At 47.7% G+C, this 135,048-nt stretch overlaps 3 protein-coding genes across 7 annotated transcripts; 2 read left to right on the top strand and 1 right to left on the bottom strand.

The window, feature by feature from the left end:
- Nucleotides 1-19,924: 19,924 nt before the first annotated feature.
- Nucleotides 19,925-77,088, bottom strand: UBASH3A (ubiquitin associated and SH3 domain containing A). 2 transcript variants are annotated; one of them, XM_082461123.1, is made up of 16 exons: nt 77,015-77,088; nt 74,715-75,938; nt 67,626-73,272; nt 65,593-65,646; nt 62,883-63,069; nt 60,297-60,495; nt 56,415-56,584; nt 55,264-55,472; nt 48,702-48,828; nt 42,925-43,024; nt 40,018-40,140; nt 38,607-38,699; nt 34,308-34,452; nt 33,544-33,650; nt 30,391-30,500; nt 19,925-28,580 (listed from the first exon to the last, which is right to left on the bottom strand). In XM_082461123.1, the coding sequence occupies exons 3-16, from the start codon at nt 67,736-67,738 to the stop codon at nt 28,443-28,445; spliced, it is 1,875 nt and encodes a 624-aa protein (XP_082317249.1). In that variant the 5' UTR covers nt 67,739-73,272; nt 74,715-75,938; nt 77,015-77,088; the 3' UTR covers nt 19,925-28,442. The 2 variants fall into 2 exon arrangements, with proteins under 2 accessions (XP_082317249.1, XP_082317250.1); XM_082461124.1 differs by lacking the exons at nt 30,391-30,500; nt 33,544-33,650; nt 74,715-75,938; nt 77,015-77,088 and having other exon boundaries at nt 67,626-73,349.
- Nucleotides 77,089-77,103: 15 nt separating this feature from the next.
- Nucleotides 77,104-109,617, top strand: TMPRSS3 (transmembrane serine protease 3). 4 transcript variants are annotated; one of them, XR_014263429.1, is made up of 14 exons: nt 77,104-77,286; nt 78,668-78,806; nt 83,695-83,805; nt 84,667-84,783; nt 85,179-85,302; nt 88,051-88,176; nt 89,441-89,484; nt 89,972-90,137; nt 90,888-91,057; nt 92,887-92,982; nt 94,082-94,224; nt 94,819-94,971; nt 97,642-103,034; nt 103,468-109,617. XR_014263429.1 is itself a non-coding variant. In XM_082461125.1 (13 exons), exons 1-13 carry the CDS (start codon nt 77,269-77,271, stop codon nt 97,657-97,659), a joined length of 1,425 nt encoding a protein of 474 aa, XP_082317251.1. In that variant the 5' UTR covers nt 77,104-77,268; the 3' UTR covers nt 97,660-109,617. The 4 variants fall into 4 exon arrangements, 3 of the variants coding, with proteins under 3 accessions (XP_082317251.1, XP_082317253.1, XP_082317252.1); XM_082461125.1 differs by having other exon boundaries at nt 97,642-109,617; XM_082461127.1 differs by lacking the exon at nt 77,104-77,286 and adding an exon at nt 77,359-78,057 and having other exon boundaries at nt 97,642-109,617.
- A 12,099-nt stretch (nt 109,618-121,716) lies between these two features.
- TFF1 (trefoil factor 1) lies at nt 121,717-130,017 on the top strand. The gene is made up of 3 exons (XM_082460705.1): nt 121,717-123,145; nt 126,209-126,361; nt 126,827-130,017. Exons 1-3 carry the CDS (start codon nt 123,013-123,015, stop codon nt 126,841-126,843), a joined length of 303 nt encoding a protein of 100 aa, XP_082316831.1. The 5' UTR covers nt 121,717-123,012; the 3' UTR covers nt 126,844-130,017.
- The last annotated feature ends 5,031 nt before the right edge of the window (nt 130,018-135,048 follow it).

Raw genomic sequence — 135,048 nt, 5'->3', positions numbered from 1 at the left:
TGTTGTTTTCATGACTACTAACACAACACCCATTCTGCAGTCCATGGATTAAGGAGTAATTTCAGCTTTCAAGTCTTATTATTTAAGAAATACATTTCGGAAGGCTGTAGTTGCCATAGATGCTAGTTCCTCTGATGGATCTGGGCAAAGGAAATCGCAAACCTTCCGGAAAGGGTTCACCATCCTAGATGCCATTAATAACATTCGTGATTCATGGGAAGAGGTCAAAGCATCAGCATTAACAGGAGTTTGGAAGAAGTTGATTCCAGCCCTTATGGATGACTTTGAGGAGTTCAAGACCTCAGTGGACGAAGTAACTGCAGATGTGGTGGAAACAGCAAGAGAAGTAGAATTAGAAGTGGAGCCTGAAGATGGGACTGAATTGCTGCAATTTCATGATAGAACTTAATCAGTCGAGGAGTTGCTTCTTGTGGATGAGCAAAGAAAGTGGTTCCTTGAGATGGAATCTTACTCCTGGTGAAGATACTGTGGAGACTGTTGAAACGACGACAAAGGATTTAGAATGTGACATAAACTTGGTTGATAAGGCAGCTGCAGGATTTGAGAGGACTGACTCCAACTTTGAAAGAAGTTCTACTGCGGGCAAAATGCTATCACACAGCACTGCTGCTACAGAGAAATCATTCGTGAAAGGAAGAGTCAACTGACGTGGCAAACGTCATTGGCGTCTTACTTTAAAAACTGCCACAGCTGCTCCAAATTTCAGCAGCCACCACCCCGATCAGCCAGCAGCCATCAACATCCAAGCAAGACCCTCCATCAGCAACAAGATTTTGACTCGTGGAAGGCTCAGATGACGGTTAGCAATAAAATATTTTAAAATTAAGGTACATACACTGATTTTTATTTTAAAAATTTTTTTATTGGAGTAGAGTTGATTTACAACGTTGTGTTCGTTTCTGCTGTACGGCAAAGTGAGTCAGTTATACACATACATGTATCCACTCTTTTTTAGATTCTTTTCCCATATAGCTCGTTACAGAGTATGGAGTAGAGTTCCCTGTGCTCTACATGGTTGACCCTGGTTCCCTGTGCTATAATCAGCATCCTTATTAGTTACCTGTTTTATATGTAGTGGTGTGTATATGTCAGTCCCAACCTCCCAGTTTATCCCTCCCTGCCCCTCTCCCCCACCTTCCCCCCCAGTAACCATAAGTTTGTTTTTCACATCTGTGACTCTATTTCTGTTCTGTAAATAAGTTCATTTGTACCAGTTTTTTTCGATTCCAGATATAAGCATATTATATTTGTCTTTGTCTGGCTTACTTCACTCAGTATGACAATCTCTAGGTCCATCCATGTTGCTGCAAATGGCATTATTCATTCTTTTTTTTATGGCTGAGTAATATTCCATTGTATATATGTACCACATCTACTTTATCCATTCCTCCTTTGATGGACATTTAGGTTGCTTCCATGTCCAGGCTATCGTAAATAGTGCTGCAATGAACACTGGGGTGCATGTATCTTTTCAAATTATAGTTTTCTCCGGATATACGCCCAGGTGTGGGATTGCTAATTTTAGTTTTTTAAGGAAACTCTGTACTGTTCTCCATAATGTTTGTACCAATTTACATTCCCACCAACATAAATTGTTTTTCTAGGGCTATTGCACACTTAATAGACTGCAGTATAGTGTAAATGTAACTTTCATATGCACTGGGAAACCAAAAAATTCACGTGACCAGCTTTACCTAGATGTTCGCTTTGTTGCTGTCATCTGGAACCAAACCTGCAGTGTCTCTGAGGTCTGCCTGCGTTGGTCCCTCCTGGCCCCGCCTTTCTCTCCCAGCACCAGTTCAGGCCCCACTGCTCTGAAATCATGAACTCCGGAGGAGCCGCGGCCTCCCATTTCTCCAGCTCGGCTTCACCCATCCTCCCCTGTTCCCAGAGTCACTCAGAGGGCAAGGGTCTCCAGCTCACCCCAAAATGTCCTTGGGAGCCGGTCTGCCCAACCCCAGGTCATGCACTGCATCTGGTGGTTATGCCCCTGAACATGGGGCCTCTGTAAGAAAAAGCACACAGCACTATGGGTATAAAGTTACATGAAGCAAATATTTATTCAGAATGAGGAATTTCAAAATGATTATAAGCTAAAAGGTGGCAAATCCACATATAGCACAACTAGGAAACTGTCAGACTATTGCTACTAATTCATTGCCTAATACAATTCTCTAGTATTTCTTTTCCTACATTTTTTTCGCCAGCATGTTCTTTGATTGCCTCTTCTTACGACAGTAATTTTGTAAGGTTTTCTATAGGGACATTAGCAAGAAAATTAGTTGTTCCTTGAGTGTGGTTTATGAAATACCAGTGGTTGAGGAGCACAAAACCCTTATCTTCCCCTGCTCACGAAATTGCTCCAGCTTGCATTTCAAACAAGCACTCTGATAAACCGCATTGCACGTGGGTCCCTCAAAAATTGTATACGTTGCGATTAACATACATACACTACTATACATAAAATAGGTAAACAACAAGGACCTACTGTATAGCACAGGGAACCATAGTCAATATTTTGTAATAACCTACAAAGGAAAAGAATCTGAAAAAGAATATATATATATATATATATATATATATCACTGAATCAGTTTGCTGTATACTTGAAACTAGCACAACATTGTAAATTACCAATACTTCAATAAAAAAAATAAATTGTATACATTGTATCATCATATTCCCCACAGGAGACACTCTGTTTTGATCTGGCATCAGTAATAACCTCCCTTACAGCTTTGCACATCTGATGATTGAAATAATTTCCCATAGCCTGGAGCCTGTACTCCTTCTCCACTCCCACGTCTATGGTGCTGGACTCACCAGACAAGTTCAGACTGAGACTTGACCTTTGACCCCACGCCCTGGGGTGTCAGAAGCCTGGGTAAGTTATCAAAATGGCTGGCAGGAGTGTTTCTGGAAGCTTTTCCAGAACAGCTAGCAATGACAGAACTACACGTGGAAGTTACTGCAAACCTGTCACAGATACATATATTCTACCAAACCCAAACTCCTAAGTCTATCCTTAATTCAGCTCACTCAATGCTCCCTTAAATGGATTCTAAAAATGCCCCTGATTGTTCAAGTGACCCCATCATGAGGACGTGTCTGAATGAGCCAGGAGAAAAAGAGACGGAGGATGCAGAAGATTATGGTTAAAATACTTTGCTTCCGCAACTACACAAAAAAAGTCACCACTTGATTGCACAGTCAGGGTCTCGGACGGGCCCAGGTTGGTGAGCTTCATGATAAATCCCCTCTGCCCTTCACACTCTATTTTGTACAGTCCCTCTCAAGTCACTGGGGTATTTTGGTTTTGTTTTTTATAATTTTTTTTGAGCATCACTGGTTTTGAAGAAACTGAGCCACTCCCTGGCAGAATATCTGACCTTCTCCATGTGTTTGGATTCTCTTAGCTTGTTCTTCTGTCCCCGTATTTCTTATGTTCTAGAAGTTACAGCTAAAGGCGTGATGATTCAGCGTTTGTGGTCGTGTGTACTCCCCACTTCATTCATCAGAAGGTGTGGTGAACCTGGTTGACCACTGTCATGGCTGACCCTGGTCTAGCACAGTGGCCGATACCTCTCTGGTCCCCTTGCTGCTCGAAGTTGTGTGCCTGGTGGGACTCTGGCTCTGTGTGCACGTCCAATTCCCCATCAGTCACTTACCTGACAGTTCCAACACTAGTTGATAATCTTTGTCTGAGTTAATTTCATTACTGTCTTGGTTTCCTAGGGCTGCTGTACAAATTACCACAAACTGGGTGGCTTTAAACAACTAAAACTTATTCTCCCACAGTTCTGGAGGCCAGACATTCAAAACTGAGGTCTCGGCAGGGCCGTGCTCCCTCAGAGGCTCCGGGGGAGGATCCTTCCTGCCGCTTCAGCTTCTGGTGGCTCCCATGTCCCTTGACTCGTGGCCATGTCACCGCGTCGATGCCTCCTTTCACATCTGTATCAAACCTCCCTCTGTCTCTCTTACAAGGACACGTGTGATTAGGTTTAGGGCTCTCCTGGATGATCCAGGATAATCTCAAAATCTTTAATCACATCTGCAGAGATCCTTTTTCCGAATGAGGTAACATTCACAGGTTCCAGGGATTAGGACCTGCTATCTTTGGGGCCACCATTCAGCCCACTACAATTACGGTTTAAAAAAATGGTTTTTCTAACTACTGTTCCTTCTGCATTTATCAGGCTGTAAAATATGCGTTTATTTGGTTCCCATGAAATACAGTCCTCCTGGGAAGCCAGGGTGAATACTTAATTCCTTCCTTTGAATTACCAATTTTAAAAGCAAGACATTAGTTCAATAAATGCTTCAAATGGTAACAGATTAGTTTGTTCTGGACCTCTCTTTTTTGAGCAGTCATCATGGACTCATGGATTTTCATTGACTCCATGTGTTTTAATCCACTACAATTCTTATTCTTTATCATGCTGAAACAGACACAACTTTGGCCAGTGGTAGCTCTTCATGCTAGCTTCTGGTCCTTTGGGCACAATTCTGTTAGTCCTTGAAAATTTCATTACATTTTCCTCAGTGTTTTTATAATTTATTTTTATATAATTTCAAATTTACAAAAACATTGCAAGAATAGTAAAAGGAACTCCCGTATACTCCTTAACCAGGCTCAGCAATTACTTAGTTACTCACATCTTTGCCCCATTTGCTTTAGAGACAGAAGAAGAGAGAGAATAGTATGTATAGTATCTATATAGTATATATACTATATACTATAGTGTATATATACTATAGATATACTATATATATCTATACACATACTATTTTATATATATGCATACTATTATATATATTATATATAGCATATATTATATACTATAATAGTATATTAATAATATAATAGTATATTATAGTATATTATATACTATTATTTGTATATATATTATATATGTATATATACTATATACATGTGTATATATATACATGTATATATACATACTGTGTATACAGTATATATACATATATAGTATATATATACACTATTTCTTCAGAACCATTTGAATGTAAGATATGTCTAAGTTTTTCAGTGTAGTTTTTAGAAACAAGGACATTCTCTTACATCACCACAGTATAATTATCCAAATCAGGAAACTTCACCTTGATGTAATTTGATATGATTCCCCCAATCCCCACTCCTTATGTAAATTTCATCAATTTTCCCCTTAATGTCCTTTTTAGCTAATATTAACGACTCTGGGCATTTATTCGTGTGCTTATTGGATATTTGCATAACATTCTTTGTGAAATGTTTGTTCAATATTTTTTCTAGTTTTTAACTGGCTTGTCTTATTTTTTGATTTGTAGAAGTTCTCGATCTCTTCTGGATGTAATTCCTTCATCAGACACATGTTTGCTTTCCGTCTGTGGCTTGCCTCTTTTCTTGACAGTGTCCTTGACGAGAAGAAGTTTGAAATTCTGATGATGTAATTTGGGCAGATTTATCCACAGAATTTGAGGCTCCTCCTTTCTGGCTTTTTCTGCTCCTGGATTTTCTGCTCACTTTCCAGCAGCTGTGGTGGCCCTGAACCCGGTCCCCTGGCTCTTCAGATCAGAGACATGCCGTTTTCTATCGGCATCTAGTCACTCTGTGTGGCTACCACTGACCCAGGCTAAAGTCATAATCATGGAAACTCACCCTTATATCTCTTCTCCAGGTGTCAGCTCTCTGTCAGGTCCTGGCCAGTTTTTGTTCACTCCGCTGGCATCAGATAGCTGTTTTGTAACTTCTCCAGAGTTTATCGCCTGTTATCTGCAGGAGGGCTAGGTCTGGAAGGAGCTTACTGAATTTGGAACCTTCAGTGCGTAATGCTGGGTAGAGGAGAGTTTTGTTCACCAAATGTCTTTACCATAAATGAAATGAGTAAGACATTCATCTTGATCTCAAGATGTGAGTGATTCGTATTTCGGGATTTCTGACACCCAGGGCTGTCCCCGGCCTCGGCCAGCTCCATGGGTTCTGGTGTCCTGGGCCTCAGCCCAGAGCACCTCCTCAGAGCTGCCCCCTCTGCTGGAGCCCATCCCGGGGCTCTGGCCCTTCCCTGCATAATTGCCTTCCTGAGTGAGGCGTCTGGGAGCCCACCTCAGAGAAGGCCCTCCACTCTACCCTTTCTTCTCTCCGCCAACCCAGAGCGGTGGTCTGGATGCTGGCTCACCCCTCTTCTCTAGCCGGGGGTCCAGCCTCCCGGGCTCCCTGCCAGGTGCCTGCACACTGGTTCCTGGTTGTTGATTTGGTTTGGTCCCGGTTTGGGGTGGGCAGGCAGGGGGACAGGGGAAGAGGAGGGCCTCCAGCAAGGCTGTTGTGAATGAGCAGGAAGCAGAGAAGGGAAAGAGGGTGGAAAGGATTGGAGAAAGAGACGCATGGAGGGTGAATGGAGCTGCTGCTGGATGTCTCAAATAATGGAATCTCACCAGCAAAAAGCATCTATTTCTGTACCTAAAAAGAGCATGCAGCACTGGAATTCTGGAAAATTCCAGCAAGGTTGCAGACCCTGGATGCTGCATGATCTTTCAGCCACTCTCCTCGGGCAGCATGTGGACCCAGGGGTGCGGGGCTGGTTCAGAGGGTGCAACGTGTTTGTTCCCTGTCTCCTCTGCCATCATGTGAGTTACAGAGACAAACGCCACCAGGGTACCTCGCCAGCGGAGCCTGAGCCTCCCGTCTCCCCTTTGTACCCGCTGAATCTTGACCCTTCAGCCCCTGCCACGCCCCCTCTGAAGCCACACGTGTTAGGAAAAGCTCCATCTACCTCCTGCATTTCTCCTTTACTCTCCATGACTGCCACACTCACAGCACTTCTGACACAGATGTGTGGGTTTCTCCACACCTGGCACTTCTGTGACCCCAGCTGGGTGTCCTACGACTGAACTCAGTTCTGACATTACCTACCTGGAGGCGGCATCAGATCCCACAGGCTAAGGGCTCAGTCCCACGAGACTGCCCCCCACACACTTCAGATGCCAATGGCAAGGAGTGGGTCCCCAGGTGACCCACAACTTCTGTCCGACTTGGCTACCAATCGGAGGTTCCCATGACTGCCTCCCTTTTGGGTGCAGTAATTTGCAAGAACAACTCATAGAACTCAGGGGAACACTTACTTACATTTACCAGTTTATTAAAGGATGAGATAGGGGATACGGATGAACACCCAGATGAAGAGGTACAAAGGCGAGGTCTGGGAGGTTCCTGAGTGCAGAAGCTCCCGTCCCCATGGAATTGGGGTGCCTCACCCTCCAAATGCACCAACTGGAAGCTCCTCAAACCTCACACTGTTGGGATTTTATGGAGACTTCCTCACAAAGGCATGATCCATTATTAACTCCATTTCCATCCCCTGTCCCATCTCTGGAGAATGTTGAGGAGAAGGGGCTGAAAATTCCAAGGTTCTAATCATGGCTTGGTCTTTCTGGTGAGACCAGCCCACATTCAGGAGCCCAGAGTCACCTCATTAGAACAAAAGACACTCCTATCACCCAGGAAATTCCAAGGGATTTAGGAGCTCTGGGGTCAAAGACCAAATATAAGAACAAATTCTAATTGTCTTACAAACTGTCAACAAATTCAACTTGTCTTATCACCTAGAAAATGACTAGGGTTTCAGGAGCTCTGTGCCAGGAGCAGAGACCAATTTATACATTTTCTATTATTTCATACCACCCTTACCTTTCACCTCTTCACAACGGCCTTCTTTGACCCAGCCTTTTTTAGGCCCCTCCTAATGTCCTATCTCAGTCTCTTTTAGGCCCCTCCTAATGTCCTATCTCAGTCTCTTTTAGGCCCCTCCTAATGTCCTATCTCCTAGCACTCTTTTGTTTTTCTTTATGCCATTTGTCATAATTTTCAATTCATTCATTCAACAAATACTTCCTGAAAGCCAGCTGCTTGCCAGGTAGTGAGTTGGAGGTGGGGCTTAGAGTGGGATGCTTGTTCCTAGGACCCCCTGTTAAACAGTGAAGCAAAAGGGGTCTGGCTTCCTTAACTGTACTTGCCACTGCACTGGCCACTTCCAGAACACATCCTCACACAACACCCAGCCCTGGTCAGTACTGGCATCTTTCTGTCCTTGACCATCATGGCCACACTTCTGGCAATCAGTTTTTCTGATTGTCAAATTTTCCACAATACAATACAAGTCTATTACCAACAGAGGACAAAGTGAAAATTTGAATCTTGCAAAAGATGTAAGATTTCATGGAATTGATTAAATTTATATTGAATGACTGCTCAAATCACATGCAAAGCTACTGGGAGAGGTTCTGGCAAAGTTAGACTGAATAACAATAGGGTATAAGAACATCAACAAAGGAGACATAACAAGGCCTTCAAAACACAGCAGTTTAATTCAAAGGACTATGAAGAGTTCTTGGGGAAATTACAGGCCATGAATATTCCTGCGAAAACGATCAACTTGGTGCACGTACTGTGTAGGTAAACCATGAGATCTATGATGTCCCATGATGTTCTCATAAAACTTTGCTAGAAACATTATGAGAACTCCACTGCCATCATTAACATTGGTTTATTCTTTATTCCAAGAATTTGAGCAGAAATGCAATTTTGCCTAATTTACCTTCTGGTAAAAACCAGATGAAACTAACCCATGTTCATAATTTTTAGTTTAATTTATCAAGCCAGAGTCTAAATCAAACCCTATCTTTTTCACTCCTTACTTGAATTTTGGTTTCCATTTTAGCTGGATTGTCTTTGTGGTCAGGAGAACTTCCTGATGAACTTTTAAATAATTGCCTGTGTAATGACCATTGGCCCCACAGAGATGAAAGGCCCACGTGTGCACTGCCCTCTGAGATCAGGATGCCAGTGAGAAACAGATGGCTCTTTCAAAACAGGGGAGTTCAAGGGCAAACTTAATGAAGAACTATCTTGCGTGGTGCAGGGAAGTGGCTTAGGGCTGGGAACCCCGCAGCGGCCGCGAGCCGGGTTCCTTCGTAGCAGACGTGGGATTTCCACAGCTTAATCTGCCGAGCAGCGCTCAGTAGGCATCTCTTCCCTGTCCAGGCACCCCATGAGCAAGGAGCCAGCAAACGGCTCTTTCCCTGTCCAGGGACGCCTGGGCCTCGCCCCTGGTGGTTGGGCTCTGCTCCCTCTCTGGGGTCCCATCATTCCCACCGAGATGGGGAATTCAGTACCAGTGCTGAGCCCCCAACTTCACCTTCAGCCCTGAGAGGACAGTCCCCCAGAGCTCCTTAAGGACCCACTGATGCAATTTTACTGTCGTCTGGCCCCCCTCCGGGGAGAGGGCTGTGATTAGGGGGTGGCCATGTCAGCTGCAAACAGTAGACCCATTTCTACGGTTCTATTTCCCTGAGCCTTTGACCTCTGTCCCATACAGCAGGCCAGGAATTTCAAGCAGTTTCACCTCATTAATTCTAAACCATGGTTGTTCAGGCTTACATGAGTCAACCTGGTAGATTATTAACCACCCTCTCAGGGCTTGAGCCAAACGTATAAACCGCAGGTGAGAGCACCTATGTCAGAAATTTCAGCCGAATCTAGATTTTTTTCCCATCCATTCGGTCTAGTAGTCCTGGAATCCCCTCCCATGTTGCCCCCAGGCTCTGCTGGTGGCACCGGGTGGACCTGTAATCCTCTCCCTGGGGGCGCCATCTCCTGGGGGAAGGGGGTCTTCTGCCTCATTCCCTAGACTCGGCTGGTCTCAGCTCTCTTCTGGGGCTGGGGCGGTGAGAGGTGGGTGGGTCCTGGGCAGAACGGGCATCAGATCACGAGGCCACTTCCTCAGGAGCAGGTGTTGAAAGACTTTTATAACAGAGATTGGTTTCCTTGCAGGAGGCAGGGGGAGGAGTGGAGGAGAAAGGAAGGGAGGGGTAGAGGGCGGAGAAAGGAGAGGAGGGGAGAAGCAGGGGAGGGGACGCTCCTGTGGGGTCCACACAGGTCAGCCTGGGGACCGGGGGTTAATCAAAGACACCCAGCTCGATCCCTGCGCACCCAGCCCTCAGCACAGAGCCTGGCACCATGTGGGCACGCAACAATGAGCCTTAAAAGACCACTTCCGGAAGGTGAGGTTTGGGCAAGTATTGCCAGTTTTAGGAGCCCCATCGCGCACGCGCCACCCAGGCCTGGCCCCACCCCAAAGCTGCGCTGCGCATGCGCTCTTCGGGCTCCTTGCTGCTGCTTGAGCCACGCCCTGGACGGGCGTCTGTCCTGCTGTCTTCTTCTCCCGCCATCTGGAGGACGATAAGAAAATGACCATTAGTTGAAATGCTATCTATGCCTCTAGCTTCCCTAAATTCAGGGTCTGACTTTGCCGGGAGCTTAAAAAAAAAAGGAATAAGTGGTTTGCTCAGGACCCCACCGAAGCAGCCCCACTTTCCATTGCGTCCCTGGGAGTCCCTTCCGGGAGCAGAAAGCTCTGCACCCCGCACCTCCACATGCGGGAAGTCCCCGAGGGGCCTGCCGCCAAGACCGTGACCACCTGGCGGAGCAGGCCACCTGCAGGCAGAGGTGTTCACCAAACACTGCTTGTGCAATTCCAATGTTGCCTCTGGGGAATTCTGTGGTTTATTTTCCCACAACTGAATTTTGGCAGCAAGAACTTACCGCTCAGAGGCCTTAGTGAGCTCCCGCGCAGAGCCCCAAAACAGTCAGGAACCCCCGTAAAGGATGGGGTCCCAGGAGCTACTGTGGGGAGAGGGTCACTGCTATGCAGAGCCTCAGACTGCGAGGTGGTGGGTGGGTTTCTCAATTTCTGTGTAGTGAAGGACTTGCTATTTCTTCATCAAAATTGTACGAAGGAGAAGATACATACATATTTATACATACAGGAATGAATGCATAAAGTCATGGGGTCATCTTCCTCTCCTATGGGTGTCCTGCCTTTGAGCAATCCTGAAAAGAACAGCTGATGATCACCAACTTCAAAGGGCCATCCTTCCTAATGGACTTGCAGTGCGATTCCTTTACAAAGCTCAGTTGCTTTACAGCAGTGGTTCTCAAACTTGAGCATGTCCTGGAGGATCACCTGGAGGGCCTGTGGAAACAGATTGCTGGGCTCCACCGTAGAGTTTCTGATCCAGTGAGTCTAGGGTGGGACCCCAGTGTGTGCATTTGTCATAAGTTCCCAGGGATTGCAGGTGCTGCTGGTGCAGGAACCGCGCTTTGAGAATCGCTGGCTTGGAGCACTTATACCACGGCTCCGAGTCACCGTGGTCAGGACCGAAGGTGGATGAGTCCCACGTGCCAGGATTCAGGCACTAGCTTCGCAGCCAGCTAGTTTCGTGATTGCTGCGTGTTATGTCATTTCTTCGTTGTAGATCTCAGAGCGTTGCCTTGAGGATTGAATGAGATAATGTAGATAATGTAGTTATGTACAGTGATGGACGGTGCTTACTGCTGCTGTGTGATTAAGTCCACTCAAATTCCTTTTTTACACCAGTGATTCAGAACACATCGGATGAATAAAATAGATTTATTTGAAAACAATATTTAGAATTTGGATTATTAAGAGTATGTAAAACAAATAACACTAAATTACTGGATTGTATTGCCTTTTGCAAGTGCAATATAAATATATTTTTCATAAATCCCACAAAGTTATGAACTTTGACAAGTCACAGGATATGTTAAAGTCATAAACTGTATTATAACTGGGCTGTATTAGGTTTATTACCACAATAAAAACAGCTACTGAAATAAAATTATGAGCCATTTTACTCCGGGGATTCTTTTATTCATTTTTTGTGTGACCACGATTTATGGAACAGGGTCTGGGTTCAAAACATTGCTCGGAGTAGGGCTTGGGCAGGAGTGGGGGCGAGTGGTGGACGCAGCACAGGGTGGGTAGCTCGTGTCCACCCCTACCATGTGACAGCGATGTGTACATGTGTCAGAGTAACTCTAAGGCGCAGGGTGAAGGGGTGTGTGTGCAAGTGGGGCTGGAGAGGAAGGGGTGGGTGGTGGCCAAGGGGCTGTTGAGGGGTGGGCTGAGGATGGAGTAACCCACCTGGAGCTCAGGTGATTACCACCTGGACTCCTGGTGCCACTCCAGAATCTGGTTCCTACATCGTGGGCACCTGGAGACAGTGTCGCTCCCAACTGCTGTCCAAATAGACACCTCAGAAAGAGAGAAAATCATTCGAATACTGTAATCGCCCTAAAGACCCAAGGCACACTGCTCCATCAGGGAGCGCTAACCTCTCTGCACCTTCTCCAGAGGGCAGCTCAGAGCTGTGTGACAAGAGCTGCACCCTGCTTGGCCCAGGGTTAGCCCTTGGGGCTGTTACTACAAGTCCTTACCCTAACATGTATCCCAATTTCATTTTAAAAAATTAAAATATTTGATATCAGCTTCCTTGAGGTATATTTTATAGAAAATAAAGTACACCCATTTTAAGTGAACAGTTCAATGAGCTTTGAGGAATGTATGCAACCATGTGACCCCCATTGCAGTGAACATGCAGAATATTCCTGTTACCCCAAAAAGGTTTCACGACCATTAGCAGTCAGTTTCCCCCTCACCCGGAGCCCCACACAGACACTGTTCTGCTTTCTGTCACCGTAGATTAGATTTATGTTTTCTAAAGTTTTATATAAATGGAATCAGGAGGTATATACCGATTTGGCTTTAGCTCAGCGTAATGTTTTCATTCACATCATTGTGCGTGTCAGTGGTTCTTTCCTCTCTGCTGCTTGGCCAGTAGTATTTCATTGTATATAACACTTTTACAACTTTTTGCTTCTCTGTTCACATGTTGATGGACATTTGGGCTGTTTCCAGTTTGGGGCAATTTTGAATAAAGTATGGATTGAAGTCTTATCTTTTCCCATATGGATATTCAATTTTTTTCAGCACCATTTGTTGAAAAGACTATCTTTTCTCCAATGGATTGCTTTATACCTTTGTGAAAAATCAGTTTTCCAAATGTGTGTGTGTGGGTAATTTCTGGACTAGCTATTTTGTTCCATTATTCTGTTTATCTAATTGGGTGCCAACAAACTATCTCAATTACCACAGCTTTATAATACATCTTGAAATCAGGCAGCGTTAAGTCCCTCAACTTTGTTTTTCTCTTTCAAAGTTGTTTTGGATGTTCTAGGTCCTTCACATTTTCATGAGTCTTAGGATCATCTTGTCAATTTCTACACACACATACAAGAGCCCTGCTGGCAATTTGATTGGGATTGCTTTAAATCTACAGGACAAGTTGGGAAGAATTGACATTTTGCCAATGAATATGGCATATTTATCCATTTAGTTAGGTCTTCTAAAATTTCCCTGAGCACTGTTTTGCAGTTGCAGTATACAGACAGGTCTTGCATGTTTTTTGTCAGATTTGTCTTGTGAATGAAGAATGTTGCCTGCCATACTAGTAAACAAAGATGTTGTGGCCATCAAGCCGTCAGCCACTGCAGCCACCAGAGACTGTGCATCCTGAGGGGATTCAGTTAGGAGAAAAGCAGGATACTGGCCCTAGATAGTTAAAGTGCATATCAAAGGAATGATTTCCATGAGCCCTGACTCTTGCATCTTCCCATACATAGAAAAGTGCTAAATTCGATAACTTGAGATGTCTGGCTTTCTTTAATTAACAGTAATCTTTTGATGTTCTGACTGCCTGGTTTTTGTTGCAAAAATTCCTATATACCCTTGATCCTCCCTGACCTCTTCAGAACAGTCCTTCAGAGCTATCTGAGACCCTGTCCCCTGGGCTTAAGTCCTCAGTAAGTCTGCTGAATAAAACATAACTCTCAACTTTGAGGTTGTGCATTTTTTTTCAGTCAACAGTCTCTAAGTATTCCATTTTTTCTTAATGCTAAGTGATATTATTTTTAATTTTAACTACTTATTATTCATTGCTAGTATATAGAAATATAACTGATTTTTGATTATTGATCTTATATTCTTCAACCTTGCTAAACTCACTTATTAATTCTAAGAGATTTTTTGGTGGATTCCATTGGATTTTCTACACAGATGATTATTTCATCTATGAATAGAGTAAATCTTACTACTTCCTTTCTAATCTGAATGCCTTTTACTATTATTTTTCTTGCCATATTGAACTGGCTAGAATCTCCTGTCCCATGTTGCATATTGTTCCTGATCTTATGGGAAGAGCATTTAGTATTTCATCATCAAGTATTGTGACAGCTCTAGGGTTTTTTGTAGATGTCCTTTATCAAGTTGATAAATTCCCTTCTCAGTTTGCTCAGAGCTCTTGGCATATAAGGATGTTGGATTTTTGTTGAAAATTTGTTTCCTTCTCTATTGAGATGATCATACAGTTTTTCTTTTTAAGTTGCTCACATGGTGAGTTATAGATTTTTATTTTTGAATATTTGCAGTTTCTGGGATAAACCTCACTTGGTCAGGATATATCACCTTTTTATATATTGTTATATTTGATTTGCTAAAATTTTGTTAATACGTTTTGCAACTATGTTTATGAGGGATATTTATTTGTAGTTTTCTGTTTTTGAAATGTCTTTCTCTAGTTTTGTTATCAAGGTAATGTGGCCTCATAGAATATGTTGGTAAGCATTCCCTTCTCTTCAATTTTCTGGAAGGGTTTGTTTAGAATTGGTATTATTTCTTCCTTCATTGTTTGGTAGAATTCACCAATGAAGTCTTCTGGACCTGTACTTTTCTTTGTGGAAAAGTTTTTAACTACAAATTCAATTTTGTTATTAGATATAAGACTGTTCAGATTATTTTTTCTTGATTGAGCTTTGATAGTTTGCGTCTTTAAGAAATTTTCTGTTTAAGTTTTTGAAATTGTTGGCACAAAATTGTTCATAATGTTGTCTTTTAATATCTGCCAACTCAGTAGTGATGTCACCTCTCCTGATACTGGTAATTTGTCTTTTCTTGCTCTTTTTTTCCCTCTGGTTAGTCTGTTGGAGGCTTATACATTTTCTTGAATGTGTTCAAAGAGCCAGCTTTTGGTTTCATTGATTCTATTAGTTTTTCTGTTTTCTATTTCATTGATAAATCCTTGGATCTTTATCATTTCCTTTCTTTTGCTTATGTTGGGTTTAATTTGCTCTTATATTTCTAGTTTTTAGGGTGGAAGCTAAGCTCATAGCTTTTAGACTTTACTTCTCTTCTAATAATGGCATTTAATGTGCTATAAATTTCTTTCCAAATTGTGCCTTAATGGCATCTAACAAGTTCTGATACTTTGTATTCTCATTTTAACTCAGTTCAAAACTTCCCAATTACCCTTTTGATTTCATCTTTAATCCATGCAGTATTTAGAGATGTGTTATTTAGTTTCCAAATATTCTGGATATTTTACTGTTATCAATTTCCATTTAATTCCTTTTTGGTAAGAAAACATACATTTAATGACTTGAGTACTTTTAAATTTACCAAGACTTGTTTTTTAGCCTAGAGTATGGTCTATCTTAGTAAATGGCCCATGCACACTTGAAAAAAATATGAACTCTGCTGTTGCTTGGTGGAGTGTTCTATAAATATTGATTCGGCCAAGTTGGTTGAAAGTGTTGTCAAACTTCTATGTACTTACTTATTTTCTGTCTACTAGTTTTTATCAATTATTGTGAGAGGGATTGAAATCCATGACTAGAATTGTGGATTTTTCCACAGTTGCAGTTCTATCAGTTTTTGCTTCATGTTTTTGAAACTCTGTTATCTGGAGCACAAATGTTTGGGGTTGCTATATTCTTTGGATGAATTGACTCATTAATTATTATGATGAAATAACTTCTTTATCTCTGGCAATAATCTTTGCTCTGAAATGTTTAACATCAACATAGCCATTCCAGCTTTATTCCGAATAGAGTTAGCAGGGTATATCTTTCTCCATTCTTTTACTTCTAATAATTTTAAAAAATAGGCAAAAGAGGTTTCAACTAGGTAGCATACAGTTAGGTCTTGATTATTTATCTTATCTGTTGATCTATGCTGTTTAATAGGTATGTTTAGACTATTGATATTTAATGGTATCATCGATATGACTAGGTTTAAATACCAACTGTTATTTTATTACCCTCTCCCTCCTTTTTGTCTTCTTTTAGATTGTTTTTATGGTTCCCTTTATCTCTGTTCTTGGATTATTAGATATAAATCTTTGTCTTATTTTTTAGTAATTGTTTTAGGGTCTATAGTACACATATTTAGTTCTTCACACTCTGCTTTCAAGTGATAGTATACCAGTTCTTGTGTAGTATAAGAACCCTATTTCTGGGCTTCCCTGGTGGTGCAGTGGCTGAGAGTCCACCTGCCGGTGCAGGGGACACGGGTTCGAGCCCTGGTCCGGGAGGATCCCACATGCCGCGGAGCAACTGGGCCCGTGAGCCACAGCTGCTGAGCCTGCACTCTGGAGCCCGTGAGCCGCAGCTGCTGAGCCCATGTGCCACAGCTGCTGAAGCCTGCGTGCCCGGAGCCCATGCTCCCCAGCGAGAGAGGACACCGCGGTGAGAGGCCCACATGCTGCAACGAAGAGTGGAGCCCACTCGCCACAACTAAAGAAGGCCTGCGTGCAGCAACGGAGACCCAATGCAGCCAAAAGTAAATAGATAAAATAAATAAATTAAAAAAAAAAAAAAAAGAACCCTATTTCTATTTCTCTGTTCCCAGGCTATTGTTGTCTTATGTTTTAATTTACAGATATTACAAACCCCATCCTACATTGTTATTATTTTTGTTTATATATCCCATGGTCTCTTAAAAATAACAATAAGAATAAATATTATATACTTATCCATGCAGTTAACATTGTAGATGCTCTTTATTCCTTTGTGTACATTCGGATTTCCATCTGTCATCATTTTCCTTCTGATGAAGAATTTTCTTAACATTTCTTGTAATGTGAGTTTGCTGGTGATAAATTTCTTTAGCTTTTTATATTTGAAAAAGTTTCTGTTTCACTTTTATTTTTGATGCACATTTTCCCTGGGTATAGAACTTTATGTTGGCAGCTTTTTCCTTCAGTACTTAAAGATGTTTCTCCACATTACTTGTATTGTTTCTGACAAAAAGTCTGCTGCTATTCTTAAATTTGTGTCTCTGTATGTTCTGTATATTTTTACTCTCTCTGCTTTTAAGATTTCTCCTAATTCCTGGTTTTGAACAATCTGATTATATTTTTTCTCATGTAATTTTCATTCTATTTCTTGTGCTTGGAGTTTGTTGAGATTCTTGGCTGTGGGTTTGTAGTTTTCATCAGATTTAAAAATGTCTTGGCTATTGCTTTTCAAAAATATTTTTTCTTCCCCCGTCCATTTCAGGGACTCCAGTTCTTCATGTACTAGCCTGCTCAATATTTTCCTACAGGTCACTGATGTTTTGTTTATTTCATTGTCAGTCATTTTTCTCTCTGTTTCAGTTTGGTTAGTTTTTATTGTTATGTGCTCATATTCACCAATCTTTTCTTCTGCAGTTCTATCCAGTTTGTTTTTAAGTCTCAGTCATTATAGTTTTCATCTCAAGAAATTTGATTTAAGTAAGTGCTCTGCTGAATAACTGAAGTTTACCATCCACATGTCCCTGGAGCTCTCTCTGTGCCACTCTCTTGTCTGGTACTGGTGAATCCCTGCTGCCTTGTCTCTACAAACTCTCACCCCTCCTCATCTACTCAGGCAGCCTACTGGGCTTACCTAGGTTCTCCCTCTCTGTACTCTGACCTGGAAACCCTCTCTTCAGGCAGTAAGATGGACAGTTGTTGCACTGCCCATTGTCCAACATCTGAAAAAAACCTGTTTCATATATTTTTGATGACCTTTCTAATTGTTCATGGTGAGAAGGCAAGTGCCATAGCAATTACTTCCAGGACCCAATTTCACTTTTGATACTGGATCTAAATGTTTCTAAACCTGTACCCATCTCTTCTCACCTGGGCTCCATCACTTACAAGGTACTTGACTTGAGAAGCCACACCTTTTCGCTAATACTGAGATGGTATTACTCACTCCTCTTATAAAGTGTTAAAAGCATAAACTGAAAGAATAGAAAATGATTCAAGAAAATAAAAAGCATTCTGTAGAAGCTACTGTTATTTGGCATCTGGCTCTTTTCAGGAGCCGTTTTTCGAATTGCTTTTCTCTTCTAAATTGCTCTAACTTTCTGATTACAACAAATTACTACTTTACCTTTTTGTATATAATTCTTTTCAATCCAAGTGCATAGAAAAATTGATTTAAATCAATTTTCTCAAGTTCTAGGTCCTGCTTCCCTCTCCGTTCACAATACCCCATGTAAATATCCCTTAAACACTCCACATCTATGCTCACAGGGCCCAAGTGAGGAGGGAATCTAGAAAAAAACCTGAATGGTTTTATTGGTAATCAAAGCTACAATATAAAAAATAACAGGGCTTCCAACACAAATTGAGACCACTGTGTTCTAGGCATTAAGCTAAATATTTTATGTAAAGAACATTGGTTAGCTTCACCTCACAACAATCCTATGAAGGAGGTACTAACATATGTCCATTTTTTAGGTGAGAAAATACAAGTTTAGAGAATTAAATGACTCCAGGTCACAAAGTAGGTGAGTGTCGAGTCTGGGCTTAACTCAGAGTTTTCTGACTTGAAACGTGTGCTCTTTTTAGCTTCTCTGCACCACAGTGACCTAATGACCAGATTGGGCCACTTCACATGCTCTGACGTCACCCACACCAATCACGGCTGCAAACAGTCCACAGAGGTTCCCCAGCTCCAGTGCCCTGCTCCATGCTCTATAGAAGCCAGATGGAACGGGAAAATCAAGAAGCATAGACATGGCAAGATGATTTATGTCCTCCCCAGATGAGGTCCTGTCCGGGCCATGGCTCTGCTTCCCTCCCTTGTCCCCTGGGCCTGCTGGCAGGGTGGCTGGTGGCCTGGATTGTTGCGGGGTGAGAGCCCAGGGTGAACGCTCCAGCCCCGGAGCAGGCCTGGCCCAGCTCATCCACACCCCCAGCCCACAGATTCCAGTGTGTCCTTCTTCCTGAGCCTCTACAGGTGACTGTCAGGTGTTATAACCAAGCCCCCGCCCCCTGCACTGCTCCTGAAAGATGAGTCCATCCACCCAGCAGGGCCCAGGATCAGGTTGGGTTTACATCCTGAGTCGAGAACCAGTCTGCTGTGAACAAGGACTGCTTGGTCCATTTTTCTTTCTTTATAACCCCTGCGGGGGACAGCTTTACTCAGTTCACTGGGGTTCAATTTGGGGCCCGACTCTCTTTTTGAGCTTCATTTCATCTCTAGCTCATATGAAGTGACCAGTGTTTTCTCTCAGCCTCGTGGTTGGCCATCTTCCCGCTGCTTCTCAGACCTCCTCGGTGCGGCTGGGCTGCAGAGCCAGAGGACACGACCGGGATGACGTTTATGTGACAGTGAATGGGCACTGGAGATGAAGGCAGACTTGATCAGGTGAGGCGGTCTCCTTGGGGCTCCCCAGACCCCCTCACGCCCCGACTATGTCCCATCGCTCGCTCACCCATGCATGTCCTGCGCACGGCAGGAGCTTCTGCGGGGCGGGGACTGAGTCTAAGTTTCTGTCTCCAGGGCCTCCAGCTGCCCATGTAGATGATGCCCATGTTCATCTCACATAAACTCTGAGGCTTCTGAGGAAGTCTTAAGGGTGGAAGAAAGCTTTCCCTCTAGTGGTAAAATATGGGTTCACTTATCTTTTTTTTTAATTGAAGTATAGTTGATTTACAATGTTGTGTTAGTTTCAGGTGTACAGCAAAGTGATTCAGTTATACATATATTCTTTTCAGATTCTTTTCCATTATGGGTTATTACAAGATATTGAATATAGTTCCCCATGCTACACAGTGGGTCCTTGTTTATCTATTTTATATATAGTAGTGTGTATCTGCTAATCCTAAACTCCTAATTTATCCCTCCACCCCTTTCCCCTTTGGTAACCATACGCTTGTTTTCTATGTCTGTGAGTCTCTTTCTGTTCTGTAAATAAATTCATTTGTATTGTTTTTTTAGATTCCACATATAAGTGATATCACATGATATTTGTCTTTCTCTGTCTGACTTACTTCACTTAGTATGATCATCTCCAGGTCCATCCATGTTGCTGCAAATGGCATTATTTCGTTCTTTTTTGTGACTGAGTAGTATTCCATTGTGTACATGCACTGCATCTTCTTTGGGTTCACTTATCTTAAGGAATAAACAAAGGAAGCGAACTAGTTAGGAAGATGTTAGAGTAGTCAACTGGGACCTCAGAGGGTCAGGACGTGGGGATGGTGGCACATTTCTATCACAAACGCTGTGTCACCATCTCTGCTGTGTCCCTCTTCATCTTCTCATGGCACGTGACATAATATATTTTCTTCAAGGCAGACAGCACCCCTTCATGTTCACTTCATGCAGACCCGCTGGTGACTGAGTCAAAATGCAGCTTCTGACCCAGCAGGTGAGTGAGGGGTCTGAGACTCTGCATTTCTAACACACTCCCAGGTGATGCCCATCCCTCTGCATGTTTGAGAAGCAAGCTGATAGATGGCTTATTCAGGGTTCATTGCTTTTCCTCAAAGGCTGGTTGTGTTTTCCCAGATAATAAGCTCTGGGACCCCCATTTTTAATAATGTCAACGTGAGCCAGGGTACAGGGTCCACCCTTCCGTCAGCACCCCGAGCAAGGAGAGCAAAATGGTCCAAGAATCACTGAAGGCAGTAAAACGTGTACTTTCCAGAATCAACCACTAAAATCAGATGGGCTGCCTTTCTGGGAAGGGTTTTGGGGGAGAGCCTACCTGCAGCTCACTCAGAGCATTTCTCCTTTGGGATTTATGTGCTGTAGCTTCTTTGGAAAACAGTTTGGCTTATTGCACTAGCAGATTCTCATCTTATTGTGAGTGGAACAGAATGAAAGGTAATGAGGTACTAGTTGAAAGAAACACTTTTGGAGGGAGAAGGAGAAATCTGACATTTCCAGATCATTCATTTTTGGAATGATTTCTTCAAGAACGTCTTTGCTTCACTGAGAAGATCATGTGTGTGTATGTGTGTGTGTGTCTAATTCTTAGCTTTTTTGGGGGCTTCAGCTTTAGAAGCAAATGGTATTCAACAGCTGGAAGTGGCATTTACTTGGAACCAAACAGGGATGAGAAGCTAAGGATTCTGGAAATTTTCTGCGGGAACTTGCAAAGACCTTTCGACACAGCTGAGTTCTTACTACCCTTTGTGATGGAGCATCCTGTAAAATCTGTGAAGTCTGTAAAAGTCAAGTTCAGCTTGGTAGTTTGCCACCTCCACCCCCCAGACTTTACTCAGTGCGTGGAGCGTGCAGGCTTTGTCTTGCCTTGGAGGAAGTGTGTGGTTTTCTCGTGTGTGTGTGTGGGGTGGGGAGCAGCAGGTCAGGAGGGGGTGGAAGCAGGTGGTGCCCAGTTGAACAGGGAGACTGGGTACAGGCAAGCGGTGGGGCTCCCTCCAGGCAGGGTCCAGGCGCCAGAGTCGCTGGTTGGACCCGGAACCCGGAAGAGACACAAACTTGGAGGGATCTTAGGAGCCAAACGTCTGTCCAGAGCCCAGCACACAGCATCTCACTTGATACCCCCTGGCCCGGCTCTTCTGCCAAGTCTTTCCTCCCAGCCCAGGGCCATGGTCTCCTCACTCTCCTGATCTGGCCCCTCTTCTTGCCCTTCCCCCTCTTTATGAAAGAGGCTTGTTTTCTTTAGCAGGAAGTGGGCACCAGCCCAAAGCACATGGCTGCGATGGTGCCCGCAGGCCAGTCGAAGCCCCTCTCACTAAACCTGACCTCTCCCCACAGAGCAGTGGTGGGCTGGAGCTGGCTCACACCAGCTCAGGAGAGTGGCGTTTGAAATGCTCAGGCATTTTGTAAATCAACTGTTAAAACGTTGATGGCTCAGAATCAGCCACGGTGGGAGGAGCATTTGCATCATGGAAATTGGCAAATGCCACAGACACCCCAGCTCAGCCCCCCAGTGCTCACTGCTAAGAGGGTGACATTTCCTCCAGAATAGAGGGTAGGATGCTGTTACCCAATGCCAGGTCACAGTGGCGCACCCAAAACACACAGAAATGGTACCCGAGGTCACATGAGTAAAGGACAGAATTGGAGCTCAAACCCAGGTCTCCCAAACCCAATTTAATTCCTTTGGACAATGCTGGTGGTGACGTTCAATAGTTAATGTCTCCTTCATTATTGGAAACTATTTCTTGCAATTCTATTAATTTTTTGTGTATCCATTGTCTGCTGGCTCTTGGGGTCTGGGGGAGGGAGGAAGTACGGGATAGGGATTGAGGAGAAGATTACTCTGATTTGGGACCATGCACTGTGTCCAAAGACTCTACAGCCATTGGGTGTTCATGGCAGACTTTCATATAGTATCACTTATACGTGGAATCTAAAAAAATGATACAAAGGAGCTTATTTACAAAACAAACAGACTTAGGAAACAAACTGATGGTTACCAAAGGAGAAAGGTGGGGGATGGAATATATTAGGAGGTTGGGATTAACATACACAACTACTATATATAAAATAGATAAAGCAACGAGGATCTACTGTATAGCACAGGGGACTCAATACTCCGTAACAACCTATATGGGAGAAGAATCTGAAAAAGAATAGAAATATGTATAACTGAATCACTTTGCTGTACACCTGAAACTAACACAACATTGTAAATCAACTATACTCCAATATAAAGTAAAAATTTAAAAAAACAAAAACAAAAACAGACTTTCAAGTTCTAGAATTTGGTTGGGGGACTCGGTCAAATGGACTAAAAGACTAGAAACAAGGCTAGGTTGTCACCAGGTCTCGGCCACCAGGACAGAAAGACCCATTTGACAGAGCTCTCCCCTGTTGGTCTTGGCCACCCCTCAGTGCAGCCCCCCAGGCTCACACAGCTGTTCACAGGTACCCCCGGGCTTCCTCTGTCCTGTAATGCACAAAGCCCTGCCCTTCAGAGCAACACAGGCTGCTCAGCTCAAGATAGGGACCTATTGGTTAAGGCATTTGTCTCCATAATAGCACGTGTACCCAGCAGGGGTTCCACCGGCACACCTGTGTGGGTCCTGGGGAGCCCGAGTGACTTCACGTGTCATCACCTGGGGACAGGGCTCTCAGCATCTCCGGGAAGGGATACATCAGTGGTTCTCAACTGGGGTGATTTTGCTCCCCCAGACACATTTGGCGATGTCCAGAGACATTTCTGGTTATCATAATGGGGAGGAGGGGTGCTTCTGGCATCTTACTGGGTCCAGACCAAGGATGCTGCTCGATGCCCACAATGCACAGGACAGCCCCCACAAGAAACAATTATCCCTCCCCAGTGTCAACAGTGCAGAGGTTGGGAAACCCTGGACCATGTAAACGGAGCAGGTTTGCAGGTGAATCATGGTCACAGAGGTGACCGGGTGCCACTCCCTGCCCAGGTCCTGGGCTTGCAGTGAACTTGGCACGTGGTCGCCATTGCACCCTTTGAAATAAGCAATGTCTACACAAACAAGTGACAGTAAACAGCAGAGCGAGGCAGAGCATGGCTAAGGGCATCGGGGTCCCTGGGGTGCAGAGGGAAGAGGCTGGGTGGGCTGGGGGTCGGGTTACACTTGTAGTACTTTTAAATTTTGTACTTTCCCAGCTTGTACTTTTAAACTTTGTTTAAGGTGCTTTTTAAAGCAGATTTGAAAAATATTTTAGTTGAATTTATCTAGTTTTCCTTTTATAGTTCCAAATTTCTGTGTCATAGTTACAAAGGCCTTCCCCCCCGCCCCCCACTCTGAGATACTTTTAAAAAGTTCTCCCATGGTGTCTTCTAGTACTTTTACAATTTCATTTTTTACATTTAAACCTTTGATTTTTTTCTTTTCTTTTCTTTTCTTTTTTTTGCAATGAGTGAGGGGAACGACTCCAACCTTCTCTTCCCTGGATGGTGAACCTATTGTCCCAACATCACTGACTTAATCATCTCCCCCGCCCACCCCACCCCCCACCCCCCCAGTCATTCCATTACCCAGTTTAACATACATAAACGCCTATGTTTCAAGGCTGATTCCTGTCTTTCTATTTATACCTCTGATCGCTCTGCCTAAAATCCAGTGCTTCTGCCACACTGTTTTAACTACAGTAGCTTTATAATGGGTTTAACATCTGTTGGGGTTACTTCCACTCTTTATCCCAACACTCCCTTTTGGATTTTGTTAGTTATTCCTCCTGGAAGTTTGTTTTTCCTCATGAACTTCAGAATACACTCATTTCTCCCTCAAAAGGCATTTTCATGATTTGAATTTGATTGTGGTCACCCTGTGGATGAATTTAGGAGACGGCATCCTTGTGATGTTGAGTCTTGCTTTCTATGGGGGAACATGGCGTGCCTTTCCAACCATTCCAGCCTTCTTCTGTGCCCCTCGGTGGTATGTTAAGTTCTCATGAGTCCTGTAAGTGCATTCCTAGGCGTTTCATGTTGTGCTGTCATGGTCATGCAAACGGGACATTCTCTGTGTCGTATCTCCTAAGGATGTGGCCCTAAACAAAAGCTATTGATGCTTGAACTTACCCATGAGCTCAGCCATGTTTCTGAATTCTCTTCCTGGGGTACGAGGACTTCAGTCCATTTCTTGGGGTTCCAGGCTTATGGTCCCAGCATCTGCAAGTACTGACAACTGGCTTTCGATGCATGGCCAGAGGGTGCAGGGTCTCTGCACGTGGGTGGGAGGAACGCCTCTGTTCCCCACTTCCTCTGCCACGGCTCCTTGGACCGATCTGGGGGTCCGATGGAGTGGGAGGGGCAGTTAGGGCTGTTTGTAGGCCTTTGTGAGCCCCCGAGACCAGGTGACAAAGGGACTTGGAGAGGATGAGACCCCCAGCCTGGCTCTGTGTAGGAGGTTCTGGGAGCGCGGGCCGTGACCCTAGGTGGGTGCCTTCCTCCAGACGGTAGGATGGCAAAGCCACTAGGGGCTCTTGAACTTGGGGGCTGAGAAAGGCAGTGTCCCACAGATAGCTTCCCGAGCACCCGTGCTTCCCAGAGGGCTCCCAGAAATAACTGGGGTGGGAAGAGGGGGTCAGCACAAATGTCCCCGGACCTCATTCTTCCCCAAGGCCAGGGAGGGAGGACCTTTAGGTGACCCAGGTTCTGGCCTTTACTCCTCACAAGACCTGCCCACAGGGAGTTCGATTTTTATGTTAACTGTTTGAAAATAAGTACAGAAAAAGTCGGGAGGGGTCGTGTATGGATCTGGACGCTTTAAACAGGCTCAGTTGATGGTGACATTTATTATGGGCCTTGTGCTGAGCTGCATGCCCTGGCCAGTAACCAGCCCTTCAGAAGTATCCATTTTTGGTGTTTGTATCAGTGTTTTTATGCTCTGTAGTAGTGTCTTGGGGCTGCCTTGACAAAGTGCCACAGGCTGGGCGGCTCAAAAAATAGTTGTTTATTTTAGTCTTATACTCTGGAGGTTCGAAGTCCAAGACTGAGGTGTGGGCAGGGCTGGTCCCTCTGAGGCCTCTCTCCTGGGCAGGTAGATGGCCTTCTTCTCCCTGTGTCCTCACATGATTGTCCCTCTGTATGTCTGTGTTCTAATCTCCTCTTCTTATAAGGACTCCAGTCATCTTGGATTAGGGCCTATCCCAATGACCTCATTTTAGTTTTATCACCTCTTTAAAGACCCATCTCCAATAGAAGTCACATTCTGAAGTGCTGTGGGTTAGGACTTCAACTTATAAAATTTGGGGGGACATGATTCAATCCATAAAATTCACCAACATGATTCATACCTAAAGCATCTCAAATTTGGTGCTAAAATAAGACTTGCTTCAGTGGAAAATTATGATGGCTCTTTCTTCTCAGAGAAACTTAGCAGTGTTTGCAGGGATGGGTGGCCCCAGACCTGTGGCTGAGGGCTTCTCCGTCACAGGCATGAGCTCAGGCTCCTCAATTCCTTCGCAGCCCAAGGAGAGGTCCTCCTCCCCCTTTCAGCCTCCTCTCATCTTCCGAAAGAGCCAAGTACTGGCCAGGAGAAACCCCAGTCATTGTGCCACAAAGTTCTTAAACAACGTTAACCTCCACCGTGTGGGGGGCAGCAGGCAAAACACGGTGGAGGGCTCCTTTCCAGGTTTGTTTTTTCAAGATAACAGGTGAGGAAATCAAAGAGATAATGTGGGCGGGGTCGGAGGTGGGCGCCGGTGGGCACAGGACATCTATTTCCAGATGACGTCAACAGGGCTCAGACTAGGCTTGTAAACACCCGAGGCCCAGCAGGGCCAAAGGAAAGAGGAAAGAGGGGAGTGCTCAGAAACCTTTCTTTCCTTCTTTTTTGGTTCCTTATTAGTTCATAGAGTTGAACACTTACACCAAATAATGAAAAGCTTCCAAAGGCACCTCCATCCCTGCCCCTCCTCAGGACAGCTCTGTGCCCAAGGACGCCCCCCACAGCGAGGGTCATTCTGGAAGTCAAGAATGACAGAAGTGGGCTTTTCTATCTTTGCAGCAGAAGTGGGGGGCTAGTCAGAAGAATTAGAGAATATAAAGAAAACAGTGTTTCTTGCACACTTGACTTCGAGCTCCGAGATTCAAACCCATCTCGTCATCCCGTGTAAACCCCCATCAGCAGCCCAGTGAAGAGGAGGTGGTTGTCTGCCCCCTTCATCACCCAGGGGCGTGAGACCCAGAAGCCTCCCCCCCGAGAGGGTGAACCCGGACATCTTGTGGACCACCCCAAAGCAGTGACCACTATGTAAACCCCATTTGCTTGATTGGTGAAGTTTTTATCATCATCGTGATTAAGAAGATCCGTGTGGCACTGGGATATCCAGGAGCGAACCCAGAGGGATTGCGAGGTGGTGGTGTAGCACATCCAACCACGACTGTCCCCTCCCTCTGAGCACTTGGAGGACTTTTTCTTTTTCTTCAGCAAGGATGGGGTGAGAGGGCACCGCTGGGGACCCCCCATCGACTGCCTGGACCAGCTTCTTCAAAGTCAGAGCACCGTTGGATACACCATCTCTGGATACTTCACTGTGCCTGGTGGGCTTGGGGTTTCTCTGGTTTTTCCTTCCTGTTAGTCAAGGCAGGACCCACTGCTTCCATTTGCAAAGCTCCCCTCCCCCCTCCACTTGATCAAAGGGAGAAAAAGAGAAGCTGAATAAGACCTGCACCAAGGGGGGATGTCACAAATCCTTACACCCTGGGCTCTGTATAAGCAGCTGGAAGTGCTTGGAAGGAGTGGGGGTGGGGTGGGCTGAAGACTGAGCGGCCCCAGAGATGTGCACATCGTAATCCCTGGACCTGTGACTACGTTACATCACATGGCAAAGGGGACTTTGCAGGCGCGATTAAGTTATGGGTCTTGAGATGGGGAGATATTCCCAGATTATTGGGATTATTGGGTGGGTTCAATGTAATCCCAGGGGAATTTACAAAAGGGAGACAGGAAAGTCAGAAGCAGAAGGCAATGTGACTGTAAGTAGAGGAACAGGGAGATCTGAAGAGGCACCACTGCTGCCTTTGAAGACAGAGGAAGGTGCCGTGAGCCAAGGAAGGCAGGTGCCTCTAAAGCCTGGAGAAGAAGGGAAGCAGACTCTCCCCAGGGCCGCGGAAGGAAAGGAACCCGCTGGCCTATTTCACAACTGCTGACCTGCAGGACTGTAACAGAGTAAACATGTGTGTGTTTAAAAAGTTGTGTCTCTAATCAGTACTGTGCAGTTACTTGTTACAGCAGCAACAGGAAACTAATACCTGGTCTGTGGTCACCAAGCCTATTTCCCGGTTTTGATCTGGTAGGTGGTTTTCCTGCACCATTTTTTTAAAATTAATTAATTAATTTATTTATTTTTGGCTGTGTTGGGTCTTTGTTTCTGTACGAGGGCTTTCTCTAGTTGTGGCAAAAGTGGGGGCCACTCTTCATCGCGGTGCGCGGGCCTCTCACTATCGCGGCCTCTCTTGTTGCGGAGCACAGGCTCCAGACGCGCAGGCTCAGTAGTTGTGGCGCACGGGCCCAGTTGCTCCGCGGCATGTGGGATCTTCCCAGACCAGGGCTCGAACCCGCGTCCCCTGCATTAGCAGGCAGATTCTCAACCACTGCGCCACCAGGGAAGCCCTCTGGCACCATTTTATTCAATATTCCACCTCTTTTGGCCTATGTGGACATAGCCAAAGAGTGATTGAAACAGAAAAAGAAAAAAACGATTGGGAACTTGACGAATAAAAACATATAAAGTAAAGTAGAATTTTCTGTGGGGTCAGTGTCATGGTTCCTCATTCCCCTCCAAGCCACATGGCCAATGCACATGGTACAAGGTGGCATCCCCACAGCTAAGCTCACAGGATGACGGTCTGCAGAGGGCAAACACTCTGGTATCTAAAAGTGCCTTTTGTGCTTCTACAAGTCATATTAGGGGAGACTATGATCTTTTCAAATAACAGTATCTTACAGCCACTGCGAAGCGTTTCCCCTCTTCATCATTGTGAATTATGCAGACATAGAGGTGGCTCTTAGTTGCCTGGGATCCAGTTACTCCAGTTAAACGCTGAGTTTGAGCCATGAGTCAGCGTCTTCACGGGAGGGTTCACCAACTCCCACTTTCCTTCCTCTTTGTTTTCTTCGCAGAAGCACATACCCAGAGAAGGGATCTGGAACAGAGTTAAATCACTTATTATTATTTTATACCAGGTCCATGGATTTCAGACTTGTTCCAAAGCCAACAGCCTTGGAGGCTGGCATGACGTACCCACGATGCCTTGAATGCAGCACCAGCATCCAACACAGCAGCCCTTAGTGGGGGCTCCCCGGCCCTCCCACGGGCAGTGGGAAATGTCTGCAGACCTCACTCTTTGTCACAGCTGGGGGTGCTACGGCATCTCAGGAGTAGAGGCCAGAGATGCTGCTAAACATCCCACAATGCACAGGACGGTCCCCACAGCACAGTGCCGTCCTGCCCAAACGTCAACAACGTTGAGGCTGAGAACCCCTTCTGTCTACCCTACTGCTTCAAGAGGGGCTTCCATCCTCGAATTCAGCAGCACAAAAAGATACAGGTATTGTGTTTTTAAACCCAAGATTAAAGGACAAAGCGAAGCTTTAGACCTCAATTCCCTGTAAAATAAATGGTTTGGAGCAGATCTTTGTTTTTAAGGCTTTGTTTGTTTACATGTTCTGCTTTCCTTTTTTTCCCCTCTCTTTTCAATGTCCGGAAATTCCTTGGTTAGAAGAAACGTGCAAAAATTCCAACCTGGGGGGCAGGATCCAATTGGGGGCTGGCGTTGACTCAGGGACACTCTCTCCTTCTGTTTGTAGAGACTGGGGAGAGGGTTCGGGGATGAGTGTGATGGGGGTGGGCTCCTGAATGTCCGTTTTCAGCTGCTCCTGACTTTAAGGCCCATCATTGGTTGGTAAAGCACTTGATGAATTTCTGATATTAACTGGCAAGTCTAGCTAACTTGGGGATGGGGTGGGGGGTGGACACCAAATCCTCAGTGTAAGAAAGTGGCGGGAGTTTGGAAGTTCAAGGCTGACATCTCGAGAGAGGAGGCCAAGGGTCAGGGGAATGGGTGGGAATTTGGCCACAAAGACTAATGGGATTTTGGAACCATGTCAACATGCAATTGACATGCAATCTCAGTCAGCGTCTGGCGTGTGCAGCGCTGCTGTCTGCCTGGATGACGAGGACCCCCAGGGGGGCCCGGGGTGGGAAGGGATGCAAGAATAGGAGCAGCCACGTAGGAGTACGCGGGGACGGGAGACATGGCGATGTCAGCAGGAGCAAGGCCCTGCGTAGATTTAGGGGGCAGGGATGGGGGTGGGGTCTGAGCCCTGAGTTTCCCGCCTCCATTCACCTTGCCATCTGGATAAAAGCCACCTCTGCTTTGCCAGGTGATGCTCCACAGGTTGGTCCAAAGTACCCGTTATCCTTCTCTACACATCCGTCACCTGCTTGCTTTTTCAGTATGTGTTTCTACGGCCCCGGCCCGGCACCAGGCACCCCAGCAGCTTTGACCAGCTCGTGTGTTCCGAGGCTGGATGACTCCAAAGGCAAGAGGGAGGGGCTCCCTTCTGTCCGTCAGCCCCCCAGTCCCCAGAGCAAGTCAGCCCAGCAACCGCCCTTTCTCTTCTTATCCAAATGTCTCACCCCCCACTGGACCAAGTGCTCAACTACAGAGTGACAAGGGATTATCATGTGACCTGATAATAAAAGTTCTCTGTCTTGTTTTTTATATTATGTTGGTAGCAAACGGCCACAGTTGCCATCATGAGAAAGATGACAAACCTCCCCCGTCAACTCCCTGCCCAAGACTGCCCTTTGCGTCAGAGCAGGCGGGCACGTTCTCAGGTGACAGGTGGGTCCCTGCTACTCTTGTCTTCGTTCTGAGAGGGGCGTGTGGTGACGCTGCATCGTTGGGCTGCCTGTTTCTGCGGCAGAAAGAGAAACGAGGGGGCACGTACCTTCCTCACTAGCTGGGTGAAGTCTGTGCAGTCCCGGGGCGGCAGCCCAAGGAGTGGGCGGGTGCAGGAGTCCAGCGCCGAGCCATGGCCCACGACCAGGATGACGCCCACTGTGGGAGGAAGGACACCCCGAGGTCAGAGCAGGCACAGAGAACGCCTCTTATTAGACGGGGAGGGGGGCCCAAAGTTGTCGGGCGGAACAAGCTCGTGGTGCCCCGAGGCCCTGAGGGACCCCGGGTAGGAGGGAGGCGTGGTTGGTAAGAGCTGAACAACACTGGCAGTCGGCCTCTGGTTTGTGTAGAAGTTCTTCTGAGCCCGTCGCATCCTGTGCGGGGCTCAGGTGGCTGCACCTGCCCGCAAGCTCCAGGGATGCGACGGCGCCGTGCGCTGAGCAGCCTCGTCCAGGCCTCGCCTGTGAACTTGAGAAAGATCAGCTGGTCAATCCCAAAGGGGCCGCGGGTGACCCTCGCTTTACAGAAAGACCCCCAGAGTCCAGCGCCAAGTGAGTCTCCTGAAGGTGACAGGTGCGGGCAAGGCTGGGAGTCAGACCCGTGGGTGAGCCAGGGAGGCCCCGCGGCTGGACCCAGCCCACCACCTGAGGACGAAATCAGAACCCAAGCTTCCCTGGAAAGCTGCGAGTCACAGAGCGATCTATTCATTTGCCCCTAATGTGGCTATGGATTCTCCAGTGTGACACCCAGAGCCAAGCCCCCACCTGCTTCTCCTGTATTATTTCTGAGTAATTTCACACTCATTTCTTTGGCCTCCAAGGTCATGGTGAGGTTGCCGGACATGCAGGTTTGACCCCTGGCTTGTGCTCTCCAGCCGGGCTTCCTGGACACGGCGGCCTCCTAGACCCTCTGAGCTTCCAAGTCACATTGTGTCAGTGGAGGTGTATTTCAGATCGCACGGGAGGGTGAGGACCTAACAGGTAAAGCCTGTGAAGGGCCACCAGTGCCAGGGGATTGGCGGGTGTGAGATTTTACCCTCCAGCCCCGCTGGACTTTCCGTTGCTCTGTCCACTGATCCACACGCCCCTCGTCTTCCTGGCCTGCTCACGCCCTCCGCCTCCTCCTGGCCCAGCCTTTGCCTTCCAAACCCTACTCATTCCACTGCTCAGGTGCTGCATCCTCGGTGCCTCAGCCAATTGCCACAGCCATGAGTGGAAGGGTCTGCATCCCTGCAGCAGGCAGCAGCCACCTGTGTCACAGGCAGGGGTCAGTAGACCCCAGAGGTGATGAAGCAATGGTTCTGCATCCGCTTCCAGAAGCCCTCAGGACTGTAGGGAGATGCTTGGAAGGAAGGTCATCCGTGGACACTGAATTTCAGCCTGGGTCAGGTGGACACAGGTGGGCCAGGGCGGGGCCTGGGTGCAGGAAAGGCCCTCATTTCATTCTGTCCTCTGATGGCCTGTGGCAATAATTGTGAGCAACGTGAGACTGATAATGAATCAAAGGCCACTAAGGTGTGGTTTCCAAAAGCACCTTCCCCAGGATGCCCATCAGTCAAAACAGGTCACATAGACCGGTCTCGTGGCCGGGTGTGCGTGGGGTGCTGGACACAGCAAGGCTGAGGTCTCAGAGCACGTGCCCCACGGTGCACTGGGGACTCCGGGGGGAGGGCAGGGGCTCAGCTGTCACCGAGGTCCTGGTCATCAGAGTCTTTGATCCCCTGAGCTCCTTTGGACGAGGGATGGAAAGAACGATGGTGGGGCAAGTGGGCCAGGTGGTCCCTTATCGACTCCTTCTGAGCTCTTTTTCATGTTATTTAATATTCCTAATATACCAGATGTTTGCACCTTTTCCTCCAACAATATTCATACCCTTTGAGGGTAGAACGTGTGTCTTCTTTGCTTAGATTTTTCCCATGATGTTTTATTTGGTACCTGACACATCGCTGATGTTCAATACGCACTTGCTAACTTAAATCTTATAGGATTTGTTTTTCGAGTTTCACTATGGACATTCTGATATATACCCCAAAAGCGGGTCTGATGAATCCCCGTGTTCCCATCAGGGAGCTCCAACGGTTGTTGACACTTTGCCCATCTTGTGTCATCTGTCTGCTACCCCACCCCCTTTTCTGTGAAGTACTTTTATTTTATTTTTACTGAAGTATAGTTTATGTACAATATTATACTGTATAAGTTACAATATTATATAAGGTGTACAATACAGTGATTCACAATTTTTAAAGGTTGTACGCCATTTAGTTGCTATAAAATATTGGCTATGTTCCCTATGTTGTACAATATATCCTTGTAGCTTATTTTATACCTAATAGCTTGTACCTCTTAATCCCCGACCCCTATCTTGCCCCTCCCCGTTTCCTCTCCCCACTGGTACTCCTCGTTTGTTTTCAGTATCTGTGAGTCTGCCTCTTTTTTGTTATATTCACTAGTTTGTTGTATTTTTTAGATTCCACATATAAGTAAAGTGTTTGTCTTTCTCTGTCTGACTAATTTCACTTGGCATAATGCCCTTCAAGTCCATCCATGTTGCTGCAAATGTCAAAATTTCATTCTTTTTTTATGGCTGAGTAATATTCCATTGTATATATGCACCACATCTTCGTAATCCATTCATCGGTTGATGGACACTTAGCGAAGTATTTTAAAGCATATCCCAAACATCACGCCATTTCACAGGATGTACCTCGGTTTGCATCTCCAAAGGAGGACTTTTCATTCTTACACACAACCATGCTATTATCACACCTCACAAAATTAGCATTAATATTTCTTAGATACTTCCATATTCAGATTCCAGATTTAAATTCCATGTTCAAATTTCTTTAATGGTCTCGACCATCAACTTAAACAGATGCTTTGTCCGAATTGTCATTTAAACATGACCCAACATTTGGCTGCTTGATTCTTAGTTTCTTTTGTTTCCTAGGAAGTGGGCGTGGGTGGTCTGTGTCGACCCTTCTGTCCTGGATCCCATCAGCTCTTGGTTCCGGAATCAGGGGCCCCAGGGCCTGGGTCGGGGGGCGTGTGTCTATGCAGAGGCAGCGATGTAGCACTCCCGTGGCAGGGAAATGGGGCAGGGGAGGTTGGGGCATCCCTAGGTTCAAAAATCAATCATTTCCATCCCGGAGGTGAGAACCCAACCCCCAGGGCGGCTGGTACCCGAGGACGATGGGGCCACTTACCGTCCTGCGGGCGGGTGCTGACGATCTGTTCCATGCTCACCGCACACCTGTGCAAGTAATCCTCATAGCGCTCGGCGGGCAGGAGGGAGGGGAGAGGGAAGGCGGGCCTGGAGGAGGGGGAGGGGAGCAGAAGGAGAGAGACGGCTCGCCTCTAGCCAGGGCTCACGGTCAGCAGCGAGCCTCCAGTTCTGTGCCCAAAACCAGCAAAGAGCTGGCGTTGGGCCTCCAGCGAGCCTTCTCCCTGAGCACCCGCACACAGGCTTGTGATGGCGCCGCCAGCCACGGGCAGCGGGAGATGCAGGTTCTCTGGCTGACGAACTCTAGCCAGACTGACTGACCCTCTTCTCAACGGGCCCGACCTGTGGGCTTCACATCCAACCTTGTGCACTCAGTTTAGCCAGAATCGCCCACCCCCATATCTGACCACTCTGGATATCCGAGCAAACTCGGCTTCCCCTCCAACCCCAGGAGGCGTCTGATCCCCTGGCCTGCCTGCAGCAAGGATCCTTTTAGGTTCCGTTTAGCAAGAATCACCCTGTTCTCTTAAGAATCTCCCATCACCCCACCCTGCTCCTGGGAGGAAGAATCCCCACTTGGCCTTATATTCGGAGGGGAATCTGATCTTCCTTCCCTTCTGCAAACCCCCCACTGCAGTGGTCCCTCTTGAATAAAGCCTTCCTTATTACCTTTAACCAGCGTCGTGAGTAATTTTTCTTTAACAAGAACGAGAAAACCCCAGCAGCAGACAACGTGAGGCGGCTCACCTATAATCCATGCTGACGTTGAAATCCGCCTCTCTCAGCTCTTCCAGGGTCATGAGGGTTGGGGTGGTTTTGCCAGTCTCCCATTTGGTCCATTCAAAGATTCCGGGCTCCACTCTTATCTTAATTTTCTTCTCCAGTTTGAGCTCTGGATTCAACAGAATACAAGTGTTTATCATCTTCGGTGTCTATTTTGGCTTTCTGTAAATGAGTCTCTTCCTAGGTCTAAATCAAACCTTTGGAAAAAAATCTGACTTTTTTTTTTTTGCTTGCTGAATATTGTCCTGTGATTAGGCACAGACGCACTATTTCTCACACAAAAGCCACTGGGCAGTTGGAGGGTATGAGAGGAGTGATGAACTTCTGCTCATCAGGAAGGGCCAGAGTCTCTTGGGATCTGGGAGGTGCCACTGGCAGCGACCTCCCTGGTGCTCATCCTGATGACCCGATGCAGCCCCATAGCACGCGGCACCCGGGCTCCTCCTTGGGTCAAGAAGGAGCCTGCACCTATGAGGACTTGGCTGGTCCAATGATCTGAGGAAAAGACGAGGGCAATCATGGAGCTTGTTAGCCACAGGGAAGCGCCATCCTGGTAAACAGTTACCCCAGACTGAGCTGAAGCGGAGGGTGGATGGGAGTCACCTTCTGGAACATTCTATCTCTCACAACTTGCCCTTCCCTAGGATTTTTTTTTTAATGAGAAAAAACCTCCACTTTCTATTGTAAATTAAAAAAACTGGAAATGGAAGTCATGAATTCAGTAAAATCTAACTGGTGAAGTTGTTTTGGACAAAACTTCATATAATCATATTTGCATCTAAGTATACTTCATCTGTTTTGCCAAAAATAGTACATACGTTTGCTACAGAAAAGCACATTCCATAAACTGACATTTTTTTTTATACCTTCAGTAAGAGACCTGTAAACTAAGGCCACCTCTTTTTGAGTGGGGGAAAAACAAGACCTTAATGTTTTTATTCGAAATGGAGAAAATGACATTAAACGGAAATGCTGGCAATCAAATCCATTCCCAAAATGTATTTCAGGCCCATGAAATGGGTTCCTTTGCAAAACACATTTAGAAAAGAGAGTTAAGCCTGGCCGATGGGGCTCCTGGGCTCTCCCGCAGCCTGTGAGGAGCTCGTGTCCACCGGGAATAGGTGACACGAAGAAAGAGTTTGGAGAGGGATGGATTGGGAGTTTGAGATTAGCAGATGCAAACTATTATATATAGGCTGGATAAACAAAAAGGTCCTACTGTAGAGCGCAGGGAACTACATTCAATATCCTGTGATAAACCATAATGGAAAAAAATATGAAAAAGAGTATATATATGCATATAACTGAGTCACTTTGCTGTACAGCAGAAATTAACACAACATCGTAATTCAACTATACTTCAATAAAAAATAAATTGATAAAAGAAAAATAATACTCTACAAAATTAAAAAAAAAAAAAAAGAAGAGTCTGGAGAGTGTCCCAAATGGCGTTGGGCCCTCTTCCTGTTCTGTGGGTCACACTTTGGGAAATGGTCCATCTGGACATTCACTGACATGGTGGTGAGATAAAGCTTAGCATTCTGGAAAACAGGATGGTCATGTTTGAGGACATATGAAGAAGGCTGGGCATCCTGCTTTTCTTGATTAACACAGGATTTATGAATTTATGTTCTTTAAACTGACTTCGTCCTCCTCCTCATCTGCATATAGAGTAAAAGTCAATGAGAGATCATGTTAAAGGCATTGACATGATCATTGTCAGAAAACATTTTGGGGAGCTTTTATTTTAAATGCAAGAGACCCACATAATAGAAGTCAGAGAAATTGGAACAGATATGTTCATAATGAGGAAACATGAATGATAACAAAAAGGGGATAAAGTTACGAAAAATGTTTTTGAAGCTCTCAGTTATATTCGTTTAAGGCCAAAAGAATATTCCTTATCTTTTTTTTTTTCATATGTTGTGACCATGGCTGGGAGGCTGGGTGGGGAAAGGGAGCCTGAGAGCATCACTAGGAAAGGGCCTGGCGACTTGGAGGAAGTCACCGTCAGAGGCATCTACGTGCTGGCCTGGCTGGACACAGGCAATCTGCAGGTGTCACCCCCGCTCACCTGTGGGCTGCCAGCCTCAGATGGAGATTCAAGTGTTTTTTTAGGTTAGTGGAAAAGTTTCAGCCTCTCAGATGGGTTAAAACAAAATAAGCTCAATTAAATGGCGGGTTTAAAGGCGGGTGGGGGGCACAGGAGAATCCGGGGTGAGCCTGTCACCTTTTATCCTGTATTTGTGCGTGTTTCTTGCTTTCTTCACATCTGATCGCTATAGTTGTTGGATTAATTACACATATATTGATCCTAAGCTATCCGGGCATAAAATGACTTCATATTTATTTTGCTTTCTTCTGTCCTATTTGTTAAGAGTTATCAAATGGAAACACTTAGAGCAAACACGGTGGGGTCCTGGGCCCCTCCCGGGTTTGCTTAGCAGCTGACATCGTGCTTTAACCTGCCCTCGGCTCCATGGGTCCAGAGCCCAGAGCTGCAGGGAAGCAAAGCAATGAACATGCAAATCTCAACAGCGGGGGAAACCACGGGCATTTCTCGGTCTCAGAGACCCCAGAAACCGTGCAGGGGAGTCCAGGGTCCCCTGTTACGCTCGGATGAGAAATGACAAACGGAGGACGTCTGCAGGGCTGACGATGCACAGAGGCGGCCTCCGAGTTTTAAATGTGTGGAAAGCGGACGGTGATGAAATGGGTTTCTACCCTCACAACTTAGCGAGTGGATCAAGAAACAGCACGTTAATGAGAAGGTAGGAAAGGACTGGATTGGCCACGAGCCCACACGGGTCCTGTGCAAGGATCAGGTCCATCCCTGGGAGGGATTCCCAGCTGCATGGCAGAATCGGGAAGGCACTTTGTCAGAGCTTCTCTGATCTACGTGGAGGAGATACTGGGGTGGTGCTCGGGCTGGCGGACCCGCCATCATTTCAACAGCTGCTCCCGTGAAGGTCTGCTCGCCGCCCTCTTTCTGACACCGCGCCAGGCACGATGCCGTTATCTGCAAGACGGCTTGTCCAGCAGCAGCCTCTTTGCTCTTTGTCCCCCTCCTCCACTGATGCCCTTCCTCCCTGACCTTGATCTGGTAGGTCATTCCCAGCAGCTGCAACCGTCTCTAAGCTCAGTGCCATCCTCTTCTCTATCTCTAGCCAGCCTTCCTTTCTCTGTAGGCTCCTGTCCCTCGTATCTGATTCCAACCCTCCAGCCACCTCCCGGGATTTCACTCCACGGAGCTGACTCTTTGCTTGGTATCGTTCGCCTCCCCCAGCCCCTAACTCCCTACCTTACACAGCTTAAAATCTCCACTCAATCTCCATGGCCCTCCCCCGTGCACCTTCAGCTCCTCACACCCTTTCTTGCTTCATTATGCTTACTTCTCAAACCCGCCCGGGGTTAGCCCCAGTTCCACCTGCTCCTCCTGGGCCACACCTGGGGGCAGCCCCAGCCCCGTTGATGGGTCTCCGTGTAAAGCCGTGCCCATGACCTCAAGTGGCCTTTGTGCTGCCCAATGGTCACCTTGTACTTCCCCGTCCCTGTCCTGGCCCCTCTCCCCAATAAGCATGTCACACATTCAGTGCTGCCCTTTCTCATGCTCACCTGGTCACCTGACTTCCTGTGTCTCTGAGAAAGCAGAGGCAAGCCCCCTCCTCCACACATGCCCACCTGCTGCACCTGTGTCCACACACTCTGCCCTCAGTCCCATCACTATGGAGGACCGGCCGTGCGTGCATGGTGACCTAGGTCTTGTGTCCCCTTCCCCACACTGGGAGGGGCGGAACCAGGACCTCCAGGGCAGGCTGCCCATCTCTGGCAGGAACTTGCTTCTTCCTGTAGGTGGACGCTCGCTCAGAAGGGTCTGCCACTGGCTTCCCATCACACAGCAGCTTTTGATGGTGCTGAACAGCTCCCAGGAGCCGATTCCCTTGCCCAGGGAGTCCTGCATTTTGGACTTAAGAAGGGACCACAGCAGTTCTCAGCTCTCTGGGAACACCCTCACCCCCAGCTTTTTAAAAAACACATGGCAGAAGCAGGCCAAAGGCGAATTACAATCCTGACCTTCCAGAAATGCTAACTGGCTCAGTGCCTCCTAACAGTTCTCGAGGGCTGGTTCACAACTGTCTTGTGACTTTGTGTGGCCATTCATGGCCACCCATCCCAGTCTCACCTCTGCTCACTATCTTCTCCCCCCGGAGAAGAGTCATGAGGTCAAGGCCACATGAGAAGCTAGCTGCAGTTCTCACTGACCTTCCAGGATGTGTTTGGCTGTCTGCACACAGCGGAGGGCTGGGGAGGTGAAGACGGAGATGATCCTGATGCCACTGCCCAGCAGAGCTTCCCCTGGAAGACAGCAGGTGGAGAAGTGCCCTCTTCATAACTGTAGCTGCCCATGGTGGCAACTCCAACAGGTGGCTTACTACCCGTGGCAGGCAGGGTCTTAAGTGGCCCCAAGAATCCCCACCACCACCCCGTATACACACCCTGTATAATCCCCTGGTGTGTGGGTGGAAGCTGTGAATACGGTGAGCTAGCTCCCCTGTGACCAGGTTATGTTATAAGGCAGAAGGGAGATTATCGCAGGTGGGCCAGACCCATTCAGGTGAGCCCATTAAAAGCAGAGATTTCTCCAGCCAGTCACGGAAAATAAGTCAGATAACATATACACACTACTATGTATAAAATAGACAACCAACAAGGTCCTTCTGCATAGCACAGGGAACTAGACTCAATATTTTGTAATAACCTATAAGGGAAAAGAATCTGATAAAGAACATCTATCTATCTATCTATCTATCTATCTATCTATCTAAAACTGAACCACTTTGCTGTATAACTGAAACTTATTTGATCCTGTAAATCAACTATACTTTAATAAAAAATTTTTTAAAAACCAAAGGTAGAGGGATTTGACATGCAATAAATTCTCTACTGTTGGCTTCCAAGATGGAGGGGGCCATGTTGCAAGGAATGTGGGTGGGCTCTAGGAATCCAGCAGGCCCTGTGCTGGCACCAGGCAAGGAAGTGAGGACTTCAGTCCTACAACCACAAGGAACTGAATTCTCCCACCACCCCAATGAATGTGGAACTGCTTCCAGGAGGCTCCAGGTGGGAAGTCAGCCCAGCCAGCAGCTTGAAATCAGAGTTGAGACCCTGAACAGAGAACCCAGCCATGCTGTGTTTGTGTTTCTGACCCACAGAACTGTGAGCTATCAAGTGGGTGCTGTTTCAAGTTCATGGTCATCTGCAGTAATGGAAACTCAAGCCCCCTGAGGCTCATGGAAGGACAAGCCTGTAAATCACATTTCTTCTTGCAAAATTAGAGGACCTGGTCTTTGGGAAAGAAGGAGATCTCTTCAGTACAAAATCTGCACGGTACCAACACCAGTGAGGTTTCCGTGGATGTTGTGATGGGCTGATTTCTGTTCCCTAAATTCATATGTTGGAGTCCTAACCCCGTGCCTCACAGTGTGACCTTCTTTGAATGTAGGGTCTTTATAGAGGTGATCAAGTTAAGACGAGCAATTTATGAGGACTGGTGCCCTTATATAAAGGGGAGATCTGGCCTCAAAGGGCACGTAGCAAGGGCTCAATACACGTGAGTGATAATCACTGCTACAACTATTGTTACTATTCCTACTAGAATGATCCTCAAACATACCTGCCATTCTGGACTGGAAAATTCCACAGGACGATAAAGGTGGATCGTTTTCAAAGCCTTTGATACCGCGGCTCCGTCTGGGCAGACTGCGAGGGAAGTTCAGGTCTGGCCGGTAGTATTTCCCTAAAGCATAAATAAGCACCAGATGCTCAGTTCCACTGAGTTAGTGCATATTTGTCCCACTAAACTCTTAAGATCAAGACCCACATTTGAAGCATGGTAATTATTTACATTGTGGTCAACTGTGTTTTTTCTTGAGCATGCTCTGTGATGTGGATTCAATTCCAGGAGGAAGTCCTACTCTCACCACCCATTCCCTCAAACACAGAAAACGTATGTTTCAGCCATAGGAACCATGAGACCTTCTTTGTCCTCTCAAAACCCCCCCGAAGAGTCATTCATACAATTTTCCTGATTAAGAACCAAGACTGATTTAGCTTAACTTGATAAGAGTCTCAAATTGGTATTAATTAATTAGATGAAACTCAACCCATCCCCATAGCTTGAAGATGTCCCATTGCCTACGGGACAGAATACAGATGGCGGGAGAGGGTCCTGCGTTGTGTATTATTAGTCAGCTGCTTGAGGCAGGACTGGACATCAGGGGGCTCCACTGGGACTCCCCACCACCACCACCCATTCAGAGGCTCAGAGCACCTTGGTTCACTTTGAGTTTGACCTTGGGCTCCAAGATTGGACGATCTGGTGCAAATCCTGGCACCACCAGTTACTAGTTGTGTGTGTAGAGGCAACTGACTAATCTCCCTTATCAATAAAAATCGGGAAACAACAGAGTTGTCTGAACGAATCAGCAAGATAATGCTTGGAGCCCAGAGCCTGGCTCAGAGGTAGTGGCCAATAGGGGCAGGTTTGATCTCATCCTCAGATTATCCATTTATCCCTGCAGATAAATGGATAATCACGCCACGCCACACCAAGCCCTCTCATCCTCCCAAGCGGCCCCCAAACCTCGTGGCTACAACAGATTCTAGCAGCCAAACTGCCTCTCCTGAGACCTGCCATACGTCACATGGCTGGCCTGTCACTTGCACCTGAACATGCCACCCCAGCCTCCCAGCAGTTCACCAAGGGGAGGCAGGCAGCGGCTATTTGCATGCCTTGTGTTTTTAGGTTCCATGCAAGATATTTCTGGAAGCTACCTCCCTGGAATTTCCACTGGCAGAGACTTTGTTTGAACTGTAAGCTTTACAGACCTTTATTAAATGCCAAAGTGTTAGGTGTGTCCGCAGGGAAAGCTGGTATTTGTTTTTCATTCAAAGGAAGGTCCGTCACTTGTGTCATATTCTCAAGGACATCTGTCATCCCCAAATGTGAAACTACTCCACTGAGGTCTTTTGCCCTCATTGATGTTTTATCTGTGATCACTTTGTGAGGCAGAGGGCAGAGCTCAGAAGAAGCCGAGGACCTGGGGGGTGGTTGGGTTCTGACGGGAGGACAGTCTGAGCGAATAGGGGTGCCCTGGGCCAGCGCCGCTGGGAAGTGAGGGGCCATAGAGGGTGTGGGTCCTTCGTGCAGAAGTGAGCAGAAACCAGGAGGGACGCCGGAATGCAAGGGGAGGCCAGCAGTGTCCCCAAATACCTGTCATTGTAATTGATCAAACACTGCAACTTGCAGAATTCAGACCAAGTAGACTGTCACAATGCACTTTACCAGGGCTTCCTTACCTGGTAAAAAGATCCATCATCAGTTTCCTCTAAGCTGGGAATTTCCAGTGCCTTTAAAATATTTTCCCTTATAGGTGACTTGATCTTTTGTGTAGATGACCAAATATTTTCCCTCTTTTTATGAAGTCCAGTCACTCTTTTTGATGTTGGTTGTTTGGTCTGGTTTTCACACCACCACCACCATCATATGCATACTGACATGTGTGCCATTTCAGTCTGTGGTTTTAGTAATTGTTTTACTGCAAGAAGTGTCTTATAATTCTTTGAATGTCAATGCATCTTCAGAGCCACCTATTTCTTCCTTGAGCCTTTGTGCCTCTACTTGGTCTTGTTTTGTAGAGACAAGCGTAGCATTAGTTCTATGGGTTCTTGGAGATAGGTGTAGTCATGACGTCATTTGCTCAGGAATTTTCTTGTGCATTCAGGTCATCTGCCAATGCGTCCCCTATTCACTTCCCCCTTTCTTGGCCTGTTGGGCTCCTGGAGGGATCCCCAAGGGCTCAGCAAGTCCAGCCACTGTGAATGGATTTTATCACTAGGTTCATTCAATACTTTCATTTATATAATTATCCATGGCTTAGAAATAGTGGCACTCTGGGCTTTCCATTAGGGCATGTGTGTGATACAATTGTGGATCAGTACAGAGACTGTGGGTATTTTGTATCTACAAGCCCTGTTCTCAGTTCTTGGCATCCAGAGGGGTGAAGTTGGGGTAAGCACCCAACACGTTAAAAAATATGCCCTTCAGTTGAGTATAGCACGGCCAAACATTGTAGGGAAGCGACCACCGCAGGGAAGACGACCTCAGAAAGATGCAGCTGTGAGATTGCAAGTTGGGTGTGTAAGGGTCAGTGACTGCGGCCAGAGTGACTTGGTCTCAAGGCAGTGCCGCACCCACTAACCAAGTGCCATGTGTGTGCTGCCAGGACACACAGGGCTGTCCATGTGTCACTCCAGCAGACTTGCTTACTATTGAAAACCATTCCTCCATCTTCCCCAAAGCGTTTGAGGTAAGATACTTACAGATGCATACATGCTCACATGCACACATGTAATGCCTGTGCAGAGAGATGGAGCGTGTGTCCATCCCACATAAACAGTCTATGCATGGTCATTCTGAAGAATGGTGCCCCAGGGGCTCTGGCTAAGAAAACTGAGACGTGATCTCATCTGTTAGCTCTGTCTAATTCCTGCGTCTGGATTCTGCCAGGACTGTACCTACCGTCGGAAGTGGAACATTGCTGCAGCCAGGACTTCCCGAAGATTTGGTCCACTCTCTCCCCATGGCGCACCACCAGGACGCTTTTCCTCATTATGGTGGCCTGGAATGGTGGAAAGAAAGGCACGTGAGAGTTAACACCCACCTTATGAGACTTGTTCCAGCAGCTTCTCCCCCTCATCCAGTGGTGGCCTGGACACCACGTCTCTTCCTTCCTTGCTCAATAGTTACAGCCCGTTTTACCAGGACCATTATGATGAGAAGGGGCTAGGAATTGCAGGTGATCTCTGTAATTTCTTGCAACTTTTAATTTTCTGGGCACTATAGCACACATAGGAAATGAAAAGAAAGTGGAACGAATGACCCACATCATGGCACATCAACTGTCTACTTTCTATCTCTTCCAAGTCCTTATCCCTTGTCTTGGTCCCTTCAGGCTGCTGTAATAAAATACCCTGGGTGGCTTATAAACAACAGAAATTTGTGTCTCACGCTTCCAGGGGCTGGGAGTCTCAGGGTGCCAGAGATCAGGCACCAGCACAGTTAGGTGAGGGCCCTCTTTTGGGCTAACATCTCACTGTGTCCTCACACGGTGGAGGGTAAGGGAGCTCTCTGGGGTCTTTTCCATAAGGTCACTAACCCCTTTCATGAGAGCTCCACCCACATGACCTAAGCCCCACCTCCAAACACCATCACATTGATCAACAAGATTTCAACATAGGAATTTGTTGGGGAACACAAATATTCACCCCTTCATAGTGACTTCTTAGGAAATGATCTGAATCTATCTAAATATAATAATATATACATTTATTACTTTATAATATGATATGTAATTGTAATTCAATTATATAATTATAATCTTTATAATATACTATATTATATCTATCATAATGTACTATATTATAATATACTATTATAATATTATAGATTATATAATATCTATTATATATAATATATATAATAGATGTATGTATATACTATGTAGATATGTACAAATCTTCCTCAACGTAGGATGGGGTTACATCCCAATAAACCCATCATAAATTGAAAATATCTTAAGTAAAAAATGCATTTAATATCATTTGATATCTGCCCAATATCAGAGAGAGGATTGGACCACATGTCACTTGTCTGGGAAAATTCAAAATTCAAGTATTCAAAATTCTACTGAATGCATATTGCTTTTGCACCATCGTAAAGTCAAACAACTGTAAGTCGAACCATTGTAAGTTGGGGACCATCTGTGTGTGTGTATCTATATCTATATCTATATATCTATATCTATAAAATCTATCTATTATCTACTGTCTATCAATCATCTATCTATCTATTATCTATCTATCATCTATCTATCTATCTATCTATCTATCTATCTATCTATCTATCTATCTATCTATCTAATCTATCTATCATTTAACCATCCGTCCATCCATCCTCGTCTCCTCTGTTGCTGGCACTCATTTTCCTCTGAGGGGGCCTCCGGGACCACCCCAGTGTTGGCATGTTAAATGTGGTTCTCTGCTTAAATGTGAATCACCCTGTTCTCCAGGGTGCCAGGGCATGTGTTCAGCTCTGGGCACCCAGGGGAGAAGCCCTACATCTATCCCTTCTTTCTCCTTTCTTGCTGGCCCTTCTTTCCCATAGCTGGTGTTTTTCTGTTTGGCTGAGTGCTAGGGGAAAACAGCACTTTAGTTTACTTTATTTTGGGGAGAGAAAGGCATCGACAGGAGGTTATCAGGGTCCAGCCGTGGAAACAGCAAAGCTCTCTGGAGCTCTCCCCCTTTGCTTTGGGCAGGGGCTCAGACGGCCTTTGGGCCTCACAACTGCAGGGCTGACGTCCACCTTTGCTCTTGGGGAGGTCAGTGCTTCGGTGAATTAACCCAAGGGCTGCATTCCAGGCCGTGGCGTGGGGGGTCTTTGAGGAGGGGACTCCTATGTGCGGGGTGGCTGGGGGTTTCCTCAGGGGAGCTGGGGCTGGCCCTTCTCCTCGCTGTGCTGTGTCGGAGGGAGAGGTTGACCTCGAGAGGAAGCCTGAGCACGTTTTCTGCAAAAAGGATGGAGAGAATGAGGGAGAGCCAAGATGGACAGAGAGGTGAGAGTGACCTGCAGAGGCTGAGGGTGGAGCCGAAGTGGAGTCACCAGGACAGCTGTGTGGGGCACAGGCCTCCCCCGGGAGCCCCAGAGATGACAGAGAACCTCTCGAGGGAGGCACTGTGGCTGGGCCGGGACCCTGAAGGAGCTCGCCTCCCAGCCCCGGGGGCAGGGGCGGTGTTGCCCAGCGCCAGGCCCAGACCGTTCGGGGGATTCGACTCTGGAGCAGGATGGGAAATTCCACATCAACACAGGCCCGCTGCCTCTGGGGACTCGTGCCGTCAGGGTCCGGGGGCACGTGTGCCAGATGCTGGGACACAAGGTGCCATCCACAGGTGCCCCACTTAGGGGGCCTCGGATCTCACTGGGGCCTCTGGACCAACATGGAAAGATGAGTCACAGATGGCAGAGGACGAGGGGCAGAGCTGACAGTGCCTGCCGCAGGAGGTGGACTGGGGGGACTCCAGGGAAGACATGGGCCTTGGTCATGCCTGGAGCCAAGGTCACCAGGGGTGGACGGGCTAAGATCACTGGGGATGGTCTGGCCAAGGTCATCAGGGACAGTCAGAAGGGGGAGGGCATCTGGACAGGAGACAGCTCCAGCCAGAGGTCTGCTTTGCCCTGACCACTCCTTTTCCTGAGGTGGACCCTTTCTCTCCCTCCCCATCTTTGGCCTCACATCCCTCTGAAGGTGGGCTTCTGGGTGAAAATGAGAGAGCTGATATTTTTGTATCTGCTATTTTTTTTCTTTTGGCTGCTCTGCGCAGCTTGTGGGATCTTAGTTCCCCGACCAGAGATCGAACTCTTGCCACCTGCATTGGAAGTGTGGAGTCTTAACCACTGGACCGCCAGGGAAGTCCCTGTATCTTTGCTATTGAGTAGGGTGAGGAAGAGGTGACAAGATGTGGCCCTCCTCAGTGTGAACTGCCATCACCAGACCCAGAATCACACTCTGGTTTCCCCCAAATCCTGGAGAGGAGAATGTAGGTATTTTTCACAGGTAAACACCCTGAGAGACACAGCATTCATTTGAAACGTAGCCAGTGCTATTGACCACACCCTTGGGATTGATTCTGCCAACAGGGGTGGGGCCTCGAGGGTCTGCACCTCTGGCTGCTCCCCCAGCACTTCTTCAAGTTCGTCAAGAAGGACGAAGGGGCCCCAGCGGAATCCCCGCATGTTGGAAAGTGGTTGGGAATTGCTGAGAAGGGCAGACACCAGAAAGTAGGGTCTCGGGCAAACTGCACCTGCCTCACAAGCGCTCTTGGGTCCGGCACCATGGGCAGCCCCAGCCAGACCCTCCCAACCCCTCGTGGGGCCCACCCACTCCCGGGGGATGCAGAATCTCCAGCCGCTTGACGCACAGGGCTCTTCTCATTGGACCTGACTACGTTCTGATTGGCGCATGAAATGTGTTTGTGAGCCGATGGGACGGTCAAGGTCTCCATATGTAGTTTCTCAGGGCCTTGAGGCCGAGTCTTCAAAATGGGCACATGGTCAAGGTGAAGTGAATACTGTGGTGGAGGGAGCCGATATTTGGTTCAGGATGCAAACACCGACCTCCGGCAGCTCCAAGGGGAAGGTCGTCTTGCTGTCTTACATTTTTTTTTTAATTGTGTATTTGGTTGCACTGGGTCTTAGTTGCAGCAGGTGGGCTTCTTAGTTGCGGCACGCGGGCTCCTTAGTTGTGGCATGCATGTGGGATCTAGTTCCCTGACCGAGGATCGAACCCGTGCCCCCTGCATTTGGAGCACGGAGTCCCAGCCACTGTGCCACCAGGGAAGTCCCGTTGCTGTCTTACATTTTGAAGTATGGCTGTGGGATTGCCTGCACTGACACCAGGACCCCTTTTCTATTCCATTCCCCCTGCCGAGGACGGATCTTCCCAGTAGGTCACAGGACACACACGTGTTCCCAACCTGGATCTGCTCACTGATGGTCTCAAAACACCATCACTGCCTTGGGCTGAGGTTTTGGATCGGGGGCATTTTCTTCCCTGGAAGAGCACGGAGGGGTTGAACTTTGAAATCAGGAATATTTGCATCAGGAATATTATGATAAAGTGAAAGGTCCACGGGGAATGGAATGGACCAACCGCTGGGTCCACACAACGGCAGGGCTGCATCAGATCTTTTTTTTTTTTTTTTAATTTTATTTATTTATTTATTTATTTATGGCTGTGTTGGGTCTTCGTTTCTGTGCGAGGGCTTTCTCTAGTTGCGGCAAGCGGGGGCCACTCTTCATCACGGTGCGCGGGCCTCTCACTGTCGCGGCCTCTCTTGTTGCGGAGCACAGGCTCCAGACGTGCAGGCTCAGTAGCTGTGGCTCACGGGCCTAGTTGCTCCGCGGCATGTGGGATCTTCCCAGACCAGGGCTTGAACCCGTGTCCCCTGCATTGGCAGGCAGATTCTCAACCACTGCGCCACCAGGGAAGCCCTCAGATCTTTTGACAGAAGGTGCTGGATGCCTTTCCTGGGACTGCTGAAACAAAGCACCGACTGCGGGGGCTGAAAACAAAGGAAGCTTATTCTCTTCCAGATCTGAAGGCTGGAAGTCCAAAATCAAGGTGTCGCAGGGCCAGGCCCCCTCAGAGGCTGTAGGGGAGGGTCCCTCCTGCCTCTTCCAGCTCCCGGTGGCCCCACCATCCTTGACGTGTGGCCATGTGGCTCCAGTCTCTGCCCCGAGGTCACATGGCTTCTCTCTGTGTGCCTTGTCTCCTCGTCTGTGAGCATCACATCCCCTGTTTCCTGTGATTAGGTTTAGGGCCTGCAGGATAATCCAGGATAATCTCCCCATCAAGACCCTTATCTCAGTCCCACATGCAAAGACCATTTTCCTCACAAGAGGTGGCAGGAATTGGGACCTTACCTCTTTGGAGCCGTTCTTCAGCCCACTACGCGACCATAGCAAAACTACGGCCAGTTTTCCTTTCTCACTACCTGGATGGAGTGACCTCAGGCCAGGGGAGGGTTCTGTTATCGGGGACGGGTGTCAGGTTCTCGTCCATTTCAAGCACCAGCGTTCAGACAGAGGCAGAGCTGGGCTGAGCCTTGCAAGTCAGCTCCTCCCCTCGTTCAATCTGGAAAGGGGGGCTCAGCCTCAGGGAGCCCATGGCCCCAGTCCAGGCCGGCTCCCCTCATTCCCAGAGAGTCTGGGGCGGGGACCCCATTTTCATCGGTCTGAGGCTGGCAGGCCTCTGGCTCCCAGTCCGAAGCTCCTCCACTCGGGCCGTTCACCCCCGAAGGCCCAGCTAAAGAGGTCACCCATTGTCCTCCCAGGCTCCCAGTGTCCCCTGCCCTGGGCTCAGCTCTTGTCTGAACTGGAGGCAAGCTCTGGGGGCCGGTGGGCTCTTGGGGAAGGAGCCAGCCAGCCGATGGCAGAGTTAGGGTGAGAGTGTGGCCTCCCAGGAGGGCTGGGTCCCTGTCCCTTTCCTGCCCCGTGACCTAGTGCCATGATGACACGGGCCAGGCTCACAGTGTGTGCGTGTGTGCAGGGGTCACCCTCTGCCCGGGGTGGACGGAGCTGGGGGACCTGGGAGCAGAGAGATGGGCCCCTTGCTGGCCCACCCGGGTCTGAGCTCAGGGCAGCAGCGTCTGAGTGAAAGCTGCCCCGGAGGAGTCGAGTCTACCCGGAGTCGGCACAGAGTGGGGCTGTGAGCGGCTCCTTTGACATCAGGGCCCCGTCACCTGTAGGGACTGCAGGCTACTGATGTTCCGGGACATGGGCGGAGGCTGAGGGTCCCCGTTCCGTCTGCTGCTGGCTTCACCGTCCTTCCCGGAGCTCAGGTCGGGGGCTACACTGAAGGTGTACGTCCTGTGCGAGAGGAAAGAGGCCAGTGTCATGACGAGCCTGGGAAGCATCCGGTCGTCACGTGATGGAGAGCATGCATGCGACACGACGGGTGGGTTGGGCCATCGTGAGGATGAAACGAAACAATGGTTCAGAGTGACTCAGTGCCCAGCACATAGCAGCTCCTGAGCCAGTGGTGGTGGTTCATGTTCTCCATCACCACCTGCTACAGACTGAACTGTGTGCCCTCAGACGTATAGTCCTGGCCCCCAGCACCTCCGAATGGGACCCTATTTGGAGGTAGGACCTTTAAAGAGCTGATGAAGGTAAAATGAGGTCACTAGGGTGGGTGCTAATTCAATCTGACTGGGTTCTTTTGAGAAGAGGAGATCAGGACACAGGGACGACAATGTGGGGACACTGGGAGGACACGGCCACCTACACACCCAGGAGAGAGGCCTCAGGAGGGACCAGCTTGAGCTTGGACTTCCAGCCTCCAGGGCTGCAAGAGAAGGGACACCTGCTGTTTAAGTCACCATGTCTGTGCTATCTCGTTACGAGGCCCGAGCAAACCAGTGCATCACCCTCTAAGAATCGCCTTCTGAAATAACCAAAGGTGTGAAGATGCTTGTGGTTGGGAACAGGGATAAGGGAGCAGAACAGACACATTAAACGCCATGGCAACACACAGGAAAGGCACAGATGCATTAGTGGGCGGGTGGGTGACCACAGTGCCCGAGCAGGTGCAGGCGGAGAGGAAACTGCTGCTCAGGGGATCAAGAAAGGTGCCCCGGGTGGGCAGCCGTTTGGGAGCTCTGAGGACCACTGAGGGCGAAGGTCATGGCACACCAGAGCTGTGAGAACTCCAGAAGGTGAGGGGGTGCCGGTGCCGAGGTGAGGAACAGGGGAGGGGCCCGAGGAGGAGTGAGAATGCGGAACCAAGAGCCGACGGTCATGGAAATCCTCCAAGAGCAAGAAAGGGCCAGGTTCCCAGGGGAAATTCTTTTTAGAAAGCGAAAGGTCATCTTTGTAAACTCTAGTTAAAAACAATTTACAAGCACTTCTGGTTCCCTTTCCCGGGGGATCTGAACACCTGTCCCGGTGGTCGTAAAAGGAGGACTAGTTATACTGAAGCTGTCCTCACGAGGCCTGTAGTCTGCTTTATAGCATGCGGGCTAGTTTCAAACAAGGCTGGGTGAAAAAGGTACATACAATCAGAGGAGAGAAATGGACAGCAGCTAGAGAGGGAAATGGGAAAAAAAAGAGAGCTTGTGCTTGATTTTGTTTTTAAGATAACAGCATGTTTGCTTGCCGGTGGGAGCCATTGGGGAGGGCCTTGGGATGACAGATGATGCTGGCGTGATGCCCTTGGAGGGCATGGGATGCCCAGGAGGGATGGGATGCAACGCGCCATGAACAGGTGGCCTTGGCTAGGAGTTTGGACCGAACATCACAGTGTGCTGGGGGGAGAAGGGCACGTGGGCCTAGAGGCTGCAGGCGACCAGAGCTGGTGGACACTCTTCCGACGTTCACCTGTCCCGGTGGATAAGAGTGAGGAATGCAGTAGGTGGCCTCTGGGTTAGATGAAAAAATCAGACACAAATCAGCTGGTGGGCAGAGTGTCCAGGGATGCCTGGGCCTCCAGTTTACGGGGGAAGAGAAGGAAGCAGACGGTCCGCTCACGTGAGTGGCTGGTAAGGGAACATCATCTTTATTACTATTTTCTGAAAAGCATGTTCTCATCTTGCTCTTTAGATTGTAGTATTCTTTATGATTTTTAACATACAGAAGGCTTACATTTTAAGCATTTAATAATCAGTATTTAAAAGACACATCTGTTAAGTCTCAGCCTAAGATCTATTCCACTGCTTCTCTGCTTTCAAAGCTCTCCCCAGTCCAGAAATCAGAAATACAGTCATTTAAACTGCCTTCTATTTTAAAATGATTTTCTGTTTAATTCTTGACTCAGAATTAAATTGATATCAGTGTGTGCTGTGAGGTCATACAGAATACCTTTTATTTTACACCCATTTATTTTCCTATTTCTGATGCATTCATCAGATAGGAACCTCCTAATATACCAGGTCTCCTGCTCTGTTAGCTAGTCTGTTCCATGGATCTATTTTTTCTCTTTCCCTCAAGCCAGTACCATATTATAGATTTATAACATGCTTTTAATACCTGGTAGGGTAAATATCTCCTCTCATCACTTTTATTTTTCAAAGTGTTCTCAGCTCTTCTGTTTATTCTCCCAGATAAACTTTTCAATCACTCAGTGAAGTTCCAACAAACGATCCCATTGGGACTTTCCCTGGAATTTCATTAAACCTGGAAATGGCTCTGGGAGGATTCATTTTGCTCCATCACGAACGTGGTGTGTTTCTACTTATTCGGCCCATTTCTAAATGTTTGCCTTTCTCTCCCACAGTGGCCCCAAGTCCCCCAATTCTCGTAAAGCTGATGGCTCCCAGGCCTCCATCCTGAGATCCTAACCGGGTCCTGAGCTGGGAGTGGCGTCATTTCTCCTGCATCTCAGGGGCCCACAGGCTCAGGCCACCTGCCTTTCACCATCACAACCGCACGCCCGGGACCCTCAGTGCCCACGCGGTGTTTCGATGTAGTTAACTCACTTCTGAAACTGTCTGCAAGTCGTACCTTCTCTTCCCATCTAGTTGCCTGTCCTGTCTTGAGCGGTAAATCCTACTGGCGGTGAGACAGGCTGGGACCTGGGACCTTTTGCTGGGACTTGGGACCCTTTGCTGCAGGGCTTGCACCTGGACACACCTCTCCTCCAGCAACAGAATACAAAGAAATTGTACGGGACTAAAAATAACTGCATGCCTGCCCAGTTGGGTCAAATTCTGGACCCAAAAGATACAAAGAGACCAAAAAACCCAACTGCCGCTTTTGAAGAGCCTGGAGCAAAAGCAGGGCACTGCGCGTGCCCCCTGCACACACCAACACCTAGGGGGTGGGCAGACCACCTAAGTCACCCCTCCGGCCTGATGCCTGGACACACCCCTGCCCTCACCCCATGTAAGGAGCCAGCTCAACCCCCCTCGGGGAGCGGGCAGGCAAGGGAACCTGTTGTTGGTTCTCGCTCCCCCCTGTTGCAGCAGTGGTCCCAACAAAGCCCTGCCTGAATTTCTTGTCTGGCCTCTGATCAATATCTATTGATTAAGGAAGCTAAGGACCCTGGTCAGTAACAGCGGGCTCCAGGTCAAATAGATTTACACAGCTCATAGTCTCACAGCGTCAGATGTCAGCACATTCGATGTCTCTAACTGGTCATAAATAGACAAGAACATGATCCCCATATTCAGACCATTGACATTTCCCTCTGCAAATGAGCACGCTCTCAGTATTTGCAGAGTCTCACCTTGACACAGGAAATGCTGGTGGGTTTCCCCTTCCTGAGGGCGAGGTGTGGCCCTCCCGCACCCTACTCCCGGCCCACGGGGCAGATAGTGAAGCCTCGTTATCTATAAATAACATCTGTGAAGTTTACAGTTGGAGAGAAAAATTGAATTTTTTTTTTTTTTTGCTACTCTTTCAAATGAAATACAACCTTGATTACCATGGGGATGTTGGTGATGAGAAGAGAAAGGAAAGAACGTAGCATTTTAATATTTCTGTTTTTCTCTTAAACTTCGGAGACCCACTTACTGCTTAACTTACACCATAGAAATAGATGTATTTAAATTCTCCCTGGCTTTTAAAAGGGGCACTGCTGCCGTCTGTGGGGTTGTGTGGACTGTGTCTGCTAGGGATGCCATAGCGAGGTACCACAGACGGGGCAGCTTAAGTAACAGATACTTGTTCTCATACAGTCTGGGGGCTGAGTCCAAGATCGAGGTATGGGCGGGGTTAGTTCCTCCAGAGGCCTCTCTCCTTGGTGTGTACACGGCCGTCTTCTCCCTGTGTCCTCACATGATCGTCCTTCTGTGTGTGTCTGCCCGGATCTCCTCTTCTTATAAGGACACCAGACAAATTGGATTAGGGCCCACCCTGTGACCTCATTTTACCTTGGTCACCTCTTTAAAGACCCATCTCTAAATACAATCACATTGTGAGGTGCTGGGGCTTCAGACATCAACGTATGAATTTGGGGGACACAATGCAGCCCATGACAATATCTCTATTATGTCTGAGCTACTTGCCAGGAACTTGCTCTGTGGTTTTGGAAAGTTACTGAGCATGTATTGCTCCAGGGTTGGTACTCTCATCTTGGCTCAAAGAGGACAAAGTGTTCTCTAAGCTCTAACATTCATGGCTCTTTGTTCGAGATTATGCTACATACATTCTTGTCTGTGGAGGGTTGAAAACTGCTGTGATTCATGAATACGCTCCATCAATATCACAGTGGTCACCTCTGATCTTTTTCTTCAAAGTAACAGGCAAATATTGTGGGGTCATTTTGTTGCTGAGTAAATCCAGAGACCCTGAACTATTGGCACAAAGGCTGAATTGTCGCATGGGTGATGGGTCACTGATGTAAGGCCAATAATTTTTCCTGCTTGGGTTGCATGTCCCAAGTGTGAATTCTGTGCTGACACTGTCAGAGATATTTATCCACTGTCTATAAACAACAGTTTGTCTGCCCACAGCTAAAGTAGCCTTGGGACAGTATCATCCGACGGCATTTCTGCTCAGCCGATTAGTAACGTGTCCAGACATTCTAGGGTCATTTTCTGAATTTAAAAGTTTGAACGTTTAATAAAGTATACTTTTGGCCATTTTAAAAGACTTAGCCAGGACAGCTGAATCTGACAACAGTGCTGGTTCTCTGTCCTTCTGACCCATAATCACATGTCACAGTTTGTCTTACTTCTTCCCCAGCACAGCTGGGGTGCTTCCAAAACACGGCCAATCAGACATCCCACAGCCCAGTCCAGTACTTAGTTTTCTCTTCTTTTGCTATAATTCTTGTTAATACTTATTAATTCCTAGGGGAAACTTGTTTCTAGAAGGAATAGTCCCAGAAATGTTCAGCTTAAAACCTGGAACCGTTATTTTGGTGACAGGTGACTAACAGATTAACTGTGAGGTGAAAGATGTAATAGCCACAAACTCATTTTCTCCAGAATCTTAGCTGCATAGTTCTAGAAACATCCAGTTTGCCGACTGCCTGGCGACGGTGACGCTCTCTCGTCCTGAGCAAGGATTGGAGGACTTGCTAAAGGACAGGGACCAGATGGGAGCCCATGCCACCTGGACCTCAGATGGTCAGTTGGGGTGGAACCAGCATCTGCTCCCTTGTTACTCCTTAAATGGTTCATTGGACCGGGCGATGGACTGAGCTGGTTCTAAAAGGAACCAAGTGCTTCCTTGATTGCGTGATGTCATCTGGCCCCTCCACCTCCCTGGGCCCAAGTGTTCTCAGCTCTCAGGGATGATGATCTACCTGATTATCTCTGCAGTCCCTCGTAGCACCAATGTCCTGTGACTTTGTTGTGGCCACTGGACACATGGCCATGCCCACACCGGCAAAACTGTGCTTCTCCAGGACGACTGGTCTACCCACACCTGGGATGGCTGTGATCTTTTCGTGGAAGCCATATCCCTTTCCACGTTGGGTGTGGGAGAGCTCGGAGCCTGGGGCCCACAGCGTGCGTGGTGTGCATAGAGCTTGGCCCTGGGTTTGTCTGACTTCTCTCCCTTTATTCTCTCTTTGACCCAATTTCCTTATATTCTTTTCTTTAAACTTAAAATTGATTAATTTAGATTTTGAATAAGTAATGAATTTCTATGGTTCACAAATTTAAAAATTATGCAGTGGTAGAGGGTGAAAAGTCTCCCTCCCTTTCCTATTCCATTCTCCCAACTCCCACCTTCAACCCTGCAGGTAGCCACTGTTAGAAATTTATAGACATCTTCCCTTCCAGGGAACTTTTATGCATGAACGTACATATAAATACATATTGTGCATATATAAGTGCAGATGATAATGTTTTAATGCATCTGTTCCCCACAGTTAGTACTATCCTATACACATTGTTCTGCAACTTCTCTTGGATTTTTTAATATCAGTACATAAAATACTTCCTCGTGATCATTTTTAAAAACCTCAAGTATCCTATTGTATGGATGTATCATAATTTATTTCACTGGCTTATCTTTAATTGAATTATCTCTTCTATGGTGCTTGTATGCTTCTATAATTTGTTATGTTCATAATAAGGAAGTGGTATTTTGTAGTCCTTTTGGGATTATGATCTCAGAAAAGTTTTGTAGAGTAATTGATGTTTTCTGAATGTTTTCAGTGGAAAACCACAAATCAACCAAGATATTTACCATATACCTGCAGGGATAATGTTGCCAGTATGGAGAAGGCAATTTTTACCAACAATGGAACTGTCTAGAAGCATACAAGCACCATGTCCACCGTTTCCAAAAAGACGCTCTCAGACACTAAGTCTGAGAGAGGCGTCTGGGCTGCAGGGGCAGAGCGGCACTCACCTGTGCTTCACCCAGGTGTCACACTCGCTAGCTCGCTCCGTGTAGTTCTCGGGCAGGAAGCCCCGGCAGCCGGTCTGCTGCGAGATCCCAATCACCCAGCCCTCGCTGGCTTCCTCCTGCTGAGTGGGGTCCACGAAGATGTAGTCACCGGGACTGAGTGTGAGCTCATCCATGTTCTGGGGTTTGTACTGGAACCGGACCTTCAGGGTCTAGAATGGAGGAAAGTGTCTTCATGTCTCAAGCAAGGATGGGTTCTGTGTCTCCATGACACATCCAAGCCTCTGTCTGATGACAGTAGAATATGACAAAAGGATGTATACACTTGTTCAGATACATTCAGAAATGAATTTTGGTATCTATCTATCATCTGTCTCTCTAGTTATTATCTATTTATCTATCTATTTATCTATCTATCATCTATCTATTATCTCTCTATCATCTATCTATACATATCAATCATCTATCATCTATCTACCTATCTGTATCTATCAATCACCTATCTATCTAATCTATTATCTATCTAACTCTTATCTACCTATCAATTTATCTACCTACCTATCTATCATCTATCTATCTATCTCTATCATCTATCTACCTATTTTATCAATCTACCTATCTACCTACCTATTTATCTCTGTTTACTTATTTCTTATATGAAAATCTCAAAGCATAACCGGATGTTCACATCCGCCCCCCTTGGAGTGAGGTTATTTACAGCTTCTCCCACACCACAGAACACGGTGGATTCATTCATACTTGTTCCATGGGTCTGAAAGGAGCATAACAAGCTTTCTCTCTAAAGCAATCAATCCCATGGCGAGGGAGTCCTGAACCGAGGCTTCACTCAAATCATTATCTAAACAAATTAGCAAGCAGCACAATGTATTCATAAATCTTTGCAACCGTCCGTTTTTAATACCAGAAATGTTTCCACTTTTCCCCCAAATTTCTGTGTCTGCGACTCATATACAAAAGAATGTTAATTCCAAAATGCAGGCCACAGCATGATTTTAGGGAAGGGAGAGAAGTTCGCCCTTCTGCTGAAAAACCTCCATCCGAGGGCTCCTGGGGTCAGGGCTCCGTCAGGAGGGCAGCCGTTCACCTGTTCCCATGGCGGGGTCCAGTCCAGCCGTCCGCCTGCGTTCGCTCACCTGGTAGTGTACAAAGCGCATGTCCCGGGAGTACAGTGCGGCCGTCCACTGGCAGCCGTGGCCGGGGTGGATGGCTCTGGCCAGCTGCTCCAGCGTCCTCTGGTGGTGGGGATAGAACTTGTGGGCCAGGGTGAGATGCAGCTGCTTGGTGCAGGGCTTCACGGTGCAGTCTGTGAAATCAGGCAAACGGGGCACCTTGACCCAGATGTCCGCACTGCACGCCCGGGTCTCCGCATCCGGGGTGGCCATGAGCCCGGGTTGGAGGTGCAAACGCCTTTACACACGCACCTCCTGCCTCTACCCATTCCCCTCCCCACACCAGCGCTCCCCCGACAAGACAAGGAGTTGGCCCAGACGGGCCACCACACAGAGGTCACCTCTTTAAGGAGGTAGCTGGGTACTTGAAGATTGTACGAAGAAGCAGGAAAGCAGAGGGTATAGAGACACAGGTTTTGTGGTGGGGGGGTGTTTGTGGCCCATCAATTTGCAAGTTAATTGCCCCAACAATTGATTCCAATCTCCTTCATCCCCTGGGGTGTGCCTGTCGCACAGTGGCCTGCACGGGTGGGATCATGCTGCAGTCAATGGCTTTTTGTTCAGTTGCAGTCTCTGGAAGAAAATGCCCTAAGCAATGCGATTCCATCAGACGTCACAGTGCCTCTAATATTCTGCTGACTTTGGTGAAGCAGGAAGCCCTTGGAGTGGCCAAGGCCCTGGTCTTTTTGAGTGACCTCTGCCTTCATGGCCCCAGCCCTCCTGGACCTCATCCCAGGGCCCTCAGGTCAGTGGGCAGCAGCGTCCCCGAAGCAGCCAGGATCCGATTTCAGCCGGGTCACAAAGCAGTTTTGTTCCGGGGAGGCGGCGATTAATGGAACTGCACAGACTCTGGAATCTGATAGACCTGACTTTAGACCCAGCTGCCCCATTTGGCAGCTGACTTTGGGTACCGTCTTGGTCTGACTCAGCTTCAGTTTCGACACCAACAACTTGAGGATTGGACAGACTGTCCTGGGAAACCGGCCTCTCAACTGTAAGGTCCCCGGGAAACTTTCAGTAAATCTTAATTACCTGCTACCTTTCTCACGGGCAACACTTAGCAACACACAGGATCCGCCTTCCCCCTGAAAAACGTCAAGGGTGATGCACCCACTTCCTGGAGCCCAGACTTGGCAACCCCGTCGATGTCTCCCGTCCTCTATCTGAGCCTTTGGTAGCAAAAGAGAAACCGGCGAGGTCTCCAGGCCCTGAGCTGCGGGGGTGAGGAGCTTGAAGCAAGAGAGCATGTGGGTGGCGGGGAAATTCCTTTTCTCGGGTGTTCCAGACGAGGTGGGGGGACGGCCTTGCCGTGGATGAGTCAGCGTGGCCTGGGAAAGGCCCACTGAGGTCGTCATCAGAGAGATCACCAAGTCACCTGATCTGAACGGGCGCTTGTCTTTTTCTCTGGGTGGCCCATGCCCCTGGGGACCGTGAGCTGGCCAGGAACACGCTTGCTGGCTGAGCTGTGACTGGTCCCTCCTGACCCATCAGGGTCGGGCCCAGGGTGCCGGCCGTGGAGGGCAGGGCGGAGCCTGCTGAGGGGTGGGCGATGGACGTGAGGTCAAAGCCGGTTTCCCAGGGTGCGGAGCGGGTCCGCACGAAGCCCAGGAGGCACGGAGCAGGACATGGCTGGACTCCAGTGCCAGCTCCACCACCCACTGGCTTGGGGACTCTGTTGGTTTCCTGGGCTGTTGTCACAAATGGCCACACCCTGGGTGGACTAGAACAACAGAAATTTGTTCTCATGCGTCTGGAGGCTGGAAGTCCAAAACCAAGGTGTTGCAGGGCAGCGCCCCCCACTGAAGGATCCCGGGGAGGGTCCCTCCCTGCCTCCTCCAGCTCCTGTGGCCCCAGCATTCCTTTGCTTGTGGCCGCATCCCTTCAATGCCTGCCTCCGTGGTCACATGGCCTCTCCTCTGTGTCTCTGTGTCTTCTCGTCATACAAGGACACCAGTCACTGGACTTAGGGCCTATCCTACTCCAGTGTGACCTCAACTAATTACATCTACAGAGACCCTATTTCCAAATAAGGTCCTTTTCTGAGGTTTTGGTGGACGTGAATTTTAGGGGACACTTTTCAACCCATGACAGTGACCTTGGGCAGGCACTTTACCCTGCACAGCCCTCGGTCACTCTATTTTGAAAATGAGTGGTCATTAAGAGCCACTTTTTGGGGGCATGGGAGTAAGTGAGGTGCTAGGCCTGCTCGGAGGCAAGCGGCTGATACACTGCATCAGGACAAGAGCCACGTCTGTCATCCTTTTAGAGACAAGGAGATTCAAGAGCCATGCCCTGAACTCACGTTTACATAAAGGAGGCAATCCGCAAGGACATGGGGTAAGGTTATCATTACCTAGCAAATACGATCCCAGACTCGACAAGCGAGCCTCCAAATGGAAATCTGGGACTAAGGAAATTATTCATGTGACTGGCATCTGCATTCATATACATCTGCAGGGGGCAGGGAGGGGTCCCGCTACCAGGGTGCTGTGGCCTCTTCGAGTTTCAGACTCAGCAAAGCACAGCAGTGCGGAGCACCTCTGAGTACCAGGACCACGGGGAAGTTCCCCAAACAGCCCAAACTGTTTAAAGGGCGAGACCCCCAGCCATTTGCAGAGAAAGAAGACGACTCAGGGGTCAGAGGACATGATTCAGGTCACATCACCAACCAGAGATGAGGGAAAATTCACACCTGAGGTCAAGTCTGGAATTCTTCTCACTAAACCCCAGCTGGAGCCTCAGTCTCCAGACCGGGGCTGGTGTCTGAGGAAAGTGAATTTGGCTGATTCTCAAAGTGAGTCTAGATAATTTTCCCCCCAAGAGGCCAAGGAGACAAGACTACGCTCATACCGAAAACATTAAAATGAATCAGCTAGGACTTGTGTTTTACATACAGCACTGGTCTGGTGAGGAGGGATGCCCCTGGTGGGCGTGGGGCTGGGGGAGGTGCCCCCGCCTACAATCCCCTGTCATCATGTGGCCACACACCGTCCCTCCTGGGACAGTTTCCCAGCAGCTGGAACACGGCTGAGTGTTTTGAAAAACCACATTGGTGCAGACAAGGCTATTCCCACTTAGAGAAGAGCCCTGTGCTAGTTCTGAGTCTTTCTATTCGCTCACTCTTTTTTGTATTTAATTAATTTTTATTGGAGTATAATTGATGTACAATGTTGTGTTAGTTTCTGCTGTACAGCAAAGTGAATCAGTTATACGTATACATATACCCACTCTTTTTTAGATTCTATTCCCATACAGATTATTACAGAGTATTGAGTAGATTTCCCTGTGCTATACAGCAGGTTCTTATTAGTTATCTATTTTGTGTATAGTAGTGTGTCTATGTCACTCCCAATCTCCCAATTTACCCCTCGCACCCCTTTCCTCCTTGGTAACCGTAAGTTTGTTTTCTACATCTGTGACTCTACTTCTGTTTTGTAAATAGGTTCATTTGTACCATTTTTTTTATTCCACGTATAAGCGATATCATATGATATTTGTCTTTCTCTGTCTGACTTAGCTCACATTTTTGAAGGACATCCTGGCCCATTACGGATGTTCTAGCTAATTGTTCAGCCTCAGGTTAAGGCTATGTCATAGTTGCTGACTGTAAAGGGCCAGGTGGGTGTGTAAGTGACCTGGTGAGGGTGCAGACAACCCTGCGCCCGGCCAGCCAGGCCAGCGCGACCACCCTGCAGGACGACCGTCGCTGCATCGGGGAAACAGCCTCACTCTTGCTGCCCTGGGGTCTGCCCGTCGCACCCGAGTGTGGCGAGCTCAGCCCCAGGCACAAAGGGACCACTTTCTATTAACCGGGCCCTGCGTGTGCTTCTGCCTGGGGCTGCCTACCTGCTAAGATGGAAGCTTCCGTGGCGAACATCACAGCAAATTCCTGGATGATATCTGCGGGGCTGTCGTTCACGAAGAAGCCCAGGTAGCTGACGGAAGAATGGAGAACCAGAGGCACAGCTGAGGGGAAGGCGCCCAGGGTCCTATCCCCGGCTCTCTTCAGTGCTTCATACAGACACTCCACCTTCTGGTCCTCGCACTGAGGGACAGAGACAGGACAGTCACCTGTTACCTTAACTAATAACAATCAGGCAGCCTCGGGAGCCTCTTTTCTGGTCACGATGCTGTAACATAATTTACCTGGTCCTGGTGTTTGGGGTGATGGATCTGTTCTGTAGCTGGTCCCCAGTTTCTTATAGAATTCAGGTCAAGTTCTTTTTGGAATAGAATAGCCTTTGAGTGCCCAGGTCAAAAATCCCTTGTCCCTCTAAATATGTGCCTCGCTCCGCGTTGAGTTGACCCAGCCCTGCATCCCATCCTGAACCCCCTCCTCCAGTCCTGTGGCCCACAGCTGGGCTCAGGGCTGCATTATTGGCTTCTGGAGGTTTCCCGTAGACACCAAGGTGGCCCCGGGGCACACTGCTCAGAACCTACCCTACTGAGGAGGGTTGTAGCCTACACTTTGGCTGCTGACCTTCAGACCCGGCAGCAGGCCACACGCTCGGCCAGTGATCGAGCCGTCCTTGCCCCCAGCAGGGTCTCCTCTGACGTGGTCTTGGCTCACAAGCTCCCCCTCAACCCTGCTGTCACCCACACACCTGCCCTCTGGCCACACAGCTCTTGGCTCCTTGCTCAGTGAGAAAGACTCCACGCGCCCGTGTGGGACCCCAGTGGAGGCCTGACAGAGCCACCCCCTTCGGGGAGCCGGCCAAATCCTCCTCTCCCCAGCAGCTGGCTCCCTCTGGGCTTCCCACAGCCCTCTTTATTCTCTGAGTTGTGAACCTTATCATCGTTGCTAATGCGCACCCTCAGCTCCCCTGCTAACCAGGAGTGCCCTAAATTCACCCCGTCTGTGGTATCTTTGCAGTCCTCGTAGGGCCTGGAAAGCACGTGGTGCCTGGAGGGCACTCACCTCACGTAATCTGGGAGTATGGAGGCACGTTATACACCGACCTGTAGATGACGGCACTAGTTGGTGGCTGAGCGTTCCCATTTTACAGAATCAAAGGCAAAGAGTGAATCCCTATTACACTCTTCTGCTGGAAGGGGGCACACAGCCACCAGGGCAGGGTGGGACGTGGGGTGGGCGTGAGGGGGCAGCTACCTCGAGAGAAGGGAAATGTGTGTGGGGGTATCTACGTGTGTGGTGTGTCTGTGTGTCATGCTGTGTGTGTCTCTGTGTATCTGTGTGTATATCTGTGTGTGTGACATGGTATCTGTGTGTGGTGTGTCTGTGTGTGATGCTGTGTGTGTCTCTGTGTATGTGTGTATGTGTGCACAAATGGACATGCCTCGACAGGCTGGGAGGAGGAGTTGGAGGCCCCAGTCAGCTCTCTGGCTGTCAGGACCAGGCGTGTCCATTTCTAAGGTCATGTTCGTTGCTGGCTTCACTGCCTCTCCTTTCCCTGATGAGCTCCTAGGACAAGCCAGGAAGGAGCCTGTCACAAATGCCATCAATGTGCAAGTAGGGTGACCAGCTCACCCTGGTTTGCCTGGGACTTTCCTGGTTTCAGCACCTGGGAATCCCTCCCCACTGGCCCTGGCAAATGAGGATGATTGTCAAGGGCTTTGGAAGAAGCTGCTTCTTCTGGGCATCTTCTGGAAGCCTTCCTGCACAGGTCTGCGTCCCCCTTTCCGTGCAGCGCAAGGAGCCTGGGACAGAGGGCTCCTTGGGCCCCGGTGGGACCCTTAGAGTTTGCTGGCAGCAGAGCCGGGGCGGGGCCAGGGTGTGCCCTCCGTACTTTTCTCTGGTCGGGAGCCACAGTGGTGTCTGCCCCTCCTTCCCTCATTCTCATGCCTCCCTCTTGTCTTTTGAGCATCCCAGGTCCTTCTCACCTCCCAGGACCCCATCCTGGCAGCTGGACCTGGTTCTCTGAACATCTTTCAAATCAGAGGGCTGGTCCCCCAGGCAGGGAGAAGTCCTACATCTGTGGCTGGCCAACCTGTTCTTCAATTGATCCATCACACACATGTGAAGCACCCACTCTGTTTGAGGCATGGTGCTGGTCTCTGGGGGGCAATGGTAAGTGAATTATCCTCCTTCCCTTGAGCGGGTCAGTCCAGTGAGGGATGCAGAACTGCACCAGACACATGGCCATGCAACAGGGAAAGAGTGCCACTAGACTTAGAAACAAGAGGATGGTGGGAGCACAAAGGGCAGCAACCTCTTCTGCCTGGGGAGCTGGGGAAGACTCAAAAAGGGAGGGGATAAATGAGTTGGGTTCTGAAGGATGAATAGAAGTTGACCAGACAAAGATGAGGAGGAAAGTAAAGGATATCTCACACAAAGAATCCAGGTAACACCACCATTGTGGACCACCCTGTGAAAGTAAACCCCTCAATTTTGCCCCATCACCACCTAGTTATGGCAGAAAATGACTCAGCTGCTGTGTTAATGAGCATTAAAAACTCCTTGGACTGACTCACCGTGAAGAAGTCACAGAGCGTTATGTGAGGGAAGACCTCATGGGCTCTGTTCTTTGCGCACTGACGCCTGCTCTCTCTCCAGAACTCTTGAAGTTTGTCCAGCAGGGGTCCCGTGGGACAGAGGAAAAGGGCGTACTCCTGGGGGATGGGGTCGTCGAGAGAAGGATCATTGCAATGGCAGTGCAGCCTGCAACAGAGAATGGGACACTTTTACCTGGCGTCGTGGCCAAAAGAGTCTTTCCCCATGGAGGACACAGGACAGTGGTGACAGCAACTCAGAACAGCAGGCCGTGCAGAGCAGAGGTGTCCGTGCCCGGGCGGGACTTGCCGACCACGGGGCTGAGTGTGGCCGCAGAGCAGGTCAGCGTCCAGCCAGGTCTCAGATCCTGGCTAGTCTGATTCCCAGGCCAAAGACCCAGAAAAGGAGAGAAAGGTGACAGAAACACTCAAAACTGGTCTTCTAATGGTCTTTGTGGGCCAGGCATCTCCTTAGGGTTGAAAATTTTGTGGAAAAAAACTCACACTTTAATTTCATCTCCAACTTCAAATTAAGTGTAAAAATCAAAGCCACAAGGAACTAGACAGAACTTAGGTGGCTACTATATTTTCTTTCAATTCAGAAAATTATTTTAAATACTAAAAAAAAAAATACTAGGAAAAATGACATAGAGCCCCCAATTCAAGTTCATTCTCACCAAAAATAAAAAAAAAAATTGAGACAACCACGAGACGCTAATTTTCTCACTTGTCAAATTAACAGAATGTCTTTGAGAGGGTAAAAGTTATGCTTAATTGTGTCAAAGGTGCAGTGAGACTTAAGGATGAATTTCTGCAAACTTTACACATAGCAATTTGCTAAGATGTGTCAATAGCCTTAAAATACCCATTCCATTTGAACTAATAATTCCACTTCCAGAAATTTATCCGAAGCAGAAAGCAAAAAGTATAGATAAGACTGCATATAACATATTTATTGTACGGTTATTTATAATAAGAAAGAAGGAAAAAATGAGAAAAAAGATAATAACTTTATCATGCAGTCATTGGAAATTATGGATTTGAATAATTTTTGATGACTCAGAGAAGCGCTTGTGATATAATATTGAATTTAGGAATCAGGGTACAACCACTGGAGAAAACATAAGATACACACAAATACCTTCTCCTTAATAAAAAAATACCAATAGAGGAAGCTATACCCCTTCCATTGTAGCTCACTTCCCCTTTTCTAGAGGAAACCTCAAGTCTTAATCTGCTCTGTTTTCTTCTAGACATTTAGGTAACAAATCCACAGATAGCACTTGTGTGTGTTTTATATAAATCATAAGCTATTGTTCAAATTATTCTGCAACTTGCATTTTTTACTCAAACCTGTGTTTTTGTAATCTCTCCACATTAATGCACATACATCTGGGGAAGTTTGTCAGAATGAACCTTCTAAGGGCTGTATAACAGTGCATCATCTATGTAGGTAATATCTCATCCACCCATGCCATTGATGGACATTTAAATTGTTTTCTTTTCTTAAAATTTCATAGCACTGTGATCAAGATCTTTGTACATGTCTTTTTAGGTCCTCTGTGTTTCTCCAGGGAATGTACTTGGACATGAACTTCTGGGCGGCAGCTACACATTTTCAGTGTGGATATTCACCGCTATTGCAGCTGAGAAAGTGAGAGACCGCCTTCCCCTCATCCTCACCAAAACTTGAAGCCGCCTTTTGTTGTTAACGGCATCCTAATTTGCAGCCCCCCGCCCCCGATTAGGAGTGAGGTTGGGCCCACTCTCACAGAATCTAGGTCGCCCACCACCTCCCTGTTCTTCGGTGGGTCTGCTGGGCTTTCTGGCTGAGTCACCACTAGCACGACCCTCAGGACAGTGGGTCTTGTTTTTAATTCCAATTCTGCAATTGACTTTGGGGTTAGCCTAGCCCAGAGGGTCCCAGGTGCTTCCCTTTGTCCTGTACGGGGCTGGCATTTTTGCCCTTGGCCTAGAGTTTTTGGAGGCGGAGGGGGTTCCCGCTGAGGACACGCTGAGCCCTCAGAGACCTGGTGCCAGTGTCTGCCATCCTGCTCTGGGGAGGGCACCCCAGCCTGGCGGGACCTGGGATTTTTGTTTGATTTTCACTGCAGCTATTCCGGGGCGGAGCATGAGGGGACTTCCCACCAGGGGCAGAATGATGGCATCATGCCACACGTGGTCGGGACTGAGTTTTAGAGAACAGGGTGTCCTCTTTGATTCCCAGGGCAGGAAACCGAGGCCCGTAGCAGCAGGAGGCTGGCAGAGCCGCAGAGCTGAGGGCTGGCTGAGCCTCCTGGAACCCAGAGCTCCCCACAGCCCCCAGGCACCTGGCACCCTGAGGGGCAACGTGCGAGGCCTTGGGGGGCATTCAGCACCACCTGCAAGTTCTCGCCCCATCAGAGGCGGAGAGAGTGGCAAACTCGCCTTCCTATCAGCAAAAATGGCTCTCCCCTATTTACTAAACAAATCACATGGATATTGTTCTTCACTGACAGGCACATTTGGATTAAATCAGACTTTTAAGTGAAGAAAACGTTGTTCAAAGTTCTCTCTCTTTTGTTTTCCATTTTAACCGGGGCATCTTTATTCCTTTCCCTGGGGGCTGGGTGGGCGGCATGGAGCTTCCCCGCCCCCCGGAGTGTCCTGGGCACTTCCAGCGCCCACCCTGCAGAGACCTCACCGCACCCACCAGTCTGACGCCTCCGCCGCTGTCTTCCTTCCAGTGGCCGCCAACGCCTTGAGCCTGTGGGGAGGGAGAACGCGAGGAGCTCTCAGAACCTGCCTTCTGTTCTTTGGGAAAGGTCAGAGAGACAGGAGTGTCCCTGCAACACATGGGACCTTAGGGGGTCCCCCCCGGGGGCTGGACGGCCAGACCTCACAGTGGGATGCAGCGTCCAGGTCTCCGCCCTCCGCGTGGCACCACTGCGGTTTTGGAAACGCAGACGCCCTGCATCTCAGCCCATCATTTTCCTTCCCTGGCCCCCACCTCCAGTCCCTGGCACGGAGTCCAAGGGCTCCTGTCCTGAGGTCCACCCACACCCGAATCCCGCGTCCCCATCCCTCCCCAACGCACCTGCTCCCAAGACAGGTGGACCCGCTCTTGGACCCTCGAGCCGGCTGTGCAGGGCCATGTCCCAGGCTTGCACACGTGCCTCCTTGCCAAGATTAGGCCCGGTGCCAACATGCCCTGGGGGAAATGGCACTGGGTCTTCCAGGCTCGGCTCAGATGTTCCTCTTCCAGGAAGCCCTCCGCAAACCACCCAAGCAGGATGCCCGTGCAGCTCCCCTGCACTTCCCCACCGCACACATGGCCACCTTGCCCCTCATCTCAATGGACTTGAGTCCATCTCCCTGATCGACTGGACCGCGAGGTCCCTGGGCCTAACCAAGTCTTACTCATCCTTGAATGAATGTACCCTGAATGGAGTTTAACTGCAGGGGACTGAACTGGACAGAATGGAGTTTGGTGAAGGTAATTCATCCAGGAATTCAGCCTGGAAGTAGCCGGCGTTGACCAGGCACCCAAGACGGCCAGTGCCCAGCGCTGCTGTCTCAGAGGATACTGGCGGGGATGAGGCTGCCTGGAGAAGTTAACAGGAACCTTACCTAGGTGCTCTCGCCTAAGGGAGACGTTTAAAACACGTTTCTCCACCTCCAACACACAGCTGTTTAAACTGGAAGGAATTTTGAGTATGTCCCCAACGGTGGCTTCGGTCACGTAATAAAGCGTGAGTGTTACAAGCACCGGGAGTGGGGTTCCAGCCCTGCCCCTCCAGAATCTGCCCTCTCCGGCCTCGGTGTCCCCGTCTGCCCCTGATGGACGGTGCCCCCGTCTGCCCCTGATGGACGGTGCCAGGCCCACGGCAAGCACCCTGTACACGCCTGGTTCTGTTCCCGTCTCACAGACCCCCGGTTCACTATGAGCATAACATGACAACAAAGTCCTGATTTGGGTTGGGGAGGAAAGGGGTCCCGCCTCAGTCATTCCACGCAGTTGGGCAAGGGTTTGTCATCTGTTTAAGGAGAGTTTGCCCCCTCCCAAATCCGAGGTTACCTAAGGGGACTTATGATGTATTTCCCACATGAATAAACACGTGAAAAGCACCAGATCTAAGAACACTGTGGAAGCTGCAACCTGATGTCGGTCTCAAGCTCATTGTTTTGGGGGACCCCGTCCTCTCCCGGAGGGTAACCTTCAAGGTGGAGTCATCTCTGTGTGGCCCTTCTCCTTGGATAAGTAGGACTATGTCCACCCTGCTCGGGGAGTTCCTTAACCATTTCGCTCCATTATCAGACATTCAAGAGAGTCCCCCCTAAGGACAAGGGGTTTCCCTGCATATTTAGAACTACATTCTTGTGTATTTTAAGAGGTCCCAGCATCAGAGACCCACCCGGCTTTGAGGCTTTCAAATTCGAGTCTAAAAAGCTGTCTCAGATTCCCTGAGCTGCCCACAGAGGGGGTACAGCCAGGCCCCTCCAAACCCTGCTTCCAATTTTCACAAATTTCAAGGTCCCTCCATCACCGGCCAGCAGAGTTTGTCTTTAAAAGGCAAAGATCGTGTCATTTATAAAAGCAGAAAAGGCCTCATTTTGAGCCGATCTCTGGCCCTGCATGGTGCACCCCTTGACAGGAAGTAAGCGCTCTGAGCCACCTGCAGTTTTGTGGCCACAGAGGGGCCAGCTCAGGGTCCAGGGCACACGGCCAGGCAGGGCGGTACTCACGCGGTGTGTGCCGGGAAGCCCATGCTCAGGAGGGGGTCCAGGAGCGAGGTGGTGCTGCGGCCCTTGAGCTTGTTGGAAACCTTGGCATAGATCTGAGTCTCACCCGCTGCCATCGCTTCCTGATGCCGACTGAAGCAGATAAAGCAGGGAGGGAGAGGCAGGGGAGGCTGGGGCTGAGATGAGAAACCTCAAGCCCTTTTTGATCTTTCTGACAAAAGCTAATATCCTGTTTGCATGAGCTATTGGTTTTCAGAATTCTCTTTGCAGAGTGTGGTTGTAAGGTCCACCAAGCCCCTTCCACAGTGGGGTTTGGGGTCCACAGGTCCAACCGAGTACCTGCATGGGATCGGCCTTAGCTCTGACTTGGGCTGTATTTGGGAGCGAGTCAGCCTGGGAGGGAGGGGGCAGGGTGTGGGAGGGGAAGCCGGTGTGGGGTTAACCCCGAGCCACTGGATCTTAGCTTCCTTACCTGCAAGACACTGCATCTAGTGTCCCTGCTAGCTCTAAAAGTTTTGGCTCTTTTAGTTATTCATTGACTTTTTTTTTTTTAATTTAAAAAACTTTTAAAGTTTAATATGCATGCAGAAAAGCTGATGAATCCTACATGTACAGCTCAATACATTTTCATATACATTTTCATAAAGTGAGCTCACTAACCTAATCCTCCAAGACCAGCAATAAAACAAAGGTCCTCAACCAGGGGAATTTTGGCCCCCATCCCCAGGGACCACTGGCAATGTTTGGAGACACTGTTGGTTGTCACAGCTGGAGGAGGGGGTGTTTGCTACCTGCACCCAGTGGGTTGAGGCCAGGAATGATGCAGCGTACCTGACAGCAAAGAAGGGTCCAGACCAAGATGTCAACAGTGCCAAGGTTGAGAAACCCTGTTCTAGAACATCACCAGAACCTCAGAAACCCCCTGGCCCCCAGCGTCATTCCCCCAGCCTCCTAGTTTTCTCCTCCCTACCCCAAAATGTAGCTGCTGTGCTCACTTGTATATTAATTTTGCTCATCTTTGAATCTGACATAAACAGAACCGTATAGCATGTACTCTTTCACGTCTGATTCCTTTTGCCCAAAATTATGAATGTGAAATTTATCCACGTTATTGAGTGTAGCCATGGTTCACTGTATTGCTGTGAACTATCAGATAAATGCACCATAATTTATTTCTCTAGTTCTCAGTTGATGTACATTTGGGGGGTTTTCAGTTTTGCTGCTGCACACATTCTTGTATATGTGTTTGAGTGCCCCATGCATGCATTTCTGTTAGGCACCCGTCTAGGTGTGGGATAGGGAGGTCATAGGACATGTGCATCCTTCATTAGAAACTGCCAAGCAATTTTATAAAGCAGTTGTACCAACTTGCCCCCTCGCCAGCAGTGGACGAAAGTTCCTGCTGTTCTACATCCTTGCCCACACTTGATGTTATCAGTCTTTCAGCCAGTCTGGGGGTGTGTCATTGTATCTCACTCTGGTTCTAACTTGCATTTCCCCAAATGTCAGTGACACTGAGCACCATGAGACAGGCTATTGACCATCTGAACTTCCTCTTTGGGGATGGGCCTCTTCTAGTTGTCTGCCATTTTTAAATTGGATTGTTTGTGCTTGCTTATCAATTTGTGGAAACTCTAGAGATGAGTCTTTTGTTGGATGCCTTTACAGGTAATTTCTTCCAGGCTTTGGTTTGCTTTTTTAATCTCTTAGTAATGTCTCTGGGCGAAACAAAAGTTCTTAATTTGAATAAAAATTAATTTAGCAATCTTTTCTTTAGGGTTAGAACTTCCTACATCTTATTTAAGAAATCGTTGTTAATCCAACATTGATGGAGATAGTCTCCTATGTTTTCTTCTTGGAGCTTTACCCTGTTTGTGGTTCATATTTAGCTCTATGATCCCCTTGAATTAATTCTCTATACGGTGGGAGGTAGGGGTAAAAGTTCATTTATTTCCCTATACCTTTATTCATTGAAAAGACCATCCTCTGCCCAGTGAATTGCAGTAGAATGCTTATTATAAGTCAGTTGACTGAATATGTATTAGTCTGTTTCTGACTCTATTATGGTTTCCTGTTTGATTTGTTCATTTTTGTGTCCACACTACACTATTTTAATTACTATAATGCTAAGGCCTCTGATTTGTGTCTTCTACTTCAAGATTGTCTTGCTCTTCTGGGCCCTTTGATTTTTCATATAAATTTAAAAATCAGGTTGCCATAGTGAGCCATTGGAGAGTGCAGAAAGACCCTCATATGTAGCCAAACTGATTCTCAACAAAGGGATCAATGTAATTCATGGGGGAAGGGGTAATATTTTCAACAACTAGTGCTGAAAAACTGCATATTGATATGGGAAAAATATGAACCTCAACCCTTTCTCCACATCATGCCCCCAAATTAACCCAAAATGTATGATAAACCTAAATGTAAAAGCTAAAACTATGAAACTTCTAAAAGGAAAAGACTTTGCTATGTTGGAGTTTGCAAAGTTTTCTTACTACATAAAAAGCATGAATCGTACAAGAAGAAAATTGATAAATAGGACTTCATCAAAATTGAAAACATCTGCTCTTGAAAAGACATCATAAAGAAAATACAAAGGCCAGGCACAGACTGGGAGAGAATATCATCATATATACACCTGACAAAGGACTTATATCCAGAATATAGAGAGAATATAATATAATATACCGCAAGTCCCCTACATACGAGCGAGTTCCGTTCCGAGAGCACATTCGTAAGTCCAATTTGTTAGTAAGCCCAACAAAGTTAGCCTAGGTACTCTACTAACAAACACAATCTGCTATATACCGCTGCTTTTACACTTGCTTCCAGACATCCTGGGCTGGAAATAAAGACACTGTACTGCTGTACTCTATACAGTACTGTACAGTAAAGTACACAAAAGCACAACCACTAGTAGAGGATGCACGCACGTGACAATGTACGCTAGACACGTGAACTAACTTACGTGATTGGACATGCGAACGCACGTTTGCATCTTTGACAGTTCACAACTTGAAGATTCATATGTAGGAGACTTACTGTAATTGCATATGTATCTATTGTGTGTATTTATATTATTATAATCAATAATAAGAAAACAAACAATCCAGTTTAAAGATAGTCATAAGATCTAAATGGACACTTAACAATAGAAGATACATGAATGGCTAATGAGGCTGTGAAAAGACATTCAATATCATTAGTCATCGGGGAAATGTAAATTAAAACCACAACGTGATACCACAACACATTTACTAGAAGAGCTAAAATTGAAAAGACAGACAATACCAAGTTTTGACAAGACTGTGGAATAACTGGAACTCTCATAACGTTGTTGGTGGGAATACAAATTTGTCCAACCAGTTTGGAAAACATTTTGACAGTTTCTTATAGTTAAACATACATATGCTATATGACCAATCCATTCTTAGCAATCTGCCACAGAGAAATGAAGATGTATGTCCACAGTAAGACTTGTATATGAATGTCCATGATGGCTTTATTCACAAGAGACCCAAACTATAAAGAGTCCAAATGTCCATCAGCTGGAGAATGGATACACAAATTATGGTATATTCAATCAATGGGATAACACTCATCAATAATAAGGAACACACCGCTGATTCATGCAACAGCATGGATGAATTTAAAAGAACATTTTGTTGGCTGAAAGAAGCCAGACACAAGATCCTGCATACTATATGATTTTATTTAAATGAAATCCTAAAAACGGTAAAACTAATCTATAGAAACAGAAAGCAGATAACGTGGTTGACCAAGACTAGTGTATGCAGGGGTTTGGGGGGATAATGGAAATGTCCTATTTCCTGATTTGGTGGTGACTATATGGGTGCATAGATGGTCAAGACTGACTGAACTAACCACTTAGGATGGGTGCATTTTATAGTGTGTAAACTAAACCTCAATAAAATTGATTTTAAAAAAGGAAAGGGAAGGAATCCAGAGGAAAATAAAAAGCAGTATGCCAATTTCCACAAATAAAAAGGCCTGCTGGGATTTTGTTGGAGATTTCGTTGACTCCATAGATCAATTTCAACAATGTGGAGTCTTTCATTTCATGAGTATGGTATATCTCTCTATTTATTTAATTTCTTGTAGTAATGCTTTGTAGTTTTCAGGGTCTTGTACTTCTGTCATTAAGTTTATTCCTACATGTTGTATGTTTTTGATGCCATGGTTTAAAAATAATTTCAGTTTCCATTTGTTTGCTGCCAGTGTATAGAAATACAATTGATTTTTACGTATTGACATCACATCCAATAATCTGGCTGAGATCACTTATTAGTTCTAATATTTGGTAGATGCTTTTGGATTTTCTATGTACACAATTATGTAATCTTCAAATAATGACACTTTTCCCCTCACTTTCTAATATTTATCAACCTTATTTCCTCTTCTTGCCATATTGTCTGGCAAAGACCTCCAATGCCATGTTGAATAAAAATGGCTTTTTGGTAGATACTCTTTATCAAATAAAAGAAATTCCTTTTCACTCCTAGTTTACTGAAGTGTTTTAAAATTTCATTAATGGATATTAAATTTTATCTTATGCTTCTTCTGCGTCTATTGAGGCGATCATGTTGTTTTCCTTCTTTATTCAATGAATGAGGTAACTTACACCAATTGACTTTTGAATGTTAAATCGATCTTGTTTTCCAAAGATAAAACCTCCTTGTCTATAATATGTTATCCTTTTTATATATCGCTGGAATCAATTTGTTAATGTTTTGTTTAAAATCTTTGCATTAATATTTGTAAGTTAGCTTGGCCTTTTGTTTTCCCTTCTTGTAATTTCCTTGTCAGGTTTTGGTATCGGCAGTGATCAACTCATTCTGACTTACCTGTGACTTTCTTGGTCTTAGCACTGAAAGTTCCCATCCTAGGAAAACCCTCTCAGTCCTAGGAAAACCCTCTCAGTCCCAGGAAAACAAGGACAGTTGGTCACCCTAGCATCAGCCTTATTCTGGCCCTCATAGATGTGTTGGGAAGTGTTAACTCTCTCTAAATTCTCTGAGTTTTTGTAAGTTTGGTATAATTTCTTTCTTAAATATTTGAAAAGATTTATCAGTGAAGTCATCTGAGCCTAGAATTTGCTTTTTGGGGAAGTTTTAAACTATGGATTTACTTTATTTAAGCGATATAGGACTATTTTTCTTGTATGTGTTTGATTAAATTGTTTTTCAAGGAATTTGACCATCTTATGTAAGTTGCCAAATTCCCAGGCACTTCCAATTCTGTTACATAGTTTCTGTATCCAGATTGTTATCCTAAAAAATAAAAGTCAGTTATTTTACCAGCAAAAATGGGTTTATTTGAGAATAACAGAGAATTGCAATTCAGGACAAGCAAGTCACAGTAAAACCAACAGGCAAGTCTAATAAACAAAGGAGAGGAACATTATTTTATAGTAAAAAGGAGGAAGCTGGGAGGGCTTATTTTGAACTAAGTCCATTGGATAAAAGTGAGAGTTCAGGGTGATGATGGTTTTTCACTGGCTGAGTTACCGGGGTGGTCAATTTCTTGTAGGAGATGTAATGTGCATCTTTTCCTGTTAGGGCTGCATAGTTTGTGATTCTTTCCTTTTGGTGATCCTTCTGCTGGGGTCTGTAATTGACAATTCTTCCTGTAATTGACAATTCTTCATGTAATTGATGTCTACCTGTGTGTCTGTGAGAACTCCCACTTCTGGCCTTCCAATTCCATTTTTTTTTTTTTTTTTAAAGATTTATTTTTTTATTGATTAATTGATTGATTGATTGCTATGTTGGGTCTTCGTTTCTGTGCTAGGGCTTTCTCTAGTTGTGGCAAGCGGGGGCCACTCTTCATCACGGTGCGCGGGCCTCTCACTATCGCGGCCTCTCTTGTTGCGGAGCACAGGCTCCAGACGCGCAGGCTCACTAATTGCGGCTCACGGGCCTAGCTGCTCTGCGGCATGTGAGATCTTCCCAGACCAGGGCTCGAACCCGTGTCCCCTGCATTAGCAGGCAGATTCTCAACCACTGCGCCACCAGGGAAGCCCTCCAATTCCATTTTAGTGAGGTTTCCCTCTTAATTTTCACAAGGTTTTACAATATTGGTTTTATTATTCTTAGATATTTGATTATTATTGATGCACTGTAAAGTATATCTTTTAAAAATTTCATGTTCCTACTCTCTGTTGCTGGTAAATCAAAATACTGTTGATTTCACATTATTTTACACTCAACTTATATCCACAAGTCTTACTTGACTTACTTATTAATTCTAAAAGTTTATCTTTAGAATTTTAAAGATATTCTTTGTGCAGAAATAATTTTGCCCATGAATAATACTAGCTTTATTTCTTTTTTTTTTAACCAGTACATATTCTTTTCTTTTAAAAATTCTCCCTTCCTTCCTTCCTTCCCTCCTTCTTCCCTTCCTTCCTTTATTCCTTTCTTTTTCTTTTGTCTTTTTTCTTTTTTCCTTTTTTTTTTTCCTTTCTTTTTCCTCCTCCTCCTTCTTTTTTCAGTTTTATTGCACTGGTTTGGACACCAAATATTGAATACATATGACATATACCTATATAGTGCATCTCCTTATATTTTTGTCCACCTCAGAGGAAAAAGTTTCAATATTTCACCTTTAAATGTGAAAAGTAAAAATTATATTTTAAAGTAATATCTTTTTCCTTTGAGAATTTCAAAAGATGAAATAATTTCAAAATCAAATGAATTATAGATCTTAAATTTGAATGTCTGAAAATAGGCAAAGCTTGTTACCCAAAGGGAAACAAGTAGATCTGGGGTCTGCAATAGAGCCTCTCCTCAAACATACTTTTCTCTTCTAATAGTAAACCACTTTTTGAACAATGGTGCTTATAACACATTAAAATGTAAATTTCTTTTTTTTTTTTTTTTAAATATCTTATCTGTGTAAACCAGGAAGTGCCCTATCTAGCTTAATTCCTTTCTCTTAGACTGAAAAGTTATCTTCAAAGGCCAACAGTGAAAAGACTAAAGCTTCCTGATCAACGATTTCTACTGTGGCTGACCCCCAAAGCCTCCCTTCACTCGCTAAAGGAATCAAGGTGGAAACAGACCACACCTGTAACTCAAGCTGTGTGAAGATGGTCACTAAGGCTTCACAGCTTCTAGAGGAGTCCTCAGGGGAGGATGCCCCTTCTCAGACCTTCAAACCGAGACCTCTGAAGACATTAGCTTGGTGAATATCAGATGCCAGCCCTACGTATGCTGATTTCTGTCTCCTTAACATTTTATTTTGAGTTTGGTGGAATTGAATTGTAGGTAACCTTTCTGAAAAGCTACTTGATGGTGGTAGAAGTCCAGCTACCCTCATGGGTTCTTTCCCTAATACCCCCTGGTGAATTGGCTCAATCTTTGACTTCATCTGACACACATGCCGACATGTGGACACATGGTAATATGACCTCGTGGTTGCTTTTGGTTTTCTGCATGTCTACTCGGTATTGTCCATCCACCTAGGTTTACAATCAGCTCGTATACACGGAGGCCCATCATACACTCACCATTGTGCTGGACACCCAAAGAGTACATTCTAGACTCTGTCCTTCGAGAGCTGTACCACACTTGGGAGCGCCAGCTATGACACTCAGGTAAAAGCAAAGAAAGAACTAAGTTCTAAGTTTCCTGTCGCTGCCTTTGAGAGCAAATACTCCTTCAGGGACTGGGGAGGGTAGTTAGGACAGATGTAAAGAAGGGATGCATGGGCTTGAGGGACACCTGGTGTTAAATGCAAAAGACACTGAGAGATATGTGGGCAGGTGCTCGGAGGTGGGAAAACAAGACTGAAGTAAATCACGATTGGCTGAATATAGCTCTTTGGCTACTGTTGCCATTGGCAAATCCCACCAATACGACCTTCAAAATCAATCCCAAACCCTGCCCTTGATCTCCACCTGCACCACCAGCACCCTGGTCGCAGTCGTGGAGGCCCAGGGTTTCAGTAGCCTCCTCCTGGTTCTCTGTACACACAAACCTGCCCCTATACTTGGTGCACACAGGTAGATCCCCACCACACCCGGGGATCTACCACATCAGCTCCTCCGCCCCTTCCCTCAGGTGGATGCCAAACCAGAGTCCTTCCAGGAGCCCGGGCTCTCCAAGCTCTGCCCATTGGCCTCTCCAGGCACATAGGCTTTCCTGAGTTTCTCCAACACTCCTAACTCATCCTCTCCACTGGGCCTTTGGCACTGATGGTCCCATGCTTGGAGCAAGCTCCCCTCTTAGCTGGAGACAGGCTGGGGCCTGGGACCCTTTGCTGCAGTGCTTGCACCTGGACAAACGTCTCCTAGAGAAACAAAATGCAAAGAAACTATAAAGGACTAAAAATAACTTCGTGCATGCACAGTTAGGGCAAATTCTGGACAAGAAGATTCAAAAAATACAAAAAGACCAAAAAAAAAAAAAACAAACCCCAACTGCCACTTCTGAAGAGCCGGGAGCAAAAGCAGGGCACTGTGCATGCCCCCTGCACTCGACACCACCAAAGGGGTGGGCAGACCACCTAAGTCACCCCTCTGGCCTGACCCCTGGACACACCCCTACCCTCACCCCATATCAGGAACCAGCTCAACTCCCCTTGGGGAGCGATCAGGGGGACCTGTTACTTGCTTTTGCTCCTTCCTCGGCTGCAGGAGCCCCAGTACAGCCTTGCCTGAATTTCTTGTCTGGCCTCTTATCAATTTCTATTGGTTAAGGAGGCCAAGAATCCTGGTTAGTATCAAGCTCACAAGACCCACTTTATCACATCATCGAGGGCTCTACTAAAACATCACTTCCTTCCTGGAGGCCTTCCTCCACCACACTGTCCCATCATGATCTAAACCTCTCCCAGCCTCATCTCTTCCTAGTGTTTGTCATCACCTGAGGCCACAGGTGAGCGCTTTGTCCCCTCTGCCACCTGCTCTGAGTCTAGATGGTTGGCTCATGGCAGATGGCCCATCAATATTTGCTGAATCAATGAATGCATGATTCTCACCTAGCTCACATTCACCCTGGCCTTCCAAAGGGGCCCCTAGTCCCCTGCCCACAGCAGCAGGGCTCTGTGCTTTCCCTGATAACACATCTTTAAGCCGTATTGTATGCAGAAGCCTCTTGGGACGCAGAGGACTCTGCAGAGTGGCACGGGCAGGGTGTCTCTGTAGAGTGCTGGCTGCGGGTCCCCTGTCTTTTGTCTGCAGAGCGCTGCAAGTCTAAACCTGAGCTCAGGCACACGGGGGGCTAGAAAGCCCCACCAAAGCGTTTCCCTGCCCTGCTGGGTGAGCTTGCTCAGCACCAGGCAGGACCTGCCTGTTCTTTTAAATAAAAGGAGTGCCTGTGTCCCAAAGCCTCTCTTATGAGAAGTTTCTGAAAAGGTTTGCTTACCTTACTTAACTAATTAAAGGCGAGCCACATTTTCCCCTCTCTGGTCTCTGCAGTCAACCACCAGTGGCTACTTGATAGTCACTGCCAGGTAGGGTTACCCAGAGGCCCGTGATCAAGCCATTTGCGCGATGATTGAGTCGACAAGGCTGAGTGCCTCAGTGGAAATATTTCCCGGTTGGACTATCCTGTTGGCAGCCTGCTTACCATCACACTTGCTTTTATAATGAGAAAGGAAATTGTTTCTGCTTTTAACGATGGCGGCTCCAGAAATGGTGAGTGAAGTGGGCGGGGGGGTGGGGTGGGGGGGGGGACGGGGTGGTGGAGGGGAGAGAAGCCGCTTCTAAAAGATGACTTCTCAACATTTCTGGATGTGAAACCTCCCAACCATGACCTGCTGGGAAGGGATTCCCTTACCTAGGTTCCCTGTTTCAGAAAGCATTTTGCTGTTGATTCTTATTCTTGTTCTAAAGCTAGGCTGTGGAATTTGCCACAGGCTGATAGTAAGCAGCAGTTAGGAGCAAGAATCAAGGTAAAAAATGCTGAATGTGAATTATTAGTTTCCTAAGCTATCCTTCAAAGCTACTCTTGCAATGGAAATGAAATAAACGTTTTTAGCGCATACCTCTTGCTTAGATTTTCCCGTGACCACGTGAAACAGCAGGAAGACAGAGATTGTTTTAAGTGGCTTAATAGTTCCCTTTTGAATTTCAAACACCACAAGTAAATGGAGAGAAACTAACAATGGGTGATCTAAGTACCCATGTTTACTTGACTGTTGGAATGTCCAGGTTTTAGCACTTTGCAGAAGCAGCTTCCTGGGGTGCTTATGCCTGATTCCTCGGAGAGTGAGCTGGAATTTAGTTGGGAACGTTTGGACTGTTGCCTTGCTCCCTCTGCCCCTCTTTTGAGTTACTGGAAATGACTTCCATAAGGCTTCTGACCTGTCCGGCATCGCGATAGGTGGAATTCTCTTGGAGGAAACAGATCCCCCGTGTAGCTTTTGGGTGAGCCCGCAGGTCCCCAGCCACTCCTCCCTTTGCGAGGTAAGGGGGGCACTGGGCGCCCAGAGGGCGAGGATACTTTCATCCTTAATTAGGTCAAGCCTGTGCGAGCCAGGAAAAGGTTGTGTTTACGGGAAGCTCCAAATACTGTGGGTGAGCGTCCCTTCCTTGGTGCTATCTGCATTTTGGGGGCACGGACATTATGTGAGTATCCAGACTTCTTATAGTATGGGAGGTGTATCACCTGCACAGGCAAAGGGTCAAGTTTAAGTGGGACAAAAGAGAGAAGGAAAGTGTTTGAAAGTAATTTATCTTCTGAAAAATAATGGTAACTAACTTCTAAATGGTAAAAGGGCGTATCTCTAGAGACATGCTATTCAATTGATTTGAAGATTGGTTGAACAAATAATGGGAAAGTCATACGTTTGGCAGAATTACATTCGTAGTTTCGCTCACTCTAGATGTTTCTCTGTTATCTGCTGTGGCTCAGAAAAAAAAAAATGCATTCTCCCTGGACAAACAGTTTTGATTTATTGGCACTGAATGCTCTTTATGTGGATTGTCAGATTTCAAAGATTTCACACGACAAAGATTCGTTTGGTGCTAAAACTATACATAGGGAAGCAAACGCTCTCTATTCTTTCCCGCGAAGGAGGTGGAGGTGGAGCCTGGTCTCCGAGGTCCTGAAATAGTCACCATGGGGGAAAATGACCCACCTGCTGCCGAAGCCCCCTTCTCCTTCAGGTCGCTTTTCGGCCTTGACGATTTGAAAATAAGTCCTGTTGCACCAGGTAGGTGGCACCAGGTATCATTTCTGCCCCACCTCCCCTCCCCCATAGAGATGATCGATGTGGCTGAGTGTTCCCCTGGAGAAATGTCTCCCCAGGAGCCCTCACACCCACAGGCCGCTTCCTCGTGTTTGCAGAATCCTGGAGAGAAGGGGCGTTAGGGGTCCGTCACTTTGTTCAGCCTCTTGCCAACTCCCTGGAGATAGGTGCTGGAATTCTCTGGATGGAGGTTTTCAGAAATCGAGGCTCCAGCTGCCCCTGGGTGTTAGGGGTCAGATCCTGGCCAGGAAATCTCTGAGCCCTCCAGGAATTCCTGACAATCAGTGGTCCCCAGCCCCTCCAGAAAACTTAAAATAAGCTGGTTGCCCTAACGGTATCAGATGCCTAGATTAAAATTCAACAGCAGGTGACTGAGTTGCTCCTAGCAACTAAAGGAAGGAAAGCTGGTTTTGGAAATGGGTCATAAATGCTTGGAGAAATGGCGGACTCCTTCATGCCTGGATAGGATCTTTTTGGCAAAGACCCTATCAGGACTTGTCACAGGAAGCTGTGGCTCCCTGGTCCCGGCTGCAGTCAGGAAGACTGAACCCAGGGGCTGGGCAGAGGGACATCTGGGGCCCCTGGCTAGGGTTCCAGAAAGCACGGCATGGGGGCCGCACTAACGATTCCTTTTAAACCACCTGGAAAACTGATATGGACCTATGGGAGGTGGGAGAAGAGGTTTCAAGTAAGGGAAAAGATACACAATTTACAAACGCTTTTCAAAAATTAGCATCAGTGGAAATGAAAGAAAAAACACCCTGCAGTTACCTAACCACCCAAACTTAGCTAGTTTTTACATCTTCTTTATTCTCTCCGTGTCCTTGCCCATAAGTATACACTCACAGGCAGTGCAGATGCAGACAGGCGTTTTTCCATGTGCTTTTTCGTTTTTTAAATGCCCTTTTTTATAGGGTCAGGTAGGTGTGTAATTTACATAGCCATTTTTGTCATCATTTGACGTATAATTATTTCTAATATTTTATAATATAAATCATAACACGAATAGCACTATACATATTCTTTTCTGCTAATTTTTGATCATTTCGTCATCATTAATTCCTAGTCATGGGAAGGAATAAAAACTTTTTTAAACTTTTCTTTTTAAATAAACCAATGCATTGTTTATGATAGAAATTTAGAAAATACAGTTAATCAAAGTTTTTTTAAGATGACCCACAATTTTACTCTTACTCAGAGATAAACCTATTAGCACTTTATGATTTATTTCTTGCCTTTTTCCTATCAACATATCTGTATTTCTCTTTGGAAGTGAAATATGAAGGTAGATCCCAGAGATATTTTGGTTTTGGTTCCAGACCACTGCAATAAGCAAATATTGCAATAAAATGAGTCACACTAATTTTTTAGTTTCCCCATACATGTAAAAGTCAAGTTTATTCAACAGCATAGTCTATTCAGTGTGCAATAGCCTTATGCCCCAAAACAATGTACATACCCTAATTAAAAAATTAAGTTTTAACTTAGTTAAACAATTAACTTCATTGCTAAAAAATGCTAGCCTTTATCTGACTACACAGTGTTGCTACAAACCTTCAATTTACGAAAACTGCAATATCAGCAAAGCGTGATAAAATGAGGTCTGCCTGTACTATTTGTATGATTTTGAAGCTTTTTTTTTTTTAACTTAAAAATATCATGTTCATCTTTCCATGACATTAGATAATTAAATAGCCTTTAAGGGTTGGCAAACTATGGCCCCTGGGCCAAATCTGGCCCACTGTCTGTTTTTATAAATAAAGTTTTATTGGAACACAGACATACCCATTTATTCACATTTTGTCTGGCTGCTTTCAGGCCATAGCTGCAGAGTTGAGAAGTTGTGACAGGGACCACTTACGGCCCATAAAGTTTAAAACATTTACTATCGGGTCCTTCACAGAAGAACGTTGTCGACCCTTCTCCTCTATCATTTTAGATATTTCTATACCATTTGTTATTTCACCACCTCCCTTTTGTTGCTCCCTTAGGCTGTTTCTATATGTCCGTGCATCGATATTATCAAGGTCACTCCTTTAAGTGTCCTTTACATAGAGATTTGTGTACATCTATGATGACTTTTTGGGATAAATTCCTAGAAGTGGAATTAATAGGTCAAAAATTCTATCCATTTTTTAGCTTTTTGGTACATATATCCAATTTGACTGTCAAAAAGTTTACACAATTTATACTCTTATTGACTGTTAAGTGGAGATCCATTTCCTTTCACTTTGGACTGCAGTGGGAATAGTAGTAGTAGTAGTAATAATAACACATTGCAAAGGTGATATGTAATTATGTCTAATTTGTGGTGTTTTTTTCGTTTCCGGAGGGGTTGAAGGCTTTTTGTGTGTGTGCTTGTTTATCATTTGCATTCCTTCTTTGAAGAGATGCTATACCTTTTGCTTTTTATTCCAAGCAAGCCCTCAAAGACAGGGCAAGGAGGAGGGGGTCCACGGTGGGACCACAGGGCACGCGGCCGAGGAGCCGTAAAGTGGCAAATGTGAGCTGATACAAAGGTGCTAACTGAAGGACAATCTTTGGATCTACAACTGGGGCTCACTTCCTAAATCTCACTCTTAGGATACAGAACAGCTAGAATGATGAGAAGTCATTCTGGGGTTCCTGCTGAGTTTTAAAGTGTGACTGGAGAGCCGGCATCTCAGTAGGGAGAGTGACTGATTGGGGCAGGCTTCCGGAGGCGGGGGAGGTGGAGGGGAGGGGTCCGCTTTGCTGACTCTAAATTGGTCATCCTGAAAGGAACTGGTCTCTGGCCTTGAGATAAAACCACGTTCATTATCCCGAAACCATCCATCGATCCATCCATCCATCCATTCCTTCAATCTAATAAAATTTACTGAGGACTGTGGAATGGCCAGTGCTGTTCTAGGTGTTGAGAGCGCAGCCTGGAACAAGTCGCCCGCTCCTCCATCCAAGGCTAAACAAGGACCGTGCGGATGGTCCCTCCGCCCCGCTCCACACTCACGGCACAGAGTCTGATGTGAATCTCCTATCCCCCCATTCTTCCCTTTCTGCTCCTGCTTTTTCCTTCTTTACTCTTTTCTCCTTTTCCTCCCATTTCATCACTTTCTTTTTTTCCATTTTTGTTTTCCAATTCACTTCTGTTTTGGGCAACCGGGAAGGGAACTGACCATTTTATAATCGCAGTCTTTATAGCCAGAGGATGAAGTTGTGGGTTTCCAAAGACAGACAGGGAGGCTCTTTTTGGCTCTTCCATGGGAGACTCTCGGCCCAACATCTCCAAGAGCAGGAGAAGAGAGGCCAAGGCAGTCTCCGTCCTGTGTCGTCATGTGAGGCCTGGAAAGCTTCCTCCCCTTCCTACATTCTAACCTTCCTAATTATAATGGAGGACAACTTCAGCATAGATGTATTTTCAGGACTGATGAGATAATTTGCATGAAATGGCCTGTTCTCCTGAGAGTTAACCTTGCCAGTGGAAATCCTCCTGTTGTCCAGAGAGGCTTGCACTTTTGGGTATCTTAAGCTCTTCACGTCTTCTTTTCTACCAAATCAGCCTCGTTCTATAGGCAAGAACTGGGAAGGGTCTGGGGCTTTACCCTACTTGCAAGCTAACAAGTCAGCCTGCCCCAGTCCCACGGATGCTGGCAGAAGACACAGCCCTCCCGTCAGACACGTGTACACACAGCACAGGTGACACGAGCATCCTATTGGAGTAGGTCACGCTCGCCTGCCAAGTCCCTCGGCAGCAATGTGGAGCAGCCCAGGTGCACGCTGTACACACAGCGGGTCTGCATCCCAGCTGAGGAACCCTGAGCTGAGGGAATCCACATCTTTTATAATGGGCTTCAAACAGACCCGCACAAGCTTTGTCCTAAAGGAAGAGGTGGTATTTATTAAGCCAGACAGTAAATAATAACCTGTCCCTTGCTCTGGAGAAAGACACTATCTCTGTCTTCTAAGGCTGTTTGCTCTGCCAGCATCCTCCAAGAGATGGTCTGTAATAAAGGCCTTCGGTGTCTATGCCCAGGACTGGTGGAGAATGACCTGAACATCATCTGGTGGCCCTCTCAGAGATCCCAGCTCTCTCTCTCCTGAAAGCACCCTGTTTGGGTTTTACATGTTGCCTTCCTCTGTAGGAAAACATCCTTGGGAGTTGGGGTTCTACCTCCCCTCCGTATTAGTTTCCTAGGGCCACCAAAACATCACAAACTCAGTGGCCTAAAACAGCAGAAATCTATTGTCTCTGGAGACTGAAAGTCTGAGACTAAGGTGATGGCAAGGACTTGCTCCCTCTGACACCTGCAGCGGAATCCTTCCTTGCCTCATCTTAGATGTTGGGGTTTGCTGATAATCATGGGTTCCTTGGCTTATAGATGAATCACCCCAATCTCTGCCTTCATCTTCACATGGTCTTCTGCCCATGTCTCTTCACATCATCTTCCCTCTGTGTGTGTCCGTCTCTGTGTCTGAATTTCCCCTTTTTATAAGGACACCAGTCATTTTAGATTAAGGCCCACATTAATGACCTTGATTTAACTTGATCACCTCTGTAAAGACTCTATTTCCAAATAAGATGATATTTTGAGTTCTGAGGGTTTGAACATAAACATGTCTCTTGGGGGACACAATTCAACCCATCACACCATCCCCTAACCGAGGGCGGATGGAGCTGGGCTGGTGTTGGGGAGCTTGGGGCTCAACTTTTAGAGAATGTGCCCCCGGGTAGGCAGCCATTTCTCTAAGTCAACTCTCTTTGAGCTGGAACATTCTCTGCACTGAGGGCAGGGGGGATGAATAGCTAAGTTTTGTCTTATTTCATTCAGATTCGCTGTTCCGTGGCCTTTTGCTCTCCCCGCTTTTTGGTTTCTAGATGCCGACGCGGTAGCTGCCCAGATCCTGTCTCTGCTGCCACTGAAGTTCTTTCCCATCATTGTCATCGGGATAATTGCATTGATATTAGCGCTGGCCATTGGTCTGGGCAGTGAGTACGGTCCATTATTTAGTAGGTTCTCAAATACCCGTTCAGGCGTTTAGACTTTCACGGGCTCCCCCCTCACACCAACCTGGGCCCGCCACACGGCCCTAATTACTAAGGCAAACAACCTCTGGGTTTGCTGATTTGAGCTTTATTTGCCTGCAGGATTGTGAAGCCGACCTGGGCCCCAGCGGGGGCCTTTGGCTGTGCTGGAGGTTTTGTCACCAAGGAGCCTGCCCAGTTAAAACTGGCCAAAGGCAGCTGATGAAACTGAACCCACAGGCAGGACGGGGTGGGAGCTGGTGGAGGAGACAAGGAGGCCATTCATGCCAGGCCAAGCTGGGTTTCAAATAAGGTGCAAGTGGCTTTTGAGAAAGAGAGTCATTTGAATGGTCTCTGATAGGGAACAATTTCGCATTTACTCTTCAAATAGGCGGATCTCAGATCAGTTTAACTCTCCACGTGCTCGGCTTTGGGGTCCACAGTTCCCTCACTTCTCGCCCAGGGTCAGAGAAGACAGGAGGTAGATTGGGGGCCAGGGGTCCTCACTCAGGGCTCCTTGCTCAGCCGGCTTAGCCAGTCGGCCACAGCCATGCACTTTCTCTCTGGACCTTGAGCCACCGGAGTCTAAATTCATCTTGAGTTGTGGCTTGAGGTCACTTAGGGAGACACGGAGGGGTGCAGCTGCCCCACCCACTGGAATCTGGAACAGAAACTGGGCTGAGGGAAACAGGCTGCTGGCAGTGGTGCCGTTTCAACGCAGCTTTCATGACGCTTGGGCAAGCTCAAGGCTGCGTGGCAGGTGTACGGTTGTCAGTGCTGCGCACTGAAGCAGCCCTTCCTCGACCCCCTCCCTCCTTTCCTCAGTCCACTTTGACTGCTCCGGGAAGTACAGGTGTCGCTCGTCTTTTAAGTGTATTGAGCTGACGGCTCGATGCGACGGAGTGTCAGACTGCAAAGACGGGGAAGATGAGTACCGATGTGGTAAGGTCATGCCTTTTCACTGCAGAAGCAGGAGGATGTCAGTACAACCCGACCCTGACCTTCCCCATCTGAGAAATGGGTCCAAGGCTATGCCTTTGTTAAGTCATGGGATCCAACTGGCATTCACCCCAGGAGACCCTGGGCTGGGTATTAAGGGAGGGCCCTTACATGGAGCTAAAATTGGGTTGGGGAGACTCCGTAAGCAAGCAGAAGAGAACTCCAAGAGAGCTCAGGGGTCCAGACGATAAGAACTGTGGCCGCCCTGCGTGGGTGGGGCACTGACCCGGGGCAGGTCAGACTCAGCACAGGAGGGTCTAGGCTGGCTGCAGAGAAACTCTGCCGGGTCTCAGGGTCCCTCAGGCCACTAACGACCTGTCTTCCTGTGCATTGGCCAGTCCGCGTGAGTGGTCAGAACGCCGCACTCCAGGTGTTCACGGCTGCCACCTGGAGGACCGTGTGCTCTGAGGACTGGAAGAGTCACCACGCTACCGTTGCCTGTGCCCAGCTGGGGTTTCCAAGGTAATTCAAAGAGTGCCCAGCAGTGGGCAGGACATGAGCAGTGATCACGACGAGGGCAGACAGCTGCCGTTTAGCTGGGCACGCACAAGGCACCTCGACATCCCCATGGCAACCCCGCGATGCCTGACATCACAGGTGTGCAAACCAAAGTCCCAACATGCTAAGTGACTTGCTCAAGGTCACATGGGACCTAGCGTGTTTGGGGGTGTCTCAGGCCAGGACCCTAGATGCAAATATTCAATAAAGAGCTTCAGAGCTGAGGACTGAGCCCCCAGTTCCTCAGGCCACAGCTTTTGGGTGGCTTCCCGACACCACCCAGCTTGGTCCCACTTCCCAAGGAGCCCCAGAGAGCCAAGTTCGAAAAGTCAGCAATTTAGTGAATGTCCAGTTATTCAAAACAGTGGATTAGCAACAGGTGGAAGAAAGAAACAGGTGGAAGAAAGAACTATTGCAGTGGAATCTCCACGTTTCAGCGTTCTGTGTTGCCTATGTGACTTTTTGCACTGGGGCAACACATTTTGGCCCTGACGCGGCCCCTTCCTTCGGGCCCCTGGCAGCTGCCATCTTCCTTGGGTGCCCAGGACTGCACTCCTGCTCCTCTTTGTTCCGGATTCTTGGCGTTCAAAACCAGCAAGCTCTGAGTACCCACACTCTCCTCAGGAAGTGGGCATCCCTGTTTGCGCCCAAGGAAACGGGCGTTAAAACCTCCACGCTCTGAGCCCAGGGAGCCCTGACTCGCAAATCTGATACATCAAATTCTCAACTCTTTTCTCCAAAGCCAGTGAAACCCACCCTCCAGCCTGTATCCCTGAGATCTGCCTCCTTCTCACCCGTGACAACCTGGATTCAGAAATCAGCTGCACTTCAAGCCCAACGACAACAGCAAAAGCACCCACACAATTGCCTTCAGGAACTATGTAGACTTGACTCCTCATAGGCAAGGAGGAAGTTTACACACCACACACACACAGACCACATCACACACCACAAGCACACACACACCACAGACACACCACACACCATGCACACACATCACATCACACACACACCAATTACACAGACCCACACGCAAACCCCACCACCACGGCTCACAGCTGAAAGCTTCCCTTGGGCATTTCTCCTCCATAGGAGGTAGTTCCTTGGACTCACTAGGGGGCGTCCCTTCTTCTTCCCGTCTGCCTCCCCTGCTTCTCCCTCCTGGACCACCTCCCCCCCCTGAATCCTTGGCCTCCCCTCTGTCCTGCAGAAGGACCCAGCGGCCCCTCTCTCCTCCCCCAACCCTTCCCAGCAGTACTCAGGCATCGCTGCACCCCAGCCGTCTGCTGAGACGGTCCTTCCTTGCTCCGTCTCAGGGCAAGTCTGGAGGATGCAATTTTCCAGTCTGTCCCCTCAACATTGTCCATTTTCTTCCCTCTAAACTTGCTCTGTTCTTCCCTGTTTCTTCAGTTCTAATGTTTACTTCTGTATCCTTTCTCGTTTATTCTTCCTATTTGTCTCTTGAAAGCCCTCCTTTGATCCCCTCTGCTCTGCAGCATCCTGTGTCAGAGGTCTGTGATAAAGAAAAAAAGATAGACTGGCAACTCAGATTGCCTGGGTCCAAATCCCAGCACACGTGCAGCCCCGTCACATGACTGAGGCCTCAAAAATAAGGCGAATAATAGCACCAGCTTTAAAGGGTCGCTGTGAGGTTCAAGTGATCTTGGGGCTTCGAAGCCAGCCTGGACCACAGGGACGCCCTAGAAGAAGAGTCTGTGGTCCTGGTTGCTGTTACCACTGAGGCTTTGACAACTTATGGGGCTCCAGGTGCAGCCTTCGGGATCCCTTTGCGTCACCCCCACCGCCCCACTGCTAGCCCAGCCCACCTGTATCAGGATCTCCGTCTCGGTATCAGCTGGCTCTTTCATCTGGTGCCTGACGTATCAGTAGGTTGAGCAATACCTGGGGAGGCTGGGAGGGTCATTGCTGCTGCCTGGATTACATTTTTCTCAAAACTCAAACCTGGCTGGACTTTGTATACCACGTAGACTGCCCGCGCCGCCCCCCCAGCGTTTACAATCACCTGATGAAATCACGCTTGATAAGCTGGTGAGTTCGCCAGTGAAGCAAGCCAGCGACTCTGTCTTTTGTTCATTCCACGACCTCCCATCTCATAACTCTTTGAATGCCTGATTTGAAAAATATTATGCCCTCTTTTCCATCATTCTCCAGACCTGTCTCCTGACCCTTTAAACACTGGCTTGTCCTGGTGCCCCCGAATCTCTCCATCTAGGTGCTCATGTCTCTGTAAAAGGAGCCCTGCCAGCTCTGGGCAGCCTGGGAAAGTCCTTCATCCCCCCCACCCCCAGCCTATCGTACCTGGGGCGCTCAGCACCCCCACTTTGGTGCTCACCTGAAAACACTCCACCCAATTCTGTGTTCTGTTCCCTCTGAGACTTGCTTCAGGCCAAGCAAAGTTCAGTTCAGCTGAATGCATCAAGGAGTGTCGACCCAGCTACGTCAGGAAGTGGTTCTCCCTCTCATGTGGCTGGAGCCCGCGGTGGGTGGATGGGCTGTGGGGAGAGGGCCGCCCCAGACTATTCCAGGTCTGGAATACCTTGCTAAGTTGGCAGAAGGAAGCCATTGATGGTTTGGGGGCTTAAAATGACTCCCCTCCCAGTATGATACCTGTATCATTGTGACTTGAGCCCAGGTAGATTTGCTGCAGAGTGAATTCCACACATCGGGTCTGCGTTTCCATTGTGTTTGCAGCTATGTGAGTTCGGACACGCTCAGAGTGGATTCACTCGAGGAGCAGTTCCGAGAGGACTTCGTTTCCATCAATCACCTCTTGCCAGATGACAAAGTGACCGCTTTACACCACTCGGTGTACGTGAGGTAAGCGGCCAGGTGGTGCTGCGTCCACTTATGTCCAGTCATCCGCCGGACTTGCGCATGAGGTTGTGTTCTCCAAGGGCAAGGTGCGGGTTTGGCCACTTTGGTTAGATGGGTGGACGCACCAGGCTGGGGTACAAGAACTTAATCCCGAACCAGGCAAATACAGCCCAACAGAGAGAGGGAGGAAGGACGGTAAAGGGGTCCCGTGATGCGTGTGTCGTAAATGCAGCATTGCACGGTGCACACAGTGGGCGCTGCTGATGTGTTTGGGGAAAGGAAGGGAGGGAGGGAGGAGAAAAAGTATTAGAAGGAAAGAAATTAAGAAAGAAACGTATCCTTCTTTACTTACAAAGTACTTTAATGTTCACCATTTGTATTACATGTTTCCCCGAAGAAGTCATAAGGAAGGTAAAACGAGGTATCCTTAAGTGACAGTCAGGTACCTGAAGCTGACAGGGGTCACCTGTCTGGGGCACGGAGGTACGTCAGGCTTTCTGAACCCACGTTCCATATGCTCTTCCTGACTGCTTGGACCAAACCCCAACAGGAGTGCTTCTCTCTGCTCCAGGAAACAACTGCCTGTCTGCTTATTGTGTAACTGACGATCGCTCCTGCACCCACATGCAATCTGCAGGGACGGCCCCTCAAACCTCAGTCTGGTGACACCAGCTTTTTCTTGCATGATCATGTGACAGGACTGGGGCTCTAAAGGCAGGAAAGTTACAAAGGGATCCCAGGGTGGATTGTACATGAACACCCACCCACGCAGGGGAGGGTGTGTGTCATTTCCCGGGCAATCACATCTCAGCTCTGGAGGTGGGGGAGAAGTCTTCTTGGACATGCGTGTGTCCCAGGCTGCAAGGACTTTGTGGCAGGAGAGCCTGCCACGCCATCCGATGGACACTGTGTCCAGCAGGGGCCGGTGAAGAACATCGGGGTAAAACTGGCATGCAAATGACACCAGTGTATATTTATATAATATAGCTCATTATGCATCTCTTACCATTAGCTATACAAAGCCTAGAAATACTCAACACCTGCTCACACACACCATACCTCACTGTAGTCACGTGTTTTATAATGACTTGTGTGACCTCGCTCTGGTGGTGTTTTTTCTTTATAGACTAAAATTGTAATCTGTATTCAAGAGCAGGGGAGTAAAGTTTATTTTTCTTTTACCCCAAGATTTAAGTTAAAAAAAAAAAAGTGTTCAGTTCACAGGCCTCGGGTATTTATCATTAAGCGCACTCTTTTTCCACTTTAGGGAGGGATGCGCCTCGGGTCACGTGGTTACCTTGAAGTGCTCAGGTGAGAGTTACAGAAGCGCAGAGAGAATCGGAAGGAAGCCCTGGCTCGCAGGCTCCTGTCCCCCCTCCCCGCTCCTCGGACCGCTCTGCTGGCAGCCCCTTCCTCCCAGGGGCCAGGTGGGAACTCTGTGACCCCCATCTGCCAGGTGGGTGAAGAGAGCCCTGGGCAACTTCTCAGCAGCAGACAGGACCACGACGCACGGTGTCCTGTCCTTCCGTGGTGGCTCCAATAGCCTGACTCTCTGTCACCTTCTCTTCCCCGCCCCTCCTGCCAGAAAAGTGTGCCCGGGCTGCTTAGGGCCTGCCCCCAGCCTGGGCAGGCACCCAGGCAAGGGGTTGCCATACCTGGCTCTGTGTCCTGACGGGCTTTTCCCACTGCACCCCTACAGCACCCTGCTTGTCCCATGCCGCAGGTGACCTGCCCCCCCATCCCTCACCCTGTGCTCCCACCAAAGCTCCCGCCCCTGACCCTCCCTCTCCCTCTGCAGTCTGCGGTCTGAGGACGGGCTCCAGCCCACGCATCGTGGGTGGCAACGTGTCCTTGCTGGCGCAGTGGCCCTGGCAGGCCAGCCTGCAGTTCCAGGGCTACCACTTGTGCGGAGGGTCCGTCATCACCCCCGTGTGGGTCGTCACTGCTGCCCACTGTGTTTATGAGTGAGTTCTCCTGACCTCCTTGCGGGGGGGTCCTCATCTTCTGCAGACCCCCATCTCAGTGCGGGCCATGTTGGGACAGGGCTAATTTGGGTGGTCTACAGCAGGGCAGGTCCAGAAAGCAGGAAAACAGACCGGATGGTCACAAAGTAATGTCCACGTGGCGGGACACCTTCCTTCTTCACTGTGGATCCAGCTCCATCAGCTGGGTGACACTGGTGACCCCGGGCTCATTTTAAGGACCTCTGGCCTGCAGCTCTTACAGAAAAGAGAGAAAGAAGAGAAAGGAAGCTCTCGCAGGAGGGAACCCAGCAATGTAAAGGCCCTAGGCCTCCCCGTAGCTCATCACAGTGGACCATGCTGTGGCCGGGAGGGAGAGGGATGGTGCAGGATAGGCAGGGGTCTCCCCAGAGCCACCCCCCCTTGAGTCTCTCTCAAGGGGTGTGGCGTGGAAGAAAACCACAGAAAATACTTCCAAACACAGTGGCAATTGTCCCCGTTATTTCCACCTCCTTCTATTTTGGTTTCTGGTGGAGAACAGACCCTGATGGACCCTCACAGGGAGCAAAGTTCAGCTCACTTCTCAAATGCCCAGAGGTGCAAAGAGCAAGGCCTGTCTAGGAAATGCATAGCGTGGTCTGTGCTTCTGCAGGGCTTGGTGGGGGGGGACGTCTGCTGGCATCTCCTTGGCACTGGCTCTCGGGACACCTGAGGGGTCTGTGGGTTAACGTGCTTGGGGCTTTCTCATTTTAGTCTCTACCTCCCCAAGTCATGGACCATCCAGGTGGGCCTCGTTTCCCTGCTGGACAGTCCAGCCCCTTCCCATCTGGTGGAAAAAATCATCTACCACAGCAAATACAAGCCAAAGAGGTTGGGCAATGACATCGCCCTCATGAAGCTGGCCAGGCCTGTCACTTTCAACGGTACGTCTGGGTCTCTGTCATTTTGTTGCTATCCTTTGTTTCAAGAGAATTTGAATTGCTTGTTGAAGCATGTTGATGAAGGCTGCCTTACAATCTCTGCCAGATAATTCCAATATGTGATTAATTTCCATGTTGGCCTCAGTTGACCGTCTCTTTGCATTAAAGTTGTGATTTTCCTGGTTCTTGGTATGATAAGAAATTTTCAATCACATTCTGGACATTTGGGCCATCGTGTTAGGAGACATACATCTTCAATTTTAGCAGACGGTCACCCTGTTCAGGTTCACTATGCAGGTCCTGGCCTGCTTTTGTGGGCTGTGGTTCTGATGATTATTTGATTTCAGAGCCTTTGTGGTTCTACTTTGGTCAACTTGGTTTGGCTGGGGCCACTGGGGCCCTCACTTGTGCTACTTTCTTTCTGCTGGTGCCACCTGGAGATTAAAGGGACTTCCCCAGGCCAGACCACCTGGTGCCTGTGGGTGGTAGAAGGGGGTCTCAGGCCCATGGGAACAAAGAGCTTTTTCTTGTTTCGTGCTTATTGTGGTGAGGTCCCCACCTACCTGCCTGGTGTCTCTACCTTGGCTGAGAAAGAGAGGGCCTCCCAGGCCAGCCATCTGGTTGTGGCGGGATCTTCCCTGCAGCCCTTTCTTTACAAGTTAGAAGACACTGGGAATCTCCAGCTCCTGGAAATACTCAGAAACGTTCTCTCCCAGCCAGCTGCTGAGTTCAGAGGCTCTGTTTCTCCACAGAAATGTCAAGTCCTGACTCCCGGAGGTTTCAAAAACACCAGAAAAGCCACACAGGACAGAACTTTCCAAGATGTTGCAGATGCAACAAAGCATATGAGCCTACTGCTAAATAAGTAAAAGCCCCTTTCTGCTTCCCAAGGATTAGAGCAGCTCAGAGAGCAGCAGAGTGTAATAAACAAGGCCCCTTGTTGGAGCAGAATCCTGGCTCAGGACCAGCAGCAGGTTGGACCTGGCAGAATCAACAGGGTGTTTATCACACAGCACATAGAATTCTCTACACATCACACCTGGAAACAAATATTACTAGAGAAACAAAGAGAAATTGTAAAGGTGGTGTTTGTTTGTTAATTATGATTAATGACCCTTGGTTATAAAAAAGGAGGTGCTAACACCTGCACTTTGACAAAAATTAAAATGAGTGCCTTTATCCCTTCTCTACCTTTCCATTATTGTCCTACCCCAAAAACTTAGCATGTCTCAGAATGTAGTCACGTGAAGGCCCCGTGACAGTCTTCGGCGGAGGGCTTACGTGACACAGCCCACGTGGGCAGGCAGGCTCGTCGCCTCCAGATGTGTCAGGAGGGGTGGGAACATTCACGCGGTGTTGGTCCATGAAGCAGCGTGCCCATGGTCTAGAACAAGAGCGGGCAGACTGTGGCCCATAGGCTGAATCGGACCCTTTGCCTACTTTTGTAAATAAAGTTTTATTGGCCCACGGCCTGGCCCATTTGTTCACCACTGCCCGTGGCTGCTTTCATGCTACTGTGGCAGAGGTGAGGGTTGAAACAGAGACCACGTGGCCTGCCAAGCCTAAAATATAAACTATTTGGCCTTTTATAGAAAATATGCTGACCCCTGGTCTAGACTCCCTCATGTTGCCACGGTCTAGGGTTGTTTTAAAGTTTCAGGGCTCTGGTGGGCGAGGGGTCCCTGCTCTGAGCAAATAGCTTCCAAACGACCAGGGACCTGGCCTTTCTCTGGGAGCCGGCTTGAGCTGCCGGAGCGGTAGGCACTGAGAAGACGGTTTTCTCAGACCACAGCTGCCACGGGCTTGAAAGCTCTTGTTTCCTCTCCAAACAGACATGATCCAGCCAGTCTGTCTGCCCAACTCCGAAGAGCACTTTCCTGATGGGAAAATGTGCTGGACGTCAGGCTGGGGGGCCACAGAGGATGGAGGTCAGTGTTCTGAAATCAAGATTCTGAGTCCAGGGTGCCTAGAACCGAGAGGGCTGTGGGCCTGCTCCCCAGGGTCCCAGTGCAATGTCCCCGCCCACGTGTCCCGGTCGGGGGGTGTAGCGCAGACCCCCAGCCGGCCACTGAGACATGAGAGGAATGGGAGGCGGGTGTGCCCTGTGGTGAGCCGGTAAGACATGAAGGTCACAGTTTACAAGCAGCTGAAGTTAGAGGGTGTCGATCCGTTCGGGTGGGGGGCGAGGCTGACCCACCGCAGATGTGTTAGTTTCTTGTCGCTGCTGTAACAAATGACCCCAAATTTAGTGGCTTAAAGCAGCGCACGTGTATTACCCTACAGTTACGGGGGTCGGAGGTCATAAATCAGTGTGTCAGGAAGGCTGCCATCCTCCCGGAGGCTCTGGGGGAGGACCCGTTCCCACGTGTTCCAGCCTCCAGGGCCCCTGCATCTCGTGCTTCTGCCCTCACCTCCGCCTTCAAGCCAGCAGCACAGCATCTTCCAATCTCTCTCCCCTCTGACCTCTGCTTCTTCTATCATCACATCTCCTTCTCTGACCCTTTGAAGGACCCTTGTGATTACACTTAAGGTCCACCCAGAGATCCCGGCATCGTGTCCCCATCTCAAGGTTTTATCACATCTGCAAAGTCCCTTTTGGGAGGTGACACGGTCCCTGGTTCCAGGGGTTGGGATGTAGATGCCTTTGGGAGTACAAGTTTCTGCTGACCACCCCCAGGTTCCACCCCAAAGCTGTGAGTGGGACCTTCGCGTGCCTCAGTTTCCCTGCTGTCACCTGGGTTATTTTGGGAACTAAACATACTGGTGTGGGTCAAGTGCTTGGCCCAGGACAGGCTCTGGCGGGGCGGGGGGAGTCCCTGTTGGCTACAGTTGCCCCCCCTCCTCCCACATTGGTGACCTTAGGGAAGTGAGTGGCCCTAACATGAAGCAGCGGGGTCCCCCAGCCCACTCCCCAGGGGGCAGAGCTCTAAGGCCGTCCACCTCCAGGCTTCCCCGCCCCATGCAGGCCCCCTGAGTTCCCAGTGGGGGCCCCCCGCACCACACGGTCCGCCCCCTGCTCTGACCCAGGCGATGCCTCCCCGGTCCTCAACCATGCGGCTGTGCCTCTGATCTCCAACAAGATCTGCAACCACAGGGACGTGTACGGCGGCATCATCTCCCCCTCCATGCTCTGTGCTGGCTACCTGAAAGGCGGTGTGGACAGCTGCCAGGTAGGGGCCCCCGGTGACCTCTGGGGGCCACGCTGCGGGCAAGGCGAGGCACTGCCGTGGCGACCCAGCCTGCGGGAGAGGCCACCACCAGCACGTCCCTGTGACTGACTGGAAAGCAAATTTACAGGGCGTGGGAAGAAGTTTGCTCAGGATATCAGCGTTTACCCAGCGCTCCCCTCTGCCTGGGTGCTGGGCAGTGGGAGGGGTCTCGGAGTTTGCAGAGGGAACAGAGGGGCAGAGGGCAGGTGGGAACCAGTGCATCCAGTCTGCAAAGCTACAGTGGGCGAGACTCCAGCACCGCCTGGTCCAGTCAAAGCCCCTGGCCGGGCAGACCCTCCCTCTGCTCCCCCAGCTGCCTTGACCTTCGTGGGTTCAGGGTCCCGAGATCTGGCAGGGAGACGGCTGGAGGGGGACCGTCCCCAAAGGATAAGGACCCCACTATTAGGAGTGCACGTCAGTTCCAGAAGGGCTGGGCAGTGAGCCATCTTCGTGCTGTATTTTGTGCTACAGTGAAGGGGGGGTCCTGCCACCAGGACAAGGGACACACCATGGCAGTGCCTGTTGTGTGCCCTTTGCTCTTTCCTTGTCGTCTAGGGAGACAGCGGGGGGCCCCTGGTGTGTCAAGAGAGGAGGGTGTGGAAGTTGGTGGGAGCCACGAGCTTCGGCATTGGCTGCGCCGAGGTGAACAAGCCCGGAGTCTACACCCGCATCACCTCCTTCCTGGACTGGATTCACGAGCAGATGGAGGTGGGTGCAGCGCTCCCCCTGCCCTGGAGGCTCGTGCTGGTGCCCGTCAGTCACTCCACCTCTAGCCTCCCTTCCGTGGGACCCCAGTCCTGCTGTCCGGAGCCAGGAAGTGACCGATTAGTTATCGATTTGTCAAGCAGTGACTCTGTGCTCCTGGGCGTCAGGCTGAGCATGGCTAATCCCACAGACAAGGCCCTGGCGGGGGTGGGCATGGCGGGTGGGCACACACAGGGCGAGTGTTGCCTGGACGTGAAGGAAACATGCTTCCACCAACTGGGGAAAGGAGGAGGGGCAGCCGAGGAAGAACCCTGGGGGATGGGAACCAGTCAGGTGGGCACGTGTGGGTGTGGAGACGGGGGGGGGATGGTCTGGACTGGAGGCCCCCAATGCCCACCGGGGAGTTTGGACCTTGCCAGGAGCCAGGGTGGGATGGAGAGTCTCCAATCAGGAGGGGTCTGGGCGGTTCTGTGCCTCGGGGGGGTCTCCCTGTGGGTGGTCGGGGGTGGTGCTGGAGGACAGAGATGGGTCAGTGAGGCTGGCTTGGCAGGACCAGGGCGGGCAGGGGGAGCCCTGGTGATGGCGGGAGGAAGAATGGGACCCCCAGGGACAAGGAATGCCCCAGCCTACTCCAGGCCCCAGCGCAATGGCTTGGAGGACAGGGGGGGACACCCACTGAGGGAGCAGGGCCTGGACAGCCCGGCCTTCCACCCCATGGGCGCGCAGCAAATGTTTGCGGACCTGGTCACCGGCTCTGAGTCCCACGTCAGGCCTTTTTTTTTTTTTTTTTTTTTGGTGTATTTTGTTGTTGTTTTTGTTGGTTTTTTTTGAGGCAAAATTTACACAGAGTGAAACTGACCATTCTAAAGTGAAAATCTGGGGGCATTTAGCTCATTCACGATGTTGGGCTGCTGCCGTCTCTACCTAGTTTCAGAATATTTTCATTTCCTGGAAATAAGACTTCATTAAGCAGTCACTCCCTGTTCCCTGTCCCCCGGCCTCCAGTGACCAGTAATCTGCTTTCTGTCCTGGTAGATCAAGACCTTTAAAATGCTCCTTTTAATTTAAAGCAATTGGCTAAGAAGGACCAAACTCCTCAAGTGCCTTCGTGTTAATTTCCACTTCTTCCTCCTTGAATATTTGCCTTAAATCAGGAGCTACGAGCAGGGCTGAGGCCCCAAGACTGGGACTGGACCTGGTTGGAATTCCAGCCCTGCTGTCGTATAGCTGTGTGTCCTCTGCAGGTACATAGTGCCAGCCCATTGCAGGGCAAGGCTAGGAGATAGGCCTGCCGGGGACTTCTGCTGGGGCCCATTTTGCTGTTAGCTGACCGCCTGGCCCAGCGCTGAGGGCTGTGCAATGCTCTTCAGCACAAAATTCAGCCCAAATCCCTCACCCCCTCAGAAAAGACGCTTGAAAGAGCAGCCTCCGTGCTGCAGTGGCTGCAGACAGCCCGTGAGCAGGATTGAGAAGGGTGAGGGTCATGTGGGCCGTTGGGGGGAGGTATCACGTGGGCACAGGGAGTGCAGGACCCTCCGCATTCGCCCAGGGAGCCTTGGAGGTGCAGCTCCACGACGCTGCTCGCAGGGTCAGAGGGTCCATGTGACCAGGCTTGCTGCAGGGGTAGGTTGAAGAAGCCCGGCCCAGTCCTGAGCTGTTGGGCAGGACCAGGTTCCCAAATCAGTCTGGGAGGTTCTGACAGAGGAGTTCTGACATCTCAGCCCATTTCCCCCCAGCACTGCCCTGGCTGTTGGGCCCTAGGACCATCCCCATATCAGAGGTGAGGGGACCTACATAAGCCCCCTGCCGAGGCTAATGAGGGCAGAGCGTGAGTCTAAGCAGCTCCGTGAGCCCAGCCCCGCACCCTGCAAAGCCCAGTGACAGATCTCCAAGCCGGGGTGCAGACACTCCCCCTGGCTGCTCGCTACCGTTGAGGGTCCAGAGGGTCTGATCGGACGCCCTGGCAATTCTGATGCAGGGGTCTCCAGGGCACACTCTGAGGACGTGGGAGGATTTTAGAAAGGGCTCCTCCTCCTCCCAGAGCTCGAGAAGCAGGCCCTTCTGGATAGGTGGACGGCTCCCCTGAGGCCTGGGAGAGCATCTCAGCCACGGCAGCCTCTGGCATCTGAAGGCCTGTGTGAGTCATGCCTCTCTTCAAGTGTCTCCGGGACGACCCAGAACAGGCTTCCCTCCCACGAGAGTTTTCCAGCGGGCCTGCATTTTTAGTTGTTTCTTTTGAACATTGATGTGAGGGCCTTCCAATAGCGCTCACATCTCGAGGGGAATCACCCCATTTTTTAGCTGATGCTAAAGTTTGCTGCATCACCTTCATTTTCATCCAGTAGTTTTCTCTCTCTGCTGGGAGCTTAAAACAAAATTGTTGCAACTCAAAGAGAGACACAGGAACACTGATACTAAGGGCTGGAAACGATGGAAAAGTCTCAGGTTGATGACGGAGATGGCGGGGGTGTGGCAGGTTGGAGGTGTGGCACAGGGAAGGGGAGCTATTTCACACTTACCTGGGATCCGCATGGAGCAGAGGCCAACTTCGTCCCCATCAACTGTGGACTGCTGAAGCTCCACTCAGGGTAAAATCAGGTGCTCACTCCATCTTAATATCGGAGAGATGGCTTGAAGCGCTGAAAAAGATAATGCCTATGTTTTCATTTCTAGAGGGACCTGAAAACTTGAAGAGAAAGAGGCAGGTTACCACCTTGAGTTCCTGCCAGGATGGAGACATCCCTGTCCTTCCATGGATTCTAACAGCAGAGCCAAAAGAAGGAGCATCTTTTCGTTCCTCTACATCTAGAGCAATTTTCTTCTATCACCTCTAACAAGCCAGAGGGGCATTGGACTAAAAGGACCCCGAACCTCCTTTCTGATCTTCACTAAGAACAGAAGCAGGAATGCCTCCGAAGTGCTACATTTTCCTTGTCCATCTGGTTTCCTCCCCTGCAAAGCAATCTACACCTTAGCCCCTCAACAAAGACACGGCAGCCTGGACCTGCAGGAGTGCGGTCAGTGTAGATGCAGCTGTCTGCACCTTTCTATCCGGGCACCAGAACCTAACCAATTTTCTACCAGGATCTCCTTTGACATGTGGGAACTTAAGATTATAGTTTGAGGTTTATTTCTAGTATTTTTTGTAGGTTTTGGTGCTTGATGTATCATTGTCTCTTGCTTCCAGAGGACGTACCCTTTCTTAGCGCATTCATCACTCCGAGCTTGTCTGAATGAATCCTGACTGCTCATATAAGCTTAATTCAAGAGGCTCAATTAATTTGATCTCTTCTATATCCATCGTGGGTTTTGTATTTTCTGTTAGAACAGGTTTCTCGGCAGATCAGAATTATCTGCTATTACATCACAGCACTCAGAAGCAGAGTAAGAAAAGAAAGTACTAAGTCAAGACCACCTAAACCTCACACAGCGGTACTGAGGCAGACTAGACAGTCTCAAGTCATCAAGAGGCCAGAGGCTTCCCTACCTCTCCATATGGGCCCATTAATCTCCCACGTAGCTGCAGGATTAGAGACCCCTCCTGGTACCCACACACCTTCTGCAGTCCGCATAACACACTCATAACAGAGGAAGGTTACTTGGTAAGTAATCACTGTCCAGTGGTGCTTTATCACAAATGACTTCATCAGAATATGAATCCGTTGCTTTGCCTTGAGGTAACAGTGGGAAAGATGGGTGAGTTTCAAAGGGATCAGAGATGGGTCCAGGTACCTGGGGAAGGGCCGGCTCCAGGGAGCCTCCATGTGTGAGAAGGGGATGGGGAAGATAGGGAGGGAGAGCTAAGGGCAAACTTTATTTGGATGCACCTCACTGTATCATAGTCACTGCACAGATCTCTGTACATGTCAGAAAGGGACAAGACCATTTTTATTTTAAGTGTTTCTGCCCAGCTCTCTTTGAAAGCAGTGGTAGCTCACCAAAGCATCTTGAGAAAGAGGAACAAAGCTGGAGGTATCACTTTCCTGATATCAAACTATCCTACAAAATTTCAGTCATCAAAACAGTATGGTACTGGCACAAAAACAGACACACAGATTAATGGAACAGGATAGAGAGCCCAGAAATAAACCCACACTTATATAGGCAATTAATCTACACCAAAGGAGGCAAGAATATACAATGGAGGAAAAGACAATCTCTTCATCTACATGCAAAAGAATGAAACTGGCCTACTTTGCTACACCATACACAAAAGTAAACTCAACATGGATTAAAGACTTAAATTAAGACCTGAAACCACAAAATTTGTAGAAGAAAACATAGGCAGTAAACTCTTTGACATTGGTATTAGTATTATTTTTTGGATCTGTCTCCTCAGGCAAGGGCAAGAAAAGCAAAAATAAACAAATAGGACTATATCATACTAAAAAACATTTTGCACAGTGAAGGAAACCATCAACAAAACGAAAAGTCTGCCTACTGAACGGGAGAAGATATTTGCAAATGATATATCCAATAAGGGGTTAATATCCAAAATATATAAAGAACTCATACAACTCAATAGCCAAAAACCAAACAATCCAATTTTAAAAGTGGGCAGAGGACCTGAATAGACATTTTTTCCAAAGAAGACATAGAGATGGTGGACGACACATGAAAAGATGTTCAACATCAATAATCACGAGGAAAATGCAAATCAAAACCATCATGAGGTATTACCTCACACCTGTCAGAATGGCTATTATCAAAAAGAACACAAATAACAAATGTTGGTGAAGGTGTGGAGAAAAGGGAACCCTTGTGCACTGTTGGTGGGAATGTAAATTGGTGCAGCCACTATGGAAAACAGTGTGGAGGTTCCTCAAAAAATTAAAAATAGAACTACCATTTGATCCAGCAATTCTGCTTCTGGGTATTTACCCAAAGAAAACAAAAACACTAACTGGAAAAAATATATGCACTCCTGTGTTCGTTGCAGCATTGTTTACAATAGCCAAGATATGGAAGCAACTTATGTGTCCGTCAACAGATGAATGGGTAAAGAAGATACTGTGTATATATACAATGGAATATTATTCAGCCATAAAAAAGAATGGAATCTTGCCATTTGTGACACAACATGGATGGACCTTGAGGATATTATGCTAAGTAAAATAAGTCAGACAGAGAAAGACAAACACAAAAAATGAAAGAAATATTTCACTTATATGTGGAATCTAAAAAACAAAACAAATGAGCAAACATAACAAAACAGAAAAAGACTCATAGATACAGAGAACACATGGGTGGTTGCCAGAGGGGAGGGGGGTGAGGGTTGGGTGAAATGGGTGAAGGAGATTAACGTGTACAAACTTCCAGTTGTAAAATAAATAAGGCATGGGGATGTAACGTACAGCACAAATATAGTCAATAATACAGTAATAAGTTTGTATGGGGACAGATGGTAACTAGACCTATCCCAGTGATTGTTTCATAATATATTTAAATGTCGAATCACTCTGTTGTACACCTGAAACTAACATAATATTGTACCTCTGCTATACTTCAATAAAAAAAAATGTTCTGTAGGAAAAAAGAATGAGAAATCATCAAGTTCTTCAGATTTCAGTGTATAATGGTATCATGGCACATAATCATTTGTTAGTTTAAATAAACCTGTATAACTTCACTAAATTTACCCTGTTATACATAAAATAATACTCCAACTTAAAAAAAAAAAAGAAAGTACTGGTAACTCAGGTATTGAAGATCCAAGTTGTGAAAAGTTGAAAGATTTCATATGTGATAATCTCAGTTTTGAAAACTTGACTTTGGGGTCACCGGAAATGCACTTTAGCCTGTTGTGGTTTCCTTCTGCTATTTTGTTTGGAAAGACTTGCTGTCTTACATCTTTCAAAAGGTCCTGGGTAATGCTAATGGTGGGGAGTTACTCGGTGTGTGCCGGGTCCTGACCCTGTTCTAAACCTGTTCCCTACGCTTACTTGCTTCATCGTTACAGCACCCCTATGACACAGGGTTTACCACTAGTCCCAGTGGCAGATGAGGAAAACCGACTTGTGAAAGTGACGAGATTTTCCCAAGACCACACATCCGGCCAGTGGGGCACAGCATACCAGCAGGAATTAAAGCAATTAACTAATTGCAAAGCTACATTCTTTCACATTTGAGTCCAAAGGGACTTTGTGCCACCAGTTTGAACCCATTTGAGATGTAGTAGTGATTCAAAGTCGTGATCGACTTTGTCCTCTAGAAACGTTTGGTTCCCATGGAGACGTTTGCTGGCTTAAGGTTCTCGAGTAAAGCGGTTTGCCATCTTGTTCCTCTTCTCCTGTGGGTACAACAACTTGACACCTACCTCACACCTGGCAGCCAAGCCAGAGCAGGAGCCGGGAGAGAAGGCCACGGCTGGAGCACCCCTAACCTGCAGCCCAGCCACAGCCGGAGGAACACACCATAGGTGACGTGGGCTGCCTCCCCTGACGGCTCAGACCTGAAGAAGCAGCTGTGGCGCATCCGTGTGCCGAGGTAGTAAATGAGGGAGCCCCACCTGCGCCCAGACGTCCAGGACAGTGTCTGGGAAACAGCTCCTCTCCCTCTCTCTCTCTCTCTTTCTCTGTCTCTTTCTCTCTCCCTCTCCTTCTGGTACTTTAGTATTTGATATGGCTGTATTTAAATATGTTTATAAGAATTGCAGAAGACCTAACAATATTATAGAAAGCTTGGCAACAGAGTATTAAAAATTGGTCCGGGGCTTCCCTGGTGGCGCAGTGGTTAAGAATCCGCCTGCCAATGCAGGGGACACAGGTTCGATCCCTGGTCTAGGAAAATCCCACATACTGCGGAGCAACTAAGCCCGTGCACCACAAGTACTGAAGCCCATGTGCCTAGAGCCCGTGCTCCACAACAAGAGAAGCCACCGCGATGAGAAGCCCGCGCACTGCAACAAAGAGTAGCCCACGCTCGCCGCAACTAGAGAAAGCCCGCGTGCAGCAGCGAAGACCCAACACAGCCAAAAATAAATAAATAAAATAAATAAATTTATTAAAAAAATAAGAATTGGTCAACAACTTGAATACTGTAATTGGCCACAAAATCTGTCAGTTGCCTCCCTCTTCTAATAGGAGGGCTTCTGGCTGGGAGCTGAGGAATCTGCTCAAGTCTATCTCCTCCAATTCTCACCTGGAGAGACCACCTGGGCTGTGCAGGAAGATGCCAGGGAGGTCTGGCTGTGAATCCCCTGCCCTGTCACCCTGTCCCACAGCCCAGCCTGGGAGCCACTGCTCGTGGAAGACGTTCCAGGTGTGGGCGCAGCTGTACTGGTCTCAATGTCCAAAGGCTTCTCTGTGAGAATTTCCCAACAGCAACAGTGGGGCTGGGATACTTGTGGAGGAGCCAAGCCCTGATCTAACTGGCAGGTGCATTTTCCGATGGCCTGGCCACCAGCACCGGGGTGGCAAAGGACGTGCCAGTGGTGACCAAGAAGAATCCAGTTTCTGCTGCAGAATCGTAAAAAACACTGGCTTCCAATCAGTTAATTTAGACTATCTACTCACTGGGCCACGTTTTCCCCACAGCGTGAAAAAGCCTGGCTGGCTTGTTGCGTCTCAGTGACTTGCGACACAACGTCCTCTGTGTCTGGCCCAGCTCCGCACCAAGAACTGTGGCCTGTCCCACCTGCTTGGGAGCTACTTCTGGAGACTGGCTGCCTTCTGGTTCATGTGCCTCTTCTGGGTCCCTAAATGGTCTGTATATTCCCCAAAGTTCATGGACCTGTAGAGAAAGGTCATTCGTTGGGCTCCTGTAGCACTTGGGGTATGTGTGTGTGTGTATGTGTGTGTGTGTGTGTGTGTGTACACAGAGATGGTAGCACACTTATATGGCAACAAACTCGCTTGTTTCTGAACCTGTGTCTCATGTAGGCTGAGGCTCCCAAGGATGGGCTGTGTTTTATTCACCTGCACATCCCAACATCCAGCCCAGGACCCAGAAGCTGCTCATGGACACGAGTGGAGTGACCGAATGATGACTATGAAGTAAATGCACCAGCTCCATAGACTATACCTGAATGCCATTGTTTCATAAACCAGCACATATTATGTATGGAAGTAGGTGGAAATCAACCTAACGATAACATTTATAATTTAAAATTATGACGTATTTTTAAAAAAATCCATATTTCTCCCCTTAAAAGTACAAAATAACTGCCTGATGTGTGAAAACCAAATCCTGCTACATGTCTACACTGTATTCTGGTCTGCCGTAGAGTGATAAAAATTCTGTAAAAAATTATGACTCAGAGTCTAGTTCACAGAAAAATGGTCAAAGTGATATCACTAAGGGGTGAGAAATGGCAAAAGAGAGAATTTATTTTAAGAATGAAAAGAGAACAATAGTGATGGCCTTTAAAATCCGTCCACTAAGCACTGATATCATATTTTCAGAGTTGGGGAAATGGACTCTTAAGACATAATTTTTATATCAGGGTTTTTTTTGTTTTTTTTTTTTACTGTTTTCCCCTTTCTTTCCTTTTCATCTTAGGTACAAACTAGAAGCTTCCACTTCTAGTGGAAGCTTCTTTGCTGGGGTCAGAGCGGCGAGGGAGGTTTGCAGGAAGAGCTGGGGTCTACTGTCTGCCCCACACGTGCCTTGGCCTCTTGCCGACATCCCTCTTCTCCAGGAACGGCTGGTGTGGGGATGCAGCTGCCACATCTGCACGATTCCCTGTATTCTCTCCTCAGGCCTCGGGGGTGGGGGGGGAGGCCCGGCCCCAGGCAGGAGGCTCCCAGGTTGGTACATTAAAATGTGTATAATATCACTGGTTCCCAGCACAGTATTAAAACTCAGTGCTCATTTCCTGCAGACCCCGGAGGACAAGGCAATGAAAGGGAAGGGATGGAGCGGGGGACCGTCCCTGGGTCCAGACAGCTGCTTGTTTATCACACCCGCCCTCAGAGAACTTCAAGGGAAACCTAGGAGCTTCCCAGGCATGGCCACCAGGGGGGGCTCTGGGGAGGGCATCCACTCCCACCCCTTCCGCCTGGTCACTGGAAAATTCCAGATTCTCTCCCAGGTCCCGGACGGACAGCTGTCTGCTGGGCCTGTGACGTTGGGGCCACAGCTCACCTTCCTCCTGGTTTGTGAGAGGGCTGCCTGCTGCCAGGCCAGAGCCAGAGCTTGCTCCTGTCCCCAGCCCCGGGGTGCCCACTGTGACTCAGTGATGGCCACAGGGCAGGACGGATGCCAGACGGGCGGCAGAGCCCAGGGCGAGATTCCAGAGTCTGTACCCATTTCAACCAGAGCAGGAGTCAGGCCTTCAGCTGTGAAATTGTGAGGACACCCCTGCAGTCCCCAGCTTCCCTGAGGCTGAGGCCAGAGTGCCTCCGTGGGCCTTTGTAGGGGGGGCGCTGTTATCTTCTGGGTGCAGTCACATCCGGGAGAGGCGGGGGGCTGGGGTTTCCGTTTAACCACTTTCCCATCACCAACCACACAGAGGGCTGCTGAGAAAAGGAACCATGAAAATGATTTTTAAAGTTATGTTTGGTTTATGGAGCCCAAAGAACTATGATTTCAGAAACATTCTTATTGGGCTAATATATATGTTTTTTAACATCTTTATTGGAGTATAACTGCTTTACAATAGTGTGTTAGTTTCTGCTGTATAACAAAGTGAATCAGCTATACATATACATATATCCCCATATCTCCTCCCTCTTGCGTCTCCCTCCCACCCTCCATATCCCACCCCTCTAGGGGGTCACAAAGCACCGAGCTGATCTCCCTGTGCCATGAGGCTGCTTCCCACTAGCTATCTATTTTACATTTGGTAGTGTGTATATGTCCATGCCACTCTCTCACTTCATCCCAGCTTACCCTTCCCCTTCCCCGTGTCCTCAAGTCCATTCTCTACATCTGTGTCTTTATTCCTGTCCTGTCCCTAGGTTCTTCAGAACCATTTTTTTTTAAGATTCCATATATATCTGTTAGCATACGGTATTTGTTTTTCTCTTTCTGACTTACTTCACTCTGTATGACAGACTCTAGGTCCATCCACCTCACTACAAATAATTCAATTTCATTTCTTTTTTATGGCTGAGTAATATTCCATTGTATACATGTGCCACATCTTCTTTATCCATTCCTCTGTCGATGGACACTTAGGTTGCTTCCATGTCCTGGCTATTGTATATAGAGCTGCAGTGAACATTTTGGTACATGATTCTTTTTGAATTATGGTTTTCTTGGGGTATATGTCCATTAGTGGGATTGCTGGGTCATATGGTATTTCTATTTTTAGATTTTTAAGGAACCTCCATACTGTTCACCATAGCGGCTGTATCAATTTACATTCCCACCAACAGTGCAAGAGGGTTCCTTTTTCTCCACACACTCTCCAGCATTTACTGTTTGTAGATTTTTTGATGATGGCCATTCTGACTGGTGTGAGGTGATACCTCATTGTAGTTTTGATTTGCATTTCTCTAATGATTAGTGATGTTGAGCATCCTTTCATGTGTTTGTTGGCAACCTGTATATCTTCTTTGGAGAAATGTCTATGTAGGTCTTCTTCCCATTTTTGGATTGTTTTTTTGATATTGAGCTGTATGAGCTGCTTGTAAATTTTGGAGATTAATCCTTTGTCAGTTGCTTCTTTTGCAAATATTTTCTCCCATTGTGAGGGTTGTCTTTTCGTCTTGTTTATGGTTTCCTCTGCTGTGCAAAAGCTTTTAAGTTTCATTAGGTCCCATTTGTTTATTTTTGTTTTTATTTCCATTTCTCTAGGAGGTGGGTCAAAAAGGATCTTGCTGTGATTTATGTCATAGAGTGTTCTCCCTGTGTTTTCCTCTAAGAGTTTGATAGTGTCTGGCCTTACATTTAGGTCTTTAATCCATTTTGAGTTTATTTTTGTGTATGGTGTTAGGGAGTGTTCTAATATCATTCTTTCACATGTAGCTGTCCAGTTTTCCTAGCACCACTTATTGAAGAGGCTGTCTTTTCTCCATTGTACATTCTTGCCTGCTTTATCAAACCTAAGGTGACCTTATGTGCGTGGGTTTATCTCTGGGTTTTCTATCCTGCTCCATTGGTCTATATTTCTGTTTTTGTGCCAGTACCATACTGTCTTGATTACTGTAGCTTTGTAGTATAGTCTGAAGTCAGGGAGTCTGATTCCTCCAGCTCCATTTTTCTTTCTCAAGATTGTTTTGGCTATTCAGGGTCTTTTGTGTTTCCATACCAGTTGTGAAATTTTTTGTTCTAGTTCTGTGAAAAATGCCACTAGTAGTTTGATAGGGATTGCATTAAATCTGTAGATTGCTTTGGGTAGTATAGTCATTTTTGCAATGTTGATTCTTCCAATCCAAGAACATGGTATATCTCTCCATCTGTTGGTATCATCTTTAATTTCTTTCATCAGTGTCTTGTAGTTTTCTGCATACAGGTCTTTTGTCTCCCTAGGCAGGTTTATTCCTAGGTATTTTATTCTTTTTGTTGCGATGGTAAATGGGAGTGTTTCCTTAATTTCTCTTCAGATTTTTCATCCTTAGTGTATAGGAATGCAAGAGATTTCTGTGCATTAATTTTGTATCCTGCAACTTTACTAAATTCATTGATTAGCTCTAGGAGTTTCTGGTAGTATCTTTACGATTCTCTATGTAGAGTATATTGTCATCTGCAAACAGTGACAGCTTTACTTCTTCTTTTCCAATTTGGATTCCTTTTATTTCCTTTACTTCTCTGATTGCTGTGGCTAAAACTTCCAAAACTATGTTGAACAACAGTGGTGAGAGTGGACAACCTTGTCTTTTTCCTGATCTTAGAGGAAATGGTTGCAGTTTTTCATCACTGAGAACGATGTTGGCTGTGGGTTTGTCATATATGGCCTTTATTATGTTGAGGTAAGTTCCCTCTATGCCTATTTTCTGGAGGGTTTTTATAATAAATGCGCGTTGAATTTTGTTAAAAGCTTTTTCTGCATCTATTGAGATGATTATATGGTTTTTCTCCTTCAATTTGTTAATATGGTTTATCTTCACATTGATTGATTTACATATATTGAAAAATCCTTGCATTCCTGGGATAAGCCCCACTTGATCATGGTGTATGATCCTTTTACTGTGCTGTTGGATTCTGTTTGCTAGTATTTTGTTGAGGATTTTTGCATCTATGTTCATCAGTGATATTGGCCTGTAGCTTTCTTTCTTTGTGACATCTTTGTCTGGTTTTGGTATCAGGGTGCTGGTGGCCTCGTAGAATGAGTTTGGGAGTGTTCCTCCCTCTGCTATATTTTGGAAGAGTTTGAGAAGGACAGGTGTTAGCTCTTCTCTAAATGTTTGATAGAATTCACCTGTGAAGCCATCTGGTCCTGGGCTTTTGTTTGTTGGAAGATTTTTAATCACAGTCTCAATTTCAGTGCTTGTGATTGGTCTGTTTATATTTTCTATTTCTTTCTGGTTCAGTCTTGGAAGGTTGTGGTTTTCCAAGAATTTGTCCATTTCTTCCAGGTTGTCCATTTTATTGGCATATCATTGTTTGTAGTAATCTCTCATGATCCTTTGTCTTTCTGCAGGGTCAATTGTTACTTCTTTTTCATTTCTAATATTATTGATTTGAGTTTTTTCCCTTTTTTTTCTTGATGAGTCTGGCTAATGGTTTATCAATTTTGTTTATCTTCTCAAAGAACCAGCTTTTAGTTTTATTGATCTTTGCTATTGTTTCCTTCATTTCTTTTTCATTTATTTCTGATCTGATCTTTATGATTTCTTTCCTTCTGCTACGTTTGGGGTTTTTTTGTTCTTCTTTCTCTAATTGCTTTAGGTGTAAGGTTAGATTGTTTATTTGAGATTTTTCTTGTTTCTTGAGGTAGGCTTGTATAGCTATAAACTTGCCTCTTAGAACTGCTTTTGCTGCATCCCATAGGTTTTGGGTCGTCTTGTTTTCATTGTCATTTGTTGCTAGGTATTTTTTGATTTCCTCTTTGATTTCTTCAGTGATATCTTGGTTATTTAGTAGTGTATTGTTTAGCCTCCATGTGTTTGCATTCTTTACCTATTTTTTCCTGTAATTGATATGTAGTCTCATAGCATTGTGGTCAGAAAAGATACTTGATATGATTTCAATTTTCTTAAATTTACCAAAACTTGATTTGTGACCCAAGATATAATCTATCCTGGAGAATGTTCCATGAGCACTTGAGAAGAACGTGTATTCTGTTGTTTTTGGTTGGAATGTCCTATGAATATCAATTAAGTCCATCTTGTTTAATGTATCATTTAAAGCTTGTGTTTCCTTATTTATTTTCATTTTGGATGATCTGCCCATTGGTGAAAGTGGGGTGTTAAAGTCCCCTACTATGATTGTGTTACTGTCGATTTCCCCTTTTATGGCTGTTAGCATTTTCCATATGTATTGAGGTGCTCTTATGTTGAGTGCGTAGATATTCACAGTTGTTATATCTTCTTCTTGGATTGATCACTGGATCATTATATAGTGTCCTTCCTTGTCTCTTATAATAGTCTTTATTCTAAACTCTATTTTGTCTGAGTATTGTTACTACAGCTTTCTTTTGATTTCTATCTGCATGGAATATCTTTTTCCATCCCCTCACTTTCAGTCTGTATGTGTACCTAGGTCTGAAGTGGGTCTCTTGTAGACAGCATATATACGGGTCTTGTTTTTGTATTCATTCAGCCAGTCTATGTCTTTTGGTGGGAGCAGTCGATCTGTTTACATTTAAGGTAATTATCGATGTGTATGTTCCTATTACCATTTTCTTAATTGTTTTGGGTTTGTTATTGTAGGTCTTTTCCTTCTCTTGTGTTTCCTGCCTAGAGAAGTTCCTTTAGCATTTGTTGTAAAGCTGGTTTTGTGGTGCTGAATTCTCTCAGCTTTTGCTTGTTTGTAAAGGCTTTAATGTCTTTTTCAAATCTGAATGAGATCCTTGCTGGATAGAGTAATCTTGGTTGTAGGTTTTTCCCCTTCATCACTTTAAATATGTCCTGCCACTCCCTTCTGGCTTGCAGAGTTTCTGCTGAAAGGTCAGCTGTTAACCTTACGGGGATTCCCTTGTATGTTATTTGTTGTTTTTCCCTTGCTGCTTTTAATATTTTTTCTTTGTATTTAATTTTTTTCTTTGCATTTTTTAACATCTTTATTGGAGTATAATTGCTTTACAATGGTGTGTTAGTTTCTGCTGTATAACAAAGTGAATCAGCTATACATATACATATATCCCTGTATCTCCTTCCTCTCACATTTAATTTTTGATAGTTTGATTAATATGTGTCTTGGCATGTTTCTCCTTGGATTTATCTTGTATGGAACTCTCTGCACTTCCTGGACTTGATTGACTATTTCCTTTCCCGTATTAGGGAAGTTTTCAAATATAATCTCTTCAAATATCTTCTCAGTCCCTTTCTTTTTCTCTTCTTCTTCTGGGACCCCTATAATTCAAATGTTGGTGCATTTAATGTTGTCCCAGAGGTCTCTGAGACTGTCCTCAATTCTTTTCATTCTTTTTTCTTTATTCTGCTTTATTTTCTTTTTTTGTAGTATCTTTGTCTGGTTTTGGTATCACGGTGACGGTGGCCTCATAGAATGCGTTTGGGAGTGTTCCTTCCTCTGTAATTTTTTGGAAGAGTTTGAGAAGGATGGGTTTAAGTTCTTCTCTAAATGTTTGAGAGAGTTCACCTGTGAAGCTACTTGCTCCTGGACTTTTGTTTGTTGGAAGATTTTTAATCACAGTTTCAATTTCAGTGCTTGTGATTGGTCTGTTCATATTTCCTATTTCTTCCTGGTTCAGTCTTGGAAGGTTATACCTTTCTAGGAATTTGTCCATTTCTTCCAGGTTGTCCATTTTATTGTTATAGAGTTGCTTTTAGTAATCTCTTAGGATGCTTTGTATTTCTGCGGTGTCTGTTGTAACTTCTTCTTTTTCATTTCTACTTTTATTGATTTGAGTCCTCTCCCTCTTTTTCTTGATGAGTCTGGCTAATGGTTTGTCAATTTTGTTTATCTTCTCAAAGAACCAGCTTTTAGTTTTATTGATCTTTGCTATTGTTTTCTTTGTTTCTATTTCATTTATTTCTGCTCAGATCTTTATGATTTCTTTCCTTCTGCTAACTTTGGGTTTTGTTTGTTCTTCTTTCTCTAGTTCCTTTAGGTGTAAGGTTAGATTGTTTATTTGAGATTTTTCTTGTTTCTTGAGGTAGGCTTGTATAGCTATAAACTTCCCCCTTAGAACTGCTTTTGCTGCATCCCAAAGGCTTTGGGTCGTCTTGTTTTCATTGTCATTTGTCTCTAGGTATTTTTTGATTTCCTCTTTGATTTCTTCAGTGAGCTCTTGGTTATTTAGTAACATATTGTTTAGCGTCCATGTGTTTGTGTTTTTTACGTTTTTTTCCCTGTAATTCATTTCTAACCTCATAGCGTTGTGGTCAGAAAAGATTCTTGATATGATTTCATATTTCTTAAATTTACTGAGGCTTGATTTGTGACAGAAGATGTGATCTATCCTGGAGAATGTTCCGTGCACACTTGAGAAGAAAGTGTAATCTGCTGTTTTTGGATGGAATGTCCTATAAATATCAATTAAATCCATCTGGTCTATTGTGCCATGTAAAGCTTCTGTTTCCTTATTTATTTTCATTTTGGCTGATCTGGCCATTGGTGTAAATGAGGTTTTAAAGTCCCCTATTATTATTGTGTTACTGTCGATTTCCTCTTTTATAGCTGTTAGCAGTTGCCTTTTGTATTGAGGTGCCCCTATGTTGGATGCATATATATTTATAATTGTTATATCTTCTTCTTGGATTCATCCTTTGATCATTATGTAGTGTCCTTTCTTGTCTCTTGTAACATTCTTTATATTAAAGTTTATTCTGTCTGATATGAGTATTGGTACTCCAGCTTTCTTTTGATTTCCATTTGCATGGAGTATCTTTCTCCATCCCCTCACTTTCAGTCTGTATGTGTCCCTAGGTCTGAAGTGGGTCTCTTGTAGACAGCATATATATGGGTCTTGTTTTTGTATCCATTCAGCAAGCCTGTGTCTTTTGGTTGGAGCATTTAATCCATTCACGTTTAAGTTAATTATCGATATGTATGTTCCTATGACCATTTTCTTAATTGTTTTGGGCTTGTTTTTGTAGGTCCTTTTCTTCTCTTGTGTTTCCCACTTAGAGAAGTTCCTTTCACATTTGTTGTAGAGCTGATCTGGTGGTGCTGAATTCTCTTAGCTTTTGCTTGTCTGTAAAGCTTTTGATTTCTCCATTGAATCTGAATGAGATCCTTGTCGGGTAGAGTAATCTTGGTTGTAGGTTCTTCCCTTTCATCACTTTAAGTATATCATGCCACTCCCTTCTGGCTTGTAGAGTTTCTGCTGAGAAATCAGCTGTTAACCTTATGGGAGTTCCCTGTATGTTATTTTTCATTTTTCCCTTTCTGCTTTAAATAATTTTTCTTTGTCTTTAATTTTTGCCTATTTGATTACTATGTGTCTCGGCGTGTTTCTCCTTGGGTTTACCCTCTATGGGACTCACTGCGCTTCCTGGACTTGAGTGGCTATTTCCTTTCCCATGTTAGGGAAGTTTTCGACTATAATGTCTTCAAATATTTTCTCTCTTTTTCTCCTTCTTGGACCCCTATAATGTGAATGTTGTTGCGTTTAATGTTGTCCCAGAGGTCTCTTAGGCTGTCTTCATTTCTTTTCATTCTTTTTTCTTTATTCTGTTCCGCAGCAGTGAATTCCACCATTCTGTCTTCCAGGTCACTTATCCGTTCTTCTGCCTCAGTTATTCTGCTATTGATTCCTTCTAATGTAGTTTTCATTTCAGTTATTGTATCGTTCATCTCTGTTTGTTTGTTCTTTAATTCTTCTAGGTCTTTGTTAAACATTTCTTGCATCTTCTCAATCTTTGCCTCCATTCTTTTTCCGAGGTCCTGGATCATCTTCACTATCATTATTCTGAATTCTTTTTCTGGAAGGTTGCCTATCTCCACTTCATTTAGTTGTTTTTCTGGGGTTTTATCTTGTTCCTTCATCTGGTACGTAACTCTCTGCCTTTTCATCTCGTCTATCTTCCTGTGAATGAGTTTTTAGTTCCACAGGCTGCAGGATTGTAGTTCTTCTTGCTTCTGCTGTCTGCCCTCTGGTGGATGAGGCTATCTAAGAGGCTTGTGTAAGTTTCCTGATGGGAGGGACTGGTGGTGGGTAGAGCTGACTGTTGCTCTGGTGAGCAGAGCTCAGTAAAACTTTAATCCACTTGACTGTTGATGGGTGGGGCTGGGTTCCCTCCCCGTTGGTTGTTTGTCCCGAGGCAACCCAACACTGGAGCCCACCTGGGCTCTTTGGTGGGGCTAATGATAGACTCTGGGAAGGCTCACACCAAGGAGTACTTCCCAGAACTTCTGCTGCCAGTGTCCTTGTCCCCATGGTGAGCCACAGCCACCCCAACCTCTGTAGGAGACCCTCCAACACTAGCATGTAGGTCTGGTTCAGTCTCCCCTGGGGTCACTGCTCCTTCCCCTGGGTCCTGATGCACACACTACTTTGTGTGTGCCCTCCAAGAGTGGAGTCTCTGTTTCCCCCAGTCCTGTCAAAGTCCTGCTATCAAATCCCACTAGGCTTCAAAGTCTGATTCTCTAGGAATTCTTCCTCCTGTTGCCGGACCCCCAGGTTTGGAAGCCTGACATGGGGCTCAGAACCAAAGTCACTCATTTTAACATTGCTGGTGACACCATAAAGAAGATGCAGAACAGCACAAGCCAGCTCGTATTTTATGTGGTAACATCTTGGGCACGTGAGCAGCACCTGATCCATTAGGCTGCTTTGGTGAGATGCCTCTGGTTTTCACCAAGAAGCTAGGCAGTGCCATCCTGGAGGGTGGTGGGTGAGAGGTGGGGTCAAGGCACCTGGTCTAGGTCTTACCCACCACTGAAGAGCCACAGGGCTGAGGACATTCTCTTAACCTCACCCCCAGGTCCCCGAGTCGTCCTTTATAACCGGCCTTGGCTAAATGTTAGGGCTGTTAGGAAGAGAAAGCAGGATCCTTGGTACAGGGAAGTCTTTCTGTCATTTGTTTTTGCATAAACTTTTGTAGCAACTCAAATGGTAAAAGTGGTTTCGTCTCCATCAGGGTGAAGTTTTCATCGAAGCTGGAATGCTAATAACTAACTCTGGGAGGTAGCCTATTCCACAGCCCTCTGACCAGTGCCACACCTGCTGTCAGAGCCTCTGTCCTGCAGAAGGTGCTGTACAGCAGGGACAAGAGAACCAGTTTAGGACACAACCAGTGAGATAAAACTTGGCCCAAGAATCATAATCCTTTATACACCATACTCCATCCAGTGGAAGTGCAATCAGATTTGCCTGAATTCTAGGGCCCAGACCTCGGGAACTCTATTTAGAAAAAGTAGAGGGAAGACATGAACAAAAGGTATAAAATTGAAATAAAGTTTAGTGAGGCTCTTCAGAGATGATCAAATCCAGGCCCTTTGTCCAGTAAATGAAACTCTCCCTACTGGTCAATCATGACTGATCACTAAACCACAGGATAATCTGGGGCTTATGAAACAGTATCACAGAAACAGCCTCAGAGCAAAGCAGGGGCTAGTAACTGCCATCCTTGGGCAGCCCCACTTAAGGGTAGTTTACGTGTAATTCTTCTTATTCTTTCCTCTGCTGGAGTGGAGACAGTTCACCACCAGTCCCGGCCAGATGGAAAGTCCTCATGCCTGAAATAACAAATGTACCCACACACCTCTGTCTGGGGTAGACATGGATTGAAATTTGGTCTCATGGTCAGGAGAGGTGCAGCACCAAGGCCCAAGGAGGTAAGACTCCAGCCAGGGACAGCAGGCGGGAGGAAGTGACACAGTTAGTGTCACTGGGAGGGGGCTGGTCCAGTCCTCACCATGGGGACTGAGGTGCAGATCAATGGGAGAATGTACAGTGTCCGCACTTACCCCAGGTTCCTGGAACCTAGGCAAGGAATCAGCAGATGAATTCCAGGCTCACTTGCTGGGCAGAACACCCCTGGCTGGTGCCGAGCTGAGTGTAGGATGTTTAGCTGCAGTTTGGCAGAGTCAGGGAGGCTGGCAGGGATGGCTTGGGGGTGAGGAATCAGGTATTAGGCTCCTTGTCTCTCACTCCTAGTTTTAAATTCCTTGGAGGCCATGGTTAGGACTTGGTGGGTTTTTGGAGCCTTGGTCAGTGGAAGGGATTGCTGGGCTTTGGCATTGCCTCTCTGAACAGAGAAGGGTGGTGAAGGCTATTGCTGGGCTCAGCGGGGAGGAATGTGTGGAGAGACCTGGGGGAGCCTGCACCTCACTGGCATGGCCTCCGTGTGAGTCGAGGACTCAGTGGGCAGGAATGTGTGGCTTTGCTCAGTGAGACTGCTGAAATCTAAGAGATTATGGGCAGCTCACACCAACCCCAGACCTGTGTTTAACTTTAGGGAAGGTTTAGGGAAGGTGTGAGCAAGCAGGTCTTGGGGAAGCAGGTCAGTGGGGTGTGGCCAGTGGGGAACCCCTCCAAGGTCAAATACCTGCTCCAGGACTGACTCACGGACTCACCCATGGAGGGGAGGTGGCAGGGAAACTCCCCTCTTTTTCTCTTTTTGGGGAGAGCAAAGCCATTACACTTCATTTTTTAAAATACAGTATTTTTCAATTATAAAAGTTTATTATGTGCCTTATAGAAACATTTCAGGGACTTCCCTGGTGGCACAGTGATTAAGAATCCATCTGCCAATGCAGGGGACACGGGTTCAGTCCCTGGTCTGGGAGGATCCCACATGCTGCGGAGCAACTAAGCCCGTGAGCCACAATACTGAGCCTACGTGTCACAACTACTGAACCCCATGCACCTAGAGCCCGTGCTCCACAACAAGAGAAGACATCACAATGGGAAGCCCGCACACCGCAATGGGAAGCCCGTGCACCGCAATGAAGAGTAACCCCTGCTCGCCACAACTAGAGAAAAGCCTGCACGCAGCAACGAAGACCCAACATAGCCAAAAATAAATAAAATACATAGATTTAAAAAAAAAAAAAAAAGAAACATTTCAATGACCAGGAAAGCAGAATCCAAGGGAAGGGATGGAACTCACCCTTTCACAGTGACACCCACTGGTGTTTCTTCTTTTTTCTCCTTTTTTCTACTGAGTTGTTTGTAAAGCTTTGTTGTCTTGTTCTTTCTGAGTTAACACTGCAGGATGAAAATTCTCCACGTGATTACAAATTCCATAGAAATACACTAGTGATGGTTGCATATTTCACTATGTAGCTGTAACCAAGATGTGTTAGTGATTTCTCTACTACTGGTAATTTGGGTTGCTTATAATTTTTCACCATTACTAAGATTTCCTTTGATGAACATCTTCATGCAAAATGATTTTTCTTGGGGAAAAAAGTGATTTTTCTGTGCTTGGGATTCTTTCTTTAGGACATCTCCAAAGTAGATTTACTGGGTCAGAGAGTGTGCTCTTTCTCAGATTCTTGGTACAAAATACCATGTTGATTTCCACAGAGGTGATGCCGATTTCCACTTACTATGGATGTAGGTGTTCATTTCACTGAGCTTCATTCAACAGCATTGAATCTTCTGATAAAAAAAATCAAAATCTGACGATTTGATCGGTTTGAATATTGTTATCGTTGTTTTAAATTATTTCTTTGATTGCTAATCATTCTTCTCACTTTTCCTGTAATTTTTAAGCATTTGCATATTGTTTTCTAAGAATTTTGTGTTCATGTTCTTTGCTTCTTTAATTATTGGAGTTCCAGGGTTTTAAAAATCATTTTGTGTGAGATCTTTACATCTTAAAGTTTTTTAAACCTTTGTCCATTGTATGTACTATTAACTTTGCACAGTTAAAATTTTTTTTATATCCAAAGTTCAAGATATTTTACACGGTCAAATTTGCTCTCTACCTACGTATTTATGTACATTTAGATGATTTCTCTCATTTTTACAAGGGTTAGAAATCCCTAAACCTTCCAGAAATTTGTTAAGTATTTACTGTCATTTTCTTTAATTTACATTAAACATAGCTGCAACAGTACCTGCTTTGGTTGTTGGTCAAGAGGTCAAAGTAGGTTGTCATTGCTTCCTTCCCATTTCATGTCTTGTTATCATCTGCAGTCATTCCAGCTGGATGTGGTTATCTCCCTGGTAGGCTGACCCAAATCTTGACATCCGTAGGATATGAGTTCTTAAGTGGTCTTATATTTACTGGGTTGCTTTGATTTTCCATCGACCAGGACCCCTGAGTGAGAAAGTACTACCAGTGACCCCCTTGGGCTACAAGCATTGTCCTCCTGGTTCCCACGGGGCAGCAGTTACACAGTTTCCTTCGGGAATTAGGACCAATCCTTCTAGTTGATAATTCTCTGCCAGGTGGTTCAGGGGCCTGAAGAGGTCAAGGGTACAATCTCCACTGCCAGTTCAGTGGAACCAAGAGTGTGTTTCTAAGTGGAAGCCAGCCTCTCTTGGGCAACAGCACTCCAACCCACTCAGGCCATGGTCATGGGGATGGGAAGCAAAATTTCTTACATCCTTTAGTCATCAGAAAAGCCACTCCTACTTCTATTGCTTGGTTTCTGGACAGGCACACTTGGCTTGAGATGGTCCCATATTTTGCTGCTGTTTGAGGCATATACTGCTGGCTGCCAAGCAGATAGGTCCATCATTCTATGAAGCTAGCTGCTCCTGGGTGGTGGGCATGTGGAAAGACCAGCGAATAGCTGGGACATTGTTCTATTTCTTTGACCTAAAATGTGTTGTGATGTATTCTGTGCATTGGATTACACTTGCTGTAAATTCACAAGTGCTGGTGCTGCCAGGGGCTGCAGGCTCAGAGGGAAAGCATGTCCAGACCCAAACTATGTGCCCCTGGCCCTCTGTAATGGAAGGAATCCTATCAAATTAACTTGCTGCCAGGTTGCCAGCCGCTGCTCCTGGGTAATGATGCTATATCCAGGCTCACGTGCCAGCCTCTGATGGGAACTCAGTGGTATAACTCAGATCAGCCACAGTGAGCAGAAACTCGTGGGATTGATCCTATATGCCACCATTGTCACTTTTTACATGGGCCAGTTGTATACGGACAGGGAAAAGAAAATTGATGTGTTTGCATTCATGAGCTCTGCATTCATCCCTGGACGACACCTACTGCAGCCAGTGAGAGAGCCGGAGCCAGAGGCCCCAGGAAAGCTGTGGTGGCACCTCTAACGCTCAGAAACTAGAAGACGGTAAATGTTTGTTGCTTTAACCCTCTACGTCTTGGGGTCATTTGGCACATGGCAACAGAGAACTAAGACAGATCTGTGCTGTTTCACTTATTAGGACTTCCCAAAGGTGCTGTACACTCTATATGTCTGCCATGAATATTTCACAAGCCATAGAAACTTCTGGGCTCAGTGGCAGGGCATCTTGTATTACAGCCTGGACCAGCTGCTGCCGAGCAGTCTGTGATTCTTAGCTCTACTCAAAATTGCAAACTTACTGGTGGCTTGGTAGATAAGCCAGAACAATATGTCCAAATGTCGTGTATATTATCTCAAAATCCCATGAGTATTTTGGGGGTGAGTGGCACAAGCTGCAGAAAATTATCTTTCTCTTTCAAGAGGATATCTCCAGTGCACTGGGTCTCCTAACACCTCACTCATAGGCCAGGTCCCTGAATTTTTGCAGTTCCAATCTCTGACACATGTGTGTTTTGCTAAGGCATCTTACTTCCTGTTTTCCAAATGCAATCAACATAGCATCCTGTCATCAGTGTAATGGGCCAGCGGGATGTTTAGCATAACGTTCAAGGTCCCTCTGAATGTGTTATATCAGAGAGCAGGGGACTTGGTGTAACCCAATATAACTCACACAGTAGAGGTATATTGCTGCCCTTGCCATGCAAAGGCAAAGTACTTCTGATGATTTTTTCTGAAGGAATGGGGGAAAACCAAACATTTTCTAGGTCAGTAGTTGCATATCAGGTGCCAGAGGATTTGCTCCAGTAATGATATTACATCCAGAACATCAGCAACAATTGTCATCATCACTTGGTTAAATTTATGATACTCTATATCAAGGACTTGACAAATGTCAGTCTGTGGGCCAAATCTTGCTTGCAGCCTGTTTTAATACAACCTTTAAACTAAGAATGGTTTCTACGTGTTTTAATGGTTACAAAAATAAAACAAAGAAGAACATGTAATAGATGCCAAGTGTGTTCCACCAAGCCTAAAATATTTACTACCTGGTCCTTTACAGAGAACGTGTGCTCTGTAGTCATTCTCTGTAACTCACCTGGCCTGAGCACTGGCCAAACATGCGAGCTCAAAGGGCATGTGCAGTGACCACTCCTGAATCTTTCACATCCTTGATAGTGACATGGATTTCTGCAATTCCTTCCTGGACGGTGATAGTGGTTTTGCTTCCCTGTCTTGGTGAGAGAGACTTCCGCTATAATATGCCTCTCCAAAAATCAGAGAAGAAATGTAGCTACTGAGTGTATCTATTCTGGGCCTTAGGAGGTCCCCAAGGGATGTGTGTGTCACCTCACTGGACCCATAATGAGATCAAGTCTTGGACCAAGACTTCAACCAGCACCTGAAATCCACAGGCTCGATCTTTGGTGAACCAGAGGAGATTTGGGCTCTGAGGATTAGTGTCAGTTCAGTGCTAATATTTAATGACCTTCAGAGAGCCTAGATATTTTTCTTTCTCCAGTAGTAGTCACCCTGGTTGTATTAGTTTCTAGGACTGTATCATAAAGTACCACAAGCTGAATTTACAACAGAAACTTATTGTCTCTCAGTTCTAGAGACTAGAAGTCTGAGATCAAGGTGTCACCAGGGTTGCTTCTTTCTGAGGGTGACTCTCTCCTAGCTTCTAACAGCCTCAGGCATTCCCTTGGCTATAGATGGTGTTCTCTCTGTGTGTCTTTACATCATATTCCCTCTGTGTATGTCTGTGTCTAAATATCCTCTTTTTATAAGGACACAGTCATAATGGAGTAGGGCCCACCCTAATGACCTCATCTCAGCTTGATTATCTGCAAAGATCCTATTTCCAAATAAGGTCACATTTACGGATACTGGGGGTTAGGACTGCAACATCTTTGGGGGAACTCAATTCAACCCTAGCAAACGAGTACTAGTGAATGGCTCAGATCACTCTGGGGAAGGCTCACCACTTGTATCTGTGGCTTTGCTGTAAGGCTCTTCCTCAAGGGGACCTGGCCTCCATTCTTGGTGAGGGACTCTGGGCCCCACATCAACTCTGGGCTACAAAGACTCGAGATGCCCAGAGGGGATTGTGAAAGATGCTGGTGGCCCCTCACCAGGGCATTTTTGAACATCTGAGTGATGGGAGAACCTAGAAGAGTTGCAGGACTGCATTGGCAGGAGCCTGGGGAGGATGGTTGAGGGTGGAGTCGAGGGATGTTGGACCCTAGGGTGGCCGAGAAGGGTGCACATCATAGGTCTATCCAACACTGAAGCCTCCCTGAGCCCGGGACCCCCTCACCGGCAGCATCACTGAACTTCCCACAGCTAATGTGCCTGTGAAGTACCTGGGAACTTTCTAGAATGCAGATTTGACTTCATGAAGCCTGGGAGGGAGCGTGTCTGCCGAGATCCCAGGGGTGGGTTGCTGCTAACCCAGGGCCACCTTGAGTAGTGAGGTTGCCACGTTTTGGAGGTGGAAGGTGGGTCTCCGGCATTTCCACTGCATGAACTCTTGGCCACCTTCAAGCCCAGGGCTTGGTTACCCACTCGCAGGACGGTCATAGCCTCCTGTGCGCTTGACCAGCACATCCGCCCCAAATCCTGGGGAGTGTGATGATGTCAGTCCTCTGAGCATGGCACCTCATCCTCTGTGGTCTGACACCCCCAAATCTACCCTCAGTCCTCCCCAGAATCCTGCCAATGCAGCTCTGCAACTCTCCTGGGCACAGGCTGTCCACCCTGGCAGGCCAATGCTTGTGTCTGGGCCATGAGGCGTCTCACCCTCATGCACCTGGAAGCGATGCGGGATGTGGAGATGGCCCCATCCTGTGTCCACATCCTGTGTGAGCCCTTGGGTGGTCAATGGTCAATGGAAGCATTTATGGAGAGGAGAGATGCTTGGCCTCAGATGGGGGTGGAGGGGTCATCTCTGCTGGGGGAGAAGGGTCAGGGTATTTGCTCAGGATCCCAAATTCTCGGCCTCACCTTTCTGCCCAAACTTCCCAACCCCATGTCTCAGAGTTTAACTCTTTGCTCTCCAAGGCCAAGACCTTGGTGTAAGGAAGTGGGACGTGATGGACATCTAACTGGTGCTGCAAATCCAGCAGCCCGGCCCAGCCTGAGCCCAGCCCTCACTGCCTCGCAACAGTGGGCGCTTAGCTGGGAAAGCCTCTCCATTGTCCCATTCCCAGAGGGACACTCTCACTCCTCCATTCCTTCTTTCCTTCTTGAATGTTGTGTAGCTCTCAGAAGAAGCCAGCTGACCCCCATCTTTATCACGTGAATGTTACCATGGAAACGAGATGCCCCCAGGTACCTTACCTCACACTCATGCTCCCAGGTACCTTACCTCACACTTCACTCCACATCACCTCTGGTAGGTTTGGGACCTTTTTCCACCTCTCCAACCAGGAGACATGCCCTGGGAGCCAACCTTGGGTCTTATTTCCAGGGTCGGTTAACAGGGTCACTGCTGGTAGCAATTTCCATGTCAATCAGAGGCCCTGCAGGAAGCAGGCCTGTCACTCCAAATCTGGGTAATTCAAGGAAAGTTAGATGGAGAGAGTGTTGACCTTTCTTTGGGGCTAGTGAGCCCCTCGGCCTGAGGCATGAAGAGAGGGGTCAGTTTTGGTGAGCCAGAGAAGACTGCTGTGTGGAGAGGGCTGCCCACGGGGCTGTGGGTGGGCATGGAGGCACAGCCTGGCCAGGGCGACACGGCCAGGAGGGACCAGGAGGCAACCTCCCCCCACTGGGTTCACTTTCTCCCGAGTACCCATGTCCTGCTGGTGCCACCACAGTGACCAAAAGCCAGGGGATGTGAGGGCTGGAGACACAGCCGATGCAGCACCACCTCCAGGGTCTCAGAGAGCTGACCAGGATGGGCAGACAGGGGACCCCCACTCACCCCACTCAGACACGCACCCCTGAGCAGAACCAGGGTGACTGTGAGGTGGAGGTCGGCGGGGGGCAGGCAGCGGGAGTGGGCGTGAGGAGGGGGCCTGGAGATGCAAAACTTTAGCCCCAAAGCAGGAAGGTCTGCTGGGCATGCAAAACCAGGGGCGCCCACTTGGAACCCTAGCACGAGAGGACTGCAAATTAGGTCAGGCTCCAGCCACCTCAGGGTCAGGCCACGTTATTTTCCATCAAGAAAAGTGAAACCCAAGAGGACTTACAAAATTCGTACAAGGTGACCCAGCTCGTTAGTGGACCAATACTCAACTCATTGTCTTCTTCACCAAATGGTCATTTTTTAAAAACAGGACCATCGTGTGATCTTGTGTTAGTGTTGACCACCAGGAGTCTTGGAATCACCACTGCAAGTCTGAGAGGCGGTCTGGAGAGTGACGTGGGCCCCCGCCCACCCCCCCACCCACTCGGAAGGGCGAAGTCCGACACACACAGGGAAGGATGTAACAAACAACCGTGAATCCTGCACGTTGGGCCTCTCCTGGAGACCCCGGCTCAGGATCGGCAGCTGGAGCCAGGGTGGTGGGCTGGGGGTGAGTCTGACTAAGAATGTGGTGGCCCCAGTTCTGACCCTGCTCCCCTCCCAGAGGGGCTGCCAGGACACACTTACCAGGTCACCCAAGAGAAGTTATTCTCTCTCCAAGGCCAGACTCATTTTCCTCCGAATCTAATCTTTCACTGAAGAAAAGAATTTCTCTTACATTCATTCATTCATTCATTTGTTCATTCATTCATTCTTCAACAGATATTTGTTGAATAAGGCACTGTCGTAGGTGCTGGGGCCACCTGAACGCACAAAATAGACAAAGCTCCCTGCATTGTGGACCTTCCGTTCTACTGGTGGGGCGAGGGTGTCAATAAATAACAAGCACAGAGCGTAAGCCAATCACTGTGTCCCTTAGAAGGTAGTGAGAGCTGCAGAGCATGGGAGGGACCTGGGACGCTGCGGTTGGAGGTGGCCCTTCAGGTACAGGGTCAGGGAGGCCGCACCCTGAGGACCTGAGAAAGGGACCCCCCCCCCCGATGCAGGGCCCCTGCTAGAGGGAGAGCCTGCTACTTCATCAGTGTCACGTCAGCTCTCATACACACAACCTCACTGTGAAAAGGACTCCACTGGGAAAGGGAAAAGCAAAGCAAAAAAAAAATTTAATTAATTAATTTAGGTAAATAAGTAAAAATGCTCCCACAATTCCTTTAAGTGGGATGTTGAACATTTGTGAGTTTTCAATGCCCATGCCAACCGGAAGGGCATGGCTCTCTGGACAGGGCCAGGGTGCTGAAGAACCTCAGGGTGCTTTGCTCGTGTACCAATTTGCCATGGAAAAGTCTGACAAGACAAACGAGTGGAGAAAAGAAGAAGTTTGAAGTCCAGTTCCTGGTATTTCCAGGTCATTTTGCCCAGGCACATGGATCCTTAAAACCATTGGAAATAGTTGCATGCCCAGTTGGAAAGGACCAGGCTGGGCCACTGGGCCCCACTTGTCCCTGTCTGCCTGTCTGTCCCTGAATCGCCATGGGGGACCGGTGAGCCATTGTTGACATGCTGTGCCTGGCATGGGCATCTCGCCTATGACTCACTCTCCAGTGAGTGTACTGTTGACTTAGCAGGAGGGTCTCGGAAAAGCTCAGGCGCTGGACCAGGTCGTGACTGAGGAGACTGCCACAGGATAAGAGAGGGACTTTCTGAATCTCAACTCCCTCAACCAAGATGACCGTGCAATAAAGCATTTTTCTCTATCAGCAAACTTGTCAGTTTGGCTTGGCTGCATTTACGAAACACCTTTTAATCAGTGGGGATTACTTGGAATGAAGGGTGTCAGGGCCCTCCCTAGGCAAACGTTATCTGACCCTCTTTAAAAAGCAAACAGACCCTGTGGTATAAGATCGAGGGCCAGGATGCACTCATCCTTGACCGTGGTCTCCTTTGGACAGAGGAGGAAGGTCACAGCCGCCATGGAGCCCAAGGTGACCTGCGTCCTGGTCATGGTCTTTGCTCTGGCCCTCAGCAGCCTGGCTCAGGGCGAGGCCGGTAAGACACCCCCCTTCCTGCTCTGTGGTGGGCACGCGGGGCAGGGGTCCGCCTCTGGGAGTCATGGTTTCACAACGTACTTTTGAGCCAAGCGCTGTTTTGTGCCAGGGGCTGTTCTAGACCCTGGAAAGATTCTGGAAGGCAGAACAGGGGAAGATAGCAGCAGGGTGGAGGGGCCTGTGAAAGCTTTGGGGACTGCGGTGAGAAAGTAGCAGCCTCGGTTGGCATCTCTCTTCAGTATTGATGCTCGAATATTCTGGGGCTCTTAAGTATCACATTTCAAAGAGCTATCTTTGATGTTGGGAATAAGAATAGCTCTTCCAAATGCCCAAGCCAAACCCCTGGGGCTGGACCCACTCAAGGTCCACACAGACCTCTAAGAGCCTCTTCTGAGGACGGGCGTCCCCTGGGAACCCTGCTGGCAGGTTCTGTGGGCTCTCCTGGGCCCCCTGTTCCGTGGAACCCAGACCACCTGTCCCATTGGTGCATGTGTCCCGTCAGTGCCTAGTCCGTGGGTGTCACCAAATGAGAGAATTAAGGGGGGAGGGCACTATTGCTTCCTTTGAACGTGTTTGTGTCTCAAATCCTTTATCTGCAGAACAGGGTCAATCTTCAGCTTTAGAGGGCTGTCAACAAAATCATGTGTGACAATGTTTGGGAAAAGCTACAAAGTGCTAAATAAACGTTGTTTATTATTGGTAGATACACTTTTAAAGGGAGAGGGCTGGAGAAGGATTTTCCAAAGGTTTCAAAATGAGGATTCCGATAGAGGTTTGAAGGGAGGTAAAAGGATGGTTCCCATGTATCTCTGGACACGTTCCAAGGACCTCACATGTCAGGAACAGAGGACCAAGCATGTGAGGAGGGGATGGGGGGAGGAAGGCCCCACAGCCTAAGGCAAGGAGGAGGGAGGGGGCTTGGACCTGAAAGGAGGTATGACCTCCTGTGGGGATGGAGGAGGGTGGTCTGCACCCGGCCGCCCCCCAGTCTGTCTGCATCTTCCCTGCCACCCCAGTCCCCAGCTCTGCCCACTGCACTGTCCGCTTCCGGGAGGCTGGGCAGCCTAGCCCTGGTCCCCACTCTCCACACCAGCTGCTGGCCACCCACTGGCCCCTGCCCTGTGGCCCAAGGCTCAACCTTTCTCTACGGTTCTCACAGGGTCAGCGATCCTGTGACAACAGAAAACTAGGAAACTCCATCCAATTACAAGTGTAGCCCTGGCTGGAAATCATTTCCATTTAGTCCTGTTATGTAACAGAAAACAGTGGGCAAGATGGACTCCTGTTGTGGACAGAACTCTTGGAAATCTTCAGTTCCCTTTTAGGATGGCAATTGGGAGGGGGTCAGGTTACCCAGCAATGCAGGCCCCTGCCCCGCCCCCCTGGCTGCTGCATCACATCCTGCAGGGAGAGAAAGGACAAAAGAACTGTGGTCCAAGCTCTGCACACACAGCCTGTCTTGACCTTTCCCACCACCCTGTCCGGTGGAGTGGGCAATGACCACCTTCTCTCTACGTTGGGGAGGCCAGACCCTGGGGGGATTTGATGTCCCCAAGAGGCTGCACCGCCAGTGGGAGATGGACACACATCTTTTTGCAAAGCCACAGAACCTTTTCTTCAAAGAAAGCTGGAGGCGATCCTCAGATGTCAATACAAAAAAGACCAGCTCGAGTGATGGGCTCCGCTTTAGGATGCTCAGCTGGACTTCACAAGGGACCAAATGCGAGCATCCCGCCTCTCAGTCTAGGAGAGGCCGGGCATCTAGCTGTCTTTGGTTGGACTGCCTTCTTCAGAGAGCGAGATGCTCCAGGTCAAGGCCAGCTCGTGACCACGTCTGCCCTGAACCTCGGTCCTCCTTGTTCTGTTCCAGCTCCTTCCCTCCCTGTCTCTTTACCACCCACACTCCCAAGGCCTTGCTGCTCGTCCCTTTCACCCGGGGACAGAGTCTGGTCCTGGAGTGGATGCAGCGGCTGCATGGCCAGGCCTCTCTCTGGAGCCCAGCTGGTGGCGTTCATCCACGAGCACGCCGAGCCCACGTGCAGAGTGGAGCCCTTAACCTTCGAAGCATCCCCCCTCCCCCCCAAAACAGGGTAAGGGTTCCGGATTCCTCTTCTGCTACCTGCCTCAACCCGCCCACCACCCGGTCCGAGCAGTATGCCTTCTCAGAGCCCTACACTCTGGCCCTGAGTTCAGACCCTACAGATCTTGCATCTAGAACACGTGGGAGCCGTTAGCCGCCCGCGAGTGTTCTCCACTTTGGGTCAATGTCGTCACTCCTCTGCTTAAAGCTTCCGAGTGGCTCCCTTTACTCTTGGACTGAAGTCGTCCACTCCAGCCCTCAGCCTGGCTTTTCCAAACCACCCCACCCTGACTCCCCATCTTACCTTGAACACACTTTGCTCTCTCTCTCCACCACCTTTGAACACGCTACTCCCTCTGCTTGGAATACCCATTGCCTCGTCCTCACCTGGTCAGCCTCCTCCTACAGGAAGCCCTCCTTGCTTTGTTTAGCCTGTTGTCACTCTCCCCTCTTGGGCTTGCCCACGGCTGGTTGCACTGTGCCGTTTTGCACCTTTACTCAGCTTCCGTCTCTGTCAGACTGTTAGCTTCTTAACAACAACGTCTCTATTTTTAATTTCTGGGTCCCTATCTCCCTGCACAGGACCTGGCATGAACTTCATCCCTGAGGGGATAAATAGATCCTTGTCTATTTCTGCTGTGCTGGCTCCTGTTTCTAGCACCCACAAGCGGTGCTCCACAGATATTTATTGATTGAGTGAATAAAGTTTAATAATTGTTGAAATTAATGAGCAAATGAGTAGATTATCTAGGTAGGTGCAAAGTTTACAAATCCCAGGCACCTTGCATTTTCCCAGAGTTTCAGTGTTTTCACATCAGGAAATGAGGACAGGGTCTCCTCTTATATGGGGAGCCCTGGGTCTGCATCAACTGCTCCGCTGGCTGCTGATTTAATTGGGGAAAGGAAGCGAGCTGGAGTGTGGGTAATAACAGGGAGGGATTCAGTCCACGACTTACCTTCACCTCTTGGCCCATATACTTTCAGAGACGTGTCAGATGGGACCCCATCAAAGGGTAAATTGTGGTGAACCCGGTATCACACCTACGGAGTGCAAAGATAAAGGCTGCTGCTTTGATAGCAACATTTTTGGAGTCCCCTGGTGCTTCCATCCTGTGGCCATTGATGAACCTTCAGAAGGTAAGGCCATGACAACACCATGGGGTCTGAAGATGCAGAATTAGTGAGAAAAAAAAACCACATGGGACCACGGGACCCTGCTCTGAATTGCCAGCTGTGTTTTTGCCCAGAGTAATGGCCAAGGGGTGACTAGAAAGAAGTGGTTTTGCCTAAATCAGTCTGAATCCAGGGCTGGGGGATGGAAACACAGGGGCGAAAGACCCATTGGGTGAGGCACCCTATTTTTTTCCTGGCTTTTCTTCACATCTCTAACCACAGATCTGTGAAGAACTGTCCTTGGTAACGCTTCATCACTTGCTTGGGGGTGGGGAGTGGAAAGAATGACAAAATATAAAGACAATCTTTGTTTTCTAAAGAATGTTCCCAGTGATGCTTTTAAGCAAATTCTCTGTAATTATTTAAAAGTGAAAGAAAATACTTATTCTTGCTAACGCATCTCATCTTCCCCACCCTTCACCTTTGCAGGGGAGTGTCAGTTTTAGATGCTTTTCCAGTAGGGATGGCATCAGCCCGGCGCCGGGGTCTTAGCTCCATCTCTGGCCGGATGTTTCGGGGTCCTCTGAGCCTGAACTCACTGCCTGGATTGACTGCTCTGATTCCTCGTACCCAAAATTAGCCTGAAAATTAAAAGAGATAAATGTTACTCTGTGCTGGTACTTCTTTTCAAAAATAGAAACGATGTTCCCCTTGAGAGAGAAATGCGGTATTTGCACCTCTGGGTTCTCACACATTAACTCAGGCTATCTTGGGCCAGATGAGAGCGTGACTTGTAATTGCGTTAGGCTCTCTCGATGGATATCAGCCATTGGCCTCCGTGCACAAGGCCACTGGGTTGCAAAGTGTCAGAAGCAACTCGGGGCCACACCCTTGTCAAATCATGAAAACAGGCACCAAACTTTACTCACATTCTTTACGTATTCATGGTGGTAATAAAAATTGCCTGGCAACGTCTTCACTTCCCCCGGATGGAAACTGACTTAGGAGAGCAAATCCATCGCAAAGCATCTGCAAGTGTTAATAATAAAAAACAATTGCAGAGGACGGCGCGGGTTGACGTCTTGAGGAAACACCCAACCGCCTGGCTCCCCACTCTTGAGCTCCAAACTGGAAAATAGAACAAAATGGGGGGTGGGGTGGGAGATACGGAGGCCACGGTGCCCCCTTATCACCGACACAGGCAGGACGGAAGGGAGCCAGTCGGACCTGCCTGGACCTGGGCAGATGCCTCACCCTGGTGGGCAGTGCTGGGCTGAGCAGCCTCAAGGGCCCCCGGGGCAGTCAGCCCTGCTCCAGAGAGCTCAGCTCAGCCAGCCGTGCTCCTGGACGCCTCCTCCCAGGGCCTGTCTCTGGGGTCGCAGGAGCCCCGCCTTCCCGCCCTCCCCAGCCAGCTGGTCCCCAGAAGGAGGTACTGCCCTCTGCGCGACCAGTTTTTTCCCAATTTTCCGGCAGATCCATCACCCACTCGCAACCCTTGGCCACCAGGACGAGTAAGTACAGAGGCCCCGGGGGCCAGGAGATACACTGCACATGCGGAAGCGTCAGGATGGGGACGCCAGCACACGCACACAGCAGCATACGTGTGTGTGCAATAGTATATGTGTCATGCGTGTGCCGTGACCTTCACGGGAGAACGTGCAGAGAAATTTTGGCTTCTCTTTTTTTAATCCGAAGCGTATCTGATCTTTCTCACAATCTTCACCTGTTAGTGAGAGGTAAAAATAAACTACGTGTGTTTACTCCGGCACCTCTGGAAATGCAGTGTGTGACGGTACTTAGTGCAGCTTCTGCAGGTAGTAGTCGCCAGTCTCTCTGAACCCTCTCTCTCCCACTTTCCTGCCCCTCCTTAGAGCTGGGTGGACAGAGGGGACCAAGCCCCCACGGCTGTGGAGCAAGGGAGTCCTTGGGTCTATGTCATGCCCTTTGGGTTGCCACTGGCCTGTCTGGGGGTCTTGGCTGGAGTTTTTTCTGGAGTCCAGCTTGTCACGTCCCCTGTGCCTTCTCCCCACGTTCCCCAGTGCCAGAGAGGAGGGCTTTCCCCCATGACATAGCAGGTCCATTTCCCAGTTCCCGACATTCATTCCTTCCCTTCTTTCTTCCCTGACTTCCACTCTATAAAGAATGGAGAAAGTACTCACTTTCCCAACCTCTCTTTCAATTAGAGGTAGGACTCCACTCTGGCCCATGAGGCGGAAGCAGGCATCTACTTGAAGGCTCTGGGGAAAGGCTTTTACTGCTTGGTAAGAGGAGAGCTCCCTCTAGCTGTCCTGGATGGCCCTTGTAGCCTGCCTTTGGATGTTGTGTGGTGTGAGGGTGTGATGTGGTGCTTCAGGCAGCCATTCTGTGATAATGAGGAAAAGCCAGAGAACTAGAGCCTTGATATCCCTCAGCTGCTGATTCTCCCCAGCGTCACCCACCTCCAGACTTCATGTTAAGTAAACCCAAATATCCTTATGGGTTAAACCTCTGCTGGTTGAGTTTTCTGTATCTTCCAAGACTTTACCAAGGCCTGTATCTTCCTTGTATCTTAGAGGGGTGAGTCTACATCCCAGCTACCACGGGCAGGGACAAGCTCTCACCCAAAGTAAACGTCCTCAGGGTGAGTCCTCCAGGCTGGGCCCTTCATCTGTTAAAGGACAGTGGGCAATCTGTCCCCTCTACCACACCTAGTGTTTCACTAACTTCTCACAGAGCCATCCACCCAACTCAGGCTCTCAGGAGGAATTTTGGGCTCAGAATCAGGAGTGATCAGGGGCAAAGAGAGGTGCGTGTGGGGAGAATTAAAAGGCATTTCTTTAGGTTTTCGAAACAAACTCCATTACAAATGTTATCTTATCCTTATCTTCATCCCCGTTTGGTAAGCCAAGAAATGTTTAGTAACTCGCCCAATTGAGCAGACAGACAGATCAGACCAGAGTCTCCTGAACCAGAGAGCCTCTAGAATCAAGGTTTACTAATAATTTCAAGGATGCAATCAAGAGAAAGCCAAGAATGGGATCTGGGACACGAGGGCCATACCCACGCTGCCCCTTTGTGTCACACGTACCCCCTGGCTCTGAGAGGTGAACTTGGTCTCCTGGGGGTTGCTGCAGCAGTGAGCTGAACTGGGCATTCTCCCCCTTTTCCTGGGCAGAGACCATGCAGGCTATGCCACTTTTCAGGGAGCTGTGAGGCACAGATTGGGGTTTCTTGACCCTAAGTACTCTTGTGGCTGACAGGCATCAGACTGTGGGGTGGAGGCCAGGTGACAGGAGGCCAGGTGGGTCCCCTGCCTTCCTTCTGTTTCTCTGGATTCCTGCCCACTGAGGGAGTGAATGGATGGAGGGCCAGCGGCTTCAAACCCCCCACCACCACCACCTTACATGGAAAGAAATCTGCGGTCCACGATGGCTCGGCCACCTCCTCTGGTGTTTACCCGCGTGGATGCGTGATCCCACGGCTCCACCGTCTGGACACCAGGCCTCTCAGGCTCACCCGCACGGCTACGAGAACATGGGGGGCTCCTGCAGGGGCGCCCCGTCCAGCACCCCGCACGGGTGGGAAAGGGATTTGACTCGCTCTCTGCCACACTCTGCTTCCTGAGAATCACAAAATCCCTAGGAATTCCGACAGTGGAGGCAACTGAGGGCAGAGAGGGAGGCGCCCAGGCAGCGTGTGGGAGGACCTGTCAGAACAGACGCCGGTGGAAATGCACTGGGAAACCGGGTGGCCTCAGAGGGCAGTCAAGCCCGTGCCCGCCCGTGCTGTGTGGCCTCAGCCGCCCAGGACATCCCAGTGGGTCCCAGCGCTCAGTGAGGCTGTGGAGGGAGAGAGGTGGGAGCTGGGGTGTCACGTCCTTCCCGTGTTCAGAGCCAGGATGGGAGCGGGTGGGGGACAGAACAGGACTGTAAAGAAATCACCACCACCCACGGGGGCAGACCTGCCCCATGGCCGCCTCCGCATCACCTGCCCCTCCCCGTCACGCGCCCCCATGAAGGCGATTGGTTGGTGACCCCTCCTGGGGAGGGAAATCTGGGCTTCCCAGGAGCCTGGACCACCTCCCCGCCCCGGGCTTCACTACAGCCAGGAGTGCACGGCCAGGGGAGTAGAACAGATGGCAGGGCTTAGGAGCAAAGGGCGCCTTGTCACGGCCAATGCGGAGGCCTTGAAGCACCCAGAAGGTGGTGGGAAAAAGGCAGGCTGTGTGATAAAGTGCCTCAATAAGAACAGCTCTGCTGATAAGGCACAAGGAGCCTTTAACAGTTCGGGGACCATGTCATACGCATGCACACACGCACACACACACACACACGCAGTCACACATACACACAGCTCTTAAAGGGCCCACACCGCTCCCTCCCCCTAACCTTGGAAACCAGGCTGAGGGAGTCTCTTTGGGGGTGAGCTCTCTTGCACCTCAAAACCAGTGGATTTCTGCCAGAAGAGGGCAAGCCACCCTTATACTTTCTACATCTGAATACGTAGCTTGTTAGTGGAAAGTTTTATGTTTTCTATCTTTGTTTTTTTTTTTTTTTTTAAATGAAAGGTTTCTCTTTTTTTTAAATTAATTAATTAATTTATTTTTGGCTGTGTTGGGTCTTCGTTTCTGTGCAAGGGCTTTCTCTAGCTGTGGCAGGCGGGGGCCACTCTTCATCGTGGTGCGCGGGCCTCTCACTATCGCGGCCTCTCCTGTTGCGGAGCACAGGCTCCAGACGCGCAGGCTCAGTAATTGTGGCTCACAGGCCCAGTTTGCTCTGCGGCATGTGGGATCTTCCCAGACCAGGGCTCGAACCCGTGTCCCCTGCATTGGCAGGCAGATTCTCAACGGCTGCGCCACCAGGGAAGCCCTCTATCTTTGTTTTTAGAGACAGGCCTTCAACTTCAGAACGACGCAACAGAGGGATGTGTCAGTTTAGAGTTTTCTTGGTTTTCACACATGTGGAGCTACAAGGCTAACTGGCCAGTCAACACGGCTGTCTGACACCCTGCGTACCGCCCTTTCCCTCCAGCCTGGAAACCACCAACACGGGAATTTTTCTAGAACTTTCCATGTCCTTGAAGAGCTTCAGACAAAAGTTCAGGAAGTTTCTCCTGGGAGAGGTTCGTATTTTGGGGGGAAGTCAGGGGTCTTCTGACGGACAACTGGTGTGGAAGGGAGTCACGTCTGTGTCAGCCCTGGAGTGGACACGGAATGGGTAACAAATGCGTAACAGAGGAGCGCAAGTGAGCACAGCTCCCCACGCGGCCTGAGGGACCAGGCAAGGACAGGTGGATGTGCAGAGAGGGGCCCAAGGGAGAGGGAGCGAGTCCCGACCCCGAGGCTGGCAGTGCTCTCACCCTGGTGTCCCAGGGACACCTGAAGCCATGGGACACCCCCTCCCCTTTCTTCATCAGCTTGCGCTGGTATCCTGGTCAGACCGACGGCTTAAACAACAGACATTTATTCTCTCAGTTCTAGAGGCTGGAAGTCTAAGATTGAGGTGTGGGCAGGGCTGATTTCTCCCGAGGCCTCTCTCCTTGGCGTATAGATGGCCGTCTTCTCCGTGTTCTCTGTGTGTGTCTGTGTTCGTGTCCTAATCTCCTCTTCTTAGAAGGACACCAGTCATATTGGATTAAGGCCCACCCTACTGGCTTCATTTCAACTTAATTACTTTTAGAGACTTCATCTCCAAATAAGGTCACATTATGAGGTCCTGGAGAATAGGACTTCCATATATGAATTTGGAGGAGACATTTTAGCCCATAACAGCTGGTGTCTCTTACTTGCAACCAAGGAACCCTAATAAGTGCAAATTACCAAAGGGCAGGGGTCGCAGCTGTTTGTTGTTGAGACTAGTCACTTCTGCTCTAGGTGGTAAGAAAACAAAAGGAATACATGAGACTGAGAGTGTGTCAAATGCAGACAGTGAGCAAACCCGGAGACTATGAGACATAGGGGACATTCATACTGTATGTTAAGGGCAGACAGGGAGTGAGTGGGTCACCTGTAGGACGTGTTAGTGACAAAGAGGATGGAACAGGCAGAATGCTATCACAGGTGAGACAGGATGGAGGATCTGTAGGAAGCAGACTGCCCATCTCCAGCCTGACCGCTCCGTCATCCTTAATCAGGCCCCCATTGGTGACCCTGGTCATGGCCCAATTCAGGCTCCACATGTCACCCCAGACACAGGCTAACAGCATGGCTGCCCTGTGGGTCACTGTGAGTTGCAGTTGGGCCAGCGCTGCTTTCCCCGAGTCTCCCCAATAAAGCCTGAGTGTGTGCTGGCACTGCCCATGTCCTGGCCCCTGTTCAAACCCCAGTTCTGGTCCTTGTCACCATGCATTGATGGAAAGGCCGAGAGAGCAACAGGACACATGAGCATCTCATGACCCAGGATCCAGATGTGTGGTCCTTCCACCCACTTGCACCCCATGCAGAGTGCAAACCTGCCACTTCTGACCCTCACTTTTCACCACGTGTTGGAGATAGATTTACTAAACCCTGTGGCTCAAGCACCTTAATTGGATCTGTGAGCCCTTCCGTGTACTTGGAGATTATCGTTGTTTCTAGATAATTGCCAACACAACAACAGGCTTCTATTCAGAACATGTTGAACTAAGGACCAGACCAGGAACCAACTCTTGAAGCCAAGTTGTGGCTTCAGATCCTATTCGTAGGGTTGTAGGGAAGGGTATTGTTAGCTTAAGAAAACTCTCTTGCGTTTATTTGTGAGTGTGGGCAGAGACAGCTTGTGGAAATATTCAGTGCTCGTGAGCCCGACAGGAAACTTCAGCTAAGCAGAGACACATACCTGGCAAATCCCAGCACAGGAATGTACTGGCAGGTATCAAACAGTCACCCATTTAAAGATCCGAGCAGACACATTATAGTTAGTTACAGAAAGATAAATAGTATTATTTTAAAGGTATTTCTTAATTGTTCTTCTCAGCTCTTGACATTGCCCTGAGCCGGACATTTTGGGGTCAGCAAACAGATTAAATTAGGCAAAGCCATACGTACTCACACATATATGTGGTACAGTGAGGTTGATTGAACCTAAAAGTAGGGAACATCTATTCTAAAGACAAACATTGTTGGGATTTTTATATTTAATCTTATCTGGTTCATCAGTGCTGAGAACTCAGAAGGGCTGAGAGTTTACCCCACTTGCAAGCGAATAGCTTCATGGCTGCTGGCCAAGGACAGGAGACTCCTGGTTCAGAGATAAAGGACCTTACTACTCATCACATAGCAAGCAGTGTAAACAGCAGCATGCTTGTCTAGGTTCCCTTTGCCCCCAAGTCCTTCAGGGGTGGCACAGATGAGCTCACACGGATGTCAGCACACACAGCGGGTTGCCTTCCAGGAGAGAAACACTGACCTCTCAAGGGGTTTAAATCTTTCAAGGGGCAGTAAGCTTGCCTGCCCTCTGCCCCCTGCTTATCTACCTTCCATGGTTGTTTGCCACACAAATATCCTGCCACGCAGGGCCACACGGGGGTTGCACTCAGGAACACAGTGAACAACCAGGGGCTGTGGAAGGAGCTGTGTAGTATCAAGAGGGGGTGGTGCTCCCTGGTTCCTGCAGGAGGATGAGATTGGCTTGTTTGAATAGTTCTGCTGGCTGGCAGGGAAGTGAAATCCACTCCTCAGGGATAAGCAGGAACTGTGCCCAGGCCCTAGATAAGGAGGTTGTTTGGCTAAGGGGCCTTATCTGTGGGAGCTGAGTAGGGAGGAGAATTCGTGGTTAGGCCACTCACGGCCTCTCAATTTCACCAGATGTCAAGGCAGCACTTAACATTCAACTGTAATTTTAGGTCCTAAGCTATCGGGACAGTTAGTGTCTCATTCACAAGATGTGCAGGAACGTGAGAGACTCATGGGGAATTGTCTCCTGACAATCAGTATACTAAATATACCATTTCCAAGACCAGATTACAGAAGGGGAAAAGAGCACTGAGGCACATTTCTGTAACATTGCATTTATAAATACACATATTTACCACCTTCTTTTTTAAATTTTGTTTTTAGAGAGTTGTAGGACTAAAATACAGGGATAGGCAGATTTTTTTTTTTTTTCTTAAAAGGCCAGAGAGTAAATATTTTAGGTTTCCTGGGCCATACAGTCTCTGCCACAGGTAATCAACTCTGCAATCATAGCTAGAAAGTGGCCATAGACAATGTGTGAATGAATGGGTATGACTGTGTTTTTAATAAAGTTTTATTTAAACACAGGCAACAAGCTCATGGGCCATAGTTTGCCAACTCCTACTATAATATATCATTTTTCCTTGACTTGTGGTAAGTTTTAAGACTGGCCAGCTCCCACTCAGATACAAAAGGGGTACAAAAGAGACATTTTGAAGGAATGTAAATCTTGGTTAAAGTCCCTCAAAGTAGGACAAGGAGGAATTCCATCGCACAATACATTGAAAAATGCTAAGGTTTATGTCCATCCAATTATGCCCCCCGAATATAACCCATCAAGACATCTCTATTTACTCCTTCCTAAACTCTGTACCAAATTCTCATCAGCATTGGCTCATCTGTTTATGTCTCCTCCCAGCTTTGGCCATCTTCTTTATTACGTAGCTAAATTAAGTCCTGGGCTTTAGAAGAGTCTATTATTATTATTATTATTATTGGCTGCGTTGGGTCTTTGTTGCTGTGTGCCGGCTTTCTCTAGTTGCGGTGAGCAGGGGCTACTCTTCGTTGCGGTGCGCGTCTT

Source organism: Balaenoptera physalus (genome assembly GCF_965194825.1).
Source record: "Balaenoptera physalus genome assembly, chromosome: 4".
NCBI lineage: Eukaryota > Metazoa > Chordata > Mammalia > Artiodactyla > Balaenopteridae > Balaenoptera > Balaenoptera physalus.
Note: the sequence above shows the minus strand (reverse complement) of the source record. Positions and strands in the feature narration are given on the sequence as shown.

What these genes read in the sequence shown, in the direction of transcription:
- UBASH3A (XM_082461123.1), bottom strand. Translation starts at nt 67,738, where the DNA reads ATGGCAGCGGGTGAGACTCAGATCTATGCCAAGGTTTCCAACAAGCTC. An exon ending in CAGCACCCGCCCGCAGGACG is followed by an intron (nt 30,501 to 33,543) that starts GTAAGTGGCCCC and finishes TTCCTCCCACAG; the next exon opens with TGGGCGTCATCCTGGTCGTG. An exon ending in TCACCCAGCTAGTGAGGAAG is followed by an intron (nt 28,581 to 30,390) that starts GTACGTGCCCCC and finishes ACTCTGTTCCAG; the next exon opens with ATCCCTTCTCTGGGTATGTG.
- TMPRSS3 (XM_082461125.1), top strand. An exon ending in GCCCAGCTGGGGTTTCCAAG is followed by an intron (nt 85,303 to 88,050) that starts GTAATTCAAAGA and finishes TTGTGTTTGCAG; the next exon opens with CTATGTGAGTTCGGACACGC. An exon ending in CAGGCCTGTCACTTTCAACG is followed by an intron (nt 91,058 to 92,886) that starts GTACGTCTGGGT and finishes CTCTCCAAACAG; the next exon opens with ACATGATCCAGCCAGTCTGT.
- TFF1 (XM_082460705.1), top strand. Translation starts at nt 123,013, where the DNA reads ATGCACTCATCCTTGACCGTGGTCTCCTTTGGACAGAGGAGGAAGGTC. An exon ending in CCTGGCTCAGGGCGAGGCCG is followed by an intron (nt 123,146 to 126,208) that starts GTAAGACACCCC and finishes ATATACTTTCAG; the next exon opens with AGACGTGTCAGATGGGACCC.